The sequence below is a fragment of the Aquila chrysaetos genome, chromosome 10, assembly GCF_900496995.4.
Source record: "Aquila chrysaetos chrysaetos chromosome 10, bAquChr1.4, whole genome shotgun sequence".
In the NCBI taxonomy this organism is placed as follows: domain Eukaryota; kingdom Metazoa; phylum Chordata; class Aves; order Accipitriformes; family Accipitridae; genus Aquila; species Aquila chrysaetos.
In genome coordinates this window covers 17,729,848-17,867,260 of record NC_044013.1, presented here as the reverse complement: position 1 = coordinate 17,867,260, position 137,413 = coordinate 17,729,848, and the positions used below count along the sequence as shown (strand labels likewise).

Sequence of the window (137,413 nt, the reverse complement as noted above, 5' to 3'; positions counted from 1 at the left end):
CAGAAGTAGTCTGCAGATGTTGGGGCTCCAAGATCTCCCTTATGCACACTCACAGAACAGTTCTGGACATGCACAGAGACAAAATTTTAAGTGTCTGTGATACTTCTTTAAACTGGGATGTCAAAGAATTAAGTTTGGAGAAGCTGGAGTTTACTTGGCTATAGGATTCAGAATTTTTTTGTACAAATTGTAGTGCAAGTCATGAAAGGACTAAGCGGGTTTTTTGAGACTACTGAAAAATAATTTTTCTTTCATGTTAATGTTTTGTCTTAGAGCTAACTCTGCCTTGATGAATGAAAAATGGAGATGGAAATTTTCATGCTACCTGCATTTGCAGCAGAAAGGTCAAAACCATTCATTACTGAGTTGGCTTTCTTTATGCTCTTGCTAAACTATGGTTTTGATGATTATTTCTGTTGAAATGATTTCAGAAGTTTTACTGCAGTTAGATAATTTTGATTCTGGTTGCAGGTTGGATTTTAAATGTCTGAAGTTTACAGTCACTACATGTACTTTTAACAACTTGTAATAGTTGTTACCTATGTTTTGTAACCAATTCTTACTTCAGAAAACTGGTACTGCTCTGTGTTTCTTTAAGTCCTGGCTCCTGTTGCAGGTCTGCTGCTGTCAGTGCTTTGATTTGGGGAAGAAACTAGTCTACAGGGAGTGTTGAGAAGAGCAGGCAGGAGCTTTCCCTACCTGCCATTTGGGAGATGAGGAGCAGTCTGCCAGACTCTTCTTGCCTCACTGGAAAAAGCTGCATGACAGATGGTCATGTCATCATAAATAAAAATAGATTACTGTAGTTCAAGACAGTTCCGAGCATGATTTCCACATTGCTTCTCCCCGGGCTGCTGCTGAGAAATGCCGAGAGCACTGTGCATAAAACCCCTTAATCTGCATAGAAATCAATACTGGAAAATTAAAATTACCATTTAAAATTTTTAGAATTACAAAACTACATCTGCTTTAGAAAAAAATGTTGCTGTCAGTTCCATAGAGAAATGCTGTTTGGTTTAGTCAGTAAGGCAAAGGCCTAGCAATCTGTGAAGTGTGGTTACAGCACTGAGCTGTTTGGTGTGCGCTGCCAGCACAGCCTTTTTGTACCTTTGTGCCTCCCTCTGATTCTTTTGTCTCCTGCCTAGCTACCTGTTCAGTCTTCGGAACAGATGCTGCTGTGCTACTGAGTTGTACTGTAGCAGTACCTCTTGGCATTACGTGTGAGAATCAATAATTGAAGAAGAATGGTGATCTTCATTCCACTGTTGAAATTAGCAATGAGTACTTCCAATAGGGACTGTGTATTTCATTAGTTTCCTGCCCATGGTTACAAATTATAAAAAGAACTCTGGTATGGTATTTATATACAAGGAAAACAAGTACTTAAAGGAATCTTAGATTCTGTTCCATCCATGTAATTTTTATTAGTATTCAAGTTCTACCCAGTTTGAAAATGTACTGAATATCTGCTTTTGATCAAAATGTTCTTCAACTTCTGAGTATTAATCTTTACCTGTAATCTGTTTCTATTCTTCCATCTTTGGTTATAGCCTTTCAGTTTCAGAATAACAAATAACTGTATACAACAGACCTGACAAAGACCTCTTAACATTCTGACATTGTCTAACTGCTCCCAGTCTGTTCCTTCCCTTATTCTCAAAATAGCTTCTTGTTCAACCTTTTGCATATGGGAATGAAATAAATTAGACAGATATGCTACTATTTTCACTACTGGTGCCAGACTGAGCATTGCTGTATTGTCCATCCTTTCACAGTAGAGACACAAATATAAACTATTTGCATGTGTGCTTTACCGCCACTAGATTAATTCCTACCTTCCTCCTCCCTGATTACCTTATGGAACTTATTAGTGATATCTACTAACTACATTATAGTCATCAGTAGAGAAAAGCATGGTGCTGTTTTACAGTTGTCTAATTTTTTGAAGAGTAAATCTAGTTCCTATTCAAATCAACAATTCACTGACTTCCATGGAAGGGAAATCAGGCCCTTAATCATCAAGGAAGTGTAGCGTCAGTCAGTCATACTACGCAAGACCCAAACCATCAAAAGCATGTGAATGATCAAAAAAGAGTTATGTTTAGCCTGCCCCACTTTATACATAATAAATAACTTGTTGTGTATGATTTAATCTTAAAATATTTTATTAAGCACAGATAATAATGCAGAAATCCATGTAATAAAACAACTTTAGAGAAAAAGCTAAGTTAAAATGAGTTATTATAAATATTGCACTTAGAATTCTTATTTTACATACACGACTCCTTAAAAAATTGGACAGTTATAAATTAACAGCTTCCAAGTAATTGGAATTTGGTATGTTTGAGACCAGATGGTTGGGCTGCAAATCTTCGGCTTTAAGACTTCGGAGGATCTGTTCTTGTCTTGTACATGTAATGGATACCACTTCGTGCCAGGGTGTGCTTAGGTGGATGGGGGGAAGAAAGGGTGAGCATGGTCTTAGTGTTGACAGTCAGTTGTATTTTCATGACTTATACTAAGTGAAAATTATTCTTCAAGAGAGATGATAGAATGCAGCTGCAGAGTTTAGTTTTAACATGTTTTGTTTTTCAAGGCATTTAGGATCTTTGAGTTCTTAGTCTTAAAACTCATGACAAAGCTGTTGGGAAAGACTTTGCCTCTGCCATCTTCTTCTACCTGGCCCATGATGATGTAGTTTAAACCTACAAAGGAGAGCATGAGATTACAAGACAGAAATCCGGGATGTGATTTGGTAAGTATAGTTTTTTATTTGCGGTCTCTACTCATTTGCACTCTGTTACCAATGCCTTCAAAAGTTTTTTTCTTTCTACCTAAAGCATATACTTCCTTACCCATCTTTGCCATGCTTGTTACGCAATAAAGTACAGTTATGTAAAAATCAAGTAGATATATAGCGAAGTATCTACTACATAATTAAATATATAGGAGATACTTATTAAATGTAGACTGTCAAATGAGTCTGGAAGACATTAGAAGTGCAGTCTAAACACTGGACAACTTAGCTACTAACACCCAAAGTGGAATGTGTCTCATCATTTTGAATATTTTCTCATTTCCTCAGCTTGTAGGATAATGCACTTAAGTCTTTTCATTCCCTTTTCCTCCCCCAAAGACATAAACATTTTCTAGATATATAGAGAGGCATTCAGGCAAGCAAGGTGACTTAATGTGTGATGAGCCCTGGCTTTGGAGAAATGAGATGGATTTGCGTATTCTTATGGCTTAGAAGGGTTAGAAGTTTGTAAGACCTTAGGCTGGAAGGAGTGGTATTACAGGGGTATAAGCAGAAAAATTTAGATATTATGTAATGGCTACTAAATAATTCATGGTGATTTAGGACAAGAAACAGAAGTGTGTGCTTTGGAGCCAGCGGTCTGCCTAAAAGGAGACAATGTGTTCCACCAAGGATATTATTATGTCTTCCAGACAGATGTCTGATTTCCAGAGAACTAAAGGTAAAAGCAAAAGCTTGTTTCTGACAAAGATTTTTCACTTTGGTACTACCCATTTTGAATTAATATGCTTAACATTCAGGATACTACTGATATTTATCAGGGGGATTTGATGCTTATTAAATTATTTTGACTGCTTCCTGCTATGGTTCCATTTATGTTCTCCTGTTCTACCTGTTTACTCAGGAGGCAGAGGAAAACTGTTTTATTTTTCACTTAGTTACTCCAGTGAAAAATAGTCTCAGTATTTCTTACAATGCCATACAGGTAGCCCTTGTTACATGTAACTGGAAATTATCTTGGCTGATCTCTGTATAATACTGTTTTAAGATAGCTATAGAAATACTGTCTGTTTGCAGATACAGTGGGCTTAATACTACTAGTATTTCTACAGTAAAGATGTAAATACGGGAGAGAAGTAACAGGGAAACATGTTGATTTTTGCCATTTGCTGTGATGTACTGCTCTTCTACGTGTAGCATGCTGTTGTTTTTCCCTTCTAAATAACTGTATGAAAACTAGCTCCAAAATACATATATGTAAAAACAAAATCTAACTGAGCTTCATTTGAGAGAACCCAATCAGATTTTACTTTTTATCATGTGGGTTTAAAAAAAAAAAGTTTTCTAACTCCTTCAATCTAAATGAGTGTAATCGTTTTTAATTAAAACTGAAAAATGCAATATAAACCTGGATAACTAGTTATTCTTATTTTAAATTGATTATAATATTAGTTGCTGATTATAGTAACAGTTACTGTAATTTTACTGATTTTTGTGGTTGTATTTCAAATAGCACTTTTCAAAACTGTTGTCTTTTATAAACACACAAAGCAGTTATTTTTGTGTACTTACCTCTTCTGACGAGAGGACACTGCTTACATACAACAATAATCCTGGCACTCATACTCTTGCCAGCTTGTTGAATTGCTAAATTTCCCTCCTTATATACATTAATGATTGATACTGTTGCATGCAGACTGCCAGCCCGCGTTATTGCTGTGATTACAGTTCCAGTTATTACTAGAAGAAAAGACATTTGACACATTTTTATTACTTTTTAGACATAAATTTTGAGGCATTGTAAAAACTGAGTAAGTATATTAGTCCATAATAAGGAAACAAACAATACCAGAAACAGTTACTAAAAACGTGGGTGTCACCTGTAATAGATAACTCACTACTGATAAATTTTGGTGGCACCAAATACAAAACTGTTCCTAGAACATATCAGTGTCTTGCAAGCTCAGTTCTAGGTTTTGATAATTTCAATTAAAAGTACAACTTGATACTACTTTTAATGACTAATTTTAAAACAGTGGAAAAGTTGAATTGAAAACATTCTAGCCAAAGCCTGAATTCCCAGCTCTCTGACACTCTCAAATGAGTAGCAGGGAATAGTTAATGCCTGAGGAGCTAGATTTTGATCTGTCTGAGGCCTGACACTGATAGGAATTTGCCACTTTCAGTTAAATTTAGACTACAGATTAGACCATCATATCTCCCAAAGACCTCTCAGATACCATTTTTTTCCTAGGATGACTAGATTAATTTGTAGGCCATCTTTATTTATCAAAAGGGAATGGTAAATGGTATTAACAATTTTTTATTGTCAGATCACCTTTTGTAAATAAGCTATGCTATCCTAGGATCAACCAGATCTTCAGTTATCAAGTAGGTGCAGCCAGATTTATTTTACAAATCTGCATAATCCACATTTTGGGTTAGGTGTTTGTAAATTTGTGCATTATCTTCCTTTAATCCAGAGCTTTTCATTAAATAGGAATGTTCAAGTTCAAGCAAAAAAGAACTGTGGATGTTAAAATGCTGGGTATTGCAGTTATATTTCTAGAAACAATACAAAGGAAATGCACGGTGAAAGAGAAATAGCTATTTTCTAAATTCATAAAGTCAGCAAATTAAATCATATTCTACAAACAGCACACTTTCTGTTCTTACCTTAGGATACACTTGCATTCACAGTAGCATATAAAATATTCTTACTCTTACTCCTGCCACGGAACAGACTGAAAAGTTTCAAGTATTTGACAAAAGGTGAGAGAGGAGAATGTGATTTACTACCCTCATGCTAAAGGAAGAAGAACAAGTTTTATATAGTGTCATTTACTGTGAACCACAAGAGCTGAGGTGTGGTCAGTAAGAGGAGACCTTTGGGGTTTTTTTCCTACCTGCTTCTTTTGGTCTTGGGCCAGCCTATAGTGGTTGCAAATTAAAACAGGCTGGTGGTCAAGAGTGGTAAGGGGTCATGCTGCAGTGGCTCCGTTCTGCTTTAGGGTACAGCCACAGCCCTCAACTGTTTTTCTAGCAAAATGATGCAAAGCTGCCCCCACAGTCCTGAAACAGCAGATTTCCTCAAATCTCATGGGATTAGCTATAGAGTTAGATTAAAACAAACAAACAAAAGGGGAGGGGGGGAAGTTGTCCCATCAGATTTTTAGGCGTGTTATAGGGGATTAAAAATGCTTCCAGGATTAATATGGGAAAATACTCTGAGACATAACTGAATAAATCAGCAGTGACAATGCCATCCAGATATACAGCAGACATAATTTTTCCTGAGTGATTTGTGTCCCTGTACAGAAAGCAGTGCTTGTAAACTTCCATGCCTTCTAATTTCTTTTAAAAATATTTTGGAAGTCTATAAACTGAATTGTGGAATAGTCAGCAGGTACAGCATAAAATGTGTATTGGCTGGTTACAGACAAATGATATGACACTATAGTAATTGAATCAATACTTTCCTGTAGGAGGTTGTCTTACATTGTCATTTGCTTTTCAGATTGAGAAAGCATGTTTGTTTCAGACATATGTGCAGTGCCTATTTCGCAATATCTCCAAGAATGTATTGAGTGAAACACAGATACTAATGTCAGATACACACATAAGATAGTGTAAAAGTATAGCCTATATATTAATGATAACTCAGAACTACATCTGGTAAAATTCCTATGAGTCTAAACACACGGTGCCAAGTGAATAATTAAAAATAAACAAACTTTGCTTGCTTACCGAAGTTGCTTGAACAGTAATTGCTTTCGAGAGTCCCACTCCTCTTACACTTTTGCTGGCACAAGGCAACTGTAGGTTTCACAACTTTTTGAAGAGCAATAAGTAAATTGAAATTGAAATGAGGTATTTGATGCAAATGCAAAGCACTATGTTTAAAATAAGAAGAAAGATTACTAATCCTGATGTATGCAGTGATCTGGTATTGCAAGGGATGAACACCACAGTAACAATATTCCTTTTCTCTGCCATTACCTCCAGTCATCACCTTTTCACATGTGTCTCGGCTACATATCTCTTCTAGTGACCTCATAGAATGGGATGTTACAGAAAATTTACATTTGTTTGCAGTGTGATCTTAAGTATGCAACTTATTTAGTGTTGTTGGCTGTTGCCATACAGCCTTAGCAGTACACTTAAAGTATCATAACATTATATTACAGAAACACTTCAGAGGGAGAGGGTGGCCTTTTATCTGAAATTACTGTACTGTGATAGAAGAGATCAGAGTTCAAATTCCTGACTTTTTTTCTAAATTTTTCACATAGCTTCCTGACATGTAGTACTGTGTATTTTTTATCGATGACATTTTGAAACACAGCATAATGTTTGAAGTATCTAATATTAGGGATTGACATTTCCTTTCTGAAGTTGAATGCTTTGTTTATAAACAAGTTAATTTTTTTCCTCCTTGGGTGAATATTAATAGTCTCTATTAATAGTTTACTCAGCTAACCCTTTCTATGTAATGTGTAGGGATGCAGTATTTTTAAGGCTTTTATGTCCTTTTCAAATTTGTTTGGAATTGGTCAATGATGTCATAATTATGGGAAACATGGAGCTGAGATGGACAGATTAAAAAAACCAAACCCCCTACATAACCCTAATTTCCAAGAAAAACTAAATTAGTTATGACGAATTTCTTTGCGTTTTTTTAACTTCTTTAGAGTGGAGAGTTTTGCAGAAGTTTTATTCAGCCTATACTTCCTGAAAAAGAACTTCTGACTAATTTTCCAATCAGTAATTTATACTTGTACTTTGTTTTAATTGAGTGAATTGATTCTTTTTATAATTTTCCAAGTTTCTGAGATTCAACTGAAGGGTATTAAAATTACTTTGTCTTCAGTGTTACACCCATGACTGTTAGAAGATCTGCATACTCATTGTTTTGCCTTTCAAATCCAAAGTTTAAAAATTGGACCCCATATTTTTTGTTGATTTTGGGTTCATTGGGTTTTTGGGGGGTTTTGGGGGGGGGGGGTTCAGTCTTCTCATGATCGGTATTCAATCATGAGAATTGAATGATCATGAGATGAGAGGCTGGACTCTTTAGAAAGTTAAATGCCTTCCACAAGGAGAAGTGTTCTGAAGAGCAAGTTACTGTGTCTATGGAGGCATATCTATTCATATTCTACATGATGTAGCCTCAGCCCTGCAGTCAGATCTACACGGTGATGGGAGTGAAACTCCCACTGCCATCACTTCCATTGCCTTGATGTGTCTGCATAGTTCTTTCCTACCAGTGTGCATTTCTAAAAATATTTTTAATTATATGCTGAGTTGCTTTTTATAAAGTTCTTCTGTGTAGAACACAATGTCGCAATAATACACTATATTCAGCTCCTAGAACTTTAAACTAAATGATAAGTTTTCAAATTATTGTTTCAAATTACAGTTAGCGCTTGGCAGGGTGCCATGCCACTTAATCAGTTTTTCTGTCTCAGTGTCAGTTGCTAGGTCAGGCAAGTACCTCCTATCCCAATGCTACATGCAGCACAAGAAAAACTAAGAATTTAATGTTCCTTGAGTCTTTCAATTCAGTGTCTTTAGTAGGAAGATAAGAAATGTAGCAGGTAGATGAGTCACAGGTGCATGCCAGTATGGTAGCTGCCAAAAATTTATTGAGGTGCTCTGATTTTTCTCAATTTAAAATGGGGATTATGCATTACAAAATACTCTTGTTTGGTCCTCCCAGGGTTTTTTCTAGTGCTAACACTTTTGAGTTTTACTTTTGAGTTCAGTAAATTTTGGTTGGTGACTTACTTCGCTATGATTTGTCAGTAGAGGCTGCCTATTGCTTGTATAGACAATTAATGTATTTTAGTAAAATATGAATTGGAGAAGAACTGAATTAAAAGTTTAGTTGCCTACCATTTTGCATGTACCCATATTGACAGACAAATGCATGACTTGATCCAATGAAATAAGAAAATCTATTACTTAATCATATGTATTGGATTAATCTTCATTACTTTTATTAATGTATTGTACAGCATTTATTTATTTCTTCAAGTACTAATATTTTTATGTAAGATAGAGACTGAGGTAATTCTTGAAAGTGCCTACTAAAGTTAAGTATTTTATTAATGCCTGGAGTTCTGTGCACGTTTGAACAGGTCTGATTTGCAAGATAATAAGCTAAGTCTGTTTGAACTGGACACTTCTGAATGCAAATGACTGATCAGAAATTTAACTAAACTGTAGAGGTTTGGTGTGCTTTGGTTTGTTTTTAAGATCAGAAATGCCTACACCATGCATAACTGATCAGACACACTTGTTTTTGTCTTCCTGACAAGTCCTTTTGAACACCTTTCCTCTGTTGTCCTCTCTCAGATTACTTTACATTGGTTTTATTTTCTAACACTGATGTTGTCATAAAAATTGATTTGGAATTCATTAGTAAAGTACACCTTTTTTGCCTGTGCACACACAAACAGCTCACAGAGCAAAACTCAGTGGCGAAACCCTGAACACAAATGCAGCGTGAGATACCTGACAGCCTGGATTAGTTGAGACCAAGTGTTTGAACTACCAACTTCGTTAAGAAGTGCTTTATGGTGAAGAACAACTGAATTATTTATTACTAGAGTAGCAGTCACATCAGAATGATTTCCAGGTCACTATGATTTCATTTTTATAATGTTTATTTTCATCTATTTTAAATACCTTTCATTATCGGTGTTTAAGCACCACAGCTTCTTGGTCTCCTGCTGACAGGCCATTGCTGTCCTGACTTTTGATGCATTTTAAGTACAAATCAGGTTATGTGTTGCAAAAACATCATAAATAATTTGGTTTTCTGCTATAACTGTATCTTAAATCTCTCACATTCAGGTTATAGAAATTGTAAGAATTTATCCCTTCAGTATCTCAGTAATGAGGTAGTTTTGGCAATACCTTCAGAGAAATCCTCCTCTGATCTTTCATATATGCTGTCTAGTCTTAAATATAAAAGGAAACTTATTTTTAGTGTGACATATTTCTTTATAAGTTCCAATCCCTGGGTTTTTTTTTTAAATAAAAAGAATTCTAGGAGAATGTCATATTGACAGGATGTTGACAGAATCTGAAGAGGGCTCAGGTGGCTTCCATACCAATTTTGCTTGATCTTAATAACTATATGAAGAAAAATATGGTCAGATTTGTACATATTAACTTGTTTAGAAGAAAGAGCTCCTTTAAATAAAACTATTTCCTGAAATATTTAGAACTACTTACACAAAATAACTTTGCTTATCCATTCTTCTATGGCATTTGCTAGCTAACTGTCAAAAATTGACAAGAGACAGGAAAATTCTCTCAGCTGGAGCAAGTTACTGTTACACTGAACTCTAGCCTGGGTAGATTTCCTTTTAATAATGTTAAGTAGATTCTTCCTTGAATATATTAAGATACTCCTTTGAGTATATTAATTTTAATTCATTCCCTCAACATTTGAAATACTAACAAATCATAAAACTGTAATTTTTAATATACTTTCTATTACATTTTCCCATAACCTTCTCCTCATCCCGGAATAATTTATTTTTCTAAGAAATAAAATAAAGCCAGTAAAACTTACTTGAGGTAGCAGGGACTGTTGTGGTAGTAGGCAGAACTGTAGTTGTGGGTAACTTTTTTGGCCTAAATCTATAATGGCCAATAAAACCATCAGCTGTTAAGCTTAAATCAGACAAAAACTGAATAAGCAACTCATTTCTCTCAGACAGAATAGGCCTAAAATAGAAAAAAAAAAAAAAAAATCCGTTGTTTTGAATGTCAAAGCCAAAAAGCATTAATAGCATTCTTCTTACAAAAGAAAGAGCGCTTCACTTTAATTATTGGTTTGAATGCAGTATCTGCCCCCAGACTAATACTGAAATACATGTTTCTTTGCTGGTGTGTTGGACACTGGTGTTTTGAGTGTGAAACTCATTCTGATGAATCATCTAAACCTCTGATTCCTGAAGGTTATGTCAATATGAGTATCTTTAAATTCTTCTGTGTGACTTCATTGTAGACTTCACTTCCATGGAATGGAAGGGGCTAGATTAACACAGTGGGAAAATATATTGAAAAAATCCTCAGTATGTAGCAGAGGTAAGTAAATGTGGTTTTTTAAATTTGTTTTTAATGAAAAACATATTACACATTTGGAAGGCCTTAAGAAATGAATTCAGTGTTGGATTCTGTAATTTTTCAACAAAAACACTAAAAATAAAATGTTTTGGGTTATTATTTCTGTGGGGTCAGTTTTTGTCAATGATCGGATTTTTCATTACCAAGGCCTTGAAGAGCTAATGGAGTTATTTTCTTAGGATTTGAAATGTCATGAACAAGCATTGTTCAGTGTATTAGTTTTCAGTTCATAAACCGCATAGTACCTTCTGCGACACTGACTGCCTCTGGATGCAGATGTAGTGCGATGAGACTTCATTCAAGACTGTTAGAGAAAATTGTACAGAATGCAAGTCTAGCCAAAGCAGCACTTCTCATTCTTTTGAGCTTTCCACAGTCCTTGTCTCAATATTAATCATTAGTAACACAGATTTTTCAAGCAAAAACATGGTTTTTGGAAAGAGAAAAAAAAAATAAATATAGAGTCAAAAGAATCTTGGTGGGGAGAGAGGAAAATAGAAAGTGGGTTTAAGATGTAGTTTTACTAAAATGACTGTTGTTTCTTCCCAGCAAGTCTGACAGAGGTCATGAGCAGTTTTTCAAAACATTTAATCAGGCCTTTGAAGTAAAAACTTCTGATCATCTCCCAGTTTTTTGGCAGGTGTTTCAGAAGTCAGTTTACTCTGATGGCTGAGTCCGACATAACCAAAAGTAAGTGCCTGGTTATCTGGAATTCTGTAGGTTTACAGATGCTGCTGTAGTTGCACAGATTACACTTTTCTTGCTGCAGTATGACACAGGCTGTGGATGTAGGAGGGCACTGATTATCAGCTGCCTGAGAGCTTTGTTCTGCTTCCTGAACACCAGGACTACAGCACCAAATCTGAAAAATCTGACCTAGTCTGTGTATCTTGTCTTTTTAAAAAAGGCTTTTTGTCTGAGAGGTGGGGGGGGGTTGAGTAATTATTTCTCCTAATAAATTGTGATTATTATGTATACCATTCATTTGTTTCACAGTAATTGTATTTACGAATCAGGTATGTAGTTACACTGTATGCTTGCTGGTCTGCAGTTGGATCTGAATTCATCTCTGCAACCACCAAATGAGTTCAAGGTATCCACTTTACTCATACTTCTGATGTATACTGTTTCTGTTACAGAATGCCATGTTACATTATCTGTATCTGCTGGTTAATGAGTTCCACCTTGCATAATTACTGTGTCAGAAACGCAACTAATATTCTATAGAAGCCTTGCTTCACAATTCAGTTTACATACTGTGATTTCTGGTTCTTTTACAACACTGGTCTTGTCCTTACTGTTTTTCTGAACCCAGCAGATAAATTATGATGAGAATTCTGCAGAGCTACTGGAAAATCCCCAAGAGCCATACTTTCCCCCTTTCACTGGATATAGAACCTGCCTATACACAACTTTGCAAGGGAAAGTGACTGTGTTCAAGCTCGATATTGGACTTCTGGTTAGGAAGCAATGCTATCCTAAAATTGGCTTTCAGGACACTTCTAACATTCTGTAACAGGAAATCTCATCTCTAAGCTATGTGGCCTGGCTCTGAGCCCAGTATTCTGCCCTTATTTGCCTGTTGCACAAAGTCCATACTAAAATGTCTATATTTTGAAGTCCACTAGGGTCTGGCAGACCAATTTACAGCTTTGACATGCTGTGGAGATAAATGATGAGCCACAGTTGAGAGGTGGTTTAGGAAGCTACTCCTGGTTGCTTCTCAGGGCTAACTGGCACTTCTTCCTTTTGCACTGCCTTGTCAGCCAAGACCAGATCCTGACAGTGCAAAACATACTTGCACAGCTGGGCTAGGTTTTAGCTGGAAAGAGGCGGTTAAGTCCCAGGGACTGGAGGCCACCAGCCTCATCTGTAAGGGGTGTTGTTCACTGTTGCCTTTTGAGAACCAAGGGAAGGACAAGATCTTATGGAGTTCAGTTCTTACCTCAGTTGGAAAAGGTCTGAAATGTCACAACTTGCATATAGACTGAATCAAACTAGACTCTAATCATGCTTCTGGCTTAAACTCTGTTCAATTAGGAAGCAAGTCCATTTGCTCCAGTGCTTTGGGTCTGACTTGTGTATAACAAAACACCCATGGCAGGAACTGAAGGTATTTGTACAGAACATCAGTAGTGAAGTGTTTCTAATATGAGATTCTGTTAGGTTTGGGTTGGTTGTTTGTTTTCCAGTATCTTGAAGGTAAATACCTTACTGTTCTGCAGCAACAGTGGAGTTGTAAGGGATGGATCTGATAAGTCACAAGGAGGTTCTCATGCTATGCTCATCAATGGAATACCTGTCTAACTGGTGACAAAGTATTAAGTAACATAAGGTCTGTCATCTGCTGGTTGCTTTTTTTTATTCTGTCTAAAGAAAAAGGAGTGTTTGCAATAGAATTCCTTTTGGGAGGGTGTTTTTACTTCAGATGATGGTGATTTGTTATCAAATATATACAGATGCTTACAACATTCAGGTCAAAGAAACATATCACCCATTTGGAGACCCATTCAGTCCACCTGCAGTCACTCCAAGTGCCACAGCACTGTAAGGCAACAATTCATCGTAGTTTCCAGGTAAAGCTCTAAGCTATAAAGTATGAAGTCACTTTGCTATGAATACATGTGAGGCAAAAATGGAAAAATTCTGAATGTCATTTGGCAAAGAGGTGGAACTGAATGTCCAAGATTACTGACCTACCTCCTTGCCTTGAGGACTCAATACTAACTCTGCCTTGCAGAATCTCCCTCCATCTCAAAGCCTTTGGGTTGGAGACAATATGGAAAGATAGTTTACTTTTGCTAGTGAAGTTTTTCGTGAAAACAAGGAAGTGATTATGTGTATAACTACAGCTAGAATTTAGCCTCTTGCATCATTTTAGTGGCCTGAATGACCTAGCACTTAAAGAACAACTTCACCCATAAGACTCTCTGTTATCAGTATCTTTTTATAGAGCAGCTTTTTTAACTTTACTACAAGAAGGGGGCCTGAAAATAAATGTTTTTGTGTAGAAAGTTTCAAATTGAGAAAAAAAAAAAGAAGGAAAAAAGAAATGTGTAACTCAAGACCAAAAGCTTAAGGTGGCTGAAGGAAACTGAAGTTAATATATTTCAGGTGCAGCCCTACCCTTAATTAAATTCTTGCCAACTTTCTAATAAATTTCCATAGGCCTAAGCTTACTCTATTTCTAGCACTGTCATGCTATTGCATAGCTGCTGCATGGAGAAGAAAAATCTTTAAAAAGACTTTTTAAAACATCCTACAGAATGTCTGCCTCCCCTCTTGTCTCCTGAGGGTATACTACATAACCTGAAAAAACCCAATCAAACAAAACCACAAAAAAACCTCACAGTAAATCTCAGTCTAGCAAGCTATGCTTAGAAAGACTGAGGCATGCACCTCCTCCCCCTGTACCACAATTAGTTGCCACTTCTAAGATGCAAGTCTAGTCACACTCCTCCACGTATTTTTTTTTTTTTTTAATAGCTTGTATTTTTTTAAACAAAATGCATCATCTTCATCTTCTAAAGCTACTCAGCTTTAAGAAGCATCATGGAAGAGTAAGAATGGGAAAGGAGAGCTAAAAATTACTAGCCTCACCCAAAAACCTACACTTTGGGGGGGAATAATTATGATCCACTATTGCTAGACCTGATTATATCATTGCAGTGCCACTGGCTGGGTTGGGGGTGATTTTTGGGGGTGGGAGGCTTGGGGGGATGGGTTGGTTTTTGGGGCATAGGTCAGTTGGGGGTTGGGGGGGGTGTTGAGGGGGTTTGGGGGCAGAAATTTGATAGCAAAGCCTTCTGTGCTACCCAGCACACTCAGGAAAGCAGTCTGTGCCATGAGAGAATGTGCCCCGGCACAGATGGGAAGAGATGGTGAGCAGCGATGCAAGGAGCAGCCAGGGACCCAGCAGAAGGGAAGTGGCTGAGGGGGAAATGAGTGAGATAAAATGAGTAACAAGCCAAGGGACTGGAGAGTCCAGCTGGATCCTTGTACTTCAGTATCTATAATCAAAACACACATACTAAGTGATGTTAGTGTTCAGCTACCATTAATATTGGTATTATACCAATATCAATAGCATTAGCATTAATATTGGTGTTATTAGACAGTGCTCTAATGAGGCCTGAGGGACAGGGCAGAACACATGTTGGAACCAGGGCTCGTTGGGGATGGAGAGAGAAAAAGGAAAGACCTAGGGAGAGACAAGACAGTAAGCAACTCCTGGAATTTCAACTGAAGGTACAAAAAGTCATATTTAATTTAAAAAATAATAAAAGCCTTTCAGAAGCCTAGTACAGAACTGTTAGCAAAATGACACATAGTGGTAGTGAAATTCTTCATAATTTAAGAAAGTTACTTACGCTGGTGGACTGTCTCCGCAGTACTTCCCAATTCTTTTAGCATCATTGATTTCCCCACCATTAAACACTGCAACATAGTCGTATCTGCAGTAGTTGTCTCTCTCCACATCAAACTTCTCGAACTTTAACTCTATTAGCTGCAGGGAAAGTGTAAATAACTAATTAAGGTTCTGATATGCAGAATTTTTTAGTGCTTCTTATAGTAAGTGACCTCTTCATATGAAGTACTAACTGATTTTTCTTTCCATAAAGGAACAGTCCTTAATCCACTTAATTGTGCAGTAAAGTATTATAAATCCACGTGACTTCTCTCCAGTAAATAGTTCAACATATGACTCTAATCTTCTATAAAATATTTTGTTCTCAAATATATGCAAGTAACCTCTGATAAAGTTATTTTTTCTGAGTGAATGGAAATGAGATTGTAGGTGTTAGGTGTTACGTTGCTTTTAAAATAACTGTAACAAATCTAAACCACAGAAAAGGGACTTTTAGTGTCATTGTATTGTTCAAGATATGCTAAAGAAAAAGTAAGGGCAAAGTTGATAAGAGCCATTTTACTGACTTCATTAAGAGCAGGGTTTGGATCGCTGTGGTTGCCAGTGCTGTGTTTACTTGATGCAGAAATAAAAAAGTCAGAAACAAAAATATTGATAGAAAGAAAATTAGTAAATAGTAAGACTAAAACCAAGAGAAAGTAAGTAGTTAAAGGAACTGTGTTTCCATACACAATTTCCATAAATGTTGGGGCTTTACAAGTCATAAGTAAGAACTAGTGTAACTCTGGTATTTCCAGTACTGATGCTATTATCTCCAATAGAACCTGTATTTATGGACTTTTCTACTTAAGAAAGAAAAGCAATGGACAAGAAAACAGAAATGGAATTCACTACTCTGAAACGAAGTCCTGTAATATGATTCTGTCAGTTGTGTGTAGCAAGGAAGGAAAATACAACATAACGGCACGATTGAAACAGAGGTAATACATGCATTTAGGTTGCTTCTTTATATGAAGCACAACAGTATTTAAAAAAATTTAAATAAAGTAGTACAAGTGAGGCTTGAATGACAACGCTGAATTGCGTTGATTGTAGATATGCAGGATTTGTCTTTAAAGGTCTATCTCAAACAAAGATGATATTAAATCTTTTGAGACAGTACGAAGAAAAAGGAGTCATTTGTACACTGCATACACTTTGATTTACTGACATAGTAAAAATGATCTTGTTCTACATTCATAGTAATGATAGCCTGTTATCACCTGATGTCTTAGTTTTGCCTGGATGTGCTTTTGCACTATTCAGATGCGTAAGGCATCATTTTGTTTCCCATAAAGTATGAGTAACCTAGGGGGACTTGGTTTCAGAGATGAGTAACAGGCTTGTTTCAAAAACCTTGTTGTTGTGATGAAAAAATGCACTTTAAATGGAAGTACCTATCTGAATAATAAGCTTGTGATCAAAAAAGATGGTATAGAGAGTAGTAATGCAACTGGGAGCAGAAATGCTAATTCTTCCATAGCACGCAAAACAGCAGGCCGTAATATCTACTTTACTATTGTTCCTAAGTTCACTTTGCACTAATAAAGAAGTATTTCATGATAGAATAGAAGCTCTTCACCATCATGAGAAGCTCCTCCATCTTCTGTAATAAATGAAGCAATTATTGGTTGATTTGTATTAGAAGCAAAAGAGTGCCTTGTTTTATTGCTCACATGCTTGTGAAAGGGAGGTAGGGACAACGGCACCTAAACTTTGGCAAGTGGAAGAGTGAACAGCTTTTCATGTGCACTTGAAGAGAGATGCTTATTCACTACTTCCTCAGAAGTGGCTTTTGTCACTGTCAAAATTCTGCCTCATTTGCATGCAAACAACCACTACTGCAGCACATGAAAAATATATATTCAGAAACTTGTAGATTTATGGCACAGGATCTTCTGAAGGCACAGGATATAATGCCCTTATTTTTATGCTTATATAGCCTTTCTTAAATCTTCTCTACAAGATCAGGAGAAGTTTTTTAGGCTTATCTTGAGATATTTGGAAAGAACCAAAGTAATCTGCAGTTTACGGATAAGGTTTTAAAAATCACTGCCTATCTATAGGATTGTTAAATGACCTGTATCTAGCAAGCAAGGAATGTGGATTAAAGAGGAGTACAGGAAGGACTAAGCTGACACGATGCTTCAGTTCAAGGGAGAAAATATCTTGGTAAATGGAAGAGTATGAAAGATCTGAAGAATATATTTATCTGGGGCAGCTTTTTTTATTTGGAGGATTATGGTCATGAGCAGAAGATTAAGAGGAAAGTTGTCTTTACATGTAGAGGAATTAAAAAAGCTGGATGTGGTTAAGAAAAGCAACCTACCAGACATGCTTGGCAACCAAAACGTTCAATCATTGTAGACTTCCTGCCAAGGTACAGAGCAGATGGCTCAGCAACAACCAGAAACTGTGAAGCTAGGATTGAGATGAGCCCTACAGTGTAGGGAACACACTTGTGTTTGCCATGTGTGGCAAATGGTGGCAAATGAGCCCTCTTGGTCTGCTGTCACATCTCTTCAGGTCTTAATGAAGTGGTAACATATGCTCTGACAGCATCTGGCTAATTAAGCAAGCATGTTATGAGATGGAGCCTTCAAAATATGAAATAAATAAAACTTTACGAAACATACATTGAAAATCCCTATGCAGGACACGTCTGAATATACTCCCTGTACTGTAAGCAGAATAAAATAATTTCTGCTTTTAATAAATTCAATCAGCTCTGCCTGGGTGCCTCAATAACAAACTGCAGCAACAGCGAAAATGCTACAAATGTTGTTAGACTTAAACCTAGCATTCGTCATCATCATATTTGGTCGCGAGATGCTCACCTCCCCTAATTTAATTTGCATGATGTTTTGTGAAATTAACAAAATCATCTTCAAAAAAATCTGTTTTAGCAGTCTCACCAGCCACAGATGCTTTAAAAAGTTTAATTTAGGGGAGCGTTATCAGTGCACAGAGGAGGACATACGATGTTGAGAAAGCACAGGAGTCACTGGAGTGAGCCACGTAACCCATGAGAGGAAGGCGGGTGTCACTGGAGCGTAGGTGTGCCTGCACGCACCCAACTTTACGTTTCAGCCAGACAGCAGTCTTACTGTCTCGGTGTGAGGCAGGCAGCGTGTTGTGCGAGCAGGCTGCGAATGAGGCGTTAGTCCTTGCAGGCAATGGAAGCGGGGCCGCGATGGCAGCGCCTTACCTGGTTCTTCGGGGCAACGATGTGCCAGGAGCAGGTGACTCCCGCCGGGTAGTCTCGCTCCGGCCAGTTGGGCGTTTGGAAGGACCCCGACGGCTTCTCCAGTCGTCCCCCACAGTACTGATCCCCTGCAAGTACAGCGTACCGTGCTGACCAGAGCGCAACAGGGGCGCGGGCAGCCCGTGCAATGTGCTTGTTTCACTGCAGGGCCCTCGGTGAGGGAGACGCGGCCGGTCCCAGCCGGTTCCGACTGCCTCTGCCACCGCCCCACCACGGGAGGTGGCTGAGCCCTTCGGCTCAGCTGGTGGCACCTCTGGGAAAACATATTTAATAAAGGGCAGAAAATGCCAGACGTAGACAAAGAGGGGGGGTAAAAAAAAAAGAGCGAGAGGTACTCCTGCAAACACTAGAGTCCGAGGAGGAGGAGCTGCAGGTGCTGGAGCAGCCATCCCCTCAGCCTGTGGGGGAGTTGTGCCGGGGCCGGTGGGCATTCCCAAAGGAACTGCAGCCCGTGGAGAGCCCATGACGGAGAGAGTTTTTCCCTCCATATCTCCTCCTCCCAGTCCCAAATTACAAAGCTACATCAGGTATGTAACCCTTATTTATAATATGATTACAAACCTTCTTTATTAAATTAAATCTTGCCACGTTACAGTTGTTTAATGTATCTTTCAAGAAGTTATCAATACAGGGATATAACTGGAAGGACTAATAAATTACTCATCACCTGCACTGCATCTGCCCAACAACCTGTCCAGTCCGGTATCATGCTGATAGCAAAAGCCTTGAAAAAGAGTCACTCAGCAGGGCAATACCACCTCCCTGTAACCTCCCAGCCTCTCACAGTTCATGGTCTTTCCAAGCACAAGGCAATGCCTTTATGTTTAATAAGACCCAACACGTTTTTCTTTCATATGTTTTTCTATTTGTTTTTAAACCAATGTAGAAATTCACAATCCACAATGTCCTCTGGCACAGCACTCCACCACTTAACAGCTCACTGAGAAAAATCATGCTCTCCTTTCCTTTGCAGCCACTTGCTCATCTGGTTTTTGTATTAGAAGAGGCAGTGACTGTGGTCCCCATTCACTTTCTCCATACCGGTCAAGAATTTAGAACCCTCTCCTACACTCCCCTTGACCTCTTCTTTTGCAGCATGAAGACGTCCATGCTGTGCAGCTGCTCTTTGTGTAGAAAATGTTCCTTAACTCTATCATCATAGTTGTTATCTCTGATTGCTTCTGATAGTTTTATCATATCCTGTTTTGAGATAGGAACATCAGAATGGCACACAGTATTCAAGACGTAGATGCATTATGGATTTATAGTGGTGTATTCGTTGTTGTTGTTGTTTGGTCTTTATTCCCTTTTCAAAAAATTGTTAAGTTTCTGTTTCTTTTTTTGATACCTATTGAGCACTGGATTGATGCTCAACTATTGTTTTCATAAATTATCTATTTCAAACGTACGATCTCATTCCTAAGCAGTAATAGTCAATTTGGAGCCCGTTGTACTGTACATAAAGTTAGGATGTTTTCCCCTTATTTGCAACATTTATCTATATTGAATTTCATCTGCCATTTTATTGACTAGCCGTTACTGTATTGCTACTATGTGCAGTTCTTCCACAACTCTTAACAATATTTAGACCTCCTCTTTACTACTTTGATTAACTATGATGGCTAAAGAGTTATACTTAGCTACTTGCTAAGCAAGATAATTAACGAATACATTGAAAAGCACAATCCCTAATATCTCTGGCATCACATCTTTTTAAGCATTAATGTGGCTCTCCATAGGGTTGTACAGTTGTATTTGTCTTCGACACATACATAATTGTTAATTACCTCTTTCATGTGGTTCTGCTGCAGAAAACTTCGCAATAAATCCGCTTCCAGCAGTATTTGCATCTGAAGTCATCTGCACCAACATTTTATTGCTGTTGGATACAAGGGCACCTGGTTTCACAGTACCACAGAACCTGCCGATGCGTTGTCCATTGGCATGGCCGTTGTATATATCCACAAAATCATATCGGCATAAGTTGTCACTTTCTAGGTCTAAATATCTGAAAGAAAGAACCACCACTTTTCCTTCTGGGACCTGCAGAGAGAGAGGGAGGGAAGGAGGGAGAGATGTGTCTTGAAGTGTGACTGACACTACATACCTATCTGATCACACCATTTGCATGAGTATTTTCATATCCTTTACTTCGCACCAGGTAAGCTCTTTTTGTCTACTATGCTCCAGGCAGAGTGGTTTTTAAAATCATATTGGATCAATCATAAAAACAAAGCTCTGGCCCCCTCTTGTTGCCATTATCTTCTTCCTGATCCACAGTATTGTCTAGCCAGGCTCATGTCGTTTATTATATACCATCACCGAGCAGTTCAGCTTGGCATGTTTCTCTTATTTTCTGCTGAAAGTATGCAATCAGCCATGCAGTTCCCTGTCACCAAGTAAGGTGAGGAGGATATGGTTTAATATGGTTTAAAAAAAAAAAAAAAAAAAAAGGAACAAGCAATTTACAATTTTGAGCAAATGAAATGGTCTCTCTTATCTTGCTGATTTGTGTCATAAAGTTTTATAGTTTGAAGAATTTTTTTATTTACTGACACACGACTTAGATTTATAAATAAAATGGGAAACTTTACGGTTAATGCTGTACAACCCTAATATTTAGTTATTTATAATATTAATATGGGTACATTTAGCTTGAAGGCTGCAGTGAAAGAATTATATTTGGAAAGAATATGTAAAACTATAAACGGAGAGTTCAAAAGAACCATTAGTGGGTGTCCTCAATACAGAAAAGAGTTTTGATTTCTGAAACATCTGAGGAAAGATAAGACAGGGCAAATCTTCTTACACATCTGCATCTGTAGACATTGCGAAAGAGGCAAGAGTACTGAGAAGGATGTAAATTAAGAGAACATAATAGTTTACAAGGAGGAGAACATTTCCTGGGATAGAGTTGCAAGCTTTTAGGAGAATAAGCAGCATACTGAGAAGTGAAAACTATTCTAACAAAGCACTCAATGCTATGTAACAGGACAGGAAGAAGGGAAACAGTATTTTAAAGTATAGCGGGACCCTAGACAGGCAGAGTATAATTATCTGCATTCAGTTCATAGCCCGGTAGAGTGGTTACCTATTAAAATAATTGCAGCTGTTCTATTTTACTGAGACATTGCTATTATTTTCTGCTTTAAATATATCACACACACTTAATATATCTGCATTAAGTCCATATTTAAGAGTTCAAGAATTTTTTCCTTCCTTAAGAGTGACTCATTTTAAAACACCAGTTTGAGAGAAACTACAACTAAACTGTTCCTATATGAAATTGTCAAACAGTGTTTTGATGTTGTGAGTTTCAACAGTTAAAAATGCCTTGCTCAGGTATAGATGGAAATGCTATAGATGGAAGTGACTACTTAACCCACAGAAGATACGAATACAGGCAGTAGCTGTAGTGAAAAATGTGCTGTAGATATGTTAAGATTACTCTTTCATGCGGCTGCTTTTATGTCCAGTGCTGATACTGATTCTGCAGCAGGAGAGACTTTTGCATGAGCTGTTTTCAACTGCCCAGGGCCCACGTACACACTGGCTGACCAGCCCCACTGCAGTTCCAATTGTTTGTTTCAGAGTATTTTCCTTTAAGTTCAAAGTTATCTCAAAAATGCATTCAGTTCCCCTGGGCTGACGTACATCACTACTACTACTACTACTACATCAAAACCACAAAACTCATCTAATCTTGCCCAGAAATTCCAAAGCACGATGACTATGTTTTAGAAAACTTTAAAACCAGATGTTAGGTTTAAAACTCATACTACTGAAGTGAGCAAGCCCTATAGCTGGTATCAGAAAATAACCCACATGTATATTTAGTCAGCATAAGGCCAGTACAGACACATGGTCATATTGTAAGATATTCTGTGAAAGCAATATGACTCCTTGAATCACTGCTCTCATAACTAAATCTCTTACTATTGCAGTCACTTGTCTTCTAGTCTGAACCACTAAGAAGCATTAAGACATGGTCATTTTAACAGAAAAAGGGCTAAAAGGAATTTGGTATTCCTGTCAGAAGACCTGAATGTTATTTATGGTTATACTACAAACTCTATGTGACCGGACAAATCAGTCAAAAAATGCTGGCTGTAAAGTTAGTCAGATAAAGTCAGATTTAGGCAGTTAAAGCAGCCTTTTTTCCCAGAAATACATATGTAAAATACATACGCTCTTTTGGGGTGGAACACTCATTATTCTTAAGTTTGTGCAACAGGATCCAAATGAGGTGACCTTTAAAGGTTATCATGTTTTAAAACACAGTGAGCTGTTATGCCTACAGTTAAGATTGTCCAACGTTTTCCGCTACAGTGTCTTGCAGCTTTGCTACAACTTACCCATCTTTAAGAAGTTTCCCCTTTTCCTTCCACGGTTTCTGAAAGTTGAGCAGAAGTTGCTCTATCATATTAGATTAAATACTTTTGTCAGTGCTTATGAGATTTTTCCCTACTTTCTCAGCTTGGAATTGCTTCTTTGAAGACACCTACTTCCTCCCAGAGTTTGAAGAAGGAAGTTGAAATGTGAGAGGTGGCTGGTTCTGGGGTAAGAAAAGGGGGTTTTTGCTGTCCTTGTAAGAAGTGCATTCAGATTTAGCCAAGTGGTTATCCCTCAGTAATGCTGATGGGTGCTCACTGACAGGTTTGTTCCACGAGCATATTGAACCAGCGCTGCTCTGCTCACACCAGCCTTAAGGCGCTCAGTCCTACCCCCAGGTATTCCATTCTCTCGCGCTGCCCCAGGTGGGGCATGGGGATCCAGGACGTGGGACTGACCTGCACTCAAGAGGGAGAGGACTCTGGCAAAGCAGCCAAACTCCGAACTGCCAGCCAACCATTCACTCAAGTCTTGGGTTTTCTGTTTCATGGTATAAGTAATTCTGGGCAGTGTTGTACGCTTCCTTCTCTCTCCACCACTGACCATGTTATACTGTACTACATTACATTATCTAACTATATTTTGTTACAGTTTTTAATTTCTCTAGCTTCTGCTAGTTCAGTCTACTTGATCTTGGTCAAGACTGTTCCCCACAGATGTACTGGGTTTCTAAATTTTGTTTCATGACAGTTTGTAAGAAAATGTGTAGGAAAAACTCAGCCACATGGTCACAAATGTTTAACAGGGAGCCTACTCCAGATTTTACTTGTCAGAATAATCCTTGCTCACATTTAGCTGAATTTGGGGAGCTAAGTCATTTACGGAAATGTGTGAACTGGGGCCCTTAATCACAGTCACTACTTCACTGCCATTACTTTATAAAATAATGTTATTGCTTATTAAAATAGTATTTGTCATTATTCACAAAAATAACAAATTTGTTCCAGCATGTTCGATCAATTAAAAGTTTGTGATCTGAGCAGATGACATTCAAGAGTGCAGAGGATGGTGGTTCCACATTCTGGCAGCAGCCGCTCCAGTTTGCAGCTACTCCCAAGGAATCCCACCCTAAACACAGGCATCTTAGCAAAACAATACTTTTCTTTCATTTCTACCATTTCCCTTTTTTAAATGTTGAAAACTAATGTGCTAAAATCTGTTAATGTTTATCCTAGAACATCTAAAATATTGCTCCATGAGAAACACAGGGGAGAAAGCAAAGGCCAGCATGACTCAGTATTGTTTACTTTGAGCCACATCCGAGCCTGATGCAGTAAGATGATGGGATACCTCAGAGGAATAATTGGAAGGAATTGCAGCTCTTTTCTAAAAAAAAAAAAAAAAAAAAGAAAAAAAAAAGAGGGAGGAGGGAGGAGTCAGAGGAAGAATATGTGATGCTTCCCCTGCAGGGTGTGCCTTATTTTTCTGTTTTATCCATCCAGCTGGTATCTTTCAATGACAGAGGCACTTCAGCTTCTGTCTCTCCTTGTCACACTGAAGATGACTGACCCATACTTGCCCTCTGCTTCCCTTCTTATTTTTAACTCTATGAACTTCTTTAGGATCAGAAATTAGGATGCTAAACTCATGTGAAGGATGGCTTACTCCTATTGAAAGCTAAAGGAAAATAGCACTCCCTGAATTTTTAGGGGGAGCTTTTCTAGACCGTAATTCTCTAAAATCATCCATGTAGATTATTAACCTCTTCAAAAGGGTGTGATTACTTTATATATACAACCCACCACAAAATAAGGTCTCTAGATTTTTTTGGTTATCATTCATTGCAGGTATTTCATATAATGTTAATCAAAGTTCACTTATATTTGAAGTAGTTACGCTATTTTTCTGTTGTTGTTCTGACTGAACACAAAGGCCTCTTCATCATTGTGCCACTCTCAGTTTCTGGGGAGGATTCCCAAACTGTCATACTTTTCAAAACTACTTGGTTTAGATTATTTGCTTCGAAAATAATCTTTTGGTGGGGAAAAACCCTTCAATGCCAACTTTCTGAGAAAATTTTTTGCCTTATTTTTAAACCGATATTGTATATGGGTTTAATATATTTTGGTATATGTTTAATACCAAAATGCTGATTTTATGTTTTGCCATAGCAGTCCTACGTAGACTTGAAAAATACATCAGCTACCTGCAAGCCAAACACATTATTTCTCTCTGCTGAGAATGAATGTGAAAGTTATTTGGAGTTGTTACAACCTGGGAAGAACCACAGTTCCTGCCTAGTCGCTTGTTCCCTAGCTCTATTCTCTCCAGCCACAAAGGAACAATTTTTTTAAAAAATTCGTATTAGCTTGCTCTCCCTGACAAAGGCACTAGATCCTGTTCAGCTATTTCTTTTCTGGCAATACAACCATGCGTAAAGATCTGTTCTGTACTGGAAGGGCAGTTTCACAATGATACGGGAAAATGAATGCTTAAAACAGAGAGAAAATGATTTAAAATATTTCACTCCCCCAGGGCAGATTCCTAACTCCTCTGATAAGTAAATTTTTCAAACCTTGCTTATTGTCAGCAAACCTGCTGGAACACAGCTCCTGAACCTATAAAAATATAACCTTACATAACTCTGACAGTCTTCAGTATTATTGTTGCACATAAAGTTGTTAGAGTTTTATGGGAACTACACAGTCTGCCAGAAAAACACAAGACAGCAGTCCAGATTCTTGGACTACGTGACACATTTATGTGAGGTGATGGCCAAGAAGGATTACAGAGTATTAAAAGTAAATGTATATGACATATTTTAGATAAAGCTACATACATTACTATAGGAAAGGAAATAGCTGTACAAATGACTTCTTAGCAAAGCCAGCTAAAAGCTGCTGGGTAGTCTGCCAAGGTTGTAATATAACGACAAGCATGTGCTGAACACTTCTTAGAGCTCTTAGAATAGAGAAGCTGTTTTCTTTAGCCAGCTGAAAAAGTCCCAGTCTCTTGAAATAACAGAACCGTAATTGAGTTAGAGAGACTCTTCTAGCTTTAGCAAACCAGTTGGAAGGATTTCAGCTGATACCTGAATGCTACATTGCTTTATCTGTATTACCCATAACGTTTTCTAAACCTATTTTCTTCTAAAGAATGAATTAGCTGTCACTCTGCCTCTCTGTGGATTTCTTCTATAGATGATGAGATCCTGTAGTTGAGGAAACAACAGCTTCATGCTTATTGTGACCCAGATGCAAACTGAATCAATGTCTCTTCCAGTCTTGCAGACTTGTCAGATCCTGCATTAGGCAGAGTGTTTTCAGGAAGGTGTTCACAGCCCTTGGCTAAAATGGACAGGCAAAAAGTCTTAGTCACCTTCTAAGACCAGATGCTAAATGAGGAAGCTTAACAGTAACTACAGCGTATTTCTTCATGGCAGTGTAACTGGCTTCCTTACTTGGGCGCTATTGCAAGCTATTCTGAGCCTCAGCAGTATCTGGTGAAAGGACTTTGTTGTTTAAATTCAGGCTAACCAGACCCTTGAGTGTACCACTTTCCCTCAGTTTGGTAAATCATCCTCTTTTTAAAGAGGGTGCAGTCTTAGCCTTGCAAGTTTTGTAGTCCTTGCCTTCCCTACATCCTTCCTGCGCATCCAAAAGACAGGGTGTTCTACACAGTTGATGGAGAAAAAAAAAATCAGCTTGGCTTAGTGAACAATGCTGTCTAATAGGGGTTAAATGAGGTGGGGGCACAAGAAAGCCTGGACTGCTACAGTTGTGCAGCCCTTCTCTGGGTTTGGGTGAGCTACAGAGAACAGGTATGCGGCAGTTGAAGAGCAGGAGTAAATGGCAGCACAGCAGGAAAGTGGGAGTCAGGATGATCCAGGACAATCAGGAAATGCCAGAAGCCATCGAGTTCCTCCCATGGTCAGTAAAGCCCGAGTGCAGACACAGCTCTGCTACAGCTTTGTGGTAATGCTTCTCAAAATGTCCAGGCTAACCTGGATGCTCACATCTTGTTGGCAACAGCCACATTAAGTCTGCAATGAAACCACTCGGTATGGGCTTTTTAAATACAATCAATTGTTCTCTTCTCCCTCTACCCCCAATATATGATGAAGGGCAGATCCATGGGATGCTTCAGTAAATGCTTCTTCAGTGCTGCCTCCATTTGTAACCCAAATTTTTTGATGGTAAAAACTTTTTGCTGTTGTAATCAAAATTATTATTCCCCTCCGGATTCAATTTTGAACTTTTGAAGATCTAATACTGAGTTATATTGGTAAACTAACTTTGGAGTTTTTTTCCCTTTTATTTAAGGCATGTGTGTGTGATTCCAAATGCAACTTGCATCTGCTCTTCAGATTGTAAGGTGGGCCATGCTAATTGCGGTAATCTCAGCTCCTTGACAGCAGGAAGCAAGTTTATTTATGAGGATACGCTGTATTTCACATCATACTTATGATAAAGTCAGTCACAGATTAAAGGTAACCTCTAATGTGTCCCTAATAATAATGCAACATAAAGGTGCGGAAAGCGACTGTTGCGGCTTCACTGGTATCCTTCAGATAAAATTATTAAAATTACATCATTTGTTTGGTACGAGAGTCGTTTTAACTGAACACTGTAAACAGATCAATGTCTCCTGCTTTGCGTCAGCATCTCTATAGTCGCAGGACACAATTATCCTCTGACATCCTGTTCTACTGCCAAAACCTAGCCTGTAACGCAGTCTTTGAACTGAAGTTGTGTTTAGCGATCCCATCAATGCACAGACTAATTTTTTTTTTTGTGCTTTCTTATACTTCTTTTTTTCTGCAAAGCCCATATTCTGGGCCTGAATGTCAGAAGAGTTCTTAGTGAAATGGGCGTAAAAAATGGAGAGGAAATTTGGTGGGCAATTTTGGAGGGCTTAATTTGTGCAGATGTGAGGAAAAGTAATCATTCATTCAAATCCCCTTCTCTGAGTCTGTGAATAAGGCCACATCCAGCACTGCAGTGTTTAGTCCTAGTTGTTTAATGGCATTTGCTGTCCATGAATACGACGTCTCTGCCCTACAGTCTCATTTCAGCATCAAAATATCAATCGTACCACATGCTTTCGTACGGTCATTTGTCAATGTAACACCACTTTCCTATTGCTTTGTCAGCTTGCTGTATGACATACCCCAGACATCCTGGGTGGCAGAACACTGTTATTAGCACACTACAAGCAAACCTGCCTGATTTTTTTGGTTTTGTTTGAAACTTTTTCTATGTCTTCTTGCCAACGAATTTTGATTTTCATTATCTATACCTCAAAGCTCTACTTTAATCCATTTGATCTAACTAACTATTGCCTTCTGCAGTGACTGGAAAGGTAGATGTTTGCTTTCAAGTGGGTTAGTTTAAAACAATTAGAGGTGTACCTATGGTAGTCAATGAAAATTTGACATTAGGCAAGGTCAGTTCTATTTCAGCCACTACTATCATATTACAGCAACCCTAAAAAGCTCCAGAGAGTTGAGCTGCTCTGAGTTACTGAGTTCATTGTTGCACATATGGTATCCGATACAAAACACTGGCATTCACAACACATAGCTCTTCATTGTCTTCAGCACTGATTTTGTGATATTAAAAATTCTTACTGTGATTTTCCAAGTACATTTGCTGTTTGGAGGGTAGACTCCAGGAAATCCTTCACTCCCAATAAACCCTGACTCTCCAGATACAACTCCTCCACATGTAAATGTAGGCCTGAGAATAACAGGAAAAATAGTGCTTAATTTTTAAATAGATTTCATTTATTCTTTGTGTAGTAGTAAAGAGGCATGGACTGTCTTAAAAACACAGCTTAAATACTTAAAAACATTGCTAACTTTAAACATACGTTTCATTACTTACATAATTTCACTATGGGCATAGAATGTGCAATTTAACACGCTGACTTTACGTGTAGAGAAAATTAACTACTTGGACCATAATTCTGGGTTTACACAGACTGTTATCCTTCCCTCCTTTTATAATTCGTAAGATGGAAGGTGTGGTGGTGTGATACATCATTGCAAATTGCTATTATAATAAAAAAGATATTAAAAAGTCATTAGTAATGACTTTTTATAGTCTATGGAATAGTAGTTAAAATAGCACAGCAATAAAACCAGCTTTTAATTCCTTTCTTTTCCGCCCTGACATGCTTTGAATTCAGGTATTTTAATCAAGCAAGCCGCTTCGGAAGTTTTCCCTCCCCCAGGACCATCACCCGCCACGCGTGCCAGTCCTGCCGCCCTAGCCTGGCGACGAATCAGTCCTACGTCCCGATTTTGCCCGTGCGAAGACGTTCGGGGCGAACGAGGTCAGGTCTCGGCCGCGCTGCGCGGACACGCGGGGAGCCCTGGAACACCCCTGCGCGGAGCCACGGCGTTACCGCTGAGGACACGAGGGTGAGCGAGCGCCCTGCCGAGCTTTAGATAGCGGCACGTCGGGTCTGTCGCAGCGTTGCGTTATACTGTCTTACACGGGACGTTGCACGGGGCTGCTCTCGCAGCGGCCTGTCCCCCTGGAAAAAAGCCCCTCTCCGCGCCCTCCCTTTGAAGCGGTAACGGGCAACGGAACCCCCGCGGGTGCTGCCCGGGGGCAGCGGAGGCGCCCGCGCACCCCACGGACGCGCGGTGAGCACCGCTCCGGCGGGGCGGGGCGGGGCGGGGCGGGGCGGGGGCGCGCGCAGCCGGGCGCGGGGAGACGCGCGGTACCTGTGCGGCGGGGCTGCGGGGCGCGCCGCCGACGCCAGCAGCAGCGGCAGCAGCAGCGGCAGCAGCAGCAGCAGCAGCAGCGGCCGCGGGGCGGCGGGCGGCATCTCCGGGCGGCGGCTGGGGCAGGGCTGGGGCTGCGGAGCCGCTCCTCCGGCTGCCGCCTGCTCCTCCCGTGTGCGCCGGGGCCGGGGGAGGAGGCAAAGGCTTCCGCGGCCCTCCGCCCCCGGGGCAGGGCACGGCAGGGCCGGGCCGGGCAGAGCCGCCCGCCTTCTCTCCCTCCCTCCCTTTCTCCCTCCGTGGGGCGCGGCGCTGCGCGGCCGCGGAGCTGCGGGCGCTGCCGGCTTCCCCTTTCCCCCGGGGGGGCCCTGCCCGGGGTGTGCCCGGCCCCGCCCCCGTATCTGGCGGGGGAGGCGGGCGGCGGTGCTGCAGCCCCGGCCGCGGGGGGCACCCCCGGCACCGCGTAGTTTGCGCACGCGGGGGCTGAAGGAGCGCGCGGCGACCCCCCGTCAGCGGGATGGCCCCAAACCCCCCAGCCCCCTGCAACGCCCGGCTCCCTGTCCTCAGGTGGCACAGTGGGGGTGTTTGTCCCGATCGTGAATGCACTCAGTGTCGCCGTTTGTGCAGTCGTCTACGGCTTCGCCAGTGCTTGACAAGTAGCAATGCTACTTTAAAATTTCTTCTTTATTTAAATTCTAAAGTAAACTTAAAATGCTCCGTTTTGTTTACCAGTCGGTGATCTTGACCCATTTTAGTAGCCTTTTCACTCTGGCTGTGAAAGATACTCTTTAAAGGGCTGTGGCAGGGCTTACAGTAACGAACTCAATACTTGTGTGTTTGTAGGATTTGGGCCAAAGTTGTTTGACTGAGAAAAGAAACGAAAAATTAAGTCAGTATTCCTACTGAACACGAGGAAACTTGACATTTTGAAAAATGTTGACAGAAACCACATTGTTAGTGCTATTGGATGATGAAATACAGATTATCGTGTCAAGAAATGATAATTTATCTTCTAAGGATTGTTTTAAGGAGCGCCTGCCCCTCTTCTTGCTTTAAGTGCTTCTTCCCATATACACACACCTCTTGCAGGAGAAGAAGCTAAGTCTGTAGCAAAGCGTTCAGGCACAGCCAACTGAAGCAAAGACTGCGGGAACTGAACAGAAATTTTGCTGCATGCAAGGCAGAATATAAACCTATTATCTTATTCTTAGCTTATTTATCAAGCACATAACATTCCTATTCTTGCAAAATACAAAGAAGGGCGGTCCCACTCCCAAAGCTTTAAAGAAGTGCTGTGGATTAGAGAGGATACTCTGCGGATTAAACAGAAAGTGGGTGCTGCAATGCAGCAGAGGTAATACCTGTACTCTCCTTTCTACAGTGCTGGATGAATCCAGTAGAATAACCTGGATCCATGCCAGCTAAATTTCCAAGAGGATTTGCATGGGAGAGGTGCAGCTGCTATTGGGACATCCCAGAGCTTTGGAGGCAGCCTGCAAGATGGCTAGTAAGTAAGAGGTGCCAACAGTATTCCCGTGTGCACAGACACAATGGAAGACAACAAAGGGCAGAGGCTGAGGTGTGTACGGGTTATGCAGAGGCCTGGGTTTTGTATGAGTGCACGTGTGTTGGCAGCCAGGTGGGAGTACCTGGCCTGCAGCCCTGAGGAGGGGCAGCCCCACATCCCCCAGTGGGGCTGGAGGAAGGAGCAGGACACGTCTAGGCAAGACTTGGTGAAGGATTGGGAGGGAGCCCAGTCCACAAAAAGGGGGCTGTGGAAACAGAGAAGTTCATAACGTAGTCAGAGCAGAGATAACACTCAAGTCAAGAGAGCTGCGTAATCCTCACACCACAGACACATGCGTTCCCTGATGCTCCTCTCTGACTGTCAATATTTTTGAAGTCTAGAGAAGACCCACTATTTAAAAACAAGAAAGTATTTCAGGCCTTACATCTGCTGAGGAGCTGGCCTCCATGCAAAACCACCAACAAAGACTGTTAGTTCCCATGGATTACATCTTTAAGGACTCTTTGACATGTGGTTCCTGCAGACTTTTAACCTCTCCCAAGGGTAGTTTTAAACTTCTGAACAGTTAATGTGATAACAGGTTCTGCATTACTACCCAAGAATATCTACAGATCTGTGCAGCCAAGGGACAACTCAGGCCTGATGAGCAAATCGAGGCAGAGAACAGGCTGCTGGGAAAGCCCCCCACACCCATACGCAGCACGTGCAGCCAGGCTCCTGCACCTTTGCCCTATTGGGAACAAAAGCAGCATCACTCCCTGCCATTGGCTATCTGGGAACACACCCTAAATTACAGACTACAAACAAGGCACTCAATCTAAACTGTATTTACCAAATGTAAATGATGTTGCTAGAGAGAATTTACCCGTGAACTAAACCAGAGATGTCTGGCTGGTTTCCATCAATGGCTGCAGAAGGAACAGAAAAGTAAAAGGCCGGTAAGTAGTTACCCATAAAGGTGTTAGCGTTGACATTAATCTTAAGCTAAGTTAATATCTGTTGGGAACACAGAAATGGGAGTGGCATTTCTTCTTCACCAAGCCCAGTTCCCTACTGTTGCAGGGAACCTAATCAAATAAACCCTTTCATAAATTGATGATACTTTCTTTTTGAAGTCAGGAAGCTGCTCAATCAGCATCTGTTAGAGTCCCTGTCTTTGCAGGATAAAGCAGTGAAATGCATAGTTAGGAACTGTATGTGGGAAATGGATATAAATTAAACTATAGAGGTTTTAAACTCAAAACCAAAAGATGGCAGATTTACAGTCTCTCATGCAATCTTAATTATGATGCCTTGTGTATGTATTCTTTGCATAAATGATGCATAGGTTATGCGACAAAAATAGCGTGGAGTTGCATAAGCAAAGAGTCTGTATTAATGTGCACAAAAAATACCTAACTTTTGACAGTTGACTTTGCAACACAAGTAACTTTCCTTTCTTTTCTAATGTAGTTTCTTTCTGAAGGTAGAACAAAAACTATTTTCTGTTGCATGTGTCCCTGAGGCATGGCATCTACAGGCTCGGAATGATGAATCTTTAGTGATAAACTATTTAACATTTAAACTACAGAGCTAGTGCCATAGTAATTATAAAAAATGCCCACTGTCCTAGGGTGACATTGCCTCCCGTGGTGCCCTTGCAGAAATGCCCAGCCTGAGTGACCCCTCTTCTCCCAGCAGCTGTTGCTAGCTCTCCTGGACTAAGCCAATGATGCTGGTGATCCAGCGGTGAGTGCTTCTTCCTGTCAGTCATTGAAGAAAGATAATTTGTATACAAAGCTAACAAGAGACAAATTTCCTAATGAATGCCTGACAAGTGTGACCTTGTCTGCCTGGAAATGAGACAACTGCTGAAGTGGAAAGGGGAAACCTCTACCTGAAATGTAACCCTGTGCAACAGTCTGTCACTGAGATGTTCTTTGAAAAGACTGGGTAAATGATGGTGCAAATCAAGTGGAGGTGGTCCTGCTCTTCCACGTGTCCCTCCATGTATCGCTGCCATCTTTCCTGTGACAAATTTAATAATGATGTTGCTATGCACCAGCCAGAATGGCCTGCTGATCTGACTGAAAATGAACCCCCTCCCTAAAAGCTTAGTTTCTTAATCTTTATGCTCCAGCTTTCAGGCTTCTTACCAAATCTTCTTTTCCCCTGTGGAGAGTCATCTGTAAAAAATGCCTTGTACCATGACAAAAAGAGGTAAGACCTCTTAGTGTTTCTGCACAAGTCCTGTTTGGCTGACACTACGAAATTATTTGAATTTAAATTTATGTAAATGCTATCAACAACAGCTCCTTATTTCATTTGAATCACAGAATCATAGAATGGTTTGGGTTGGAAGGGACCTTTAAAGGCTCTCTAGTCCAACCCCCCTGCAATGAGCAGGGACATCTTCAACTAGATCAGGTTGCTCAGACCCCTGTCCAACCTGACCCTGAACGTTTCCAGGGATGGGGCATCTACCACCTCTCACTGGGCAACCTGTTCCAGTGTTTCACCACCCTGGTCACAAAAAAATTATTCCTTATATCTAGTCTGAATCTACACTCTTTTAGTTTAAACCCCCTTGTCCTATCACAACAGGCCCTATTAAAAAGTCTGTCCCCATCTTACTTATAAGTCCCCTTTAAGTATTGAAAAGCTGCAATAAGGTCCCCCTGGAGCCTTCTCTTCTCCAGGCTAAACAACCCCAACTCTCTCAATGCAGTCGTAAGTGCCAAAACCTTGATATTTTCACTTCCAAAAGAACTTTGGTATTTCCTGGAATTGCAAGTTGTCCCTTTTCAGAATAGCACTGGACAACATGCAATAGAGAGGACATATCCCTATATTCTTGATAATCCTAGCACCTGAAATGACTCTTACAAACTGATGCACCCACCCAGTTCCTAGGATTCCCAGATTTGCTTTGGTCTGTAAGCCAAGGATTTGTCCATGTTACGCCTTTAATTGAATCCGCTACTTTATAGAAATAAAAAACACACAAGAGTTGTCACTGGAAAATTTGCAGAGCCTCCACCCTTCCCCAGGCTGGAATTCCCACTCTTCTTTCTTTTTGTATGTCAAGCTTCACTCTCGGTTCATTTATCAAATGACAGTGTGGTTTCTGGTTTTATATAAAAAATTGCTGTGATGAGTCATAGACCTCCCCCTCCCTTGCTTTCTTTTGATACTGAGATACCAAGTGCAAATGCAGTATTGACAGTATTCCCACACCTTCTAAGGAATTTAGGAGCTTCTTAAGAACTGAGTTTACATTCTTTAATTAACTTTTTTTTTTGTCTCTTTGCTGGCTTAATGTGGTGGGTTGACCCTTAATGTGGGTTGACTCTGGCTAGATGCCAGGTACCCACCAAAGCCACTCTATCACTCCCCTCCTCAGCTGGATAAGGGAGAGAAAATATAACAAAAGGCTCATGGGTGGAGATAAGGACAGGGAGAGATCACTCACCAATTACCATCACGAGCAAACCAGAGTCAACTTGGGGAAAATTAACTTAATTTATTGCCAATCAAACCAGAGTTTGATTGGAGTAGGGTAATGAGAAATAAAACCAAATCTTAAAAAACCTTCCCCCCACCCCCTCCCTTCTTCCTGGGCTTAACTTTACTCCCAATTTCTCTACGTCCTCCCCCCCAGCAGCGCAGGGGGATGGGGAATAGGGGTTGGGGTCAGTTCATCACACGTCGTCTCTGCCACTCCTTCCTCCTCAGGGGCAGGACTCCTCACGCTCTTCCCCTGCTCCAGCGTGGTGTCCCTCTCATGGGAGAGAGTCCTCCACGAACTTCTCCAACATGAGTCCTTCCCACGGGCTGCATTTCTTCACGAACTGCTCCAGCATATGAGTCCCTTCCACGGGGTGCAGTCCTTCAGGCACAGACTGCTCCGGCGTGGGTCCCCCGCAGGGTCACAAGTCCTGCCAGAAAACCTGCTCCAGCGTGGGCTCCTCTCTCCATGGGTCTGCAGGTCCTGCCAGGAGCCTGCTCCAGCGCGGGCTTCCCAGGGGGTCACAGCCTCCTTCGGGCATCCCCCTGCTCCGGCATGGGGTCCTCCCCGGGCTGCAGGTGGATATCTGCTCCACCGTGGACCTCCCTGGGCTGCAGGGGGACAGCCTGCCTCACCATGGTCTTCCCCATGGGCTGCAGGGGAATCTCTGCTCCGGCGCCTGGAGCACCTCCTCCACCTCCTTCTTCACTGACATGGGGGTCTGCAGGGTTGTTTCTCTCACGTGTTCTCACTCCTCTCTCCGGCTGCAGTTTCTGTGCCTGCTGCGACTTTTTTTTTCCCCTTCTTAAATCTGTTATCCCAGAGGTGTTACACCACTGCTGATGGGCTCAGCCTTGGCCAGCAGTGCGTCCGTCTTGGAGCTGGCTGGCATCAGTGTTATCGGACATGGGGGAAGCTTCTAGCAGCTTCTTACAGAAGCCACCCCTGTAGCTCCTCAGCTATCAAAACCTTGTCACACAAACCCGATACACTTTACTTCAAGTAATAATATATTTAATACAGTTGCAAAGCTTCCCAATTCATATTATCATTTAGCAGAGAGACCAGATGTGATGCATTAATCAAAAAAGTGGTACAATTTTTCAATATGGCTTTTCTAAATTACCTTCTGGTCCTTCCATTTGTCAGTTTGGGCAGTTCTGACATCAGTTTCTACTTGCCTCTTCTCTTTATAGGAATACAAGCTGGTATCCAATTATTCTTTTTTTTAAAATGTTTTACCCCCTATTGTTCAAAGTCAATTGCTTATTTGCCAGCCTAAAAAAATATTAAGGAGCATGGTGCTGATTTATCATTAGTTGAATTGTTTTTCATCATAATATAAAAATGATAAATTGGACAACTACTGCTAAATTGCAAATATTCCTGTAACCAAAGAGATCTAATAATTATTAACCAGAGTGTCTGCTATCAAGCAGGGTGCTTGAAACATTCATAATGTTGTGAACAGATACTCCATCATAGTACAAGCCTCCTAAAGGATTGTTTCAACATTTCCAATGAAGCATCCCAGGGTCCATTAACCAAGAGCATGCACTTACAATGACCATATCACACAGCAGGTGGAGAAATTGCTAAAGTACTGATCAGACAAATGGGTTCTCAAAGAATATTTTTAAGCAATAGCTATCTCCCTAATAGTGCATTTTAAACACATCTTTCCAAGGAAAATATTCAGTACATAAAAGGAATAGGAACATAAGCTATGGAGTAGAAGGCCATGAAATTAAAAAGGCAGAACCCCTGAATTGCCTGCAGGTACCTGTGACTCAGGCGGTCCCATGGCTGAATCTTGCAGCAGCAGACAGAGAAGAGCAAACCACTTCAGTCTCTGCAGGACAGCTTCCAAGCCCTGGCACAGGGCAGGGCATCATCAAGTGTCAGTAAATACTATTCTTATTTAGAGAGCTGTAAAAGCAAAGACAGGTCAGCTACCCAGTCAGTCATTATCCCAGGCTCGAGGTAATCTAAATCAGCAAGCATTCAAGTAGATAATATTATGAAAAAAAATTCTAAAGCAGGTTCCCTTTGCTTTGGCGGATGCAGGAAAGTAACATGAGACCATTAATTATGGTTGTGCTTGAGGAAAGAAATATGAGAGGAGTTAGAAAATTATGTCACTAAAATGGAAAAAATAGACTTTCTGTTTCTGGATACAAAATAGAATTACTTTTATGAGGGATATATAAAAAAAAATCATCCTTGGATCCATTGTCCTCATATAATGACAAGACTAGCTCACGTCTGTATATGAATAAATTTGGGGGGGGTTAGAGCAGAATCTGGTTTATAGATTGAGAAATGAAAAGAGCTGATATTTTGAATAATCTACAGCACAATAACATCCTCTCCCCTCCAAAAGCACCACCACCACCAGAGACTTTTAAGCTCAGCTCTGACCTGAATGAAGAAAGTGAGTGAGAGTGTGGAGTCATTGCTGTGTTACATGACACACTGGGTGGTGCTAACAAACTGGTGATGATCACAGCCATCTTCCCTTCAAGTTGGGTGCAAGTGACATTGGAGGTGTAAGGTAAAGGCACATGTGACTCCACTCAGAAGTTACGAGTGTGCAGTGAGAGACTATTGTCAGGTACTGTACGTGCAGAAACAGAGAAAGAAAAGTTGGAAAAGGCATCAAGGGTGCTCCAGAGAAGTCTCTTTCAGGCTTAGAGTGTGCTTTTGGGAAGAACGCTGTCAAAAAGAAACCTGGAACCACGAGCAAAGAAGCTGCCTATCTTTTTGTGTGTGCTCTAGTTCTCTTGTGTCAAGGAAGAGAAAGTTTTACATCCTCTATAAAGAAGTAGGTTTGTATTAAGGCACGCAGCTTCAGTTTATTTTTTTTTTCTATCTGAATGCTGTAGTTGAAAAATAGAGATATTTTTAAAGAGCATCAAATGTGTTATGCTGTCATACTGCTATTGCACAGGTGATACCTGGGACCTGAGTCTCATGGTGCAGTGTCACATATTTTAATTAGTTTACTGTTACTGGCAACACAGATTGGAAATCAGAACTAAGCCCTGTGAGAAACTATTTCATGCCAATACTCCCTTTGCTCTTCTTGAATTTCCCTCTACTACTGTTATTTATAAGGCTATACATAAAAAGGAGAATAGTTTGATCTAATTTATTTACTGCAAATGTTCTTAGGAAGAAAAGTGTTGTGAAGAATTCTAGTTCAGCCAACTAAAATACTGTTTTTCTACTTTTACTGATAAGAAAATTCACTATCTGCTTCCAAAATACCATAAACTGTATGGGAAGGGGACAAAGAGGAATGAACTCTTTACAAAATGTGCAAATGATATGATAGCCTGTGCAACAAGAGATGAGAGAATACAAGGAAATTACCATCAGATTTAATCATTCCTGCACTTGTTTGCTTGACTTGAATAGGAGGCCCTAACTTAACTGAGCAGCTCAACAGCTACATCTGAATGATAAAATAGGAAAGTCTACATCTGAAGCACTTCCTTCCTCAAAGATGAAAATCCAGAACAGGGAAAATACCCTTTCTTCGACAGGCAGATTAGACTAAGTCGAGAGAGCTGAAGTATTTGGGGGGGAACATCACAGCCATTCTCTGCCAGGTACAACATCATATTGATGATACAGAAAGATGTACTGGATTCCTCTTTTTGTTTATGCTATGCCCGCTGTTGCCCTTCCTCAGTCTTTGGAGCGTAGAGTCCTTGGCAAGAACGAGGGTGTTGCACCACTGATGTAACTTAGGACTGTTCCTGTGCAACAATAAATCGTACCAGGGCTGGGCAGTTCTGACTAGGGGAATTACAGTCAGTCCCCATGGCCTCCTTCCCATCAGAGCACAGGGGTCATGGAATGCAAAACTGGGGCCAGATTATTTCACTGGTGGCTGGAACTCAGTTATCTGCCATGTGCGTTACAATGGTACGTTTACTTTTTCTAAATGCTGAATTACTACCCTGGGAGATGCACACATGCGTTCCGGGCCAGAATTTGGAGCTTAGCCTAATATTATGTTTTTTAAACACATCTGGGATCTATTATGTTGCTGGGTAATGATTTTCACAGAATCATCATTACTTAACGTGTAAAGAAATGTCATTGTCTGTATCAGTCTCAGAATGGTATTGCAGCGCAACACATCTGAACACTAGATAAGTGCTTCTTGCTATGGGCAAAATAGTATAGGTCATTAAAATGCTAAAGTATTAAGGCCAAAAGTTATAAAAGATGGATAGAACCTATATGGAAATTTGAGGAGCCAAGTCCAGAGACTTCCAGAAAGTAGCAGTTTAGATTACAAAATCTATCACAAAAGTAACATAAACACTGGAAAAGCATTAGAGAAACAGCATTATAGGCTGAAATTAGATATATACTTGGTGTAAAAATGCTTCAATGTTTTTAGTGTTACATGGAAACAAGCCTGAAACTTCTATGCAGTTCTAACTCGGCAACAGTCCTTTAGTACTTTAGGAATCAAAAGTGCAGGGCCAGAATCAAGCAGCAGTTTATCCTTTTTGTATTCCAGGAGTTACTTCTTTTAATCTTTTCAAGAGCCTCAGACTATTTTGTTTTTAACAGTCTCTGAGGAAATTTCTCATATCCACCAAACAAAATAAAGGCCAGACTGAGTCAGTAATATTGTCACTTAATTTCAGTGCTCCTAAACTATACTTAACTTCGGTTTGGAGGTGGACAGTTGAGCACAGGCGACAGTTTTGAAAGAGTCTTTATGTTTAAATGCTTCAGCTCACTTATTGAAAGGGTACTTTGAGAGGAGAAAAGTCATTCCAGATTCTACGCCTGGTCTTTGGGCTCATTCTTGAGATTACAGTCAAGTTTCTTTTTAATCCTTGCAGGAAAGGAACCAAGAATGCTTGCCTCTACCACATAACATTTTCTGGCAGATGTAGAGCATCTTTGAATCAGGAATCAGAGAATTTGCAAGGATTGGTCAGTATTTATTCAAATTTCTGTTGTTACCTGTTCTACAGTTGGAGAGCTGTACCACTGTAACTCCTTCCACTTCAAAAAAATTATGCCTGGCTTTCAGTGTGTACGAAAGACTAATCAGGCTCTTGTGCTCCTGTTTTATGTATGCTATCATTCTTTAAGAAGTGCATTACTGTGCCTGAGGTATGCCGAGCCAGCATTCCCTCATATTTCTGGATGTACTGCAGTGCACTGATAATAATTATTCTGCACAATGTCAAATAGTAAGGAATTCTTTGCTGTAAACAGGTACAGATGCATATATGTGATGCTAAGTATATAGATTCTTGAAAGGGAATGAGAGGAACAGTTTTATATGGAGCCTGATTTATAAGTGCAACCAATAGATCATGATTATTATACTGTCTATCCAGCACAACATCTCTGTATTCAGCTTTCCAGCTAAGTTTTCAAAGCTCTTGGTTCTTAGGCTCTTAAACTCTGCTGATGCTTTTCTCTGCCTTGACACCACCCTAAATACACCTAAAATGTTTGCTGGCCCGTCCCTTGTTTATCACCCTCTCATGGTTACATCTTTTACCCAGGTGAAAGTGTGCTTCTATGGATTCCTTAATAATTTTCTGGTATTATTAAGCCTGGAGTCTCTTCTTAAGTACCATTATTCAATTATCTGCTTTAAATGTAAGTGACATCCAAATACATGTAATTAAACTAAGTGGATTCTGAGCTCTGTGTATCTTCTGAAGCACTACTATGTCTCTCACCTGCCCTGGATTGTTAATTTATTAGTTTATAGCTGTAGTATCACTTCTACATTTTCTGTAATGTAGAAGATGACGCCCGCATACATTCCCAGCCAAGCTCTAATGCAAGACTTATACTAAAAAGGTTATAGCTACAAAAATATGATCAGAGGTCTCATCCAAATGCAAAGTTCTTTTGAACAGGACTTTTGATCATACTGCATCTTTGTTGTGTTCAAAGTTTATTTTGACAATTTGACTCCATTTCAGAATTCTTCAGATACTGTGTATTAATATCAGAATCAGGGGTTAAATCTGCCATTCAAATTTGGATAGTTTAGCAGTCCATTCCACTCCTAATCCCAGTTTGTCTGTTTTGATTTAGTTTGGTGTTTGAATTACCCTCAAAATATTAATCTATTTGATAAACCATAAGCCATATGAAATTCACACATATCCCTAGAAGGGATGAAGTCGGTCTAAACACCATCACAATGTGAATGCAAGCTCAATAGTTATTAGAAGCACAGGTGTACAAAACACAACTGAAAGTAGAAAACCTGCATTGTTTGTTAAAAACAAATTGTTGAATTTTGTAAAAAAAAAAAAAAAAACAAAACAAAACCAAAACCCAAAGAAAAACAACCAAAAAACTCAAACACTTGATTCCAGGATAAAACAGTCTCCTTTTTGGACTTTTCATATCCAGCTTTTAAGCCCAGAAAAGAGAAATATAGAACTGTCAAACTAAACAGACCTTAACTATGTGTCCAATGTTAGGTTGGCTGTCAGTTAGGTAACAGCTTACTGAATTGTTGCAAGAGTTACTGTTAAAAATAATTCCTATAAACCCCTCAGTATCCATGGGAATAGATGGAAGAAGATATTACGATCACTACCTAAAACAGCAAGGTTGCATCAGAGTAACCTTGCTTTTGCGTATTTCTTCAGTAGATGAATTGAATGTTTTCCAGTTGATGGAAATGAAGTTTTTCCAGGCTGTGAATTACCGATTTACCCTGTCTTTTGCAGAAGCCCTTCGCTCTATGGCAACAAGTACAATCCACAGTTTTTAAAGCAGAAAGCAAAGATTACCTACCTGAACTCTGATTAGACTAAGATAGAAGGCATAGAATTTGTGGAGCCCATACTGGAAAACAAGATATTATTTAGAAAGACTTTCTAAGTTAGTTTGGGCTAATAATTGATGGAATACTTGGACAGGAAAGGAAATCTCATACCCAGGAGCTAAATAATTTTTTTTTTTTTTTAAATGAAATTAAGTCCCCAAACTCCGTTTCACTTGGTACAAACTATTCCATTTTATGCTAAAAATGTATTTTTTATGTAAGTGGTTGACAAAATAATGACATAAATTGATGTGTAAATGCCACAGAGAAAGAGAAGATCATATTAGTGTTCCCGGAGAAGTCAGTGCATGCCTCACAAAATCTTAAGTCTAATTCCTACCCGTGTTTAAGGAACTCCTCCCCCTCTCCCTTTCCCTCTCCTTCTCCCTCTCCTCTCCCCTCCTCTCTTCTTCCTCTTCTCTCCCTCTCCCTCTCCCTCTCTTCTCTTTCTCCTTTCCCTCTCCCTCTCCTCTCCTTTGCAAATTCAGATTAGGTTTCTGCCTCACAGCAGTGACCTGTCCACCAGCTCATTTGACTGGAACAGTCCCACTTTGTAGAATACAGTTAAATATTCATGGAGCCAGCTGGGGAGAGAAAAAACAATGCTCTAGTTTGGTGGTTCAGTAACCCTCCTGGGGAGGGTGGGGGTGTTAGTCCCAGTCCCAGTGAATGTGTAACTATTTATATGAAGTAGAACAGTGTCAACAGGAGAAGTTGCAAGTCCTGTCTCCCCAAAAATTTCCTTGCAGGAATGAAGAAGGCTAAAGAAACAATAATGCATTCGACAGAAATCTGCCAGGTATAGTTAACAACAGTTTAAACAAACTCTTAAAATAATTTACAGATTAATCCTGAAATAGCTAAGCTTTTGGATGAATAGATGTTCTTCCACATCTCTGAGACAGGCCTTGTTCCTCATATTAAGTGAACAGACCTTTCATCCTCCAAAGCAAAACAGCTCTTAAAATAGAAATAATTCAGAGCATATTTTAAGATCTTAGCATCTCATAACATCATACCTCTATCCTTGCTCCTATTGACATCAGTGGAAGGGAAAACAGTATTTATATGTCCCACAAGCAGATCTGTCTCTTGGAGAATGCTGCTCTATAATGGTTTGTGTCTGACAGGTATAAAGAACTCTTGATACCTGCTGGCTAGTTGAATAGTCATGGCTGTATGGAGCTTCATACCCTGTGTGGAGCTTTCATTGGACCAACTTAAAAACAGACATTTCAGGCAACAAATTATTATTCAGGGCTAAGACAGAAGGAGCAAGCTTTAAGCTGTGTGCAGGCTGAGGAGAACTGCTCTCACTTTATCTCAATTTGTGAATTAGACAATGTGACACACTTTTCTAACATTTTCTTACAGTTCATATGAATTAGCATTAGAGAACTCACAAAAAGCTTAGATAGTTTCAGTGCATTGCTGTGATTTTTTTTCAATATGCACATTTTGCTAAAGTCTGAACCTTAGAGACATTTTGCATGTAGATACTTAACTGTTACTGACACAAAGATGGTGTCTTACTGATGACTTACTTGTGTATAACGTGGCCCCTAAGCAAAAATTCTCCTGATGGCTAACATACAACAGAAGTAGATATATGATGGGTAAAAGAGTAGGAAAATGATGAAATCTGGTCCACAAGATGAATATGCCAAGCAACACTTAGTAGGAAGTTGGTATACTGATAAGATTTGCACTTTAAGAAGGTAGGTCCCTATGACACCTCTTCTGCCACTGCATATGTGAAACCTGGTCCTGAATAACTGCTCTAGGTGTGAAGCTCCTGTGACTACGGTGTTGAGAAGGCCTGGGTTTTCTAGCAGTGAGTCTCTGCTGAAGACAAGCATCAGATCCATCAGCCTGGCTTTTATGGCAGTGGTGCTACAGCTACCAGCAGAGAGATGAAGGGGACACAGATACCGCTTCTCTGTTTGGCCTCAGGAAACATCTCATGCAGAGGTTTTAGAGAAGCAGTAGCAAGCCAGGAGGGGAAGTGTGCTGAGAGCTCCTCATTGCTCACATCAAAGAGGGGTGTTTTGTCCAGAGCTGGGGGGATGGTCACCTCTGAGCGCCCCAGCCCAAAGCCCAGAGACCTTGGTGCTGGCACCTTGTTCATCACCCTGCCTTTAATCTCCCCCAAATCTCTGCTCGCTTCCAGTTGGGCCGTCAGGCTCCATGTGCTGGTTTTGCGCAGTTGGACACCGGATGCAGGCAGCGGAGGGTATAGCACAAAGACCGTCTCTGGTCCCACTCTGTCCACCCTCTCCCAATTGCACAAGTGGATCATTGCCAAAAACATTTGGAGGCCTGTGGTGGGTGACATTTGGCTGCATGGTAAATTTACCCTGGGCAGAGAGCCACTGTTACTGCAGTGAGCTATTCAAGTCTGATTGAAGCTACTTACTTAAGCCACCAAAACAAGGAACTTGAGATAGGAGCTTTTCTCAGGGCTTCCAAGCAATGAGTTTCACCTTATATGTCTGACCTATAGACCCCTATGCCTAGCCTGACAAAAATTGGCATCAGGAATTAAAAATTCACCACCTCTGGCTTTAAGAAGGGAGTAAAAAAACCTAAGAGGTTTAAAGCTTTAGTCACCAAACCCAGAGCTGTCTGAAATTTGTTTTTAAAGCTCAGCTGTAAACAGTGTAATAATTCATATTACAGTAACCATAGAGTCATATCCCTTTTGTTAGTCATATGTTTTGCCAATAAAATTACTTTCAGAAAACAAAAAAAACTTCATAGACTGTGGAAGGTCTTTCAGGGGACTGTATAATTAAAGCACAATATTGTCTGACGTCTGGAAAGAAATTCTTGACTGCAAAGCAACACATGACCTTTCATGCTTAAAAAATATATTTTCAGATAAAAGATTTTCAAAGAAAATTTTGAAGGAAAGCTGCTGTAAAAGCAGAGAAATCTCTGTCTTGAAACTCGTAGATGGAAAGGACAGAACGGATTTCCACATCTATACATCTTAGGTAGAAACTATGAAAGAACAAGTGGCTGTCAGCAAGGTGTAAGAATCCACCAAGTGATATTGTGATGAATACTCAAAAGTTAAGGAGTTAAATATTACATAGACTCTGGCAGATGGAAGGAGAATGACTGAGCCACAAGAACTGCATTGAACCTGGTATATGTAACTGATATAATAGGTGAGCAAGTAAAAATCTGTATTAAGATTTAGACAAAAGGAGATGCATTGTGGAAATACATCAATGAGGAAAAACAGCTTGGAGAGTATAGCAGTATGCCTAACCAGATTCTGAGCTAAAGATGAACAAAACTTAGATTATTACAACAAATTAAAAATTGTTAATACTTCTAAAGCCATAGCAAGGAAATGCAGTATTACTGAACCTGCTGGCATCTTTCCTGTGTGGGGGCAGGTCAACATCTCAGGCCCTTTTCTCTAGGAAGAAATCACAAATTATGTCAAAGAGAGACTGAGGCAATTGCAGTGGTCATAAACCTAGATGCTAACACATTTTTCCAGCCTCAAATTCCTATTGAAATTCAGTGTGAAACTGCACACAACTCTAACCGATGTCTTGTGAAAACGCTCCAATGCCTCTCCATTACCTTACTAAATTGCTTGAGGTAGGGGCGCACAATTTACCCGGTGTTAGAGAGAAGAAATGGAGGCACAACTGTATATGTATATTCTGAATATAGTGTATTTTACTTCTGCAATTTGAAATGTGGAAAAAAGCTAATTGCAGACATTACAATATGTACAGAAACGCAGTGAGCAAGTGTAGTGGATGCATGTATTTTTGGAGGAAGCAGCATTTCTCTGTTCCTCTCACTGCTCTGCTGTGTGCACCATAGCACCTTCCACAAAACCCAGTCCAGACCAGGAAGCAGACTTTGGGCTAAGGGGATGAGCGCACCTGGCCTTGGGAAATGAGCGTAGTGAGCCACTGCCTAGCTGAGGTTAAGGCATCCTTCAGACTGGCTGTCACTGGCCAAGTGCTCACAGGACACAAACTCCTCTCCTGGCCCAGGTCTCTGATGTGCAGGTGCTGTGGATGTAAAACTCTCTGCAGTTCTGCAGGTTTGGTTTGTAGCCGCTTGTCTTTGGGTTTCTGATCTGCGTTTTCAACCGTGACTTCCAAACTCTGTTCTGCCCTGCTCCTGATTGTGGGCTGTGGCTGTGGGATGCTGGGCTTAACCTGTCTCATTGCCTCAGCTTGCTCTCCTGGTGGTAGAGGATGTAATGCTGGGATGGTGGGACTGCACAGCAGAAAACATGAGGCTGGGATCCTTTGAGAGCTGTGGCTGTGCAGCTGCAGGATATGGGGGGATGAAGGTTTTGCATATAGCTTGAAGAGCCATGAAGCCTGGCACCTCTGCATCAATTTTTTTTCCTTCCGTAAGTCTGTGGTGTCACATGAATTCTGTGTAAGCTTAAGATAACTAGTCAAACGAACATTGGTAACATTGCACTGTAATGCCAGCTGGACCAGAGAATTAGTCTGGAATATTACCTGCAGTAGTCAAAGCTGGCCTTAAAAATAATTTACTTTATTTTATTTTGTTAACAGCTAGTCCCAAAGCAACTGATACTTCTGAGACTTGATCTTTGCATGAAAGTAATTTAAGGGAATGTGGGAATTTTCAAGAAAATTCTTTGAGTTAAGGGGTAATTTGGGGAAAGTTTTATTTGCCCATTACATTCCTATTTCTTCCATTATGTTCCCATCATAAAATAAAAATCTTTGAATGCACAATTATAAGTGAGGCCTGAAATTCGAGACTTAGCATCAGCATACCCTGTAGATGGTTGTCCTTCCTACTTACAAAGGCCCTTATGAAAACCCCAGAGTTCAGTGCATTCTGTGGTAATTTGCATAAGAGGAATTGTAAATATTTTGCTGAAACTCACCCTGCTAAATCCTCTGGAAGAGTGTTGTAAATAAGAAAACTCCCCAATGTGTGAAACCTTTCTGTTCTTGCTATGTCACTAGAAAGAGTCACTGTTTACAGCATTAAATCACTGTTTACTGCATTAGCTATAATCTAATGAGATGCTTCCTGTGGCAGATCCAGGGCTGGAATAGCTGGACAGATTGTGGTGGTTCTATTATTAGAAGCCTGTTATGTTTGACATCATTGAACATAAAAGATTGGACTCATACTGCAGAACATCTCTCACACTCTTAGTTGAGAGTAAATCCCTACCGTTGTTATCGGAAAATATTGTCAGGCCTCTGGATTCTCATTGATCAGACTTGCAAGTCAATCAGTTGAGGTACACAAGATCTGTTGACAAAGAGGTGATGACTGATATCCTAAGAACAAAATCTGATGACAAAAGACAATAGATCTTGCTATTACCAAAGCAAATTCTTCAGAGTCTAGAATTTTACTGTCAAGAATATTTTGTATGTAGATAGGTTGTGTGTAGACTTAGTTTATATAATGTGTCTGAAACATCCAGAAAAGCTTTACCTATAGATAGAATGTGTGAGGAAATAAGTACATTCAGTTTTCAATAGTATGTCAGAATAAAATGATTATTATGTTATTATTGGATTCAACTGCACGTGCAGGCATGATTGCATGTTGCTGCATTTTGACCATACCTCAGGTGGGATGTAGAGTTATTTACTCCTCTTTAGTGCTAATGCAGCCAATGGTATGAGACAGGAAGAGAACACTATTGAAAGGCCACAGGTAGTTAGGAAGTCAGTTGTATGTCCTATCTGCGTGACAGCAGTACACGTAGCTACACGATGTTAACAAGACTCAGGGCAGGCACTGATACAGGGAGAAGCGCCACGTATACAGCACAGTCTTGCTATCTGCTCCACTTTGGTTTTTCTTGGAGAACTTCCACCCACATTTGAGGCAGTTGTCAGAGTTCAGATTGCCCTGAAGGAGTCCAAACTAAAGAAATATGCCTTCAGGCTTTGAATTTGTAAAGAGAAGGTAATGACCTAGTGAAGTTGGGTTAGAAAGTGTGAAGAAATAAACAGCTGGGGAAAACATTTTTGAAAGGAAGAAAATAGCATAGTAAAGAAATTCAGTAGCGATTTGATGAGATGATAGATCTGCATCCATGTGGTGAGGCTGCTGACTTGCACAGCTTGTGCCAGCACAGGAGGCAGGGATGGTTGGGCAGCTCGCACAGGAGCTCATAATGTAAAACATTTTCCCGTATGTTGGTGTTAAATGAGAAAGGAGTGGACCAGGCTTGCTAATATCCCAGCTTCAACAAGGGCTGTGGAGATCATCTGACAGCCTCAGGGCAGCTCTGGCTTGTGCCTGCACCCAAAACAGGCTTATCTGAAGGATGAATAGTGGACAGAAAAGCGTGGCTGTCTCAGAGGTGCCATGTGATCTTTGGCTGCAGGTTGGGAGTGAAGTGTCGCTGGCCAAAATGAATCGGAGCTTCCCAGGAGAGCTCAAGGGTCACAGCGAGCCAAAAGCTAGTATCTGTATCTGTGTGCTGTGCCTGTCATTGAGCAGGAGGGATGAGTGTCAGCTCTGCTTTACAAACAGCAAAGCTAGTCCAACAGCTCCTGCTCGAGTTGAAGGAGAGGGGAAAGGCTAGTTAACTAGCAAGCAGGGTTTGAATCATAGCACTGTTTTAATACTTTAACTGACGTTTCAACGTTAGAGCCAAAAAGAGGACTGCAATATTTCAGAAAGTACTTTTTAATGCTTTAGGTGTTGAAAAGTGTAGCCTGAAATATAGATGCATTGTTTGACATTAGCTGGGAATATGGTAGGTAGGATGTACTAACATGGACCAGTCTGCAAACTGAGTGATGGAATAAAAAAGCTGTTCACATCCAGTAGGCGACAGGTCGACCATGGCAGGGTAGACATGGCATCATGCCAGCCAGGTGTGTGTCTTGTGGCTAACTCGGGGTTTATGTGGGCCAGTCCTGCTCACTTGCCCTGAATTGCTTCTGAGAAATCCTCTCAGAAAGTTCTGGGCCAGGATGGAGTTATTTCTGAACTGATGACTTTCAAATGCTCAACCTTGCAGCCTTCCAGGTACTGGAGGATGAAGTCCTCCAATAAGGGGATACTTTCAGAATTTTTTTTTACCTTTGCCTGTTTTATTTCTTTGCTTGTTTTGCACACATTAGTTTTAAACTGATATGTAAGACTAATAGGTATGTTAATCTGTATCTATCTGCCGTGGTATGTATGTGGTAAAGGAAACAGAAGAAACAAACATTTTAGTCAATAAGTTTAAATAAAAAGTCAACATGGCAAGACGCATACTCTCTCTCTGACTGACTCACTCTCAGTTTAAGTTCCAGGAATGCCTAAGAGGGCAGCATCATCCCCTCCAAAACAGTTTTTCTTTTCATATGGGATTATATCAGCAAGCAGCTGCCTCTAAGGCATTATTTTTGCCAGACTGTCAGGCTCTCTGTGCCAGTTCTCCTCTAAAGCATTATATGGATGGGCCATCCCTTCCAAATAAGCTGTGCCCAGTGGAGGAGAGCCACAAAGGGCAGCGCTTTCACCGGCTGTGCAGCATCCAGGGAAAACAGGGCGGTGGGCGGAGGCGCCTGGTGAGTTCTCCTCTGCTCCCCTCTGTGCTCTGCAAATGAGAAATACAGCGGCTAGCTACCACGGAAAAAATGTGTCCTTGCTGAAGCATACAGCTTCTCACCAGCCTTGCTGAAGGGACTTCCCTGCACCCCGGGAGCGGTCTGCGCGCTCCTCCTGGCGGCTCTGCTGCCGAGCCTCCGGCCTCGCTGCCAGGCCAGCCCGCCAGACCTACCACCGTGCCAACTGGCTTCCAAAAATCACTGCCGCCAGTTTGTTTTAAAATAGATGCTGTGCTACACTGCACTTCATTTGATCTTCACACACACTACTATGCTACTGTTCAGGTCTGTGCTTTGACCGGGGCAGATTAGAAAAAAGTCTGAATTAGCTAACATTTTTCAATATATGTGAATAATTTATTTTGTCTTTTTTTCATTTCAGGCTGGTGAAATATGAGGATTCAATCAAACTCTGAGGTTTCAGGGCACCGATGGCTGAGTTTGAAAATTGAGGTTTGTTTTCTTAAAACTGAGTAAGACCAAACCTTGTCTAGGAAACTCCTGCTGGTTGACCTCAGTGTCCTCCACAGGTCTGCTGGGCACAGACTAATGTTGCAAAACTTTCTTCTGAACAGCAGGCCTGAATCTCTTTATTCTGAGGTTCACTTGGCACAGCAGGCAGGCAGGGCTGTAATTGCCTGGTTCTCAGGCTGCTTTGGCTCATGTGTGTGGGGGCAACCCTGGTGGGATCAGCAGGGGCTATGTGCCACATATGGACTAGTGCAGCGTAGGGGAGATGTGCTGTGCCACTCTGCATTCCTGTTGCATCCTCTGTGCCAGTACTGGAGCGATGTGATGAGGGAATAAGTAGGGTCAGAGGGGTGTTTACCAGCCAGAATTTTTCCCGAGCCTGTTTGTGCCTTCCAGGCAAAATGCAAAGGGAAGAGAATTGAGCCTGGTGCTTGTTTGTGAGTTTAGCTCATGAATCACTTGTGAAGGGAACTTCACTACCACTAATCTATTATAGTACACATGGGAAGTTTTCACCTTAGAGACTTCATTTACCAGCCTGTTTGTTGCAGATTGTTTCATTCATGAGATATTGGGTGACTGAAACAGCTTTTAAAACAAAGAGTGCTTAATGTTGAGTAATAAGCTGGAAGTCACTCATGTCTGGGACATATCTGGCAGTTCTGCCCTGACACCGAAGCTAGAAATCACGACACTTCCAGAGCCTGAAAATCATAAATATCTGTTAGCTACATGTGCATATTTGGCTAGTGAATAACATTCCTTGGGGTTATTTAAAAGCATCGGTAAAAGTATCAAACTGCATTTGATACTGCTAGGTGAACATCCAGTACTTTCCACAGAGGACTTGCACTCCAAGCCACAACTGCTGTAAAGGTGAGACGGCCAGAGTGACTGTGGGTCTTCAGTAGCTCTGCTTGGAGAAAGTCACTGTGACTTTCAGAAGAGAAAGCAGTGATTACTTCACTTGGTAATATTTGTAAGTCCACCAGTTCATTTGCTTTGTGCAAATCTATGTAACAAGTCTGCCAGCAAAGTCAAAATCAACAAATCTTTTCAACTCTATGAGATTAATTTTTCCCTTTTTTCCTTTAATAAGGAAGACTTCTAAAATGTCTTGTTGGTAACAGCTGGAGACCTCAATCAAAGTAATGGAGGGAAATACTATTTTCCATTCATTATATCAATTCACTATATCCTTTGGATTACTGATCATCTCAGTAGAAGCAGATCCTAACATATACTGGCTGTATACTCCCTCTGAGGTGTTAGGGCTGCTGAATGCTGAGTTAGCCATGACTTTATGTGATCTTAATTATACAACCTGAATATTGCATTTGAGCGGGTTTTCCACTCTTGTATACCCTCAATTCCCTATGTTTCACTGATATCAGCTAAGTCAAATTGTTTTTTATTGTCCAAAGTACATCTGAACTTTAAAATAAAGGATATGGCATGCTTCTGTTGGAGTGGAATACTCACAGTTTAAAGGAACATGCTCTATTGCTGGGGCAAAGGTATTCCACACAGAATATTTGACTTCTGTGTTTAATCTTTGAGTCTATATAATACAGAAATAAACATTCTTTTTAACCAGGTTGGCTAGTAAATGTATTTTATAGTGCTCAGTGAGTCTGATTACTGTTCCAGACTGGTTTACTCCAAGCTATGTTTTTTTACCAGACTATAAGAAACAACGTTTTGTTGTTGTAATTGCTACAGTTGGAAAACTTGCAGTTTTATTTCATGACTAAGCTGGTGCATTTCTAGCTTTCACATATGTATTTTGCTCTTTGTTTCATATTAAAATATTTCAGACAATGGTCTGAAAGGAGAATGCTTTAAAGGACTAAGGCAGCCGAGGGAATGTGAGTCTTGGGTGCTGAGGGTAGGACACTGCCTTTGGGCTGAATGGCAGAATTTGCTGTGCCAAACTCTTGCTGGCAGCATTTCTCTGGCACTGTCTGCTCATTAGGGCTCTGCTTCTATAGCACACTTAAACACAAGGAGAAGTTCACCCTTGTGAATGAACAAAGATAAACATATATTCATATTAAAGTTAAGCATGTGCTTATGAGCTTTGCTAAATTTGGAATAATAAGAGAGAGAATGCCTGTGTGTACAGAGGTATCAGAGAAGCTGTCCCAGGGACTTGTTTACCTTTTGCTCATTATTTCTATTATTTGAGAATGCTTCAGATATTGCTTCTTGTTATCCACCCCATTGACATTTCATAGTTGTCTTTCCAAGTGCTGCTAAAAAGAAAAGCTGAGATCTTGGGATGCTATTGTGTGCCAGTGATTGAATTCTATAGCCCCAGGACTGCGGATGCAGAGCACTCTGCATATAAAGAGGGAAAAATCAAGGTTTTTCTTCTTGTACAAGTGGCATTGCCCAGTTCCTCAGGACAACAGAGGAGAGTGACAAAGAATAGATGTTTTCTAGCTAACAGAGGATAATAGATCAGAAGTATGCTTAACACCAAAAATGAAGGAAAACTGTATTTTCATATTTCATCAGTCAGGAGGGACATGAAAGGATTAGATCTTGGAGGCAGGAGAGACTCAAATTAGAGAACTCTATAAAACTGTTTACTCTCCAAAAAGATTGTGTAATAGTGTTGCTGTCATTCTTCTGTAAAGCATATATCATATACCCAAAGGCTGTGCTCTGCGGAAAGAGAAGTATTTCCAGCTCCCCACTAACAGAAGCGTACTGCCACTCTTGGTAAGAAATCTGCCTTGTAATAGAGGGCTTTCTGATGCAGAAGAGTGCATCTGTAGTGTCTGCCCCAGAGGCTCTCATTACTGAAACCAAGATTTAGCTTTAGCATTAATACTGATTTCCTTTTCATTTTTACCAGCTTTTTAATTTTTAATGAGTTTCATCTCTACTCACAGATTCTACTAACCATACATTATCCTATGATGAGAGAATAAAATCTGAAGGTTACAGCTGTGTATCAGATGTCCCTTTGTTCCTCCATACATACACTGTCCTGACTTTTAGGGCCATTTCTCAGACAAGTGATGTCATGGTAACAAAATGTAGATTGCCTTCAGATTTCCAGTTGGGTTATCAAAACAACTATGGAGCCATCTCAGCTGAAGGCTGAGGTACTGACCTCAATAAATTACCTGTTCTAGCAGGGACTTTTGTTGCTTTCCATTCTGCTCAGTATTTTCCCATCCTCACTGGCTCCATCAGCTTTGTGAAGTTTTCCTCCAGCATGTTCATGTCCAGCAGTCAGATCCAGAGCCTACTGATAACATTATGTAAGGCCTTAAATGTTAACAGTAGGATGCAGTCTTTTGAAGCATTTGTTTATTTGTAGGATGAAGCATCTGTTTGTGAGCTGGCAGTGGATGTTTTTGCTGACCTCATCAAATACTTGGAAGTCATTACCATATTTCAAATAGGATGTACAAACTCTGCAAATAAGAGCTCCCAAGAATTTTAGAACTTTTGAAGGAATTGTATAAACTTCAGCTAGAAGATCCTACAGTTTTCCATTGTGTTCAGCCTTTTAACAGTATCAGAGGGTGCTTGCAATTATGTTGGGCATATACATCATGTCCTGCTGAATTTTGACACAGAAGGCTTAAAGCAGGTACTTATGTAATTGCAGTTCATTCAGTGCTTTTTGGTGCCTAACTTGGACTGAAAACAATATTCTGCCACTTGGAACATGCCTAGTCTGCCAAATGGGAGACTTTGATGCCAAACAGACCTCTTCATTTTGTAGTCAGTATTTTGCTATGATTCTTGACATAGCTGTTGATACCAATTTCATGATTTTTCAGTAAGCACTGTAGGCAGAACACTGATCTCTGTATACATATTACTGAATTTTAATATAACAGGGATGCCTTTCATTAATTACTTAGCATAGATATTGGAGAACTAAAGAGGCAATTATGCTATTTTATTGCTTTAAAATATAAAAGGCAATAAAATGGCAACAATACTTCTGCTGTGGTATACTGTTTTCAGAAATACCAACACCACTGTACAAGAATTGGAAGTTCCTGTACTTAATCTAACAACATGTGTGCTTGAAGATAACTCCATTCAACACATTTCTGATCTTACAGGTGTCACAGTAATTTATATTAAGAAATGAAAAAACTTTATAAATGCATTTCTGCAAAAATGTACTCAGAATCAACTTTATTTACAGCTCAGACCTTTTTTTTGCTAAAAATGCATAGTCATTACATATACAGTAGTCAGCATCCAAAAGTGTACAAAGAGTAAATTTTCAAACCCTCCCAACAGAACCAAACAAAATTCACACTTTTTGTTCATTGCATGCACGGACCCTTAAATGTGATACCTCTTACTAAAGCGTGCTTGAATCTCTAGCAGACAGAATTGACTTGCTATAAAACTGTTTCTCCATACTATTAACCCCCAGCTACAACCACAAATCCTAAGGCGTTCACATGAAATAGCGAAGTCCTACTTCAGAATCCTCTATGTTCTCTGTATGGCCCAGGAAGCAATTACCCTGAAAGCGTAAGTCTGCTGGTGGTGTTTCCTTACAGGGAACTTTGAGCAAAAGCCTGCTTCCTTTGTCTTGGTCATTAACTTATTACTGAATTCAGTGGAATGAAGCAGCATCTGTTTAAGCAAGTTGTGAAAATAATTTGACTTTATTCCACACCCAGCTACAAGACACGAAACGTCTTGAATGGAGGTCTGTGTCTTTCAGTGCATGTGACACTTCCTCAGCATCTTGCATCTCATCTGAGGAGAAGAGGGTGAAGTCTCAGCTGTAACTTGGGTGTTGGTTGTGTAGCCCTGACTTACAGGTGTCTAACAGAAGCTAGGAATATACTCAGATAGGGCGAATTTCTAATGGTAGAGACTTTGACTTAATGAACCACTCAAACCCTTTGATGTCTTTGTTGCCCCTTTTTTTTTTTTTTTTGTCTCCACTACTGTTGCCAGTTAGAAAAGCTCTTAAAAACATTGTCCTCTACTCAGTGGTGCTGTTTATATCAGTCCTTCCAGGAGAAGGGCAGAGTGGGTTAGCAGGATGATTAGTCAGGGCTCCACGGCAAAGGAAGAGTACACATATGTGATAAGAAGATCCAAGTTCAGTTTTCACTCAAGAACAGGATTGGCTTCATGTTGTTGGTTTTGGGGAATGGGAGGGGAAAAGAGAAAGTCGTTTGTCTGATCAATACAATTTATGTTCCCAAGTGATTACATGTGTTTATTTGAAAGATTCATTTATTTAAGGTCTTTTTACTCTGATAAGAAGTAGCTTGAAGTAGGTTGAAATTCCCAATGGCAGTTGAGACATAATCATAGTCTTACAGACACTGATGGGAAATCTTGCTCCATTGGTAACTGGAATACAATCTATGGCTAAATGAACAATGAGGCCTCATGTTAGCATTAAAATGCCCCTCGGTACAGGTCACCAGCGAGAATTTCTAAGGAGAAGAATACTTAACTCATGTAAGTTTTCTCTTTACTCCTAACCCTTAAGCATTTAGTCAGCCTGTTTACTACTGCTTAGGTCTTGATTGCCCCTCGCCTGAAGCCAGTGGAAATTTTGCCATCAGCTCCAAAGGACACAGGATGTGAACCTCCTAGGCGTGTGGCAATGACAAGGGTTTGTCCCAAGAGTTCATGATCTAGAAACGTTCATATTCCTTTCCCTGTGAGATGAGGAGCTACAAAAAATAAAACATTCTCTCTGCCGGAGTTCAGTAATATTTCTTCTTAGCACCTAGGAGGGTCTTTGCATTTTTAAGTGCTTTACAAACATTAGCTAGTCTTCAGAGCAACCCTGCGAGGTAGGTAAGGTATATTGTCCCCATCTTACAGATGTGGAAACTGAGACACAGAGGGTCAAATTCAACCCTGGTACAATTCCAGTGTTTTACATGAATTAAATTCATTCAAAATGAACACAGCTTAAACAACTTGCCCTAGATTACAGAACAGGTAGTGGCAAAGCAGGGACAAGAACCCAGGAGTGCCTGACTCCTCAGCTTGTTACTGGCCACCTGGTCATTTTTACTCTCATAGGCAATGAAAAACAGTATAATCTGGGCAATTACTACAGGTATGATTTGCTTCTGTAAGGCATGTGGATGGTAATCAACTGAGTTAAGTGCAATAATACTTTATGAATGTGCTGCCTCAGAGAGTTTACTTAATCATGAAGTAAAACTTTCATACTGTCATTTTCTGCAGGTGCACTGTTGACAAAAACCCAACATAGTAGCTGGATTCAGCAAATAAATAATAAGCACAACACTTGGACAACTAGCAAAACTATCATTTTAGCAAAAAACAATGCGTTTCCACTTTTAACTGCTAAATTTCTACAAGTGCAGCATGCAGATGAAACCTTTCCCTTTGTTTCCAGACTGCAGACTCCAGTCTTGCTAACGAAGCAGCTCAGAGCTGCATAGATATCCTGAATAGTGATGTTCAAATGAATACACTGCAGAAGAAGAAATAGTGTATCAATCACCACAGAACACGGGATAATTACTACAGACCAGGTATATCAATCTTACTTGAAGATGAGCTTGAAGCTTACCAGTTATTTGGAAATGCCCAGAAGCTAGGCTTATTGAATATATGCCAACGCATAGACTGCAGTTCTAGGCACATGCTGACTGCAAGGGGGGGTGTCTGTGCCACCAACACTCTGGGAACTGGCCCCATCAACAGTCCGTTCACATTGGCACAGGTATGTCAGTCTGAAGGTCAGTGTTGGCCAAAGATGGAAAGACACACAGGCGTTTTCAGGCCACCCCCTTGTGCTCCAGTCCTCACCTCACCCCCCATCCCCACATGGATTCTACCACAGAAGGCCTGAAAAGCCTTTATGGTTTTAAAGGTGAGCTGTGGAGTCAGCAGTGTAGACCTTATGGCAGGTACCCAGGCAATAAAAACATTATGATAGGTACTTATGCAAAAAAAGTTTGTTTTCCGGGATGTCCTTACGCATCTAGTCTGCAGGCTAGACCTCCTGCCTAAGCTCTGGACATGCTTACGGATGTTCAGCCATGTGTGCTTTCACACCAAAAAGAGATCCCGCTCCCTTACAAGCCACACAAATGCTGGCATTCACTTCTACACGAGCAAATTCAAGCACTATAATTATAGATATCTTGTTCCACTTTTAACCTCTTTAAGTCAGTTTTGTTCTGTCCATATTTATGGAGACTGGCTATTGGACATGGCAAATAAAGCAATTATCTACATACATGTCCTTCACTGAATAAACACAGACACTCAGGTAGCATTTCCCTAGATATTCTCCACACTTACTGTAACTTTTTAATTTGTAGCCATATTGTAAACAGACAAACAAACAAACATACAGTAATTAGAACTCTTAAAATCTACTCACATCTCCCTGTACCCATTCACTCCCTATTCATACAGCCTGCTTACAGTGGCTCAGCGAGCAGTACTTGCCACCAGCACTTACAAATAATTCCACTAAGTGCTCAGGCTCATACACGTGCCTCAACATTTTGCCAACAGAGACTTTTAAATGAAGCAATATTCTTAATACCAGAGCCAGGTACCAAATCTGCAGCGTGACTGGGGCTCACAGGCAACTCTGACAACAGCAGTAAGATTCCAGTAAAATTGCAGTTGGTTGCAATCCAACCTTTATACTGTTATCTGTCGTTGAGATATATATAGACGACCCTGTGTGGCCTAACTGCAAATATCAAATGTATTTTTACAAGTTAGCAACAGCTTTTTTTGACATTGCCTCTTGAGATGTCCTCTACATTGTGACTGACAAGCACAAATATAATTCATTATACAGTATGCTTTAAAAGCCTTTTTTTACATTTGGCTTTTACTGTTGCTTGTTTCTGAGCTGTCTTCTAGTGCTGAGATTTGCTGTCCCTGGCCTTTTTGATTTCTTTCTTAGTTTTTAATTGCTGGTTGGACATGCTAGTGGCATCTCCCAGGCAAACCCTTTCTACATAATTAGTTTTGAAACTTGGATGAGTCATTGGGCTCTAACTACTATGCCTCTATTATTTTAACTTGAATACAGCACATCTCAAAGATTTTGGCCTCTTTTTGCAGTTGTAGAAATTCATAGGATGACATCGTTGCAGGTCTTGATCCATTTGCTTTCTTTGTGAGCTTCCAGGGTTTTTTCACAATATAAAGCGCATTTCAAAGCATAACAGTGTTGTGAACCAGCCTCCTCTCCCAGTGGTACGGATCATTTTCTGCTTTATTGGCAGCTGAATAAAGCAATGCCATATTTATGACAAAAGTTAATGAAAATATGCAAAATTAAAAATACTTCATGTAGTTTTCATTTCCTTTTAATGCAGGTTGGCAAATGAAAACAGAACACAGACAGCCACAGAGGGCCGCGCTGGTTTTTATGGCCCCTCAGTGATAACTCAAGAGGCCACAGTTTGGGAACTGCTATTTCAGAAACATTCTAGCCAATCTCTTTATAAGACCACATGTGACCCTACCACAAATTATATACTAGCAGAATTGTGGCTGGCAAAGCATACGTATTTTTGTTAGGCCATTCTCATCATTCACTGAGAATCTAAAAGATCCAAACCATTGCAGTTAAAATGGGTTAAGATAAAAGATAAAATGAAGTGGGTGTAATTTTCTTTTAGCTTATCCACTTTCATAGGGAAATTTTCACAAAGCTGACATTGGTACAGGACATATCAGTTATTGGTTTCTGTGATGATTCTCACCCATATTAAAGATTTGACCTCATAATCCCTAGCTATAGTCCTTCCTATATTCCCGTTATAAACAAAGGGGACTTTGTCTTACAGAAGACTATGGGACTGGACTCAAAACATTTTCTTGGGGTTCAGATGCCATGTCCATGAAAGTGGGAAAGACCCAAGCAGAAATGAATTTCCACAATAGGGGTGAAGAGGCTGAGTTAAAGAGCCACTACACTATTGTGCGGTACGACACCAGCATTTCCTAAGGAAGTACCACCCTTTTTTGTGAAAATGGGGTATACAAGCAGTTTCTCACCTGAACTTCAAGTTGTAACCCCCTTGTGTAATATTATTGCATACTTGTTACTTGTTCTGCCAGACAAAATCAAAATCCATCTGTTTAAAATCTGCACATAGTTTACAAAAATGTCTCTTCATATGGAGAGTAAGTTCAACCTATAGTTAGCCGTTTGTCGTGTGAGAAGGATAATACCTGGGTTGCTGTGAAAAGATACTGCTTTGGAAAATAGCTCATAATTCTTGTCTTTGAACTCCCCTGAAGCTTCTGAAAGAGGACTTCAGAACACCCAGCTGCAGCCACAACTAATCAAAATAGGAAAAAGTGGGGAACCATGAGAAAGTGCCAGTGTCCAGTACTTGGAGAGCCAGATTTTAGGTCCTGAAACTGAGATGCAGCAGTACTGTATTCTGCAACTAATTTTAGGATGGTAAATCTGACAGAGTGCTCTAATTAAAGAGCAGAAGAAACCAGTTCCATGTAATTCTTTAAAAGATCCAGAATGAGATCTCATGCATCAGTTACTCTCTTTACATCCACAGAACTCCCACCGAGCTTGGCAGGGGCTTATAGAAAGTCTGGCATCTGACTTTGACTCTAAAGGGCTGATTTGGAGGTGAATTACCAGGAAAGATAAAGGGGCCCCTTAGCAACCCCCTTAACGCAGCAGATGTTCCTGACGTGCTGGGGGAAGAGCCATGCCATTATGCAGTGCCCTTCTTCTCCCCCCACCCCTGCTCCAAACTAGTCTGACCCCTTTCTGGTTCACTTATTTTACATATCCCTCTATTTTATTTTAGTATCCGAGTGGCTACGCCAACCACTCGCTGTCTAATTAAAGTGTCTCCATCAACTGGTAATTCTGTAATAATTCACAGCTGTTTTTCCTCTCTCTGTTAAATCTATTGTTCCCTGGCTGAAAAGGCTGCAAGACCTTAGAAACTATAGATAGCTATCGATTTGTTTGCATTTAAAATCCAGTATGTGGCTGCAAAGGCCTGTTACAGTATCACAGAGGAAGATAAATGTCAGTGCATAATCTGCTAGGAAATTTCACACAGGAGTTGATTAAAAGTCTATGAGTAATCATTGCACAAGTGTCTTCAGGTGTATATATATATACACATGTATATATTAGCTAATGAATATATAGCTAGATATATACATATATATGTATATACAGAGCTAGTTTAGACCTAATTGTTATGAAATTAGTAAGTGGCATTCGCAGTTCATGCATTCTTCCTAGTAGCAGAGCTATATTTTTTCAGCTTATGCTCTAAGCAGCAACATACCAGTAAGTGTTTGCTTGCTTCCCCTGGTAACCTAGTAGTTTAAAGAGCACGAGCAGTTCCGCCATGGTAATTTTTTCTGGCAACCCTCTGTGAAAGGGACCTGGCTCCTCCACAGGTGCGTTTCCCCCGGGTTTCACGGCATCTTCAGGACACGGTGGGGCCGGTCTGAGGGTCGCCAGTCTGAAGGTCATCGGCCCGAGGGTCTCCAGCCCAAGGGTCGCTGGTACGGTGGTCGCTGTCCTAAGGGTCGCCAGCCCAGCTAGTCCTGCTTGCAGAGGTCTGCGACGTTGAGGAACCTCCTGACAACCACGGCCAGGCAGAGCGTCAGGAGCAGCATATACCCCACGGTGCCCAGGTAGGTGGGGGCGGCCGGGGCTGCCTTGAGGAACTCGGCTAGCCCGTCCTCCACATAGTGCACCTGGTCGTAGATGCTGAGGAAGGTGAAGATGTGGAAAAGCTGGTGGCTGTGCCCCACGATGTCGAAGAGCCCCGGCTGGATCCGCTCGGGGATTTTGCTGACGTTGAAGAAGGCGGCCACCAGCAGCCAGCAGTAGCGCCGGTAGAAGTAGACGAAGAGCGTGGGGTTGCGGGTGCGGAGGTCAAAGAGGAGGCTCTCCAGCATGATGGGGCAGGCCATGCTCAGCGGCATGGCGAAGACGAAGGTGCGCACGGCGAAGGGGTAGGCGCAGCAGGCGGCGCGGCTGCGGCAGCAGGCGGCCGTGCAGCCCACGGCCAGCGCCAGGGCCACGGGCAGCACCAGGGCGCGGTAGGCCGCGATGGGCAGGCTGCAGTCCAGCTGCCAGCCCAGCCGCTGCTGCACGTAGCGGCTCATGGCGCCGGCGTCCAGCAGGCTCAGCCCCGGCAGCAGGTAGTAGGAGTAGGCCACGGTGCTGGCAAAGCCGTAGTAGCTGATGGAGGCGTAGTCCAGGTAGAAGAAGGCGGCGCGGAGGCGCGGGGAGAGGCAGCTGAAGAGGTGGGCCGTGCAGCTCATGGCGAAGGTGAGCAGCACCCCCGAGGCGTAGCACCAGAGGGGCAGCAGGGCCGGGTGGTGGAAGGGCACGTCCCCGGCGCCCCGCAGCAGCAGCAGCCGCCCGAAGCGGCTGAGGAAGAGCAGCAGCGGGATGAAGTGGGTCCAGAAGTTGAGGGTCTCGTTGGTGGGCTGCAGCACCGAGGCCAGGCACTCCTGCGCCGAGCAGTGCAGCCGCCGGTAGCCCGAGAGGATGAAGCACTCCACGAAGTCCTCGGGCACCTCGTCCCACCGCAGCAGGGCGGCCGGGCGAGGAGGCGGCGCCGCCTCCTCCTTCTCCCCCTCGCCCGCCGGCATGCTGCCGGGCCCGGGCCCCCCGGCCGCCCCCGGGCCGCCGCCGCCCGCCGCCGCGCCCCGCCGCCGCCGCCGCCGCCCGGGCGCGGTAGAGCCGCTGCTCCCGCCGCCGCCGGCGGAGGAGCCGCGGTGGCTCTGCGCTTCGCCGCCGCCGCCCCCGGCAGCATCACTCATTGCAGCACGGGCAGTGGCGGCACCGCCGCGGCTCCTCCCGCCCCGCCGCCCGGCATCGCGGTAACTGGAAACCGGCGGCGCATCCAGCGCTCCCGGGGAGCGGGGAGAGACGCCCCCGCCGCCCCGGGTAGGGTTTCCCGGGGAGGGAGGCGCCGGACACCCGAGCCGCCCTTAATGATTGATGCGGCCGCAGCAGCGGGGCGGGGGGGGGGAGCCGGGCCCGGGAGAGCCCCGCCGCCGCCGCCGCCGCCGCCGCCCCGGCCGAGCCTCCCCGCGGCGAGGTGTGGGGCCGGGGCCGGGGCCGGGCCCGGGCGGCGCAGACCCCTCAGGGCCCCTCTCCGTCGGCAGCTCTCCCGCGGGCAGGGACCGCTGGCACGCGGACGCGGGAGCAGACCCACGCCGCCCGGTACGGGGCCCTTCCCACGGGGGCGTTCCGGTGTAAAAAGCACAAAGGGGGCATCGGCCCCGGCTATCCCCGGGGCTGCGGGTGCTGCCGCCCGGCCCCGCGCCGCGGCTGCGCCGGCGCGGGTGCCGAAAGCCGGGCAGGAGCCCCGAGAAAGGCGGCGGTGGCCCCGCGGGGCCGGGAGATCCCCAGCGGGCGGGACAGACCAGGGAAATGCCCCCCCGAGAGGGGACATCTGGCAGCGGGGTGGACTTCTGCCGTGTGTGCTTCACAGTGAGGCCGCCCGAGACCTGGTTTCTTTGGCGACATTGCCTCGCGCAACGAATGCGAAGGTTCTTGTAGGCGAAACGTTCCCGGCCAGGCTGCGAAGGGTGTCTGTCACACTGACGCACCGGGCACCCACCTCATCTCCGCGCTCCGAGCGGGGCGGCGGGGAGGGAGACTCAGGGACGGGCTGACAGTAGCTGCTCTGCGTTGATCCTTAGCCAAATCCTACATTTATCGGCGGTGCGGTTATGCAAGCAGCACAGTTACATAATTGGAATATAAAAATACAGGGAAAAGCACCGTACGGGGGTTACTGTACCTTAACGCGTCTGAAGTAAAGAGAAGGCAGTGCGGAAAGGTAAGTAACGGTTGCAGGCACAGGTAGGAGCCAGAGTGAGGGATTGCTCTCTGCTCTTTCAATGTGTTTCCTTTTTTTTTTTTTTTTTTGTTTTCAGATGGTCTTAAACATCTGATAGCTCTAGGTTTTCAAATGTATGCATTACACCGTGATATTCAGATATATGCGTATGGTCATATAGTATAAATGGAGGTCCGGTGTTACTAGGATATCCCGCCCAAAGATTTTTATAAAAATATTCTATTCAATAGTGAATGATGACAATATGAAAAATCCTCTGAACAAGGAGGTAATCAGAAATAGGTTTTTAAAAACTGGCACAAAAAAGTAGTAAAAATGTGATGCTGAAAGTGATTTTCAATGCATTTTTCATTACAGCAAAAATATTGATTTTATGGAACTGTCAGAAGTAGGGCAGACTGGTGACACTGCTTATAATCTTTATAAAAATTACACAGGAGTCCTGCTAGGAAAATAAACACAACTGAACAGTGCTGAAAAGCCAAGCGGGGAGTAAAATACTAAACTAAGAGACTAATTTTTTTAGATAACGGGCCTAACGTGCTCTGATGTCCATGTGTTTTCAAGGGGGTGCCTGGCAGTGTGCAGGGGCATACCAACCCAACGCTCCTTGAGGAATGACTGACGGAGGGCTCTGCATAACCCACCTGTGGTGAGCCTCAGCTGCACCAGGAGCAAGCAGGGCCCTACTTGCCATGGGATCTGCAGTGTGTGATTTAGGGAGAGAAAAGGCTCTTTGGAATTCATGAAAACAGCTCAGCCCTTGGTAGAGGTCAGGCTTCTCATGGGGCTGCCCTGTACTAGAGGCTGCCCTGTTAGCTAGAAGTTACCTCCTCCCCTGCCCTGCTCCCACCACACCACACACGCAGCTGCTCCCGGTAGGGCTCTGGTGATCGTTTCTGCCAGTCCCTGAGTGATACCTTCATTTACGGTGGTGAGTGCCATTGCAGGCCTTAGGGAAGAGGACCAAAGTGACCGTGATCTTCAGCCTCCCTCATCAAGGTTAGATAAGGAGAGGTGGTTGACTGGGAGCAATCTGGTTTTTGACCTGCACTAAAGAGCCTGTTGGAAAGCCACGAGCAGCTGTTGCAACAGATGGTGTCTAAAGAACAACAGCATCCACCGCTGATTGGGAACTGCTGGCCTTGCAGCGGCAGCAGGGCTTGTTCGACTCGTTCTGACTTTCCTACAACCTCCAGACTTTCGGGGATGTGGGAGGCGTTAAGCCCTCATGCCCCAGGGAGTACCAGGGTATCGCCTGGCTTCCTGGGAGAGACACCCCCCGGGTTTGTGGTTTTATGGGGGGCAGCCCGGGCTGGGAGGAGCAGGTGGGGTTTGCCTGTGCTTCAAGACTGACACAGTTCCGCAAGCCGCTGGACTGTCTGGGTATGGGTGAAGATACACACTAACGCTGCAGAGAAGATAAATGCCTGGAAATTTCTCCCTACTATTGATGTCTTCCTGTAATATTTAAGATGTCTTGAAATAATATTTAGGGGGATGGGGGCTTTTTGCAGAGCCCAGAGTCACTTGAGAGACTTGTACATACCGGCTCCTCTGGAGGAAGCATAGGCCCCTGTGGTGGCTATCTGGTTTTGTTTGCTTTGTCCCTGGTGGGTTTACCTGTTAACACTGTGCTGCAGATAAATACAAGCAGTGTAAAATAAATATAAATTTTCTTTTCTCTGCCTCTGTGCGGGGATCCAGCTTTGGCTTGTCCCAAGTGCTCTGCTGATGTGATACACGCATAACCTGGGTCTCCTTGTCTGGCCAGAAAGTGCCAGGGAGATGTCAGGGCTTCTAAAGATCACAGTTCACATAATTGCCAAGTGACAGCAATGTAGCTTTAGCAGCCACATTAATGAAACTCATTACTAATGATCTGGTTCTTTTGCTTTTTTCCAAGGCTGCCTCCTGACAGGGGAGAACGGTCTCTGAAGACAGATTGGGCTTTCATAAAGACAACTGCATACATCTTACGTTGAGTTAATTATTCTGTTCCCAAGCCAGCTGTGGAGTAGTGTACTGGGAACCTTACAATTTAAAGCACTTACAACCTCAAAATAGCCGCTTATTCATATGTAGTCCATCAAGATTAGTATTACATGACTATTATGTGGTAGGCCAGGGAAAATCAGGGCATTTGGAGGTCACATAGAGGAGTCCACATAATGTAGTGCATGAAGAGGCCTCTGCATTTCTCTAACCAGAGTTTATATTTAGAAGGGCATGGTCAGCATATACCAGGGTTTCTTCTAGCATGTGTAGAATTTTCTGCAGGCTTTCTCTCCAAATAGCCTTTGAGAAGACTTTTAAAACACTGATGAAGGTACTGCCTAATGAGGTAAGGAATGGAGGATAATGTTAATCAGTGCTGGCTGAAGAGTCATAGAAAAAGATGTGCTAAAATACCAAATGTGAGTTTGTTTCTATATTATACTTCTGTTTTATTCATTGAAGTCCTTTCACAAGATATCATTTTTTCTGAAATATCAAAAGCCCTATAAGATATTCTGAATTACTTCAACCCTCCCCAGTGAAATTATGCCTTTTGGTTAGAAAAAAAAGCTAATTTCATCTTTTGTGCTCTAACATACTCAGCACACTAGGGAAGAGGTCGTACTTAGCCCTCCTATTATCCATTGCCTTTCTGAGTGAGTAAAGAAATTACCTTAAATCTACCACTAGAGAGAAAGTCCTCTTGTGAACAAGCAATGGCGGTGTTCGGAAGATTTAAGATGCTTTTGAAGATATACCTTCAGCCTCAACCCACTCACACTGGTGAACGTCAATCTTAAGAGCTCTTGCTTGACATAATCCTTTACCATACAACTCTGTCTCCCTCTTTCATTTCTTTTTCCTTTCTGTATTTTCAACTTCAAGACAGATTTTACCAATTTCTTTCTTCATAAGATGTTTTATCTGAGTAAAAACATTTAACCTGTTTGTTTGCTCTGGATTTTTATCCTTCTTCACTAAAATCTCTTTAGTAAATCTGATTCTGTTCTGACATCTTCCATGGAACCTCACTGATCATGAGTGAGGGTAGAATTTGTCTCTATTTATTTAAAAAGAGTAGGTGTTAAAGAAAGAGGCTTGAGCCTCATCTAAATTTGTCTAATACAGCTCACACTTGCAGTTTCTCTGGGAGAACATCTTAAGAGATACACAGACATACAAACACGGTCCTTTTGTACTATGTGGGTTTTTTTATCCTTTCTCAAGTGTGCATCAATCTCATGAAAATAATGTCTTGATGGGTAACTTTCTGCTGCAGCGATTACAATCTTTTGTAATAATTGAGTAGGCACAGTGCTTTGTTCTAATATTGAAGAGATTAACTTGCCTTTAGAGATTCTACCCCACTATCTTTTTCAGACTGGATAGACGGGAATCCTTGCATTATTTTCTCCTCCTTGAGTAAACTAATTAGGGACAATTATACCTTATAAACATAAGTCCTTAATAGATAAAGAAAAGTGGAAGTGATACTTGTATATTAAAGCTTCACTTGGAGGTGAGAAAAGCTAGATATGGTAAAGGGAATAACAATAACTGACACCATCATGGTTGCATAGCAATGTTCATTTTAACCTCTCTTTCACCAGGAGCTTCTAGTTTTCTTCCCTCTTCACCTTCAAGTTGAATATTTTCAGGTTTGTGTTCTTCACGCTTTAAAAACCAGCAATAAAACTAATCTGAAATAATCTGAAAAAACTCTAAACACACCAAACTGGGAAAAAACACTTCACATTTTTAAGAAAATTTCTCTGAATGTTTGGTTGTTGTCTTTTTTAAGTTCTTGTTTTTGAAAGATTAGGGTTAGAAATTGTGTTTTTCTGGACAGCAGCAAATCTGAACATAAGTATTGCAGTGACATTAGTTTCACCGTAATGAGGAATAGCATATTGCCATATGCATATTTCATGTATGTTTTCTGTGGTCAGAATGCACCACTGTTGAACCTACCAGGGGCTCACAGCAAGAGCAAAGTACAACTTGGCCTTTGCACGGGTTGCAGGACTGAACCCTGACTTACAAAGTGCATGGCTAAGAAATTGTTTTGTTCGTATGTACGTGCTGAGTGAGAGTGCTTTCCAGAGCACAAACTGCTATTCACTGTTAGTAAGCTCCAAGGAGGGACTCCTGGTATGGACAAAGGAAAGACTGGTGTTGCACTCATCTTGAACTTCCATGCTTTTAAACAGGTGATAAATTTGGACATCTGGATGCCAGCCACGTAGGCTAATTTGCTCTGACAGGAAGCTGTAGGAGAACTTTTGGAATTAAGCCTTCAGTTGATACTTGCACTAATGCCTGGAAAATACACTGCAAATTACGGACCTTTCTCAGCCAGACAGTACGAGTCAGATGTTGCCCCCGTGACTGGTTTGTGTAACGGGCCTCACCGCTTGAGGAGTCCCAGGGGGAGAAAGATGCCAGGTTCCCCAGTAAGATGTGTCCCAGGAGAGCAGTGGGGTCCTGGAAGGGAAAGCAGCTGCTGAATGGCAGGGCTAGAGCAGGGCTCGCAGCTGAGAGAAGGTAGGGCACCAGCACTGAGAGATGTAGCAACACAGAGGTGGCTCCAGCGAGGAGACAGCAGACAGAGCAGTAGCAACAAGTTGAGGCTGCTGGGAACCTTGGAGTCAAATTACCCTTTCCCAGCCACCCTCTCTGGCTCTTTTTTGTTGTTCTGGGGGGGGGGTCCCTGCTAAAGCATCTCACTTCAGCCCAGGCTATCTGTGCTTCAGCTGCGCATGCTGCCTGCCTCTCATCTCATCTCTGCCCTGCTCTCCAGCTGAGCTGCACACCCATAGCTTCCTAGCAACATGTGAGTACACGGGGGGAGCGTGCATCTACCTATTTTGAGAATCCTTGCCTAGCAGTTTTCACTCTCAGGGGTGGGAGGAGATGGAGGGTGGAATAAGGGAAAAGAAGCTGGAAGACTGCTGCCTAAGCAATGGGGAAACGGCACACATCGCCTGTGGCTTTTGGGATCCATGAGCCACTACTGAGAGCATGAAATGACTCAGAGAGTTGCAAACCTGTACACCCAGCAGCTACACTTCTGTCCTGCTCCTGATCTGCCCACCTCGTGCCCTCAGACGTGCTTCCTTTGCTACAGGGTAGGGAACTTCCACAGCACTTTAAAGCCTTCCTCTCTCCTTTGCTCACACCCACCTTTGCAAAAGGATTGCAGCAGTTCAGCTGTGCCCTGACCTGGGGTGACAGCCACGGAAAGATCTCCTCTGAAAGTGGGGAAAAAAACAGCCAGAAAGACAAGGGTAATGCACCGCAGCATGTGGTTTACTTAATGTAGCTTAGTGTTAATTATTTATGATAATTCATGATTTTCCCTAGTATATTGCCTAATGATATCTTGTTGTCATTGCAACAACAGTTAATAAACAACTCCCAGTTCTGCATGCAACCAGACCTTCTGCATTATAATGAAAAATGTCTAATATTTCCTTTTCAATATTATTAGCCTACCCTTTCCAGCATTAATTCTCCATAGCTTTCTGCATCTCACTGCTTCCTTTCCTTCCCTCTCTCCTCCCTCCCCTTCCTATCCCATTAAGCTTAAGACACTGACATGTGTTGTCATTCACTAACTGTACACAAGTGCTACTGTACTATTGCAATGTGTTATAAATAGCACAGATTCAGGAGTACAGTTCATTCTGAAAAATTATCTTCAGAGATGACCTTTGAAACTCTCTTTCCTGTTTTTCACAGCATGCTCTGGATCATGATGCTCTTAATTTGGTGCAGTTTATTAATTACAAAAGAGCATAGAGGCTGAGCAGTAAGCAGAGGATTTAAACAATGAGGTGGATAATTAAAAAGGATTAATGAGGTGGATTAAATAAAGGGATTGAGGCCAAATGGAGCACAAATTTTCTAAACATTAGTGGCCTCAAAACTCTAGCATCCAAGGGCACATTCCTCTTTCCAGCTAGATGTTTGTTTTTTACCTAGAAGTGTCAGTCTTTCTTTCATACCAGGTTTATTAACGCGGTTCTAGGAGAGCTGAGCAGCATCTACTGTCTCGTCCAGTGGCCCTAAGTGCCCCTTCTATCCAGTACAGGTTCCCCAGCTGGTTTGCTTCCAACTCATTGCTGCACCTCTTTCTACAGCCATGTTAAAAAAAATCCCAAAGCAGGTCACGGATGACACTAATCCTGTGCCTCTGCAAGCTGGTGAAGTGGTTCTCAAGAAAACAGGGAGAAAGATGGGGGAACAGAAGGGCTTGACTTGGATTCTGAAGGAGTAAGATCCTGCCTAATCCATCTCTAAAGCTCCTTGGCCAACACCATTCCTTCCTGTTGAAGGGCTCCTCTACAGGCAAGTTTGGAGCTAAAAAAATCATAAAAAGACTGATGGAATTGTTCCCAAAAATTGCTGTCAAGGGGTGGGGTTTATTTCTCCCTCCTTCCCCCCAAGCCAGCAGCAATTCCACTTCAAATCTGTGCAAAGCCTGGGGGTGTCCACAGAAAGCTGTGCAGGTGGTTGCAGAAACTGAGAGCCGTCCTCCAGAGCAGAAGGCCTAGACGGTGAGGTACTGTGTCAGCTGTAGGTAGAGCAAAGGCTTATTGTTGTAATTGCTTATTGCTGAAGGGAGCTCAGTAAACATGTGGTACCTCTTGATCCTCAGCTGCCAATCCACTACCAGAAAATTTTGCATGTTATTTTGCAAACGGTGGAGGGAGGCATGAAAAGCTGGGAGAAATGCATATTTCTGCCCCATGACCCTTCTCTGTGTACCTCACCTTCTTCTTAGTTGCAGCAGCGCTGTCCAGTCAACCGCTTATTTGGTTGCAGCGTAAAGCAATGTGCATCTACAGAATGATTATTACTTATTATTTTTCTATTTTTTGGTGTGACTTTGTAAGTAGAAATCATATAATGCAGGAAGCTCAACCTCGGGCCTGCCGGCGGCCCGCGCACGCCGGTCCCCGCCGGCTGCCCGCGGCGGGCTGGCCCTGCCCCCTGCCGGAGCGTGCGCACACGGCGGCGGAGGGCGGCCCGCCCCCGGCCCCGGCCCCGGCCCCGGCCACCACAGGGGCGGGAAGCCGGGCTGGGCCGCTTGGCTGATGTCCGCGGTGCCGGGGTTGCGTGTCGGTCCGGCTTCGAGGGAGGCTTTTGTCCAGCTCCCGAGTGAGCGCTCGGTTCCGTAACGCTGTCGTGTTACTGCCACTAACCAGCCTACTCAGCCCTGTTAGGATCTACGTGACCGCCAGTGTCGGAACCTGTACTATGACAGTAGCCGCAAGAAGACGCACAGCCAAACCTTGACCCTAACCATACCTACTGGCAGAGCAACATGCTCATCAGACCACCTCACCACACCGCTGGATGCACACCTGCAGCAGGCGAAGTTTCCTGAGGGTTTTGCCCTCCTCTCTAAACCTCCAGTCCCCTGCCATTGCCCCTGCCCTCCTCACCCTCTCCCTTTGCTTTCGTTTTGCCTCTTCTGGAAGCTCCTGCGTCATCCTCCGCTGAGAAATGCGGTTACTAGCGTAGGCCCTGCTCCCTCCCGTCGCCCACAGGGCAGTAGGTGTCAGGAGTTGGTGGATTTAAACCTTTCATTCATTTCTGTGTATGTACTGTCTTTTCCTTAAGTATTATCTCAACCCCAGCACCTTTCACATTATGCCAAAAATCTGTAACAGCACAGGAATGCAAGACTCACGATAAATGTAACGTGACCTCTGGTTATAATCTCCTGTTAAGCAATGTTCAATAAAGAAAGTTGCTGTGGTGGTGTGCTATCAGACCCAGTAATGGAGGATTTGCTGTGCTATCCTTTTCACTATTTATTCCTGGGCTTTTCTTGATTCGATGTAACACTTTGACATTGTTCAAAACAGTATTCTGTTTCACTGTGCTAGAAGTTTAGGGGCAAGCCCTGCCTCCAAATTGCATGACCACGCACCGCTCAGTGTCTATGGACACGCATCAGTGGATGAGCAGAGCTGTGCAGAATGGCCAAAGCACAGGACTCTGCAGCTGCACAACACGCTCTCAGTCCTGCCCAGCCTGACCCTGGGTGAAGCCTTCCCACCCAAAACACGTTTGGGGCCCTTGGCGTGCACCGAGCGCGCTCCCGGCATTTCCACACCGCTTGCCCCACAGGACACGCACACCACCCACCCACCCACCCCGCGGGCCTCCCCAGCGCCCTCGGCTGAGTCCTGCTACTGCTCTACTCATCTCGCCTCTGCCTCCAGGGAAGAGGTTCACCGGTGGGCAGCCTGAGCTGTTCCCAGCTGTCGCCTGCTCATGCCTTGTGGGAAACATCATCTGGTGATTAAAAAAGGCTGCGTAGGATCCGCACGGTCCTCTCCCCTCCGAGGGGCTCAGGCAATGCGGGCGAGCGCTTTGTTTCTGAACGCCGGCCCCCCGCGTTGGGGTTCCTCCCGCGGGACCGTGCGCCCGTCACCCGGGCAGGAGAGGAGCCGGTGCCTCCTCACAGCGCAGCGCTCAGCAGCACGGCCCGCGGCCCGCGCTCTGCCCCAGGCCGCCCGCCGAGGGACCGAGGGGCGGCGGGCGGGCGCGGGCTCCCGCCGCTGGCTGCCTCTTACCGCAGCCGGTCGCTAGGCTGATCTGGGTTGCCTAGCGACGTCATTTGGGTTTTCTTCAGCTAACGTGAGAGCTGGAGGCCCGGGAGGGAGGCAGGTACCGCCCGAGGCACAGGCGCCCGGCCCGCTCCCGCCTCGCCGCTGAGAAGAGGACGTGGGGACGGGCCCCGCCCCGCCCGGGCGGAGGCCGCCCCATCGGTGGCTCGGCCATCGGCTTCCCGCCCTCCGCTCGCGGGCTCGGCGCTCGCTTCCTCACCGCCAGGGCTGGGCGAGGGGAGAGGCAAGATGGCGGACAAGGCGCCCAGCGGCTCGCAGAAAGCCAGTGGGAAGGTGAGGCCGTTCCGCGGGGCGGCCCGCCGGTCCGCTCCGCCGCCGGGGGGGGGGGGGGCACGGCCGCCGCCTGCCGGCGCGGCGGCGGCGGGGGCCCGGGAGCGGCGGGGCGGCGAGGCGCGGGCGGCGCGGCCCGGCCCGGCCCGGCCCACTCCGTCCCTGCTCTTTGCCCGGGGTGACTGCGGGCCCCGGGAGGGGGTGGGGAGGCGGGAAGGGGGTGGCACGGCGGGGCCGGGGGGGGAGGCCCGGGCCTCTCGCGGGGCATCCCCGCTTCCCCGGGACCGCCCCGGGGCACGTTTCTGTCGCGGGCCGGCGGCAGCGGCCTCCTCGCGTCCCCGTGCCCCCGGCGGAGGGATGCGGGGGCGGGGGAGCGGGGGCCCGGCGGCGCGCGCCGTGACTGCAGGCGCGGGTCGTCCTGTCCCAACCGGCGCGTCCCCGGCGTCGGGTGGGGACGGTCGGTTAGTGCCCGAGCCGTACCCGTGCCCGTGTAGGTGTTTACTGGGCGCCCTGATCCCCCCCGTAGGCCGAAGCCCGCGTGGGGTTAGCTCCCAGCTTGCGAGTGCGGAGGAAAACGATGATTTGTGATCGAGCACCTTCTTTTGATTTGCGACGAAATTACGAATTTCACAAAACCGCTGCGGCGTTCCCCGCTCTTTTCACTGTACCCCGCTCTACTTCCTGTAACTGTTGTTTGTTGGATCTGCAGACCAGAAGTCCAGGTAGTGCAGGAGTTCTGGCAAACTTGTCCAGAGCTGTGCGCTGAAACCAGCGCCTGGCTGGCTGCTCTCTAAGCATCGCCTCCTGCCGAGAGAGCAGTGGGAAGATAACGTTGTGGGGGACGCGCTGGCGCCTGATGGTTTGAGTATTAGCGATTGGTGACACCCTTTCACCCAGCTTTGTTGCAGGTTTTAGGCCAGAAGTATATAAATCTTCCAGGTTTTGGTGTGGAGTTGGTTTTTTGGGGGGGTGGGGTTTTGGGTTTTTTGTTTTTTCTTTTTTTTTTTTTTTTCTTGGTAAGTCTATAAATCGGTCATGGGAGGAGCCACGTTTTGGCTTAGGAATTTCTAGTGCTGTATGGATTAATTTTTACAGATTTTTGTATTCAGCTAAAACAGTGTTTTTTGGTTTTTTTTGGTTTTTTTTTTTTTTTGCTGCTAGGGAACTAGCTGAAATGTAGTTACCAAGAGCCTTTGCATGTTTACCCAGTTGGTGTTATTAGAGTAGGAGAGTTTTATTTTTGTTTCCCTTTTATGATCTGTTCCAAATATTGCCAGGAAATGTTGTTTTGGATCTTGCCTTTGGCTTAGAACTGCAAGTAAGAGCTGGACAGAAAACTTAAGTAGTAAAGTAGGTCTTAATTTAGGGAGAACAGCTTCTAGGGAATAAGATATTTTGGGATTTCAAGTATCATTAGACATAGAATAATAATTTAATTGTTGATTACTGCAACTGTAACATGGTACACAAAACCAACCCAGATGTGATCCCTTTCTTTTCACAGTTACATCATAGAATTTTCTGTTTTGTAATTTACTATTTCTGTACTGATGATATTCTTTTTTTTATATACAATAATAGCTAATTTACAAGAATTGTTTTCTGTCCTAGATCTCAGTTCTGCAGAGGTATGTGCAGACACTTAACTCTTCATACTAAGTCATCCCTCTCATTGAAGTCAGTGGGAGTACTACAGAATGTAAAGTCAAACATGCGTTAATCTGTCGAGGCCTGTTGAGGAGGTCCTGTATCTTGCCATCTTTGTGCAGTTGCCCCTCACCCCTCAATTTCCCAGTACTCTAGATGTATATGCTGTGTTTCCAGTAGTCTTTTTCCATGCTTTACATTCTAGATCTTACTTGTTTTGTGTTGTCAGTATTATTCTGTGTGCCAGAGAAAATTGTGATAGTACCTACCTGGATCCATGAGAACATTTTTGTTGAAAAGTGAAATAAAATAAGACAAGCCTGGCTCTTGGGATTTATTTCCTTCAACCTCAACTTTCTTTGGGGGGTCGGGGTGTATGTGGTGTCTTTTTTTTGTCATTGCATGAATGTTTGCGATATGCATGTACATAGAGATACTTTTCAGATGTCTGCAGAAAGAAGTATGACATAACAGTACTGAAATTAGTAATATTCTTATTTTTTGTAATGAATTTATTCACACAAGGATAAAAATGTGTACTTTCAGTTGAGTGTATGTAAATGTTCATGGTTTAACAATCTAAGTAAATAACCATTTTGCTCAATTTCTTAATTATTTATCAAACATTTTGATATTTTTAATAGTTTTAAGATTCATTTACTTACATATCAAAATTGAAATTTTAGGCTCCATTTCTTTTGGTGCATTGTATTTGCAAGTTATAAGAATAATTGTACTTGCAAAACAAATATGTCTCATAGACTCCATAGGATACGTTTCAGTGGCAATTCCAAGATGTGCCTTTGCTGGGTTCTAGGCTACCTCCTGGGAAGACACAGTGACATTTTATTTTCTGTGTTCTGTGAAGAGCTGTGGCCTAGCGATTAAAGGCTTTAACACTTACAATAAGATACAGTTTCTCCCCTTCAGAATGGGTGGTGGTTGTTTTTCAGTCTTAGTGTCCAAGTACTGATTCTGAATGTCTAGCCAGTTATTTTGTTTTATAGTGTGAAATCAGGCTTATTTCAGTTAGGCATTATCTGTTTGATTCACTATTTGAAAACCATCGCTGGAGATGGTACAGGTCCAGGAGCACCCGTTGCCTATGTTGCTGTGGTGGTAGCTGCTTTTTATGATACTGTCAGCTTCTCAATAAATTTGAGAGTCTCCGATGTGAAAAGTGTTGCAAAAGCATCATCTGTTCCTCTGTCACTTTGAGATTAGGATAGCAAAATATGTGTTTGAGATTTCCAGAAATCTAAATAGGAAAGAAGGACAAAATTAAGGAAGAGGAAATACAGATTGCCCAAGACTGCACAGGTTGTCAGTGTAGGATATGATTCTGAAGTGGCAGATACTGATTATATTCAGTTATTGTCTTGATGTAATGAAATATTTGCTGCTCAACGGCTTTGCCATCTTCTTATTTTATCTTCTGAGAATAGTGACTATATTGTATGTCCACTGTTCTTACATATAATACTGTACAAATTGTGTACCATGTGGCAGAAGAGATTATCCACTGGGACCAAGCTGTAGGTTTCCCTTTTAAATTCTAAAAAAAGTTTTAACAACATTCCTTAATCTTAAATGTGTTTCTCAGGCTTTGAGTAATTTATGTGTTAGTTAAATGTTGAAGAACAGTGATTACTTGCTTGTAAATGGACAGGTTTCCTTGGTAAGTTAAAGTGTATGAAGAGTGACGATGTAAAGTCTGTATGTATGGTGAATTCCAGTTAGATGTAGCATTCTGCAGGATGGTGAAACTCATGATCTTTAACTTTCCCTGTAGTATTGTTCAACTGGTGACTAGGAGCGGGACATGCATAAGTGTGTTCCTCGGTTGATGGAAATGTAAAAGGAGGTGTCCTTCTCATGTCCTCTCTGGCAGTAGAAAGTTAAATGCTGGCAGCTCCTGTTCATCTGAGTTTAAGGTTATAATGGAATAGCATTCCTTGCAAGTAGTTTGGAGAAAACAATTTTCCATTTACTTTTGTGTCTGCAAGTGATGTCTATTTAAATAGCAAATAATACTAATTTGCGCTATTCCAGTAAATATAAAGAGTAAATACATTAGCTATAAAATATTTTGCAGGTGTTTGCAAGCATTTGTTTTCTAGACAGTTTGATAGAGAAAGGAAGATGAAAAAAGGTAAGTTGGGGAGGGAACCTCCCTGCCTTTGTTGGATTTTAACATCTTTAAATTAAGCTGTGATTCCATTTGCTTTTCCTCGGTAACAGTGCTGACACAAACCAGTCCCAGCTGTAGCTACTTTTTCCCTCCCAAACACTGTCCTCTTTAGTTGATTTGGCATGATTTGGGCAGGGGGTGGGTGTGCGGAGGGCCTGCTGACTTCATTTGGGTTTTCTTCTGCTAAACGTGAGAGCAAGAGGCCCTGGAGGGACCTACTGTGAATTGCAAACTGGTTTGGCTGAACCTCCCCAACACTCTCTTTCCTAGGTGATCAGTTAGATTGGGAAAAGTGATCTAGTTTAGCGTGAGCAGCTGCCCAGCATGGGGGCAGAGTCAATGGAAAGTGTTGAAGCAGGACAAGAGTGTCTTATGCCAGAGTTTTTTGTAAACAGTTTACCCTGAAGCTATTAGTTTTTGCAAGGGCAGGGCTTTTATTTATGTTTAAGTTGTAGCCATTACAGTTGTAAAAATAACATTCAGCATTTGGAAGGCCCACAGATTGTTTCCTGGGTTTTATTAGCAGCTCTTGTGCTTTTGTTGCTCTTTGTTTTACTAAATGGCATCAGTATTAATTAAAAAAGAAAAAAAAAGTTGTTTGCTTATGTTATAAAGCATATTTTAAATATTTGTGAAATAACATGATTGTGCCAGTTTTACCTAGGGATCATTAAATTTGGAGAAGCTATGAAGAGCTTGATTTGTGGGCACTTGCACTGCTGACAGGAAGGAGAGAGCAGTTGGGAGAGCAGTTGTCTCTTCTCTGTTTTCTTTGGAAGCTGCCATGAAGCTGGAAGAAAATTTAAACATCAGAATCTGAGAGAGGGCTCTTTGCTTTGGCTTTCTGATAAGAATTTGTCATAAATCTTATTTGTATGGTCCTTTGAAGATTTTTTTTTTTTTTTTTTTTTTGAAGGTTGAGTAAACTTGGCTAGACTCAGTAATGGAGCTTTGAGTGACCTGACCTCCAAGACTGTGGTTTGACAGGGCCATATTTTACTGGAATGCCATTTCAGCAGCCTGCATTGCTACTTAAGTTATGCTGGCACAATTCTTTGAGGGACCTGTGTAGTGAAAGTGATTGAGAAAGTGATCCAGCTGCAAAATAGTCTGGGTTGTGGGGGAGGGGAGAAAGGTTTCATGCAGAGTGGTAGAGTCAGTGAATTGGGGGTAAGAGGACATCGGTAGATTGTTTATGCTGGCAATGACTGAAAGATGGACTCATCACATTTTTTATGTCACTGTTCTGAACATGAAGGAGCTGTCTTCACATCTCAGACATCATCAGGTGCAGGACAGAGCTTTGGGTATGTTTCTTCCAACAGTTAGTTCAGTTGTGCTACTTAACATGATGAGAAGAGTCAAAAATAATCCTGTTCCAGGTTTCAAGATAGGTGGGCAGCATCTTCTGAAATGCTTCTCTCTGTGAATGTTAGAAAGACACTGTGATTCTGCTGAGTCAGCTCAGCTGGTGTAACTCTTAAGGAAACAAAATCACCCCTTTTGTCAAGGCTGTGCGGATGGATGTAAAGTGCAGTGCTGTGAGAATTAGTTTTTTAAATAATTGCTATTTAGAAACTGGCAGACAGCAATGTGTAATTTTGACAAGAATCGTTTCATCTTGTGCTTTGTGGGTACAGTTGCTTGGATGGTCAGAAGCAGTACCAAAGGTATGAACTAAATTTATAGATGGGAAGAGAAGACCTTAAAAATAAGAACTGTTTAAGGAGGAGAATAATGTGGATCTGCAAAGCTGCTAGTTGCTGTGGGATAAAGTTGGTCTAAAAGCTAAAACTGCTTTTAGACCAAGTTTTCAGAGTGCGCCTTGGTAGAAATTCTGTTGCTGGGCTAACGTTTGGGGTGGCTTGCTCCACAGTGCCATGGTCCCTGGTGGTGGGTTGGGGAGCGCTGCTGTACTTCTAGCTCAGTGACTTCCAGACTTCTTTGATCATTGGCCTGCTTTCCCACTGTTAGCCTGCAGAATCTCTGCATGCTACTGTGCACTGAAAGCCTTTCTGAGCAATATCATCTGCTCTGTTGCTGGAGAAACAGGTTTAGTGTCTGTTACTTTTTTAATGTTCTTCCTTGGGATATTGTGTCTTAAGTGTCATTGTACTGAGCATTGGTACTGTTTGTTACTGTGTGTAATGTCTTGTTTGTTGTCCTCCCTGTAAGCAGCTTCCCTGTTGGAAGGTGTCACTTTCCAAAACTTCTGTAAATGAAACAGATGTGGAGAACTGAGAAATAGTCATTTCATTCTGCTGTTGCCAAACAACCTCCTTCCCCCAAGCAGTGCTAGGTATCGACTCCGCTGGTACACTGAGGCAGATGGCATTGTATCAGTCCACCTTTGAGATTTATCTTTTTAACTGCAGGTCTGAAAATTTTTTTTTTTTTTTAAGGGTGGAATTGTAACTGATGTGTTGGTTGCCACAGGGTGGCAGCTGGCAGCAGGAAGAATGCTGTTTTCAAGCTCTGAAATTCTTTTTCACAGTGTCTTTTATCTGCATCATGGGCTATACATTCATGAACTCTCTGGGAGAGGACAGGTTTCCTTAAGCTACATTTTTGCAGTAGATAGAACTGTGGATAACAGATTACTGATTTGAGTGCCATAGGTAGTTGTGAGTCACAAAAAAATCCAGCACTAAATACAGAGGAGAAGTTTGCAGCAAGCGCTATTAGTAAAAGATGCTTGTGATACTTGCTTCGATGTGTATTTTAATGAACTACTACTGGTGCATGTGAACTAGACTTTTTATTAACTTCTGTGCAAAGATGTGCCTTGTGAGTAATGTATATAGGGTTGCAGGTAAGTGGATTTGGGAGGTCTTTGAGAGTAAGGCACAATTGGGTTTTTTGTTTGTTTTTTTCCCTCTTTCTTAAAAAAACCCCAAACATATTCCTAGGAGCCTTTTGCTTCTCCCTTTTAAGGGTTGTATCTTTGTGTCTCTCTTTACCTTTGTGGACTTAGTTCTGGTTCTTGAAGTGCTGTCTACCATTTTTTACTGTAAAACATAGGAATATACTTGTCCAAAGATAAATGTCTCTATCTTAATTGATGAAAAAGCATGGTGCAAAATGAAAACGAGGTCTAGTAAATTGTCTTCTAGAGTAGCAATTGGTGCTTGTCCGTTTTGGAAGGCTGGAGGTGAGCACTGTATATTACTATTTCTGGTAGAAACTATAAATTTCTGGTAATAAGGAGAAGTGCTAATGTTCTGTAACTAATGAACAGATTTCAGCTAATGGAAATGTTTTACTTCGACTTAAATTTCAATTTAGATATGAATTGTGCATCAGACAGTTATGTCTTAATAGTAGATGTTATGTCAGTGAGGTTTTCTGACATTTAGGCATTACATAATTTAAAAGTGTGTTCAGTCCAGTTTGTTGGAGTATTCTCCATCACTTTAAAGTCAGGTTTTTAAATTAGTTTAAAAAAGCCTATGCAAATTTTGTATATACGCTGGTTTATGCATTAAAGTTTAGTTACAGTTTAAAGTAATCATGTATCTACTCACCAGTTGGACTTAAATTAGTGTTCTTGAGGTGGCCAGCTTCCATCTATGCACAACATACTAAGAGCAGTTTTGTAAAAGATTTTATAGTAAGGCAAATATAATCAAGTACTTTATGTAATCTTTAACAGCCTTTAATGACAACTCTTGCAGATTCAGTGTAACGAACTTTTTTTTCCCTTGCAGTGGTGTTAGTGGCATATTTATGAAATCCAGCTGTGGAAATTCAGATGTTTTTAATGGTAGCAAGAACAGTCTATCTTTAATCCCTTATTTGCCTTGTATTGACATTGTTTATGCTGTGACCCTGTTCAGGTATATCATTAAAATACATTACATGTATCTTTGTTCTTGTGTGTTTGGATGTTGAAGTTGAAATGAAAATCACATTCAAAGGACTGAATAAAAAAACCAGAGGTTGTTTGTCTGTTTCTGTGGCTCACCTCCTCTTCATTCTCTCTTCAGGTCAGAGTGCCAGATGCAGTACATACCACTGGATCTGCTGATACACATGTAAGTCCAAAACATTTAAAAACAACAACAACGAAACCCAAATAAAAACATTCAACCAAACCCACAAACTCAAAATAGGCCTGCTCTCTAAAGAAAACTAGTTGCTGCAGGCAGGCTCTGGTTGGTGCATTGGGTATCTAATCTTGTAGGTGTTTGTAAATGAACCATTGATTTTTTTCTTTGAAACTTTCAAACAACCACTAGTGTAGGAAGCTCTGCTGCATGATATTGCATTCATAATAGATACTTGAACAGGAAGAAGGTGTAAGTACTCTATATGTCTATCTCTTACACTGAGAAATAGTTTACAAGGTGATTAATCATAAGAGTCACTGTATATTGAAGTGTCTGTTTATATACAGTCGGCTTCTCAAAAATGAGATAGTGTGGCCCCAACTTCATCCTTTATTTTTCTTTCTAACAGAATATACTTAAAGCAAAAGGTAAGAATAATTACCTAGTCTTGCCCCCCTCCCTGCCCCACAGAGACCTTTGCGGGGTCATATGGTTGGTATGTTGCTTGAAGGCCTACCTGTTTCTGAGCTAAAATGAAAACAGGCAGCAAGAGCCAAACAGAGCGTTAATACCAGACAATTCATTCCATGGTTTGGATTTTCTTCAAGATTTCAATTTGGTTTTTGTGTATGAAAAAGTCAATTACCAGCTGTTAAAATGCTTGTAAGATAACGTTATTCAAGTTGTGATAGCAGAAACTTTTCATAAAGAAGTAGATCCTTTTATTGATTTGCTTTACTTGCTGTATTTTGGAAAATTACTCTTAAATCTCTTTTGAATATTTTGTGTTGTCAGTGGGACTGGGACTTCAGTACTTTGTGCCGCCTTACAGTCAATGCAGTGTTATGTTTAATGGGAGTTTGCTTTCATGCAGTGATTTGATTACTCAGCTACAAGTTTTCTCTTTGCTTCCATCATTTGCTTTACCCTTTTCGCTGTGTTATTTTCTGTTTTTTGAAGTAGGAAGGCCTTCAAGTTTTGTATAGCTCTGTTGTTAGGAATTCTGTGAGGCTGCATATGGTTAATAATAATGTTATAATTGCCTACTGGAATGTAACTAGCAGGCACATATGAGTTCAATCCTATTAACTTTATGTTGCTCCAGCCACTTTGAAGGTATTGTGGTTTTTTTTCTGAGACCCTTTCTAAACTGAGGAGATCTTAGTGCCAGAACTCTTGTTACCTTACAGCTGCTTCCCTTATGTCACTAGAACATATATTCATGTGGGTGATCTGCAGGTATCCTGTGACATTACTGTGAGAGATTATTTCCTGATGACAGGATAAGCATTGGGTAGGAGTGTGGTATTTGTTTTGTCTGCATTCCTGTGCCACAGCAGTACGCCTACGTCTTGCCAAGGTTGTATATTGTTTGTCATACTGAAATACTGTCTTTCAGAAACAGGAAAACTGGATTTTATTAACTTTAAAAACACACAGATGCATGAAAAGCTCCTCATAAACCTGTCACAGCAGCTCATGTTGATAACCATAGTGTCAAAAACCAGATAACTCCACAGACAACACTGCATTAATTTGTAACTGATAGTGTTCCTTTTGGTGATGAAGGAGGGAACATTTTTCAAAGAAATATGAGCTATTTTGGTCATAGGTTTGGCACAGATCTAAGAGGTGTTTGTGATACTAAACAAGGATTATAAACTGAAGGTATTTCAAACAGTTGTTTTTCACAGTGCTTTCATATGTAAAAAATTCTGAATAGGAAGCTGATACTAGAAATAAAACTCTTTACAAGGAAAATTCCTAGAGGAAACTCTTTTTGCAGTTGGCATCTGTAATTTTTTAATAATATGACAATTAAGTTGTTCACCTTATTTGTCTTGATGTCTTATAAATTGAGCTGTGGTTTGTTGTTTGTTTGTTGTTTTTTTTTTTAACAACTGTCATTGCAAGAGTGGTAGTTTTAAGCATCACTGTGCACTGTGTAAGAGCATCAAAAATATCAAATATCAAAAATAACAAATATCTTTTTTATCAAAAAGATAAAGGCTAATAGCTTATGTTTTGCTCTTCTGGGGCTTTTTTCTTGTTCTTGTGCTGATTCTTTATTAATTACTTTGTCAAGCTAGGATTTTCCAGAGAATTTTCTTACCTTTTCTTTCCTTTCCTTCCCATTGCCAATGTCTTTTGAACGTGGTCTTCATCCTGTTGTCTTTCCTCTCTCAACGCTTTACTGTCTGTTAACTACCTAAATAGAATCTTAAGAATTGTAATTCCATGCTCTCCAGAAATGACTGTTACATGGAGTCCTTCCTTCATCAGGGTTTCAAGAAGGGAGGAATGGAGGTTAAACTACCTAAAATAGAATCTAGGAGCTAAATGTGAGGTCTTTTGTTTTATTTAATTAGTACTGAAAACCTCAAGAATGCATTTTCTTCTTCAAGCAAAAATATTACACTTAACCTTGAAGTACAACTGAAATTTAGCATCCATCTTGTTCTTCAGTTACACCTGTTCAGCCTCACACAAACATTCTTCTGGCCAAAATAGAAAAGCTTTTAGAACTTGTCTTTGTTGTTGTTGGGTTTTTTTGGTTTTTTTTTTTTTCTGGAAATTGCAAGGATCACGAAGTAACTATAGTGCAAAGCATCTATTTCCAAAGGTTAGAAACTGTGTGTTGTGTAGTGATAAGATCTCCAGGCTCTTACAGCAAGTACCCTTCAGATTTCAGCTGTGTTTGAATGGTGAATTAAAAGCTTTCTCATTAAACCAAGAATGGTTTGTGTTTAAAAAAAAACCATAGATTTAAATTTTTTTGGTGGTATTAGATAACAGCAAGTTCGGAGAGAAGTACAGGAAGCTTTTTCTTTGTTTAGGTTAAGTCACTTCAGGTAGGAAGTTTCTGGTCTAGACCAAGGTAAAGAGTAAATTTAATTGTTTTGTAAACAGTTTAATGTTTGTTTTCTTACACCTTTTGCAGCCTCTAATGGAAAGCAAACTTAAAGCATTCAGTATTGGCAAAATGAGTGCTGCCAAACGGACTTTAAGCAAGAAGGAGCAAGAAGAATTAAAAAAGAAGGTAATGGTATAGAATTAAAATTTTATTTTGTATGCAGAGCTGAAATAAGTTTGCTTATAGATTACAACCGGGTTTACCACCAAGTTTCTTTATTTTGATAATTGTAGCTTTCTAGGAACAAAAGTGAATTGTATTTACATGTTTAATTTGTTCTTGGTATCCATGGCATTAAGATAAGAGAGGCAGGCTTGCTTCTCTTTCTTTCTGTGTGAGAAATCAGGTTCTCTGGCTTCCTGAAATACTGAACTACAGCAATCCATTGATTGTTGTATTGCTCAGAATGAAGACAGCTTTCACCTTAGGTTATTTTCTGTTCTTTATTTGCTCTCTATCATTGGATTTCAGTAATTAGAAAGAGTACCTGTCATCTCTGAAATTGTTTCAATATGCATTTGTGTTATTCTGTAAAATGTATTTTTGTCTAATGACTATTTTTTGAGTTAATAAAAACATTGAAATTTGATACTGAATTTTAGGATACTCAGGAGCATCCAAATTTTAGGAAATATGAAGCTTATAGTTGGTAAGGTGGAAGTTTTGAAAATTTTGGGCTTAGAAGTTTACACACACAACTCCTACTATATTTCAGTGGCATATGTCCTGCTAGGTTGTTGGAAATATTAGCCTGAAGAAACATGGTAGTACTAAATTTAGTGTCTCACTCAACTTTATTAAGTCATTGAATTAACTTCTTCTCTGGGAAATACATAAAGGTGATCCTGTTGTTAATCTCCTTCCATCATGTGGGTTGATCGTAATGGGTAGGATCGAATACATACTGTTCTCTGATGCTTAGGTCACCAAAGCTCCAGTCTTATAATGTTGGTCTATCATATGATCTTTTCTATTTGGCATCTTGTGAATGTTAAATTGTCATGTAAACTCTTGTAAATGAACAGTCATGTTTGAGCATACAGGCCTGATTTGCTTCATGTATTACGTGCTGTGTTCTTCCCACATTTTTCAGGAATTTGAATTCTGTCTAAAATTGAAACTCATTTGATGCAGTTTGTAGCATGAACTCTAGAAAATAAAAAGGAATGTCACATAGCTAATTTAAGAATAGCTGTCTAGTGAAGGTTGTTCTGTGATGATAGTAAATAGATTAACATTTGCTATGTAGGAGGATGAGAAGGCTGCTGCAGAAATTTATGAAGAATTCCTTGCTGCCTTTGAAGGAAGTGATGGTAATAAAGTGAAAACATTTGTAAGAGGAGGAATCGTTAATGCATCTAAAGGTATAACTAATCTTTTTTTGGGGATGGTGGATCATTTGGCTTTGAGTAAAGATGAAGATGGCTTTGAATTGCATTTTAAAATTAATATGTTACATTAGAAGCAGCAAAGGAAACTTGATCCTAAAATCTACTTTATGCTTTGACTCACTAGGTAGGTAGTGGTGTGATATGTCTTAAACTTTAGAGGAAAAACATGCTTTGTTTTAAAATACTTAATCTTTGTTCTTTTTCTTCATATTAAAAGATGTTAAATTACAGAAAGTTTGTATTACCACTATTTAATGAAATAATATACTGAATTGAATGAACAAGACTAAAGAACAACATTCTTTCTAATGAACAGTATTATGCAGCATTAGTTAATACAATCTGTTCTTAATTTGCCTTTAATTTCAGAGGAGCATGAAACAGATGAAAAACGGGGTAAAATCTATAAGCCTTCCTCACGATTTTCAGATCAAAAAAATCAACCCAGCCAGCCATCTAATGAGAAGCCTCCATCCCTCTTAATGATAGAAACCAAAAAGCCTGTAAGTTTCTTATTTGCATATTAACCCCATACTTAGAAAGTATTTAGAAGTGCTTAGAAAAAGGTCTGTGTGATCTTGCAGAGTAGTTTTATGTGCATTTATCACATATTAAAGGAAGGTGGAAGTTTTGATTTGCTTAATCCCGTAGCAGATAACAAGATGATGAAATGCAGAAGTCCATAGCCCTGTATCCAGTATGATATACCTAGTACTGCACTTTGATTTGGCTGCTGTATATTTTTCCTATGTTCCTGCTAATTGAGACAGACTTCACATGAACACTGATTTAGTGACTGTTGCAAATTAACAGTATCTCCAATCTTGAGAATTTGTGAAGTTCTAGAAGCAATTCTTCTTGCTGCCATCTGTTTTTAGGTTTTTATAACTTAAAAAAAAAAAAAAAAACCCAAAAAAACCTGACCTTTGCATTGATCCAAGTTTTTCTTGAAGTTTTCTGATTTTTTTTTTTTTTTTTTTTGTGGTGATGTTTAAGAAGTCCCTTTAACTCTTTGAGATGTTGACCATCTACCAAATAAATTGTAGAACTTGCATATTTTTGAAGCAAAGCACCTTGGTTTTATTTAATTTATTTTGACTTCTGCATGGTTTGATACTGTGGGGTTTTTTTTGGGTTTTTTTTTTTTTTTTTTTTTTTTTTTTTTTTTTTTTTTTTGTTAAATTGAGATTTCATCATAAAAAGTAATGGAAATACTATGAACAAACTTAGTCTTCAAGTCAAGTGATGGTTACATATGATTACTGTTACTACTGTATATGTGTAATGTGTAATTAATGTCTTGGATGTCTTTTAATAGAGCTTACTACAATTTTTAAGCTTAAGTGAAACATATATGATACTGCCTGTTAGGGTGGGAAATGAGATGTAATGTGGTAATTGTGGGTAATCCCATCCTAGCCTCCCTCCAGCTTTAAAGAAAACTCAGATTTAGACTAGCGGGGTAATACTGGATGGCAGTTTTCATTTTCATTGTATGTAAAGCTCTACAGTTACAGAAATGAATTGTAGCATTTTTTATTATGCTGAGCTGTTCTGTCATATGCAAGTGTTTGTACTGTAAGAATATTACTGCTTTTCAAATTTGTCATAAATACTTATCAAGTAATGCAATCAGTTTACTCACTTGCCCTGTCCAATGGTGATTGAAGATAATGAGGTAAAAATGATTTTATTTATTTGGCAGACCCTCCCCAAAAACAAAAACAAACAAACAACTTTGCCTGGGGTGAGTAGGAAGTCCAGTTTTTCCAAAGCTGTAGTGTGTAACACAATAAATATTTTGTATGTCTGCCTATTGGAAACGTTTTCATTTAAATTTGATTATATAAAAGCAATGTTGTTGAAGAGTTCACATGAGTTAGTTAAGGTACATATATTACAGTAAAAAAAAAAGGAAGTTTTACAATATACATATTCTTTGTCATTCAAGAGTGTTTTTTCTGAGGATCTTGAACTATTTAGAGTAATGTTTCTTCAGACCTGTATTTATATCTGAAAGGAAGCAAGAGAAGGAAATTCTTTTCACATAGAATGTTTGTCTGTGGATAAAATAATTGAATATTTATATATGTAAAATTTACATATATATGTACACACATAAATTTAATTAGAGCATGATGATTTGCTGGGGGTGTAGTCAGCTTCTAAGTTTCTAAGTGGAACAAACTGACAAAACACATCACAGATATTTTAAATTTGTATGTTGTAGACAGTGTTTGATCACACATGCTGTATTGTAATAATGAGAAGTAACAAAGTTTAGTTTAAGCTATCCTTAATTTTATATTTTCTAGCTTTGTGTTTGATAGCACTCAGTCTTAATGTTTTCAAGTCTGTTTGTTTTGGTTTTTTTTGTTGTTGTTGTTGTTGTTGTTTTTTTTCCTCCTCCTGTAGTTTACTTGGTTTGAAAGCTGTGGGTAAAATATGCATGGAAATTATCTAAAATTTTGTTATATAATTTTTATTTTTGTTTCTTTTTATCTGCTGAAATGTTGGCTGATGTATCTTTCATTTTAGCCTTTGAAGAAAGGAGAGAAGGAAAAGAAAAAGAGTAATTTGGAACTTTTTAAAGAAGAATTAAAGCAGTAAGTTTGACTAGTTTTTACTCTAAGTAAAGAAGATGCAAGGTTTTACCTTGTTTTTACAGGCAATATTTGGGATCATTCTTGCTAAGCTGTTTCTCACAGTAGGTTTTTTTTTCTCAAATACTTTTGGAGTGGTATAACTTAATTAACAATGGCAATCATAATTAAACAGAGTACAAACCCATGCTGGTAGATGCTCGGTATAGGTGTCTATGATTTGTCTGGATAATCAGTTGCCATCTAATTAGTTCTCTGGGGTTCCTTGATACTTCTGCCTTTTCTTATGCTGATTGGCAATAGGAAGTGTTTACCGCTATTGTTGAAAAGGACTTCTGTTTTGAAATCTAGCGTTCACCAGAGGCTATAAAATGATCAAAAAACAAATGAAAAAAGCCCAGTATGCTGGCTTAAATCTTTGTCTGTTGAAATGAATGGATTTCTTTGCATCTCAGAGATGTTTGATTGTGACGTTTGAAACAGTTTGGTACTGCCTTCCTAAGCAGAAGAATATCCAGAGCAATTAACCAAAAAAATTACATATAAGTGCATAAAGTATTTCAGAGACCCCAGTAAGTGAATGAAATGACTGGCTATGTTTCCAAAGCTACCAAAGACGATTTTTTGATTAGTTAGGTGTGAATAGAAGCTTTAATGATTGAATCAACCAGCCATCTACCAGGATAAAAAAAAAGAAAATGTAGGTTTGTTCCTTTGACAGCTGCTGTCAGTATGTTACTTACAAGTGGAACTTCAGATGCAATTCTGTTATAAATTAGCAAGTGTGAGCCTGTAAATGAGAACACTTGTTAACATGGTCTCATGCATTGTTAAAGTTGGTGAAGGTACAGCAGGACAAGTAGGTAATGTAATGGATGATGGTGTTCAGGTTTTAGATGTTGACTCTTCTCTTGATGGGGATGTAGCAAAGAGATTGGTAGCAAATTGAAATGTGTATCAGATTCAGGAAGAATAAGTTTTGTCAGTGTCTCAAACTATATCCAGACGAGTTGTAGAATGACGTTGAGCTTTTGTACTAATGCAGAATAAGACTTGCAATTAAAGTTTAGAGATGTACTTCAGCTAGCATAATTTTAAAAACAAGCTGAATAACACTTAAAAAAGCAGATTCTTTCACTTTTTGAATGTGTAATACAACAGAAAGAGCAGCACATGGATTGAGTGTAACTCAGTGCCATATGTTTGCCCTGATGTTAGAGATGGAAAACAAAATAATCTGTATGCATTAGAAAACAATAGATACTGCATTATAAATCCATAAATGGCTGTTGTGAGTGGTGTCTGAACTTCACTGCTGTCTGTTTATTAGTTGATGTAAATGAATTGAATTGACAGCCTTGTATTCCTAGTACACAATATCTTCGTACCAAGATTTAAGGCCGAACTACAAAGAACCAAATAGTTACTTGTGTGAGTACTATCCTCAGAGGTATAAACTGAGATGAGATCCTGTATGTTCTGGAAATAGTCATATGGGGGTGTCTGTCACCCTACAAGGTGACAGCCTGCGTGAATAAGGCTTAGAAAAAGTAGTAGGAGAAATAGACACTAAGGAGTTGTGTGCATCCTGAAAAGTCATCTGAATGGTCAGTGGATCTCTGGCAGTCTGATGTGGAATTCAGGTCACTTTTTCAGAGCACAATTCTTATTTCTGGTCTTGTAATCTGCTTCTCAAACTAAGTCAATTTTGTTTGAGATTAAAACACTCTGACAGTATGAACGAGGAAGCATGCAGCTGGAATAATTCCGGTAGATATATTCCAGTTGATTAAACAGAAATTCAAACATACTGGTAATTGAGAATTTTTAACAAGCCCATTGTTTAATATTAAAAAATCTCATAATTCCAAAGTTAATTGAAAATTTTAGAATAAAAACCTCAAAATGCTATTGTTACTTATGTTAAACTTGTTTTGTAGAATACAAGAAGAGCGTGATGAAAGACATAAAACAAAAGGTAGATTGAGTCGTTTTGAACCACCCCAGTCAGATTCAGATGGCCAGCGTCGTTCAAGTAAGTAAATGTTATTTTTTATGTTTGTTTTGGGCTAAGAAATTTGTAGACTAATTTATATATATATATTTTTTTTTTCTTCTGTTTATTCAGTGGATGCTCCTTCAAGAAGAAACAGATCATCTGGTGGTAATATAGATTCTTTTCTCATTCAGTATAATGTTGTCACTTAAACGCATAGCAAAGATTATGACTTCTTTTTTCTGTTTTTTTTTTTTCCTCCATCATTGTAGTACTGGATGATTATGCACCAGGGTCACACGATGTTGGAGATCCAAGCACAACAAATTTGTATCTTGGAAACATTAATCCTCAAGTAAGTTTGGAGCCAAGGAGTGAAGTGCAGTGTTGGCATGTTTGGGTTCAGCTGAATTTTTTTCCAGTGGCAATTTCCCCCCTTTTTTGTTTTAAACCATACGCATGTGCTGAGACCCCATATACTAGGTACAGTTGGTGACTGTAGAGGCAGTATTCATTTGAATAAACGCTCTGTACACAATGCTGCCAAAGTTAAGGTTTAGACTATCAGTTACTATATGCAAAAATGCTCAGTTAAAATTATTTTTCCATGGCTATCTCTGTGCAAGGTGGATCATACCTCAAAAAAATGTGAGTGTGCTCTGTTTAAAATGCATCTTTTTTAATTATTATTTTTGCAGTAGATCGCATTGGGGTGGTATCAATGAAGCGTTGTTTTGCAAGAAACTCAGAAAATTAAAATCTCGACATTTGAACAATAATATGAATGAGTATGTTAGAAATACAGTAGCAAGATGCTAATTTTTACGTTTTTTCATGTAGATGAATGAAGAGATGTTATGTCAAGAATTTGGACGCTTTGGACCGTTAGCAAGTGTTAAAATTATGTGGCCAAGAACTGATGAAGAAAGAGCAAGAGAAAGAAATTGTGGCTTTGTTGCCTTTATGAACAGGAGAGATGCTGAAAGAGCATTAAAGAATTTAAATGGTAAACAGATTTCTTGGTTCGGAATTGTAATTATCTTTGTAGGAATAGTCAGGAGTAACTGTAAGCATATCTTCAAGTTGTTTTATCAGACTAGTGATAGGTATGCTGTAACTCCAATAGATACCACACTGGCAGTGATTTCAGTTTACACTGACTGTTTTACTGGCAGCTGAATGTCATCAGACTATAGCATACACAAGGGCTGGGAATACTGGTGGCTTTTGTTGTGGGTAAAGATGTAAAATTTCTGACTGTTTTGAAGATGTGAGCAGGAGGTAATGTTTGATAATCTCTCCTCTGTAAACAGACTATTTTAAGAAGGAACCTATTACTTGTAGTTGTGCACCAGCAATGATTGTTTTTAATAAATTTAACCAGTGCACGGGATATAATTAATAATTGGTGATAAATGTGTTCTTCTGAATAATGGTTAAATTCCTAATACTGAAGAGGTAACTGTACCACACCAGACATGTAATTTTGCATATGGTCTATCTTGTCTACCTTTTATTTGAAAAAAATGAAAAAAAAGTCTCATGTGATGAAGAAAGCTATGTTCTTACAGTTCAGGAAGAGCCTGAAAATCAAAAATCACCATCCTAGACAAAAAGAATAAAAAATGAAAGGTTGCCCTTGCATAGCTTACTCAAAATGGTCCTTTACTAGGACCATTAATAAGTAGGCTTATGCTATGTAGGAGTTCTAATTGGTTATTACATTTGGTTTTGGATAATGTAATTTGAAATTTGTTATTATGAACAAAAACACTTTGAAGAATTGAAGTGCAGAAATAATATAATTTAAAAATTACTCTGTTCATTCTGATGTGCTGAATATCAAATTTTAAAACTTTTTTCCCCCCAACAAGTCAAGTAATTGTGTACTGTAGTCTGAAAACATACATTGGGGGAAGATTAATAAAATATTTCATGTAATAGGCTTTCATTTGCACATGATGTAGTCTGATAGATATGATACACTAATCAACAATGTAAGCAAAATATAAACCATGGCAGGCAAACCTCAATGCTGCATGTAGAAGAATCTCAAGCAATGCAGAACAAATTTATAACATAATGGTGGTTTGGTTTTGGTTTTTTACTTTCACTTTTTCAGGCAAGATGATTATGTCGTTTGAAATGAAGCTAGGTTGGGGCAAAGCTGTACCTATACCACCACATCCAATATACATTCCGCCTTCTATGATGGAGCATACCCTCCCGCCTCCTCCGTCAGGACTGCCTTTTAATGCCCAGCCTAGGGAGAGACTGAAGAATCCTAATGCTCCAATGTTACCACCACCAAAAAACAAAGAAGATTTTGAGAAGGTAACTTACAGTACCCTGGGCCATATCTCATTGTTAAATACTACATCTGTGACAGTATTTCAATGGCTTCATAGATTTGCATTGTTCAGGCTGAGTTTGGCGGCCCTTAGTGTACAAACTCACTGGCTCCCTGCTGTAGCCCAAGGGAACCTACTTAGTTCTTGAAGCTCTGTTTCATGTCTGTGTTAGGGTACAGTGTACTGGGTCTTGATTTGTTTTAGTGCTGCTTTAAATCTGGCTATCATTTTCCCCCTCCAGGCTCCCTGGATTTTTTTCTCCTACGTCCCCCCCTTTTGTTGGCTGCCAAATTGCAGTATCTAAATTGTTTTCTTTAAAGAAAATACTACGTTTTAATTTGGGTAGCATTATTTTTACACTAGAGGAGTTGATGTATTTTGTGTAGACGGTAATTAATCTGGACATTGAGTAAGTATTTTATGCTACTTATGGAGTCAGTTGTCAAACTTTTTTTTTCTGGAATATTAGCTGATAAAAGGGTAAGTATCTTGTAATCACAAACCAACTTGATTTACATTTGTAAGAATTTGTTGATTCTTTGAATGACAAATGTTAGGGCTGTTTTTTGTAAGACTTGGGAATAAAGTAATACCAACGTGATCCAAGTCAAATAGTTTAGAATCTTTTCATAAACTTAAGAACTCCTTTCTTAATTATATTCAGCATAGTACCTATTCAGTGCATCGATGTACATTCTGACAGGAATGTTCTGATACTTTGCCATTAGTGAACCTTTACGGTTCACTGACACAACCATTTGCATTTTGTGTAATTGCTTAGTTATAACTTCACAGCAGTGATTGCCTGCAAAACTTGTGATAGATGTGTAGTATTTTCATTGCATATGTATATTTTTGCTTGTTACTTGTTAACAATACTCACATATTCTATGTTTATTATCTGATGTGACTTCATATACAGACTCTGTCGCAAGCCATAGTCAAAGTGGTTATCCCAACAGAAAGGTACATGTTTTTCTTTATTATTACTGATCTAAATATAGAAAATTTCCCCTTCGGAATTTTAAAGAAAAATGGTGATGTTGAGGAAAAGGTAATGGCTTGACTGAGCAATGGTTCTTCCATGACACTTGAGAGAAATGTGTGTTTTGCAGTCTTATTATCCTTATCTTAATAACTTTTTTTTATTGAGGATAGATTTAAGTAATTATTCTTTGCATTTAATTTAAGCACTAGAAATAGTTGCAGGGTAATTTCGTGAGTGAACACAAATAGCTTGTCTTAGACGCTGTATGAGTCCCGACATAAACCTCTGAGTACTTCATAGCTAGGATGCGGCTGTCTCCAGTGTCGTGCTGTGGGTTTTTTTCTTTCCTTTTTCATTTGTACAATTTGTAACCAGTTAAAATTTTTGATTACTGCTATTTTTTTTTAATGTGCAACAGTTATAATTTTGGTCACTGGAAAAGGTAGTTCTGTATTGCAAGGGTATTTTTACATTTTGGTCCCCATCAGTGCTCCTACCTTCGCAGCAGTCTAGGTATACTCTTGCTCAGTTAAGCTAAAACCTCTTCCCAAACATAGGAACACAACACTGTTTTAAAAGTAAATAAGCACAAAAGATTACCAAATTCTCTTTGACATTGGCCTTGGTGAGCAACACCAGCTGAACTGTCTGCGGCAGCGGGGGACCAGGAAAACATCATGGGATGGATTGGGAAAGTATACAGTTTTTGACCAGACATTGGTACGATCGGCTCCAATAAATGTGGTTTTATTATAACTGAAAAACTTTTTTTTGTTGCCCAACTTAAGCTAAATGACATTTTAAAATAATGCACTTAAAACTATCATCTTTTTTACTACACTGTTTTAATTGTCACAAAGTCCCTTTTTTCTTTTTTTCGCGTGTGTGTGGGGGGGAAGAAAGATTTGTGAAGCTAGTTCCAGTAGAACATTAACATATTTGTCAATAGATGCTCAAATGAACTAGTATTTTTGATGAAATTTTAGGACAGTACAATTTTTGTTGGGTAGAGGGGTGAATAATTAGGGTGACGAGGAGGAGTCTTGATTTGAGAAACATACTCAGTAGAACAAGTACTTGTAAAACTCTACAATGCTTACAGAGTAATTGGCTTTCAGAGAAAAATATGTTTCCATTTTATTTACTGTAGCATTTTGAAAGCTTATATGAGAAGAAAGGCTCATGTTAATTGAATTGTATTTGAAAATACTTTTAATTTTTTCTTTTTTTCTTGGTGACTTTCAAAGATGCTAATGGCGACTGCTAAGAGACTATTACACAGTGCATCACATCATGCAAAAATTTCGACTGACTGCAGTGGGATAATATGTGTAATTATTCTCCTTTGTTTAAAAATTTTCAATACGGGTTTTTAATGTCTCTTACCTCTTAGTATTTACTAAACAGAAAGCCTTGAGTATCAAGTGTTTTCTGAGAAATTCACTTTCAAGTAGTCATTTCTTATATACCAAAATATATTTAACACCCTCTTTCAGATATGGGATGTACTGAATCTTTTTTTCGTACATCTGAGGTCTTTCCAAAGCAGATGTTGTTGTTCAAGCATAAGCTGCTGTTAGGCAACTTTATTGTACTCAATGAAAGAAAAATTAGATGAAAACCAATGGCATGGTTCTGCAGGAAGCCAGAAATGATCACATTGACCTTGCCTTAGAGTAAATGAATTTCAAGCTCAGAGGCCTGAAAGCTAATTGTAAATTTTTTTCTTACTGGTGTTTTCAAATACAGTTCATATAACAAGAACAGTCTTGCTATTCAGACTTTCAGAACACTGCTTTAAATAAAATGGCTACAGAATTATTGAGACTATGTCCTCTTTACAATTTTTCTGGGATAATAAAGAGCGAACAGGAAAACTGAACTGTAGGTAGCTGTTTGGTTTTTGCATAAAATTTGAGACAAAAGTAGATTTAATGCTAGCTGGTATAAAACAGAACATTTGCTAAGTTTGCAGATGGCAGGGGCAGGTTTTTTGTTACTATGTTTTTAAGTTGAAAATTTTTTTTTATCTAGTGCATTATATCTGTGGCAGAACTTTGAATACTCATGGTAGAAAATAATCACCTCATTACTAGGAAGTAATAGAAAATTCTGCAGCTTTTCAATGTCACAATTTTTGAATTTTAATTAAAAAATTGCTAAAAGGAAATCTAATGAGATATATGTAAAGAACCAATATCCATTTGTTACATCTAAGAAAATAAATTAAAAAATGTAAAAATCTGTATATTTTTTTTTTGTTTGCATCACGTTCAAAGGACACGTGCTGTGAAGCTTTTGATATATGTAGGTAATCTATATTTGAAAATTCGGGATCCTGTTTCCAAAAACCCCCGAACGGCTGGAAACTGACAAATCACTATTTGTATCTAAAGCTCATATGACTGTCTCCTGTTAGCATGCTAATAAGTGGCTCTGTATTTTCAGATGTGGCTTGAAAAATGTGCACTTCACATCTGCTTCTTGCCTGTCTCAGGATGTAGTGCTGAATGAAATGAATACAGATTTTTTTATTATTTTTTTTTTTTTTTTAATTTGTGATTTGGCTCACTTGACTGTATGAGGGAGGAAACATTGGATGGTATGACACGAACTGGTGGACAGTTTTGTTCTATGCCAATAGCTGAGTCTTGACCAAAAAGAGATTATCTAAATTTAATAAAACCATTGCCCTGTTTGGCATCAAGAAGACTATTTGCTTTTCCTTTCATACTTGAGTAGTTTGAAAGCTGAATGCAGTTTCTGTTGAATATTCAAAAGCATGTGTGTTTAATTTTGAGCATAATATTCAGCCACTTGTTCCTCTGTAGAACTTTAGCTAACACTTCGGTCTTAGTTCTAGACAATTTAGATGAGGGCTTAGTTTTTGATAGTTAATTGTACTTTGGTGTTCAGTTGCCCATTTTTATGCATAAGGACTATTAAGCTTCTGCTAAGTAAAAGATGGTTGTAGGCTAAGCTGTGGAAATTCAGGAAAGAGGTCTCCTCTTAAATTCTTACTCCACCACTCCTAGGCATGTTTTTATTTTAGAATGCCCATGTCTATGATGCAAGGCTATAATATGTTCCATGTTACCTTATCTTTTATACAGTTTTCTTAACGATACAGCAAAATAATCTCCTGCACAGTTATAGTATCTTAGGTGGAGTGTAGTTTTATATAGTGTTAGGTCTGAATCAATTTTTCTTTAACTGTGTTGTTGTTGTAGGAATTTGCTCGCTTTGATACATCGAATGATAGAGTTTGTGGTACGGGAAGGGCCTATGTTTGAAGCCATGATTATGAACCGAGAAATCAACAATCCAATGTTCAGGTGCTTATTATATTGCTTCAATTTGCAATAGCGCTGGCTGTTTTCACTGTTGCTAATATTCTGCATTTCTGAAATACTGCTAAGAGTTGTTTTTATTATGTCTATCTTCATGTGCAGATTTAAATTTTACAAATTGTACAAATGCTTATGCTATCTTTTTGAGGAATGCACTTTTATACCAGTTGTTACTACTGTGTACATATAAATAAATAACTAAAATACTATATACACACACTATAAAATACATTTGTACCTATATAAAAATATATATATAATAAATAAAATTACATTTAGCACCTGCTTTTCTGAGGGATTCAAAATCATCGGTGGAGGCAGTAGCATGCATTTAAAAAAAAAAAAAAAGGAAAAAAATCCCCCCCCAAGACAGACAGACTAACTCAATGTAAAGTCCAGTCTTCCTGGAGCCTAATTTCTAACCTTTAGCAAGAGCTGGGAGTCGTTTTTCTTTGATGTCAACGCAAATAGGATTAAACTTTAGCTTACATAGTGAAGTTGTCAGAATTTTCAGCTCTTGTCGTTAATGGAATAAAAAAGGATCAATTTATGAATTTCTTGTGAAATGTAGTCACTGAAAAACTTTTTCAGGGAAATACTGAATGACCTTTTAAAAATGTTTTATTTGCAGTAAGGTTAAGTGCTTCATTATGATTTTTATATACAAATTGAGAATTCCCCCCCCTCCCCCTTGATCTTGTCAGAGTGTTCTGACACACAATTTACTGGTGGAAAACTTCAAGTCGTTCAGTATTCGATCTGAGCAACCTAACTGTATAACTACAAGTTCCTGCAGCACTTCTGCTGAGGTTGCAGTTGCTCCCATAGTGACTCTTTGCACTGATGATTCTTCTGCTTTACTATGAGGCTGCACGGTTGTTCTTTCTGACCCTGTTTGTTCTGCTTTTAACTTCTGAGAAATGCTGTGCCTTTGTGGAATGCTGCACTCTGCTTTGCAGATTGCATATGTATGTGTGTGGAGCAGTTGCACTTGTTCTGCACAGCTGTATTGTAGTTATACACGATTTTAGTTATCTTGAGTTCACTTGGTAGCTGAGGTGGGATTCTGAATAGGGTTTGGTGGTTTTTTTTTTTTTTTATTACTTCCTTTGAATTTGCTTCACTTAAATAATTTGTAATAAGTTTTGTCTTTTCTTTGCTCTTTGGTTTAGGTTTTTATTTGAAAACCAGACTCCAGCCCATGTATATTATAGATGGAAGCTTTATTCAATTCTTCAGGCAAGTAGAATTTTAGTGACAATTCATAACTTCAAGCATAATGAAATAAAATAACACCAAACTAAAAATACTTTTGTTTTTTTGTAGGGAGATGCTCCAACCAAGTGGAGGACAGAAGATTTCCGTATGTTCAAAAATGGATCATTCTGGAGGCCACCGCCATTGAATCCATACTTGCATGGGATGTCAGAAGAGCAAGAAACGGAAGCATTTGTGGAGGAACCGAACAAGAAGGGTGCACTTAAAGAAGAGTATGAACTTCCATCAATTTATAATGCTGTTTTAACTGCTAATGTGCCTGTTTTTTTCCTGTTGTGTTTTTGTAGTTATAACACTTTCATCTCTAAAATGTTACCATGCTCGTCACTATTTGCTGGGTAAAAACCTGGCTGGATGGCCGAGCCCAGAGAGTTGTGATGAACAGAGTTAAATCCAGTTGGCAGCCAGTCACAAGTGGTGTTCCCCAGGGCTCAGTTTTGGGGCCAGTTCTGTTTAATATCTTTATCAATGATCTGGATGAGGGGATCGAGTGCACCCTCAGCAAGTTTGCAGACGACACCAAGTTGGGAGGGAGGGTCGATTTGCTCGAGGGTAGGAAGGCTCTACAGAGGGATCTGGACAGGCTGGATCGATGGGCTGATGCCAATTGTATGAGGTTCAACAAGGCCAAGTGCTGGGTCCTGCACTTCGGTCACAGCAACCCCACGCAGCGCTACAGGCTTGGGGAAGAATGGCTGGAAAGCTGCCCGGCAGAGAAAGACCTGGGGGTGCTGGTTGACAGCCGGCTGAATATGAGCCAGCAGTGTGCCCGGGTGGCCAAGAAGGCCAACGGCATCCTGGCCTGTATCAGAACTAGTGTGGCCAGCAGGAGCAGGGAAGTGATCGTCCCCCTGTACTCGGCCCTGGTGAGGCCGCACCTCGGGTACTGTGTTCAGTTTTGGGCCCCTCACTACAGGAAAGACATGGAGGTGCTGGAGCGTGTCTAGAGAAGGGCAGCCAAGTTGGTGAGGGGCCTGGAGCACAAGTCTTATGAGGAGCGGCTGAAGGAGCTGGGGCTGTTCAGTCTGGAGAAGAGGAGGCTGAAGGGAGACCTTATCGCTCTCTACAACTACCTGAAAGGAGGTTGTAGTGAGGTGGGTGCTGGGCTCTTCTATCAAGTAATTAGTGATAGGACAAGAGGAAATGGCCTCAAGTTGTGGCAGGGGAGGTTTAGATTGGATATTAGGAAAAATTTCTTTACTGAAGGGGTTGTCAGGCATTGGAACAGGCTGCCCAGGGAAGTGGTGGTGTCACCATCCCTGGAGGCGTTAAAAAAGCACGTAGACAAAGCACTTCAGGACATGGTTTAGTGGGCATGGTGGTGTTGGGTTGATGGTTGGACTCGATGATCTTCAAGGTCTTTTCCAACCTAAATGATTCTATGATAATATTACTTAGAAACTCTCCTAACCTCAGTGCTTTTCAGTTAGTCTTCTTTGATACTTGTTGCTAAATATGTTCTGGATTTGGTTAGATTTGTCATCGTTGAACAGTCAGTCCTTTCAATCCAATGGTTATTAACCCTTTATTTGAAGGGGATTGGGAAGGTGAGAGTTTTTCCCCATTTTCTGTTCCTATCTGTTGGTAGGGGTATATAGCACTTTTCTCAACATTGTTAATGATCTCAGGAACTAAAGAGTTGTTATAATCTTGAACTTAGTGATGCTGTTCATCAGACAGTAAAATTGGGAACAGTGGTTAATAAGCAGTAAGAGACACATCATCAGAGTTCTTTGCTCTGACTTGTAAGTGTGGTGGGGATGGCTAGGGTAGTGGAAATATATACGTTATTTTCTTAATTTTGCTATTGTTCCAACTGTGTTCTTAGCATGTGGATTTTTTCTTGTTTTCTTCTTTTCATCGTAGTTATGATACCAGTCATGGGTCTGGAGGGTTTAATATGTGATTTATTTCTTATCTTCTATCTGAAAGGCTCAAAAAGATATTGAGTGTTCTTTATATATGGAGGTCAGGGAAATCCTGAAATAGTTGCTTCTTACTAGCTTTCTGAATCTAATGTTTCTTACTCTGCAGCAATTACTTGCATGCTTCAGATTTATCCATTTTCATTTAGACATAAACTAAATCCAAAAAGATAATTGCTTTATTAGAGATACTGATCTGCTGCATTAGGTATTTCTCAGTTATTTTTCCTTGATTTCTGTATGTAGTCAAGACTTGAGTGGGGATTTTTTGCACTTTGTTTATATATGTAATGTGGATACAAATGTTCATAAGTCACTGAAAAAACTCAGGCAACAGAATATAAAAATATTTAAAATTGCTTTTGTCCTAAAGATGGAAAAATCAAAATCATAATTAAATGGAAATTCCCAAAAGTACTTTTCATTTATATTGAAAGTATTAAAATTCCTGATATTTCAGACAGAGGGACAAATTAGAGGAAATTCTGCGTGGATTAACACCTCGGAAGAATGATATTGGTGATGCGATGGTTTTCTGCCTAAATAATGCAGAAGCTGCTGAAGAAATTGTAGACTGCATTACAGAATCACTGTCCATTCTGAAGACTCCTCTTCCTAAGAAGGTGTGGAGATTTTTTATCATCTTGTATTTTGGGGGAAGAACTCACTTAACAGCATGTGCATATAATTTACAAGCATTATTTCATAAGTTTCATATAGCATTGAGGGTTTTCTATTAAAACGTGGGCTGGAATTTAAGTATGCTTTTTTCCTGTGGTATTTTGTTATATATTTCTATTCTTTCTGAACCTGCTTGTAAATAAAGTTCTGCCTTACTGTGAAGTTGAAAACAACAGAATAGTCTGTTCAAACAAGGAAATAAAAATTGGAGTGCCATGATCTGTTCTTTGTAATACTATGTAATATCACGTTACAGTGGCTACTACCCTGTAGCGTAATAGGGAGCTAATTGCTCCTTAGCATGTGGGGCTGTGTTACGGTTAGTTCTAATTTGGTACTTCTAGATAGTTTAAACTATCTTGTATTCTTTCTGGAAAAAGGCATATATTTTCAGGATAATTTAAACTCTAGAATTATTTTAATTTGAACATTCTTTATTGTAGATTGCAAGGTTATATCTAGTGTCAGATGTGTTATACAACTCTTCAGCTAAAGTTGCCAATGCTTCCTACTATAGAAAATTGTAAGTATAATATTTTAGGTGATTGATGATTTAAAAAAAAATATCCTTATGTTCAGTTTTGTACATCTCTGGATTAACGTGGTTGTAGAGAAATTCACACTTTGCTATGAGGATACTGTTACAACACTGATGGTATTTATATTTCTTTGCATGAAAATGTATAAGATGTAGCATGTTAGTGCATAGGTTTGCTTTGTAATGCAAAAGGTAGTGTATATGCCCTATGCAAGGGACCACTTGCATGGAACCTCATAGAGGTGAGAATAACTCATGTGCCTCTTGACAGAAAGAAAGCCTGTAGATAATATTCAAGATACGCTATAGCAAATAATCCATGCAAAGAAGTCAATTTTTGAAGTAGATTTTTTTTTTTATTAAAAGGTGTTTTTAATTCTCCATGAACTTTGGAGAACTTACAAGGGGATTATGTACTTTTTCTAAGGTGCTGAGCAGAATTTAGGAAAAATGTCCAAGGGAGAGTACCTTTGTCCTATTTAGATATTGGATTGTGTCTACTTCCTGGAGTCTCTCTAATATTATGGTAGCATGATGGGGAATATTCAGCATGTTACAAAACTCAAGTGATTGCAAATGATGTTTCTTGTTGCAGTGTATCTTTGTTGTGCCAGTTGAGAGAAGCTCAAGGGAAGCTAGGCAGCCATTACTCACTGTGCTTTCATTGAGGGCATCATCAAGTAAATTAAAATAGAAACATAACTAAGAATTTTCTAAAAATACAAATTTAATTTTGAGACTATTCTTTCATTGTATATAAGGTTGTAAAACTCCTTTTATCCTCCTCCAATCTTTCCAGGCTGTATAAAGAGACTGCAGCAGATGTGAAGATCTCCCTTCACAGTTCTGTTGTTGTCCAAGGTGATTTAATATACAGTAATCATATTTGCTTTATAGTTCAGTTCATGGCTACTATAGGGATCAGAACCTTGTGCTTTTGAGTCCTGTGTCCCAGGTATTTTCGTGAATTATGTATGTCCAGAAAACATATATTACAAAGTTTAACTAAAGAAATGTATATGTTTAATTCTAGTTTTGAAACAAAATTATGTCAGATATTCTCTGATCTCAATGCTACTTACCGTACAATACAAGGCCATTTACAGTCTGAAAATTTCAAGGTATGTATTTCATTGTTATTTACGTGACATAGAAGTCAAATAAATAGATGTTCCTGCACAAGAGATTGCATACTGTGATAGGTGGCTTAGACATCAACCTTCCTAATTAAGCTTTTTTTTTTTTTTTAAATAAAAATTAGGTTTTCTCTCTTGCAAAGATAGCCTTGAAATTAAGGAAGAAAACCAGCATCTAACAGCTCAATTGTACCAGTAGATGTATAGTTGTGGAGTTGAGAGGATATCTGTCTAGTACTTGAATTGCAAACAAGGCCTTCTGGCTTTCTGATTATTTTTGGACCACCTATATTTCAGTTTCAAAAACAAATTTGGGCTGCTCAGTGTGGAAAGAAACTGCTGGACATAACAGCATAAAGTTACTTTTTAACATTTTTCTGATAGTTAGGCTTTATTTTTTGAGGTCTGATAAGCAGTCTGACCATGGGTAGTTGAGAGTGATTTCTGACATCAAGTGCTCTGCTTCTCACTATTCTCATGCTCAGCCTAGCTTTTCCTTCTCGTGTTTTAAAGATGCCTCTACAGTTTTTGTTTTGTTTTGTTTTTTTTTAATCAGAACCTTTAAATACAAAGCTTACAGTGTAGTTAGTTTTTCTGTATTAAGGTCTTTATGCTGGTTATCCTACCTTCTCTGGTCCCGAGTACTCTAGATTGAGAATCAATTTTAGTTATCTGTTATTTTAAAACTGTTCATTAAATTATATGGTAAAGACAGGTAGTAGATTTTTTTTTTATATCTACATCTCCAGCTACATTTAATGTGTCAAGCTTGAGCTGAAGCCCATCATTTCAAATATACTTATATAAAAAAATGAAAGTAGGAACATAATTTCACTTCAGTAATATGCATAAGATAGTGTTAATTTTAGCTAATTTTATTTTACAAGGGGAAAGATATTTTCTGTTACACTTAGTAGAGGCACCTGCTTTGAACATCTGGACAGAATGAAATTTACTATTGGGTTAGGAACTGTGAACAGCTGAAATAGATAATGTAACAGGAATTTAAAGGAAAAATAAAACCCAAGTGAGATTTTTAAAAGAGTAGTTCCTATATACATATTTTTGTAAAATTACTAGTCTTGCCCAGCATAGTATCATTGTAATATATTCCAGTATGGAACTACTTAGGAGTAGCTGTCTACAGCAGTAGTTCTCTGTGGTGTATTTCTGATCACTTCAAATTTCTTAATACAAATTTAATAGTGCTTTTTTTCCTATTGCTTCTAGCAACGGGTTATGACATGCTTCCGAGCATGGGAAGACTGGGCGATCTATCCAGAACCATTTCTGATCAAACTACAGAATATTTTCTTGGGGCTTGTAAATATCATGGAAGATAAAGAAACAGAGGTGAGTGACCTTTGGTAGTGATGCTAGCAGATGGTAAGGAAAAATGTGTAAATATAAAATAGGACTGGCAAGGATTACTTTGATATATGTGTTATGGTGAATAAACTTTTTTCCTCTGAATCCTTACTCTTAAATACAGGTGTAACAGATGTTTTCAGATGCAAATACTGTTCAATCTGTTTATGCATTTGTTGCTTGTAGATTAGGTGCTGTGGTGGAGTTATATTGTGAAACTTAGTTCAGAGCAAAGACTAGTGCAGAATGACAGGTATTTCCTTGATATTGGAAATACTCTGTAGTATCTATCTGAATTTTGAGTTAGAATTTCAGGCATTAGTTTTAATTTCTGAGAGTTCTAAATAGCTAGGCATCTGGCTACCTCGATCATCCACTTTCTTTCTGTGTGAGTGTCACACTTGGATGTAACAGAGCCATCTGAGCTTTTTTAATCTGAGAGGAAGGTTATGATAATCATTTATACTGGTGATATTCTACTTTGATCTTTGCTGTGTTGTATTGGAGCAGTAAGTTGCTAACTTTCTAGTTTTAAGCTACAGCATTTATCCTTTTTTTTTTTTTTGGTAGAGGTTATTTTTAACAGGATATGTAGTGAGTTTTAGTTCTAGCAGTGACATAAATTACTATTCAATATTTTGATGTTCTATGCTTAAAATTTCTAGAATACCATTAGCACTGAGTGAATGTGTACTGATGTGTTTACAGTTATGTATAAATATTATTTAAGAGAACCAAGACAGTGGATGCTAATAAATAGATGTATGTTTAGAGTAAGTTCATTTTGTAACTCTGTGGAAATGTGCCTTTCAGAAAAGCAGGAGGGAGACCTACAGTATAATTGGAAGGTTAGCTTGTTTCACTTAGCAGTAGAGCAGGGTGAACGTGCACCTAACAGTGCCGGTACCGAACAGAACATGTAGATGTGTTTATTATTTATGCGTGTTCCTTAAATTTGCGTTCCTGCTAAATATTTGATTTCTGTCAGTTCAGAGTACTGGTTCCTAGGGAATCTTTCATATATAAGTAAGTATAATTTATCTGACTGTAATTTGCTCATTTCAAGCTAAGCGTCAGCTTAATATCTCTTCTTTTGAATATAGGTATTGCAAAGCTTCCAGTACATTGTGGACAAATTCCAAGTTCTTGCTTATGGTTTTTTATAGGAGGATATTGTCATATTTTTCCTCTGCAATAAACAACTGTACTTGGTAGCAAAAATTGTTTAAGTTGAGTTTTTTGGGTTTTAGGTATTTTTAAAGCTACTCCTTTAAAAAGAAATGAATCAATAATTGGAGAAGTAAAGAAAAGCAATGCAGATTTGTTCCTGAAATTATTTGCTTTCAGGAAGTACCAGATGATCTTGATGGTGCTCCCATTGAGGAAGAGCTTGATGGTGCTCCACTAGAAGATGTGGATGGAATTCCTATTGATGCTGCTCCTATTGATGATCTGGATGGAGTCCCAATTAAATCATTGGATGACGATCTTGATGGAGTTCCTTGTATGAAATGTTTCAACCTTACTTTCAATTTGATTCTTTAATTTTTGATGATCTCTTTTTCCTAAGTAGTTTTTACAAGTACAGCTGAGAATTAACATGGCATGTAGCTTCATAAAATGTTGAATTGATTAATTTCACTTTTTTCTAGGAAGAATTAGTTTAAAAACTGCTTTTAGATTGTAATTGCTTCAGAGACACAGTAGGTGTCTTCTGATGTTATGCACATCAGGTTCCAAATCCTAATTTGTTTTCTCTGCGAATAATAAAATGGTATAATACACTGCAGTATTTAAATTTATTGTTATATAAGGATTTTTCTGTTTGAACTTTTGAAGAGCTTTGGAAATTATTTTTCTCTCTCTCTTTCTTCAACAGTGGATACGGCTGAAGACTCAAAAAAGAATGAGCCTATATTTAAAGTTGCCCCTTCGAAGTGGGAAGCAGTGGATGAATCGGAACTGGAAGCTCAAGGTTAGTTTTCAAAGTATATATAGTAAACTAAAATACTTCCATAAGTAAACTGAAAGCTTAATGTCACTTATTTCGTGATTATTTTCAACCAATCTGTTTAAAAGTTCTAATATGACTATTGTAGTAATCCAGTAGGATTTTCAGTTGTAACTTCTTTTTTGGTTATAACTTCAGTGAAGAAAGTAGTGTATTCTGGTTTTGTTACTCTACTTCAATAACCTACCAACCTTTAAAAAGAATTTCCAGTTCATTAAGAATAAATATTAGAAAAAAAAACCTGGGTATGTGACTGGCAGTCTTTCTAAATGTTTGTTTGGAAGATAAAATTTTACAAACTGATAAATACTTGGCTGCTTTTGAAGGATTTACTGAAACATGATATGCAATATAAGTGAATAACTCTGTAAATAGTAAATATTCTGATAATGTGCAGTTTTGCTTATTTCTATGAAATAGAAAGTCTGTATTAAGTGCTAGATGCTGGTAAACTTTATCACATTGTAATTTTTATTATATCTACAAATACTAATTTTCAGATTAAGTGATAGCTTTTTCTGTTGTTAAAATTCTCTTACTGTTTCTTCCAGCTGTTACTACTTCTAAGTGGGAGCTTTTTGACCAACATGAAGAATCTGAGGAGGAAGAAATTCAAAAGTAAATACTTTTTCATTCTGATGAAAACATACTCATTTTCTGCCTCTAAGGTTGAGTGTTTTTGGCACTCCCTACAAGATATATATGTATTATAAGAGCAGAACAAAAATGAAATTTTGGAAGTAGGAAAGTAAGAAAATGAAGAAAAATCAGGATTTTAGTGCAGCATGCTTTCAGCCCCCATAATTTTTTTCTAACATGATAAATTACACATTTTGGTAGAGTTGTTAACCATAATGTTCAAATTTATGCCGATTTGGTAACTTAATGTCAAATAGTAAGAACTAAAGTAGTATTTTACAGTTTGGAAATCTTGATGTCAGGTATGTATGAATCTACCTAAACCTCTGCCTTTTGCTTTCGCAACACACACAGTGAATAATGTTCTGATGTGTATGTTTCTTTGGATACTAATAGACTCCATGCCATCTGTTGTTTTTGAGCAGTCTTTTACTTTGTTGTTTCGGCAATTGAGAGCATCTATTAGTAGTGCTTTAAATATCTTAATGCATTGCGTGTAGTCCTGCAGCGCTCTAGTGGCCAGTCTGGGAATATAATTTTGAATATCTGCCATGTCTCAGGTTTGTCTCCCAAAAGCAAAAGTGTAGTAAATTTTGTTCTTTTATAAAACTTAATATATCTGAAAAGCAAGATTACAGCACTTAAAGAGATTTTGTTGAGGTAGTGAACTTGTTCTGTAACTGAGTTAGATATGGATTTGGTGACTGTAAATTTCAAAAATTCTTCTGCAGTCTGTTTATATGAAAAGTGTAAATCGTCTGAGTAATAAAAAACTAATTATTTAATTAAATGGAAATATTAAGATATCTATCTCACAGATGGAGACTGTTTTGTACCTGCAGACTTTTATGTAACAATCTTAACAGATTTCAAAACTAGTAACTAATCGTAGAAACTAAGTAGGAGAGATGGTAAATTTTGTAACAGATAATTGTCTTTTTTAGATATATATCTATATTAGTTAATTCTGTATGTTTTCTGTAAAGTCAAGAAGAAGAAAGTGAAGATGAAGAAGACACTCAGAGTTCGAAGTCAGAAGAGCAACACATGTATTCCAATCCTATTAAAGAAGAAATGCCTGAATCCAAGTCGTCAGTCAAATACTCAGAAATGAGTGAAGAAAAGCGTGCCAAACTCCGAGAGATAGAGGTCAGCATGTGATGTTTTGTGCCACCCTTCTGTACCTTTCCAGTCCTCCCCGCCACCCCTGAGTTCTCTACATATAATAGGGAGTTCTTTTTACTGAAGTAATTGTAGTCTTAGTATATAGTGGTTTTTTAGTCCAGTATATTTTTATAAAGGTATGTTTGTTTACAGCCTTGCTTTGTTTTGGCTTTCAAAATAATGCAGGAAAAAAAGAAAAATTGAGTCAGGGGATATTGCATGTTCAGAATTACTCTTCTTTTTCAGTGTCCTTTTCCAGTACCACTGGTAGCCTTGGATTGCTTGGGTTCCTTTACACTTTCCTCCTCTTGGCAAATGGGAGTGACTTTTGGATGTGGCCTTAGTCCTATGCCTTTCTTGTTCTCTGTCTCTCTTGCCTTGAAGTGTCTGTATTTTATTGCATTTGAAAGTTGCTCTTTTCACTGTGTTAGCCGTCAAACAAAGAAGTAGATGCAACTAAAGCAGTTGGTCTTGAAATGGGGCATTTTACTTGAAGACATACATGCATTTTATAGGGCTCACTCATTCTTTTATCCTTTCTTCAAGCATAGGTGTTAGTATAGCTGTTAAGGTTGATAAGCACAGATTCTTATGTCTTCATGCTGGCTTCTGATCTTGTGGTTGACTGGGAAGGTAACTAGAACTTGAATTTAGCATGGGCTTTGTCTAGCAGTGAAGCCTTTCTGTCATACAGTGCCATGCAAAACAGGTTTAAAATTGCATGCAGTTTTCCAGCTTGTATTCAGTATTAAAACCCATGATACATTGAATACTGAAATTCTTGTAACTTCTGTTCAGTGCATTAAAGTGATATTAAGAAGCTGCTAAACTATTTGTTGCAGTTGTAGCATCTCCAAGTGACAGATTATAATTTGGGTAGTATTTTGAAGGTGGAATTGTGGCTGCCTACCTATTTATGCTATAATGTACTGGTTAGCTAAAATCAGACATTAGCAAAGCCCCATAATACTCTAAGATGCACAAGAAGTAATATTTTAAAATGTCACAACTGTTGTTTCTCCCAGATATGCTTCTGCTTAATAATTCAGATTATTAAAATTAATGGAGTATAACTAAGCACTTAGAAACCTCTTGCTTTGCATAGCAGTTTGAAAGTTCATGATACATAGCCATTTGAAGTGAGTAAATTCTGAATTCGAGGAAAGCTAAATGGGATTTATGTCTGACTTGACTCATGGTGGCAGTAGTTCTGTAGAAAATATATAATGTTAGGCTAACGAAAGTACAAGAGAAACTAGTTTTCATTTTGCTGTAATAATGATTGTAGTGGTTACGGAAAGGGCTCCTTTCAGATTGAGTATCTGTTTTATAGATGTTATCCTGGCAGTTGTGGAGGCATATTAGGAAGTGATTTACTTTAACCATTGTCAATTTTACACTGCACAAGTGTTGTAAGTTCTTTCATCAGCGTATCCCATCTGTAACAGTTTTAGGTGGTAAATATTTGAGGTTTTCAAGTGCATGTTGCCATCTTTATTCTTTGTGGTAAGTAAATTACTGTCTCACTTTCAGACTTTTGGAACTGCCAGAAAAGGATTGTCATTTTTTCCATTTTCAGAACACTTCAGACACTATGTAGAAGTAGTTAAATTTTAAAATTTCTCTTCAAGTTTGTCATTGACAGGAAGGTACTCCCTGTACTACTTTAAAGCATTCACGCTCAAAGTTTCTTCTTTGGGTATGTACCCAGTCCCTGCCAAACACCACATCCATTATTAAATTTGAGAGGAGGAAGTGAGGAAAAAAAACCCCAATTACCAGCTTTAACAATTATGCCATCTAATATACGCTGTTAAAAATGTCATGTAAAATCTTTGGCAAAAAAAATGACAAAGTCTGATTCTCTAGCAGTTTACACAGTGACTACCAGGGAAGCTGAAACACATTTTTTCATGTGTGTGGGTTTTTTTTGGTTTTTTTTTAAATTCAGGAATACAAACAATTCTTTCTCTTGGCACTTAGTGAATTAAGTTTGTCAGCTGGGAGGGGAAAGGGCAGTAAGAAACAAACTTTGGCCACAGCCATCAGACTGGTGCCATCAGAGAAGGCAAGTTATTAACCCTTTGTTTGCCCCCCATACCCCTGTTAACCTTGATGAAGTGTGGATTCTTTCCAGAACTTAGCAAGAGCAGAGGCTTTTTTGCAACACTGAAATACAGTGATTTCTTTGCTGTTTTTTTTAAGTGTGGAAAGATTGGCACTTTGCTTTACATTATAACTCAAATTTCAAATGGTCTTTACGGTGCTGTGCATGTGTGTCTCTCTTTCCCTGCCCCAGGGACATATAAAAGAAAGGTGTACTCCTCTCTGTAAAGAGACCTCAGTGCTGTGAAGTGTTAGAAAAATGGGAATTTTATGTTGCTTAAATTGTTCATTAAGCTTGTTTCCTCAGAGCATACAAAAACTCACAGACAAAATGAAGCAGCATTGTCCTGCTTGGACCATTCTCTAAGGTACTTTACTTCTGTCTCCATCTTGCTGCGCAAGATTTTATAACCCTACCCCAAAAAAAGCACAGTGCAGGCTTCATCTGCAGCAGGAGGCAGGGTTTTCACAAATCCAGATATATCAGTGCTTCCAAAAGGGTCAAACAGGGAGATTTGTCCTCTTTAGTAGCTGCCTTTACTCACCTTTGTGTTAGCCACCTGAGACCTCAAAGTAGTGTTTGATTGCTTAATCAGAGGTAGAAGATGAATGGTCTTCAGTCTTCCTGTTCAGCCTTTCTGCAATGTACCACTGAGCTCCAGGAGTTGCAGGGTTGGATTCTGTTATACTGTCCTGTGTCTGTGCTCTGTCAGTACTCCCTTGCCCAGTGCATAAACAGAGATTGTCCCCCTGCCCTGCAAAAAAAATGTGTCATGGTATTTGAGGTACAGTTTATTTTTCTATCAAGAGCCAAAGGGGTTTTTCCTGCATGTCACAAAGGAAAGGAAGTTACTCTTCTTGCTTTCTTGATATGAATTGCTGTACCAGGCAAGATCAAAGTTCCTTTAGTGTAGTTTTCAGCCTCCAATAGAGAATGACTAGAGGACGAGATAAGAATAGATTAAGCATAGTTCACAAGAGCAGATTGTATCCATGGCCTGTTCTGGATTTCAAGGCCCTGCATACCTTTGTCAAGAAACTGAAGTTCCATACAGTTTCCATTATTTCTTTCTCTGGATTATGGTGCTTAGTATGCAGAATACTCACTTTTGTGTATTTGTTCATCAAGTCAGAGGAGCTGTCTGAGGCTTGTAATCATCACTAGAACAACATAACCCTTTGGTCTTTACAGTCTGTGGAGCTTTCTGCACCTAGCTCATTTGAGGCCACTGCAAAATGGCAAAAAGCTATCCAATTAAATATCTTGCTCATTGCGGCTTAATAATAACAGATGAGACAAACTGGCTCTTGCTTGATCAATAGTTTCACTATTTGTAGCAGTTGTTCCTTAGAAGATAATGACTATCTTAATTCAGCAGGTTCTGGTCTATTTTAAATCTTTGAATCTACTTCTGCTTTTCACAAAGACAAAAGTGAGGAATTGCTTATCTCCGAGACACATAGCATCCTGTGAGTGTGATTGAGCATGCCAGAGGTCTGTTATGGCTGAAGAGGTATTTCACATGTACATCAGTATCGCTGTCATCTGTTGTTGATGATATTGTAGCTGCAGAAATTCCACTGCTCATAGAATTGCTGGAAAACTCAAGCTTTCAAAGAAATGTTTTGCTTTGCTTCTGGCAAAGTCTAGGACTGATTGCAGCCATTGTTGGGGCAAGTCTAAAACAGAACATTTTGGTCTGCTTGGATTTCTATCCTGTCTGTAATCGGTCTAGATTTGAGTGCAATTATATATCAAGCAGAAGTTCCTGTCTTTCATCAAGCATCTGGTGATTAACTTCCTAGTTAATCCTAGTATGTAGTATGCAGCTAATTTACCTCAAATAAGTTGTGTTTGAACCTGGTCACTTAAGTTCTGAGGCAGTGTACCTGTGGAATAACCTCTTGTGAAAAAGCCTTTTTGCCCCCATGAAGACCGCTGTGTATGGACTCAGACAGTATCAGCAGAAGATTAGAAAACCAAGAACAGTTCTTGAAAATAGATTCATTTTAAGCGAGGGAGGCTACCAACAGCACACGTGTTTGTGTCAAAATGCAAAAAGCTATGGGCACGGCTTCAGTTTGCATCAGTCTGTGGTTTCCCAAAACCGTGGTAACAAGATGTTACCCTTTTCTGTAACTTGCTAGCTTACTGGTTAGTGTATAATCAAGGCCTCAACTTCTAGGAAAGGCTGAATCTTTTAAACTCTCCTCAAAATAATTTGAGGAGAGAGGGGGAAAATTTCAAGATGAGAACCAGTAGACAAGAGGCATGTTGTGGAGCTGTTTATCTTGAACTTGAGAGAGATACCTCCTCATGGTTAGTGAGAAATATGATCCCTGCATTGGAGCATTTAGTAGAGATTGCTTGCAGGAGCTCCAATGAGATTTGACACTTCTGTATTGCAGTCTCTGAAAACCTCTGAACTCTCTCTGCTGTGGGAGACTGCTGTGTCTAAGACAGTATTATGAAGTTTTGGCACAGGGTTTTGAAGAATTTTCCCCTTCAATATTACCATGCATATTACTGACTCCGGAGGTAGTCTAGATGAAGTCAATGTATCCACTCCTAAGGATGAACAGGCTTAATAGCTTTTGTCTGTTGGACAAGAATAGTTAAAGAATAACCAATTCAATGAGAATATATTAGTTCTTTCTAAACGCAGGTTTACGAAGTGGAATGCTTACAAAATTCATTGATTAGGTGCTTAAGCAGATTTAAGCTGAAGGTTTAAGGATCTCTTTCTCCCTGGGGGTGTTCCTGGAACTGTATGATAGGAATACAAGTATCATCTACTCTACATAAAAAGAACTATAAGAAGGGTGTTCACTATGGCCAATATGCTATGAATAGTGAAATGGCAAAGGAGATAACCAAACATGTAAGTTTATATAGTAATTCTGAGTGGTGGAATTCTTTAGAGAATTCTTTTCTGGACTTTGGGACCTATGTAATTCTTTCTCTCTTAAAACATAGTTACGGTGGTGATGTTTTAGAGCAAGTAGCAAAAGCTGCTGTACATGAAGGTGTAGGATGAGCTGATCTGATCTAACTGCTCACCTCTGCTGAAAAGGAATATTGTGATCCTACCTGTGAGCTCTGGCACTTGCTTGTTCTTCCCAAGCCAATACATCTTACTAGTGCAGGGGCAAAAAAAAAAAAATTGAAGTGGGGGGGGGGTGGCTTCTGCTGGATTAGTGAATTGATCTGGCTTATGGAAGGCTCAGCCAAGCACTGCAGCTGCTGCAAGGGCAGGGTACAGGAGGAACCCTTTGCTTGGAGTGCAGGAGTGGAGAAGGAAGGTGGAAGAGAATGGTATTTCTGTAGTGAGCTGTTGATGCCATCTCAGCATTTTGTAACACTTAGTCTCCTTTTCCAGGGGATGTACTAGAGTTGCTTTCCTCTATCCACAGCATCTTTCTAAAAGGAGTCAGTTTACATGGGTTCAAAGGGAGATAGAGCAAGTATGCGGAAGAGAGATCCTTTGAGTGGTCTGTAAAAGACCACAAGTGTCTCAGGAAACTGTATGTTCTTAACACAGTTGGAATTTAGGGAGGTGTTGAGTCAGTGGTTGTTGTGTAGGCTTTTCCTATTTTTCCCCTCTTCCTCTAGGCACCTGCTAATGACCACCTTCCTCCCTCCACAGTTACTGGAAAGATTACATGCAGATAGTTCCTCTTGGCATTTTAAATTTCATGCCAGCAGTGGGTTGTGTGACATGCATGTAAAACAGGCTGCTAGAAGTTCAGCATTTCTTTGCATCTAGATAAGCTTATTAAATCCAGTAAAGCCTGTTGATCAGATTCCTAGTTTTCCTTCATTTCAGGTTACTCTGGACTTATGCTTCCTTGCTTTCAAAATATGGTTAAACAGATAGTGCCACAGCTTTGTTGGCTAAAAATGTAAAGAAATAAAATCTTCTAAGGATGGGGTTTTTTTGTTTTGTTTTTTAAATTATCTGGGTGATTTAGTTGGGAAAACGAAGTAGAATTCTTATGGGCATGTTCATACTGTGACAGCCCAAGAGGCCTTCTGGATCAGCTAAGCCTCCTCTGTACTCCTTTGGTTCAGTACTGAATGTGTGAAGCAGCTTATGGCCTTGGAGTTTACATGATGGTAGAGGAGGCAATCTTCATTTCTTACCAGAACAGGTGGTATAGGGTGACACTGAATATATGGTTCCAAGAGGTATTCCTGCTTTTGAAACTTCTGCATTCGAAGGAGGGGAGAAGAAAAAATGCGTTTATGGAAGGTGGAGTGGTATGTGACAAATGATGATGTCAGTTTTCCATTGGCTGCTGACTATTTAATTGGCTGAATTGTAAGCAAAAATGAAAAATACTCAACCATAGGTAGAGCATATTCTGTAAATGAGGGAGGTAGGCAGAATATTTGTCAGAAATTTACCATGGTACAAGATAGCAATGCCCTTTTCTAAAATGAAAAAATGTGTTGTTGGCATAAGCTCTGTAACTGAAGGGGAAGGGGATCCTGTTCAAAGTAGTGCTATCCTTGCCTGGGTTTTGTGTTTCTTAACATATTTGTTCTTGTGATTAGTTTGTTTTTGTGGTATCTTCCCTTTCTGCTCACTCAGTAATTGGAAGGGCTGATTAGAATACATGGTATCTTCATATGCAGGCTGGCCTGCTGCTTTTGAGAGGGAAGAAAAAACCTTTAGGGTTTGATTTTGTGCCTGCTTCATATTAGGGAATTGAGGACCTGGAGAATAAGAATCCTTTCAGATAATCAAAATGGACACAGTTGCAAAGTCTTTTCCTTTGTGTGTTTTCAGTGTGGCAAAGTTAAATATTTCTAAAGAGAAAAATATTTTGTGTGTTCCCTAAAAATGAAACCTCAAGCACTGGAAAAATCTACTCTTACAGATATGACTGTGCAGGTCAGTATTGAAACAGGAAATACAGGAGGGTGAGAGCATAAACATTTGGAAGAGGGCTGACAAATACAACATGACTTTTTACCAAGCTTCCCCCCCCCCCCCCCCCCCCCCCAAAAAAAAAAGAGAGACACCTCCTCATCCAGAAAAATTGAAGGATTGTTTGTAAAAGGCCATGTCAGTAAGAATAAAGAATTGACAAATGATAAGAGATGTGAGTGAAGTTTTATGATGTGAATCAACTTGGAGAAAGGTTTTGGTGTATTGAGGGGAAAAAAAAATCTACATGGAAAAATTCTGACATTTGTTTAACTTTGTGACTCAGTTGGGGATATTATCACAGTAAATTTAGTGTTACATTTAGTAGCACTAGTGAACTGAATTTTGTTGCTAAGCTTGATAGCACATGAAAGAGTACTACGTTAGTAAAAATCACTTCTTTCAAATCAGCCACTGTGTGCAAACAGCCCTAAAGAGGAGATGCATTTGTTTTATGTCCTAATTATGTCAGTCGTTTGATTTTAATATTTAGGCTTAAATGGAAATAATGCAGTTTCTGAAGGAAAACTTGCAGTAGATAAGAGAAGTTGAAACAATGTTAAGACACCTGCAGTAAATTATCTCATTTTGAAAGAAAAAAACAGATAGATAATGATCTAAGAAATATAAGGGTGCAGTGTTCTAATGATGGGAACAGAATTTAGTAGAATAACAGAAAAAAATCCCTTTATTTTTAGTTCTTAACATGTCTGTAAACAACTGCAGGTGCCTGCAGATGAGCATGCGGTTTTGTTGCTTTGATCCAGTTTAATTTAAGTTAGTATCTTTTTGTGCACAAACTTGTATAGAAAGAATGAAGAACACAGATTATAAATTATGGAAATTTCATTTTCAGCCACCTGCCTAACTGGATAATAATAAGCCCAATAACCTAATGGTCAGTATTATTTTCACAGCTTAAGGTGATGAAGTTTCAGGATGAGTTAGAGTCTGGGAAAAGACCCAAGAAACCAGGCCAGAGTTTTCAGGAACAGGTTGAACACTATAGAGACAAGCTGCTCCAGAGGGTAAGAAATGTTCTTTATGTTTGGCTCTGATTCTGTGATTAGGCTTTTACTGAGTTTATCAAATGTAAGGTGGCATTAAGTTTAACAACACATGGTTCTCATTAAAATTCTACTGTAATGTCAAACTGCATGTCTAAGTCCAAGTGCTTTCTGCAGAGTAGATATAATCTCTCTTTTTAATCAAAATAATGTAGCATTTCACAGTGTACAGATGGGTGTCATTAGAATGTATTGAAAGCTTAGAGAGGTCACTTCTGGATCTACTACATAAAGCAAACTGTTAGGTGTGGGAAAGGAAAGGGACAGCTGTCAATTGAAGATGTTCATCAGGCTTTTCATTTTGTTTTTAGTAACTGATCCATTGTGCTAAAGGCTTCCAAAGGAAGAGAAGGAAAAGTATTAAGCAGCATATGTGCTTCTGATTCTCCAGTGTCTAAGATTTCCTGGATAATTCCAGCTCACACTGTCACCCAAAAGTGAATAATTCTGTACCATTACCATTTTTAGTAGTTCTCTCTGGACTATGAAGTCAGAGCGGCTTTAAAAATTAACATCATATGTGTGATGTCATGTGATCTAGAATCTTTGAAACATAACGAAAGAACATGTAACCTGTTTGGACAAAGCATTTAGTGAGAGAGAGTAGGTGGAGTTGCTTCTCTAATCTGGTTTCACAGCCTGATAGATCATTGATGAAATTAGGTACCCATGCAGTTTCTTGAAAGCTAAATACAAATAGGCAGTTTTCACCAGGTGTTTGTCTGTTGCTTGTTCTTTGCATTATTTGGTGCTCAATATCTGACTAATTCACTGAAGTAATTTTGCACAGTACCTTGAAGAAAGAGACTTGTAAAAATTAAGAAAGCTGATCCCTGAAGGAGACTTAAACATTTGGAGGTTGATCTTAGCAGTTAAGACTTCAATTTTTATAAGTAACTTTCCTTTTAAATGTAGGTTTATCCTAAAACTTCCCACTTCCTCTTTTTTCTGTAATTGGAGAAAAGTGATTTGTACAGTAAGCACAGAATGTTTAGTGAGACAGTAGCTTAAAAAAACCAGAAGTTGTAATCCTGGTAACTTTGTTAGATGCCTTGTGTTGAATTAGTTCAACCAGCTTGCAATAGTTTAGATTTTTAATAATTATCTCACTCTCAATGATGAAGGTAATATTTAGTTAAGAAGTATTTAATGATAATTATAACAGGTGTTATTTAAAACAATAATAACCCCATTGTTAAGGGAATAACTTTATCTTTTGCTTTAATGCCATAATAAAGTTAGTTTGTATAATAATAATAATGTAATACTGGTTCTGATTGCATTTCCCATGAACTTGGTGGTTGGTCATGGTTTTTTGTCTCATTTACTATAGGATAAGTTTTCCAAGAGTAAATTTCCTAGTATTGTAAAGAGAATAGGAATTTACAGCTATTTAAAATACTGTTTATTTCTGTTTATCAAGATGAAATAATGTTATGCTATCAAATAAGCTAGGCATAACTTACGAGCCCATTGATTTTAGTGGAATCTAACAATAGTTTGCAGTAGTAGGTATAATGATAAGGGACACTTTAAAATTTTACTGGTAAGTCTTCCATGGAAAGAAAATGTGAGACTAGATTAGTATAGCTGTCCTTGTATTTCCTGCACTTGTGTTATCTCCTCTCCCACCTTTTTTTTTTTTCTTCCCCCCCCCCCCCCCCCCCCCCCCCTCCTCCCCTTTCTCTCATTTAGCTAAATCACCCTGTCTTTGTCTTCTTTATGAAGTATGCAGGGAATATCTGTGGGGTTTTTTTTGCCATGAAAGGAAATTTTTTTTATGCCAGTACTGAAAGAAGCACATCTCTTGATCTCTGTGTTCAGACTTGCTAATGGTTTAGGTTTGTTTTTATATAATTAATTTTCTAATTATTTGACAGACAAATGAGGTGTGCTCAGGGTATATATTTTCTTTCAAAATGGTTCTGTTGGTATATAGAAATGGACCATATTTGTGGGGTTTTTTTGACAGAGTAGATGTTATTGCAGAATCTTGTTTGTATTTTTGTTTTGTCTTTAGATGTCTTGTAGCTATGAGATTATCTCCATTTTCAGTCTGAATTAATGAAGATGAATGCATATGTTTTAAGTAGAAAGAGGTTCCTGCTATTCTTTCATGTTTAATTTAGTTTAGAAAATCTGTTACAGCTGTAATGTTTCCCTGAAGTTTGTAAAATCGAAGACTGTTTGTTTCCAATTAGATACTCACTCTCACATGGGGTGACATCTTTCATGCTTTTATCAGTTTTTGTGTTACAATAAATATTTGTGCTGTGTAAAAAGCAGTAGTAAAGATGTGAAGAGCAGGTTAGTTCTGTCTCAGATTATGTGCTGTGTTCCTTCAGTGCTCAGTGCTTTTATGCTGTTCGTGATTAGCTTAATTGTCTTTACTTAGTAATTAGTCACACCTCATCTGAAATAATGAATGCTTCTAATAATTTAGGAAAAAGAAAAAGAGTTGGAAAGAGAACGGGACAGAGACAAAAAGGACAAGGAAAAATCTGAATCCAGGTCCAAAGATAAGAAGGAAAAGGAGGAATGTACACCAACAAGAAAAGAGAGGTACGGCTTTCTTTGGAGTAAAGTGGATGGGAGGAAAAACCTCACAGTTAGTATCTTTGTATACAATGGCAGACTTGAGATAATGTTGTATCACACATCTTATTTTAAAAGAAAAACACAGACCCACCCAAACAAAAAAAATACTCAACAACAAAACGCCATGCTTTGGATATTAAAACATGCTTCAAAATTTTAAAGGAATTGTCATTTTTATCCTGCCCCAGGTGACGTACCCTTTTGAATAGTATCCCCTTTTGGCTCTGTTAGGCCCTGAGGAAACATTGTAAAATAACAACCAGTTGAAAACAGGGTATATTTAACTCTCTCTTAGCAGTAAATTGACTGCAGTGTATTAGTCAGAAAACTGTACTGAAGTCATACCACAAATTATTTGCGATGGTTTAGATGTTATTCATCTCATAGTGAAAATTCTTCAAAACAACTAGTTTTAGGGTAGTTGATTGTACAATCTGATCTTCTAATACTTGTATAGCCAAACTCTTTCATGGTATTAAGCATAGATATGGTAAAATGCCTTGCTTTTCAGGAAACTGACAGAATGTTTTTACACTGCAATAAACAAAGATGAGTCACAAGCCTTAATTTTTTTTTTTTCAAGCAGAGAAAATTTGGTGTACATGTTGAACTTGTTTTTGTTTTTTTTTTTAAGTAATAAAAAGCCTACTACTCTTTAATTACTTAAAAGGATCTAACGTTACACTGGCAAAAGAAAATATTTAGAGAAAGGAATCCATTTTCTTAATATACATTTTGACTTCTCTGTGTGTGTCTGCATGTGTATGTGCATAACTGTATTTGCTTTCTTTACAAAGGAAAAGACGACACAGTGCTTCACCTAGCCCATCTCGCAGCAGTGGCAGTAGACGAGCAAAATCTCCGTCGCCAAAATCGGAACGCTCAGAGCGCTCTGAACGGTCCCACAAAGAGAGTTCACGTTCTCGGTCATCACATAAAGATTCTCCCAGAGATGTCAGTAAAAAAGCCAAAAGGTAAGCTGGCATCTTCTCTGTTTCAGGTTGTAGGAAAGTTAAGTACATAGGTATGTTTTTGTTGGGTTTTTTTGTTGTGTGTTTTTTAGCAGAGCATATCTGATACACAAGTATTTTCTCTCATAATGGACTATACTGCATGTTCCTGATTAATATCTTCAGACACTTGGTGTCTGAAATGTGTACAGCCTCCTGCCTTGACAGCTCAAGACTCTTCACTTCTGTGTTCTTGTTTACCTGTTTACTGATAATTTTGAGAAATACTGCTTTTAAACTAAAGCACCTTGCTGCTTTAGTAGCTTTTTATTTTCAAAGGACAAATCTTCTGTAGCCCATAGAACTTTTAGAATTATGGTGAGCATGCAGTCTTTCACTGATGATTTGCTTACATGAAGCTCCTCTCCCATGGTTTGTTTTTTTTAATGAAAAAAAAAAAAAAATCTAGATTGGATACTGCTTATGGCTTTTTGTTTCCAAAGTAGGTATTTCCTAATCTCCAGACTGACAAAAATATTGTCTCTAGTTATTGTTAAACTTGGGGTGAGATTTTATTACTGTATTGATGCTTTTGTAGCTCAAAACTCGAAACTTCAGCTTCCACTTCTTCTAGAGGTATAGAATATCTTACTGATACAATGTTCCTCAGACATGCTGAGGAAAATTCCTTTGATGCTGTTGGGAAAATCATAGTACATATTTACAGTAATCAGATTCTTGTGCTGTAAGTTAGGAATGTATTGGGGGGTGTGTGGTTTTTTTTAGTTAATATGATGGTCATTCAATTTAGATTATATCAGATTAATGTATTAGGTGTGGGTTAGATGACAGTAAATTTACTGAGTGTTCATTCTTTTTCTGTGGGGTTGCATCACAAGCTGAACATGTTTGATGGGCATCAAAAGTATTTCAGCATAGCACAATTCAACATTATTTTTCATTTCTGTTCCCTTCTATATGGATACAGGCTGCTTATTAATACAAGAGCCAAGGTGGTTGAGGCATACGTGGAAGGTTGTGAATTCCTTATGTTAGTTTAAGAAGGACATGAGTTGGTGTTATTTTTCTTGTGGGTTCTAAGCACTGAAGTTAAGCCCAAAATACATTAAAAACCTTATAATGTGAAAATTGCCTTTTTCTCAAAAGCAAGAGACCATTCTGTTACATCCTCTTACTAGAGAAAAATATTTTCTACCTTGTTTAGCTCAATAAATCAATGCCAAATAACTGCAGAAGAAGTTGGTGTTATCAATCAGTATTTCACACGAAAATTTTTTTTTTTTTTTTTTGCAGGTCGCCATCTGGCTCCAGGACACCCAAAAGATCCAGAAGATCACGATCCAGATCCCCTAAAAAGTCAGGGAAAAAATCCAGGTCTCAGTCCCGTTCTCCTCACAGATCTCACAAGAAGTCAAAGAAAAGCAAACACTGACAATGTTAATATTTTTTATGATGCTGTCACACTTACTGGAAATGCGGTTTTGTTTTTGTGCCTGAACAGTCTGTTAAAAAACAAAAAAGCATTCCTGACTCTTTTTTTTGTGAATGCACGTGTATACTCATGAGTATCAGCATCTGTAGACCTGTCATTGTTTTATATTGTACAAAATATCTTCATTGTGACTATTTCCCAAAAGAAACATTTTTGTGTTTAGAAGTTTCATCAGAAATGTGTGTAACTGATCTGCTGGCAGTAGTGATATTTTGTTTTAGAATGTTGTGACATAGCAGAAATAACTCAAATGTTCCCCCTTTTTGTAGCTTTGACAATTTGAATTAGATTTCAAATAAAATCTGAACAGAAAATTAAGATGTTGTTTTCTTGCCCCACTGGTGATACAGATCTCTAAAGGAATTCATAGTTTGTTTGGAAGTACTGTGTATTTCAGACATACTATGGTGCTTAGATCTTTCAGTATAGCGGTAGCTCAGTTCCTGTTTTCACTAGTTTGACTATCCAGATAAAAGCACCTTTTGAATCCAGTGTATGGGTTTTCTGTCCTACCATGATACTTTACTGTAAGAACAGTTGAACAGTCTGGTACCTACCATGATAAGCTTTACAAGTAAATCTTTGCTTTGTATTTCTCCATTTTAATTGCAGGGAATGTTTGTGATGGCAGAGTATTTGTTTTTAAAAAAGGGCCTCTGCAGAGATGCACCATATATATGTGTATGTATATCATATATATATGATGTATCAATAGCAAGCCATATTTGTGGCATGCATGGGGAAGAATAAGAGGACAGCAGGCCTGAGGCTCTATGACTTCTTCATTAAGTATAGGTACAATAATTGCAACCTACAGTACACTATTGTTTTCTAAAACTGATTTTTACTCCAGAAGGACAGCTTTTACATTATTTTATTGAATTTATTCCTTTGTTTTGGAAATTCTTCAAAATGGCAAAAAAATTAAAGTTTTTAATTACATATTTTATTTATTAATATTTTGGAGTTGAGAGGCTGTTTAACTTTTTTTAATGTTAGGCTTTCCTTTCTCCAAACGTGTTCTGTGTGTTAGGCATTGATGTGGCTTTAAATAACCTCACCTTGGTCTCTTATCATGCAGCCTTTCTGTGGGTGGGAGGGGGAGAGGGATGAGAAATGGGGAGGGTTCAGTGTTTATACTTGGAGGTGTGGGGAGATTGTAATAAAAACATAAAATTAAAAGGGATCTGGCCTCTTGTGAACTATTTCTAAAAGCAAAAGCTATACTTAACTACAGGCACAGAGTGTTGCATGATGGCCTGCTATTATACTTGTGTATCTACAGATTTAATGTTGTTAGAATTCTGTAAATGTGCCAGGGAAAATCCTATGTTGTACATGTATATAGCCTAAGAGGCAACACTTTCAGAAGCAGGATCTAAAAGGTCTTTTGAAAAACATGCATATTTAATTTAAAAAAAAACAACAAAATTCTCCATTTTTTTCCTGATGGGAGACTTTGTTAAAAGATTATATAAATTGTTGCAAATGTGAGAATTAAGTGGAGAATTCTCTTTGCTAATGAGAACTGAGAGATGATCTGGAATACTGAAAATACGGAGAATGCATGTGTACTGTAAAGACTGACTTAGAATGAGTATTGGAATAGATGCATTGATAATGAGAAAAAAATACACCTTATCTTGTTTATATTACATTATAAAGAATCTGTTTTAGAAATATACAGAGTTTATTTTTTATATTTTTCTTTCTCCCTGTAACATAAGGTGTTTCAGATGTACAGATTTTGATAGCTAAACTATTGGAAACTAAGTTATTTTTTTCTTAAATGCTTTGTATTCACACCTGGCACAGATTACGTAAGGCTTTCTAGAGCAAAAAGTAGGTACTAGAATCAGTTGGGGACGGGGAGAATCCTAACTTTACAATAGGAAGAAGATAGCTTCAGATCCAATTAACTTCTTCAGAACTATTACTTTTGTAGCTGTTTATAAATGGAGGAGTGATGAATGTCAATGTTTTAAGTGAAGTGAGGCTAAAGATAGTTTGCCACAGGAATATTCTATCTGCAGAATCAATTCTGTATTTCATTTAATAGCTAAAAATCCTCAGGTAGAAAATCACTTAGCATTATAGGTTAGCCATACTTTTCAATAATTAATTTTGAATTCAGCTTTTAGAAAATTTGCATCAGTGATTATAAAAGGCTCAAGCCAAGTAGCTGGAGGGCTAAAGGAGCACACCCATTAGACTTTATTTTGTAACAGCTTTATTATGCAATACCTTTCTTCAGTATCTTTGTTCTCTAAATACCGTTCTCATATGTCTTGTTCTTTGCTTTGTATCCTGGGCTTTAGAAAAGCTGTTTTGTACCTGATAGTCTTATAAGAGCAATTAAGAATCTGTATCCTTAACTGGATGCCTGTGTTTTCTCCTGTTGAAAGGAACATCTTTTGATCCTACTTACTTTTTTCATTTTCTTCCCTTCTTTTATAAATAGTTTTGTTTACAGCTTGGCTTTTATACGAAGACAAGGCGGGGGGGGGGGGCGGCGACACAGACGGACGACCCAGCATTTGGTAACAAATGTTTTGTAAAAGATGCAAATTAATATTGAAGACTGAAAATTAGGCTGCGTGTGAAATTCATTTGTCCTTAGGTCATCTTGCAGTGACAAGGTATAGTTGCAGTGTGCCATTACTGTGTGACTTATGTTTCTGCAGCTTTTTGAGGTGAAATGGTGAAAAATCATCTAGTTGATGTAGAATATAGGAGTAATTTAAATACTGATCCTCGTATTCAGGAAGTAGCATTCAGATGAATCTTTGTAGGAAAAAAACTCTGACCTGAGGAAGAGTGGTCCAGTGTTTCCAAATGTTTTTTGTGATTGCACAGGAGAAGGGAGCCCATTATCCTCTAACACCCCCCAGTCAGTGGGCATCCGACCCTGCGCTTTGGGAGAGGGAGGAGGCATGAGTGGATAAGGGGCTTCTCTGTCCTCTTCTGCCCTTCCTTATGGATGATATCAGAGGTAAATATTCATGCTTTAGTGTTCAGGTTTATCCAAAGCAGAGAAGCTGAGTGTAGCTTGCTACTGCCAAATTCTAGTGTGGCTGAGTAACCCCCCGCAGCCTGAAATAGCAGCTGGTGAGGCCCATCTTGGTGTGGGATCACATTAGAAATGGAACGTATATGGTATATTCCCAGGTATGTACTAGAGGCACTCACTCACGCTGATAGGTTTTGGTGAAGCCTACCCAGCACTCTAGAGGATGTTCAGGTATTTATGCGAAGGCCGCCTACGTATGGAGTTGCAAGTTCATCTCTGTTTTTTCTGAACCAGTGCTGACCTCTGTGAGTGTCTCTGTAAGACTTAGACTCTCATGTTCTGAGCATGTGGAGCCTGTCTTCGTGGAGAAAAGCTACTTGGTTGCATAGAGTCTCCTTTGACGACTAATATCTTTCCTTACCAGTGTTGCAGAAGTGTTTATATTTGAACACTTATATTTGCCTTTTTTAAACTCTGTGACTTCCTTTGACTTCTCTGCACACCAGCTGCATATACCTTTTGTAATACTATTTGAGGAAGAGTTGGTTTCTGAAAGTCAGTGTCAGGTTATTATTTGGGCACTAGGCACCATGCATGTGTTCTCCCCCCCGCTTCCCCCTTGGAGGTTTTGAAGTGTAAGAATAAACCACTTACAAACAAGGGTAACAAATTCTGTTTTCCAAAGCATATATTTAGAATTGCAACTATCGTTAATGTGAGTTCATCTGTCCCAGTGACACTGAATGTACTCCTGCTTTCTGCATTTACAAATCACCTTCTGTACTAATATAGCAGCTCTACCTAAGCACATGTGAACCCTTTGAAGTTGCTGGATTACTGTATTCATTGTGTTTTTCTGCATGTAAAACTACTGCTATGCTTTTTCAGTTATGAACTTAATGATTATCCCCACCGTTGGGATAGCTTTCGAATTTGTACTGGTTTTGTTTAATAAATTCCCGAGGCAGATTTTGTAGCTGAAACTGTGTAAAAATTGTGTCAGACCTCCACTCTCGCCGGAGTACTGCCTGAGATCTAAGTTACGGAGCACTAAAATGGGAAATCCAGTTTTATGTTTAGGGGGTTCTTGGGGATCAACCAGTGTTTGAGGCATGCTCTTGGCATGTCGAAAAGAAAATAGTGCTGTCTCTAAACTGTGCCTGTAAGAGGACGGTATCTTGAAGGAGTTCATGTAACATGACTTTAAAACTAGAATCTTGTGATGAGAAAAGCAAGATAGGCCAAAAATGGCAAATCTGTTCTGAGCATCTTTGATCACTTTAGGCAACTTGCTTGTAGGTTTTTCTGCCACAAGCATTTACAGTCCTTTGGTGGAATTAATGCTTTTAATAAATAAAAATTAGAAGCATTGTGTTTCTGTAGATGGATTAAGGTCTGAACTTTGTTATCTAGTTTTAGATTGCTGGCTTGCTGTACTTCCATATAGGCGCTTGAGGAATTTGGGGTGAGATGTTTCCCAACTGTTGTGGGTGTACACTGAATACTTACATGAGGCCACATACATTTGGCTGCATTAAGGTAAAGGTAGTTTTGAAGGATATTTGAATTGCTGCCTCTTTACTACAGATTGGTCTACTTTCTGTGCATTTTCTTTGTTGAAAAATCTAGATTTTGGGGCGGTTATGAATGTCCAACAGGAGAATTGAATTCTCTACAGCTGAAGACAGCAGCAGTGGAATAACCTAGATGAGAATTTTACAGTTCTTTTAAAATCAACTGTTCAGTATCATGAGATTTATCAAATTAAAAACCTGATATTAGCAGTCAAACCCTGAAAATAATCTCAGAGTTTACTTTTTGAATAAGGCTGTTGAGTTCATAAACTTATATTTTATTAAAACAGCTCATAGTAGTATTTGAAACTTTCTTTTTGTTCTCATTGCTGCACGAGCAATGCAATTTGCAAGACATTGCGTATTGCAAGACTTTCAGTATGCTGCTGCTGTAACTGCTGCTCCTCATTTTGTAAGCCACTCTTGTAAGAATCATAACTAAAAAGCTAATTTAATTTTGTCCATGTGTATTTTTCCCATGTAGGATGCAGAAGTCTTAAACAATTGCATACTATTTTTTCCTCCACCTGCTCCTGTCAGCACAGTCAGTTTTCATGGGTGAGCCTGTTCCGTTTGTCACTTCTGATGTCTAATCTTGTGCAGGGATGTTTTACTGTGTACTCTGTCATAAGCTGGAAAGTTTTCTGTTTGTGGTTATTTAAAGAGGAAATGGTAGTTTCACATGAACTTTTTTGTCTTATTTGCTTTTGGGTTTGTATTTTATGCAGAAAATTTTCCAAATGACATGGCGACAATAAAATTGTCAGTTTGCCGATATCCAGAAATGGTTTTGTTTTTAACCTGGAAAAGAGCGATGTTTGTGTGTGTTAGCGAAGGGCAGTTTCTTGGCCTCACCAGCTCTTTTGCTGGTTGACGCTGATTCTGCCTGTGTTGTTGAACTGTAATTGCTGCTGCTGTTCTACTGTCAACAGTGACCTCTGCTTCTCAGAAGCTCATTAACGAGGCATGGGCTGCTCACTGTGTAGTTGCTTGTATAATCCTCTCTTGAACAAAGAAAACCTCCCACTTGGAACTGCTGCTCAGATATTGAGATGATGAGCAGCTTTTCAATACCTAAAATGGTTTGCAGGAACGTCAGACGAAGAAAACGGAGCCCATGTCATGCTGTAGTGCGAGGTTGTGTGTTATGGCTGGGCCAGTGTCACGGCTTGTTCCTGCTGTTGGGTGCAGGTCCTGTTCCTGCCTTCCCTGTGTCTCCTGTTCTCTTCTGTCCTTTCTGCTGCCTTTTGTGCCCTGTGAGTAGACAGTTCAATTCATTAAGGGAAAACACTTTTTTCTGGGCTTGTTTTCACTTGGTTGACTTTCTGCTGGCTTAGTGAGTTGAATTGGCTCAGTGCAGAAAACAGGGTTGGACAGTGAGCAGGATGGTCCTCATTTTTGGTAACGGTGCACTTGTAACATGCAACTCCATCCACAGTATTTTCATTTGGAGCGTGTGTTTTGATAAGATGGGCTGAGTCAATGCTGTGCTCTGCATCCCGCTCACTTCCGCTCTGGTCACGTACTCCTGTCACTTTCCCACCACCAGCTCTAGCACTTGTTTGACCACTTTCCTTGTGGAAAGGTAGGACGAGCACAGGGTAGGCAGGTTTATGCGATGAGGTACACGGGAGGAAGGAAATGCAGAACTGCGGCCATCTCTCTGAGCAGTAGTGAGCTGTGACACTGGCTGTGCCTCTCTCCGTCTCCCCATTTCTCCAGTGATGCTTGAACCCATCAGAGCGAATGCCTCCGAAATAATTTAGTTTCGGCAAGAGCTGTGAAAGAGCAAAAAGAGGAAAGAGACCTCAGATGCCCACGCAAGAAGGGAAAGGCTGGAATATGAACTCTTGATGTTGTTAGAGCCCAGAGCATTCATTTGGGAGAGATTACAAGTCCCAATTACTAACAATCTTCACTTAGAGCTCACAGTCAAGAAACAGGATATGTTGTGATATCCCTGGACTTGCTCTATTTTTATTTTTACTCTTGTGCGGACTGGAAGACTTCCTGTAGCTGCTTGCCTTAAATACAGACCATCAGTTTTACTCTTAAAGACCTTGTTAAGAGGTTGCCTGCGAGCAAGTGTGGAATCTGTTTCCTCATTCTGCTTCTTGGGCTGGACCTAGGTCTGAGACTTTGGTCATGAGAATTTGCGTATAGTAAGTGTGCTGGTAGAAAGGTGAGCATGGTGAAAGGGTAGATGCAAGGGCTGTGTAATAGGTCTCCAGAATATTTCATTACAAGATTTACCCTAGCAGAATAGGTTAATTCTGTATGACAGACTGTTCTGGGTATGAAATTTAGCTGGTGTGGGAAGAGGAGGATGGAATTCATGCATGCAATTTGGATTTGCGGAAGATGGATCAGGGAATTAGCCTGTGCTCAGGATTCAACTTCCAAGATCATTACCAGCAATCAAGTTCATGACCAAAGTCATCATTGGAGGTGGAAACCAGTTTTCATCTTTGTAGCCAAGCTAAAAAGGTACACCTGTGATATTTCAGGAATGATTTAGCCAGATGTTTTCACCTGCTGGATACTGAGAAAGCTAACACCACACTGTTGCAGAGAAGCTCGGAGACTGGAGATGAATCTTCAGAACTAATTATGGTATAGAGGTTCTTGTTACACTGGTAATTTTCATCATAAAATCTGCATCTCTTGGGTTGCTGGTGACTTATTTTTTCCTGGCATTTTAGTTTATCTTCCCTGCACTATGGGAAAAGGACTGTCTGCTGATTAACTGAATGGAGAATATTGCCTTAGGCAAACTCTGGAAAAGAATTGGCTATAAAATTTAAGACATGAGACTTGGTTTGAATTCTGGCCATTGTGTGAATGGAGGGGCTGTGGATTCTTGTCCTCTGTTTTTACAGAGGATAACTATGCTAGATAATTAAAAAAAAAGAAAAGTTTACAATAAAGCCTGATTTCTAGGCAGTTAAGTTTCACCGGGGTGCTCATGTTTCACGCCAGCCTGTAGGAAGTCCTCACTGTGATATGGAGTAGAAATTTGGTAATGTTACAGATAGAGTCCCTTTTTCTCAAATCATGAAGATTTTCAAGAGTTAATAGTGAATGATTTATGTTACTCACTGAGTTTTCAGGAGATGCGATGGATTAATTTCAAGACCTTTAGTTCTAGACAGTAATTTATAGCATGTTGCATGTTAGTTATGTGATAAACACTGAATTCTCACTCTCTTTTGTCCTAAGCTCTGTATTTGATTTTTCAGACAAGTACTGGGGACTCTTTTCCCTAGGATTTAAATTTGTCCAATCTGTAGTCAAATGAGGACCAACTATTTTGCTCCATCATCTGGGTGCTTAGATCCAAGGGAGCATTGTTGTGTGGTTTCTGCTGCTTGCTATCCTCGGGAAGGCAAGAGGCAAGTGAGGCCTCCAGCACCGTGCAGCACAGCAGGAGGTGTGGGGTGATGCTCTGCGTGGCACCAGTGCCTGGGCAGAGCCCTCTGGTACAGGGATGCTAACCAGGAGGAGAGGTGCACTGACCAGCTGAAGAGATTTAGGGGTTCCTGGGCACTGCAAACCATGGGGGTGAAGGGTGATAAGACATTAATTAACCCAGGTTCATGGTTTTGGTTGTAGGGAGTTTAGAGAGACCCTAATGTGTGTGGCTGAGGTAGCTCTTAGTGTGACCTGCTAAAACTTTGGAAGCTCCTGATGTGAAACAGTATGTTGCCCATTGTTTTAAGGTACATGGTCATAAAAGTAGAATCTCTTAATTTCCTTTAGAACATAAAAATGTTACACAACAGCTGAGAAAAGATTTCTAATTTTAATAAAAGTCAAATAGAGACTTAACTACACCGCAGTGTCCTCGGGACATCCATAAAGTTCTGGAATTCCTTCAGCTGCACAAACAGGAATTTATAAATATTTATTGAAATTAACTGTATTGCAAATGTCACCTGTGCAACTGGAGGTAAATATGAAGAAGAAATGGGAGGGTGGATAGGGGAACAACTTGCTACAGATAGGTTGTCCACTTCGCTATATATTTCTGTTTTATGACTAGCTGGTTTAATTTCGGTTCATGCCAGCTGCTTCTGCAGTGCAGCTTCTGCATGCACAGTTCAGAAGGAACATCCAAGAGAAAATGAGTACTTGAAAAGGCAGATTGCTGCACTCATCCCTTAATCAAATGGCTGCTGAAGACTTCAGCGTTATTGGAAATAAGTGTGTTTTGAGGGAAATCAGCTGCCCCTACTGCATGAGACTTTGAATAAGCTGTTAGAAGTTATGCAGAGCACTAAAAGGAAGGGTGCAAATACAAACATCTGCAATTCTAAGTGCTACTGTGCAGATTTTTCTCACCCATCTCTCGTGGCGATACCAAAATACAGTCTTAAACAAATTCATAGATCTCCAAGTTTGGGCAGCTACTCAATTTTATATAAATTTTGTTCACATTTTGTGATCTATAACTTGTGCTTTAGTTTTAAGGACCTCACTTCTGAGCAGTGTTTGAGGAATTCAGCATCTACATTTATCCTGAATAGATTAGGCTAGATACAGGAGTTTTGAATCAACACCCAGAACTTATCACACGCTAGGTGTGTAACAGCTCAAACCTCCATCTTTCATCCAAAAATAATTTGTTTTAAAAGATAAAGTCTTGCTGAAGTTTGACTTCAGGAAAAACTTCTTCACCTTGTGCCCGCTCCATCCTTGTGAACATGAGAAAGGTGAGTCTTAACGCCTAAAAAGAATCAAGTCAGGAAGTATTCCGGTGAGGATCAAACCTTTTGTAGCCCCATCACTTAAACAAAGGGATACTGGGGGGGGAATCTTGAAGAATTCTGGCTGGGTCGGTATCACTTTGGGGGAGGAGAAATCATTCAACTAGTCAGGATTTGGGTTGTCTAAATATTACATGTAAAAATCAAATATAATTACTAAATATAAAAACCTAACAAAATATTTACGCATTAAATGCAAAAAATGAGGGTTTTTCCTCATAGTTTGAATTGGGGAATTTTAATTACAGTTACTTCATTTATACATTGCTCACTGCAGAGTTTGAGGTAAACACAGCCACCTCATTTATATCTGAGGGATGACTGGGTTGTAGTGTGTAACTAACTACCTGCACAGGGAAAGATAACATTCTTTTCTGCACTATCGAAGCAAACAAGATATAATGTTTAAAAAGTGAATCTGGCCTAGAAGTGTTGGGGGGTTTAATTTTATTTGTTAATGGTGAATTTTACTTCTCAAGGAAAGGAAAGTTTTAGTATTTGACATAAGTGATCTATTATATTGAAACTCATGAGCCTAAATTAGACTGGCATGAAGTAAAATAGAGGGTGGAAAATGTACACTGAAGTATCTGAACAAGTTTGTGAAGGGGCTGTATCTGTTCAGCTGCAGAATGTTCCTCTTTCACACACTTACTGTGGCTCTTATCACTTAAGTTTTTATTCTTTTGGGTTTGCACATAAGCAAGATGGTAAGACCATGCAGAGCCTGAACCGCCTGCTGAGATACCCTCTACTCGCTCTCCAAACCAGGTTCCAGAGACTAAGCAAAACACTTTACCCTAGAAATTATTTGAAAAGATACAAAATAACTTTTTCACCACAGTGCTGACTTTAATTCAGTTTTCAATTGGCTACAGTAGTATTTAAACCCATGATTAAAATCAAGCAAATGCTTAAGTTTTTCACTGACCTTGGGCTCTCTTTCATGGTAGTTTCTTTAAGTCTGGAGGCAGCTGTAAAAATCATGGAGGTAGCTTTGCAAGTGGGATGAGTTATCAGTCCTCTTTGGTGAGGATCTTGTCCCCTGGAAGTCTTGTTACAAAACCCTGCCCCATCACTTTCTTTTATATTTTTTTAATCTATGATAGTCTACATATCTTCTCTTTACTTCAGTGCAAAAAACAAGAGAAGTTCTGAACTGACAGCTGCCTGATGATTTTTGTTAGCACTTGGAAAGAGACGATTGATTCATTGGTGCAATCTCTGTACGTTTTTACAAATCTGCCTTTTAAGCTTGAGGGGTGTGTGTGAACCTTTCAGCTACTTGTGGGAATTAAAATTACTGTTACAGTCCATTGCTCTGGTTGTGCACACTGCCATGCCTTACCAAATAGCTGATACCTGCCAGCCTGCAGCATAGCCGAGAACTCACCCTCATGGCTCTTGATGATGACTGTTGCCAGCTTGCCTGCCTGCACTCTTACTCTTGAAGATCAGCAAATACTTTAAATCACAGACTGCAGAAAAAAAAGCAAAATTCAGAATCCATTTAAGGAGAGTTCTTCATATACAATGACTATGGCCCAAAACAGTGTGCCTCGGCTTCATCAACAGATCTGCAGAGTGAGTGATGGGGTTTTTGCCATGTTTGTAATACTTTGCATCAGATGTGTAGATGATTTAAAAAAAAAAAACAACAACCCAAACCAAACTTGGTGTGAATTGAAAGTTGGCTGCATAAATCTTTTCCATATAAACTTATTAAATTTTCATTGATATTGAGTTGCTTAAAGTGATAACTTGACTACCAGGTCTGAAACTTGTTCTGGGAGGATCAAATATTGCAGCTGCACTGAACCTGATTGATTTCAGTTGGGTTCTGCATGGGTGCTTGAGTCCACCTGCACAGAATAAATACATATATAACTCCAGTTTTGAAAACTAAGATTCCATTTTGCAGCGTGTAGGTCAAATTTAAGAGCTGCTGGGACCCATGTTTTCCTAGGTAGAGGTGGAGCAGTATAATGAAGGCAGTGTTACTGTCAGTATTTGTACACTCACTGATTCAGAGAGATGTAACCGCTGTGTAACAGCAGGGAAGGTGCAGAATCCAATTACAGCTTTTAATGTTTGGGTTTGGTGATTAGTTTTGCCATTTCAAATGTTATACTTGCAGTTCATGTTTGCTTATCTTTATTTGTTACTTGCTAAATTTTAAATTGTGTAAGAACTGGAGATGGCTTTGTAGGTTTTTTTACAAAATTTCATACCTGTCTTCAACCAAGTGAAATGGAAAGAATGGATTAATTTGAACTTCATGGTATTTTAATGATTTTTCACTGCTATGAATTGTTTTTGCTCCCTGTAGTCTCTGTCCTTTATGGCATTAGTGCTGCAGTACAATATTGGTGGGGGATACTCTTTTATGAACTATGGTGTCTACTGCTGTTGTTATTCGTCATTTAATATAGCCTAATTGACGCTACTACAGACCGTTCCAAAATTAAAACTAAACATTTCTGCTTTAGCTGGGTGAAGGTCACTTCATCTTTAGTGAGCATGTAAAGCCAAATAAATATTTGATCCATACCTTTATAAAAGGGATATAAGCAGAAGTCATTTGGTATGTGAAGAACTCAAGGATTAGGACTAAAGAATAAAATAACTGCAAGAGTTTTATGCTGCAGCGTGCTTCCGAGGTATATCCTTTTTCATGATATACTATGTTTCAAAAGCGACAAGTCAATTGTTTTAAGCTCATCAGGTTTAAACCTTGCATTTATTTTGCCAACTAGATACAAATTATTTTTGCCGAATGTGGCTTTAAATGCTTCCTGTGGAGTGTTGTAGGTAAAAAATGGCTTCCCCTTCCCCCTCGCTGTTTGATGAAATACAGACTTTTCTCAAATATTTAGTAGTTGTTTTAATTCTGCTATTAACAAGTTACTTCTGTATGAAAAATCACAGTAACATTTTAATAGTGCTGTCAGAGTTGCTGGCAGCTTGTGAAGTGAGTCCCCTGACTTGTCCCATGTGGTTTGATCGCTGCATCTCACACAGGACAGCGTGTGGGCGGATGCAGTGTCTGGGAGCAGGGGTTCGCTCCCCGTGCCCCTCGCGCTGCCACCCAGCCCTGCGGAGCTTCGTGGCTTGGAGGAGCGAGCAGGGAAGGGTGGTCCGGTCCCTTCCTCCTATGGATGTTACCCTCCGCTTTGGGGCTGGAAGGGGCTTATAAGCTTTTCTGTAGAGGTAGCTTGGCTGTTAATATCCCTGTAGAAAATCTGGAAGGAGTATAGAAATCCTTTTGATAATGGATATAAAGATTGCTTACACATTTAGCTCCTTCACCGTCTTGTGCTGCTTTCTTCCCTTTTTTAAAGAGTGCTACCAGGCAAGATGCACACCAGCTGACTTTAGCCACTCTGTGAGTGTAAAAGCGTGTGCTGTAGTGTCGGATCTGTGCCATTCAGAAAATAAATGTTCCAGCAAAAATTTCTGTCCGTGTCATCCACCGTGGAGGGATGGGTCTGTGTCGGAGCCAGGTGCAGCCCTCCAGCAGCTCAAACCTACCACCTGCCCTATATATATATATATATATATATGGGCCATGTATATCCTGTGAATAGTGGGAAAGGCTGCTCTGATCTCCCTCGGGGCAAGGGGGGAACCTCTGCGAGAATGCCTCGACATGACACTCACTGGGCATTGCCCAAAGCCCGGCGCAGTGGGGAAGTCTGTGACCCCACGAGCGTGCCGTCCGCGCCGGACTCGCTCAGTGCTGTCCTGGGGCTGTGCGTCGTCTTTAAAGTACCTGCGCTTACGTTACGCTTCATGCAACGCTGTGGCTACAAAGCACAGAAGCTACGAAAAAGTCTTTCTAGCAGGCGATAGCCACTGCGGGGCGGCGAGTTTGTGGGCACGCCGCCGGCCGGCTGCCGAGTCGGGCGGCTGGCGGGGGAGGGCGGCTGCAGCTGGGGCCGGGGCAGAGGCAGCGCCTGCTCTCGGTTCTCACCGAGCAAACGCGGCGGGGCCGGCGCCGACCCGCTCCTCGCTTCTCCCTCGCAGCAAACTCGCCTGCCTTCGCGCCGAGGGAACCGGCCGCTCGGGCTGGGGACCGGCGACCAGCGGCACTGGCCGGGGGCCGCAGCAGCGGGGCGGGGGCAGCTCGGCCCGGGGCCGCAGCGCGCTGCGCGGGGCGGCTCGTCAGCCGAACGGCGTCGGCCCGCGGGGACCAGCGGGCACCTACGGGCTGCGGAGCGGCGGGGTGGTGGTAGCGGCAATAAAACGGGTGTTAAGGGCTGAGGGAAGATCCAGCTCGGGGGCTTTGATGTTTCTGGAGGAGTTACTGGAGGACCTCTGAGAAACCCGAGTTTCTGCCAAGAGTCAAGATAACGAGGGCGGGGGCCGGAGCTGGGACCTTACCCGTTTCGGGCATTTTATGGGTCCCCCACCCCCCCTTGTTTTTCCCGTTTCCCGTTACCGGCGCAGCTTCACTGTCCAAGCCGTAACTGGTGACGGAGCCTGCGCCCCCGGGGCAGGGCTGACGGAAAGCCACCGCAAATAGGGAACAACTTTTAACGGCGCCCGTCGCGCACCGGCGTTTCAGACCCGGGTGCCGTAACCACCTGGCCGTCGGCGGTGGGGCGGGGGGGCGGCAGCGCCGCAGACCGACGCCGGGCCAGGGACGCCTCCAGCCCCGCCGCCGCGGGGCGCGCCGGCCCCGGCGGGGCACTGCGGAGGGCGCGTGACGGCGGCGGGAGTGACGGCGGCGGCCGCCAATGGGGAGCGCGGGGCGGGGCGCCGCCATTTCGGGCCGCACCTCCGCGGCGGGCCCCTGCGCGGCGGCGGCGGCGGCGGCCGGGGCTCTCGCCGCTGCGGCGCGGGGCGGGGGCGCCATGCGCGCTGGCGGCGCGGCGCGGCGCAGCGCGGGGGCCTGCCCGCCCTTCCCGGTCGCCACCCCTTGCTCCCGCCCCGCGGCCGCGCTGCGGGGCGGAGCGGAGCGCGGCGCCGCCTCGCCCCCGCGGCCGCCGTGAGCTGGGCTGCGGCGGCGCCCGCGGCCGCTGGACGATGGCGGCGCGGAAGAAGCGCGGGGTGGCCGCGCGGCTGCTAAGTAGGGCAGCGGCGGGGGCGGGGGCAGCGGCGGCGGCGGCGGCGGCGGCGGCGGGGCCGTCGCGGCGGCTGCGCCATGCGGGCCGGGCGCGGGGGGCCGGCCGGGAGACGGCGCCGGGGGCGGCGCGCCCTGCTGCTGCCCGCCGCGGGCCCCGGGGCGCCGGGGCGCTGAGCAACAGTTGGCCCCGCCGCCGCCCAGCATGAAAGTGTGCCGGCGGAAGGCGCTGGCGCTGTGCCTGGGCTACGCGCTCCTGCTGCTCCTCGCCGCCCTCAACCTGCTGGAGTACAAGTGGCGGCGGGAGCCGCGGCGCTGCGGGGAGCCCCCGGCCGCCCCCCGCCACCGCCCCCCGCCGCCGCCGCCGCCGCCGGCCGGGAGCCGCGGTCCGGCGGGCGCCCGGCGGCAGCTGGTCTATGTCTTCACCACCTGGCGCTCGGGGTCGTCCTTCTTCGGGGAGCTCTTCAACCAGAACCCCGAGGTCTTCTTCCTCTACGAGCCGGTGTGGCACGTCTGGCAGAAGCTGTACCCCGGGGACGCCGTCTCGCTGCAAGGGGCGGCCCGCGACATGCTGAGCTCCCTGTACCGCTGCGACCTCTCCGTCTTCCAGCTCTACAGCACGGCGGGCGCTGGCAAGAACCTCACCACGCTGGGCATCTTCGGGGCGGCCACCAACAAGGTCATCTGCTCCTCGCCCCTCTGCCCGGCCTACCGCAAGGAGGTGGTGGGCATGGTGGATGACCGGGTGTGCAAGAAGTGTCCCCCGCAGCGCCTCAGCCGCTTCCAGGAGGAATGCCACAAGTATCGCACGCTGGTCATCAAGGGCGTCCGCGTCTTCGACCTGGCCGTCCTCGCCCCGCTCATGCGGGACCCGACCCTGGACCTCAAAGTCATCCACCTGGTGCGGGACCCCCGGGCCGTCGCCAGCTCCCGCATCAAGTCCCGGCACGGCCTTATCCGGGAGAGCCTGCAGGTGGTGAGGAGCCGGGACCCCCGCATCCACCGCATGCCCTTCCTTGATGCCGGCCACAAGCTGGGTGGAAAGAAGGAGGGGGGGGGTGGCTCGGACTACCATGCCCTGGGTGCCATGGAGGTCATCTGCAGCAGCATGGCCAAGACCCTGCAGACTGCTCTGCACCCCCCTGACTGGCTCCAGGGCAACTACATGGCTGTGCGCTATGAGGACCTGGTGGTCGAGCCCATCAAGACCCTGCGGCAGGTGTACGGCTTCGTCAACCTGGCCGTCAGCCCGGAGATGGAGAAGTTCGCCCTCAACATGACCAGTGGCCCCGGCTACTCCTCCAAGCCCTTCGTGGTGTCGGCCAGGAACGCCACCCAGGCGCTGAGCGCCTGGAGGACTGCGCTCAGCTACCAGCAGATCAAGCAGGTCGAGGAGTACTGCCACCAGCCCATGGCCCTGCTGGGCTACGAGAGGGTCGGCAGCCCCGAAGAGGTGAAGGACCTCAGCAGAACGTTGCTCAGGAAGCCGACCGCTCTTGGGGGCGGCTGAGCCCTGCCGGGGAGAGAGGAGCCGCTCCGGCTGGTTTGAGTGAGGGAGGGAGCTGGGAAAAGGAACCTGGTTTCCGATTTCCTCCCAAGACTGCTGAAGGGTAACATACAGTAATGTGATGATTTCTTTCTTTCTTTTTTTTTTTTTCCTCATGCCCCCCCCCCCCCCCCCCCGCCTTGCATTGGGTTAGATGCGATTAAAAAAATAAAATAAAGTGGAACTGAAAATATGTGTAAAGCCCCTTTCCCTTTCTCTAAAATGCCAGGCAGTGATTCTGTACCAAAATCTTGTTTATGGAGTTCTTGTGGGTTTGAAGATGGTAACAAAAACTCTTGCACAATTCCTAACATCTTTATTTCCTTTGGTGCGGAGGGGATGCCCTTGGAAGGCATAACGCTGAAAATCAGACTTTTGTATGAAAGCAAATGTTAAGACATGATAGTAATAAAAAAACCCAATAAATGATATTCATTTTTATAATTACCTCAATTGTTTGGGAATTACAGCGTTACGTATGTACAGCTGGAGGGGATGCTTGCTTAAAATAGCAATGTGGACTTTTTAAAGGGTATGGGTGGAGGGCTGGAGTGCAACGTTTGACGTGTTCGAAGATGAGGAGCTGATCTTGCAGAAACAAGTACAGATCTCACAAATGTGGTGCAGGTTTTATGGCTATGTCAAAGCAGGTTTCTATTTAACTATTGTCTTTTTGTTGTATTTAAAAAGTCTTTCAAGTGCCACTGTATTAGTGTCCTAAGAGTTTTAAAACGTTTGCCATCATAGCAGTATTTATTTTTGTCTTGACATGTATGTCCAGGAGTCACTGTCAAATAGAAGCAGATCTGCAGCGTGACAAGAAGTGCAGGATTTAAAAAGACATGTATCATACTGGAAACATTAGCATGTGTGAAAACAAAAATAAAATTATATATATATTATATATATTCTATAGTGCTAACAATACGTAAGATATGTAACGTATTTCTTGAACGGTGATTGGTAACAGGCATAACAGGGAAGCATAGAAAAATGGATAAAATGATTTATTTTTCCCCTTTGTATAAATGTCTGAGGGTATATTTATGTACAAGGAGGGAGGAAACGTGCAGCTGTGTGTTCATAGCTATAATGGAGCTTTTACAGAGTAAACCTAGCGTTTGATTTCAGGGCGCTGGTTAGATACTCGTTTCTTGTGAATTGTCATTGCTCTACGGTGGAGCCAGATGGTGGTCTGGCTCTTTCTGGGAGCTTTGCCTAGAGACTCTGTCCCATCGTTAAAACTTGAGGAGAAAAAAAAATAAAAAAAGAGAGATTTTACTATTTCTGCTTTTATAATTTCCTGAAAAAGTCCTGGTTTATTAAAGGTTAAGTGGTGTGTTGCATATGAGAAGTGCAGACACCTCAAGCAGTTTTTAATCTTGGCAGTGTTCTCTGATGCTCTTTGCAGGCTCATTTTGGAACTTGAGTTTTTAAACAAAAGTGGTTTTGCCAAACTTCTCTTTGGAGACTATAGACTTTTCTACAGGAAGTACATTTTACATTGCCTATTTGGGTGTTGTGCCTTCAGAAAATGTGAAGAGTATGAATAGGAAAAAGGAAATTGATTTGTGAAAATAAATTGATATAAACAGGATGCTGATAAGTGTGTGTGTGTGGGTATGTGTGAAATTTTAGTGACGTGTAATATGTCTATTTCTTGTATTAGTACTTTAAACAGGTGATAACCGGCTACTAAGCGATTTGAGTTCTTGATGAAATTTTGGCATTAGGTGTTGAACTTTGAAAAGGAAACATTTAATAAACTAGTTAAAAGATTATTGCATAAGGTTGCCTATGCACTTGCTGGATGACTGCATTACACGTGTCCATTCCCTCGGTTCATCTTCACCATCAGTGCAAATAACATAAATAATACCTGTCAATGGGAGATTTTATAATTGGCCTATTAGGATGCATTCCCAAATTCCAGATAGCAGTGCTAAAAATGGGAGGGATAGTTAATTTGGTATTTGAAATACAGATTAAGGTCCTTCTGTTGTGGAAGGAGGTGGTTTGTGTTATCGCTGTGCATATTCTGATGCGGTGCTGAGTGGATTTGGGACGTCTGGGTTCGGGCTGTACCCTGTGGGTTTTTTTTTCTTTTTTTTTCAGTCACCGTGTCGTGGGGCAGCGCTCGCAAATCTGGTCTGTTTACAGAGCGTGTCGCTTGCTTTCTAGCCGTCCGCTGCTTCATCAAGGACCCCTGCTACCCGCCGCGCAGCCCTGCCTGTCTGCCTCGCGACGGCTGCGCGCGGTGTACGCCAGCTCTGCCGTGGGCCGGGCGAGCGGGCGCGGGGAGCTGCGGAGCCCCTGCACGGCGCCGCGCCGCCCGCGGGGGAGCGGGCTCCGCTTCCCCTCCGCGCTGGGGCACCGGGCCGCCATCCAGGCTCCCGCCGCCTCAAGTGTAAAACTTCGCTGCGGTTTCTGAACGGGGCTTTCTCATGACAGTGTGTTGAGAGCATAAGCTCTTTCGATTTTGGGGGCTGAAGCACGGTCGTTCATGTGGGCAAAATTCCTTGGTCTCTTCCGGGAAAGTTTTCTGGGTGAGTAAAGTGAACAGGAGTTAACTGCCTCTGGGAGCGTGAAATAGATGAGCCCGACAGACTTGGCTTCCAAAAACCTCCTTTGGATTCTAATTATATTAAAAAGGTCATCCTGTCGTTCTGAGAGAGCACGCACTGCTCCTCTAACAATGGTGCATTGCAAGCATCTGCTTCACTTCACTGATACGAACGGTGTGCCGGTAG

General features: G+C 40.7%; 4 protein-coding genes across 8 annotated transcripts; 2 read left to right on the top strand and 2 right to left on the bottom strand.

Annotated features, from left to right (window-relative positions):
- Nucleotides 1-2,177: 2,177 nt before the first annotated feature.
- PCOLCE2 (procollagen C-endopeptidase enhancer 2) lies at nucleotides 2,178-29,939 on the bottom strand. Its single transcript, XM_030028961.2, has 9 exons — nucleotides 29,639-29,939; nucleotides 28,535-28,643; nucleotides 20,361-20,616; nucleotides 18,517-18,641; nucleotides 15,271-15,407; nucleotides 10,344-10,498; nucleotides 6,506-6,589; nucleotides 4,331-4,498; nucleotides 2,178-2,705 (listed from the first exon to the last, which is right to left on the bottom strand). The coding sequence occupies exons 1-9, from the start codon at nucleotides 29,740-29,742 to the stop codon at nucleotides 2,575-2,577; spliced, it is 1,269 nt and encodes a 422-aa protein (XP_029884821.1). The 5' UTR covers nucleotides 29,743-29,939; the 3' UTR covers nucleotides 2,178-2,574.
- Nucleotides 29,940-53,707: 23,768 nt separating this feature from the next.
- Nucleotides 53,708-62,001, bottom strand: PAQR9 (progestin and adipoQ receptor family member 9). The gene has a single exon (XM_030028449.2). The coding sequence runs from the start codon at nucleotides 61,351-61,353 to the stop codon at nucleotides 60,118-60,120; it is 1,236 nt and encodes a 411-aa protein (XP_029884309.1). The 5' UTR covers nucleotides 61,354-62,001; the 3' UTR covers nucleotides 53,708-60,117.
- Nucleotides 62,002-71,188: 9,187 nt separating this feature from the next.
- LOC115346859 (U2 snRNP associated SURP domain containing) lies at nucleotides 71,189-119,020 on the top strand. 5 transcript variants are annotated; one of them, XM_030027403.2, is made up of 27 exons: nucleotides 71,189-71,317; nucleotides 79,139-79,186; nucleotides 82,143-82,241; nucleotides 83,365-83,479; nucleotides 83,876-84,009; nucleotides 86,045-86,112; nucleotides 88,050-88,144; nucleotides 88,238-88,270; nucleotides 88,378-88,460; nucleotides 88,946-89,111; nucleotides 90,228-90,439; nucleotides 91,379-91,422; nucleotides 94,675-94,779; nucleotides 95,967-96,033; nucleotides 96,121-96,284; nucleotides 98,458-98,620; nucleotides 99,122-99,201; nucleotides 100,250-100,337; nucleotides 101,583-101,705; nucleotides 103,068-103,224; nucleotides 103,600-103,695; nucleotides 104,283-104,349; nucleotides 105,357-105,519; nucleotides 113,492-113,602; nucleotides 116,085-116,203; nucleotides 117,037-117,213; nucleotides 118,504-119,020. In XM_030027403.2, exons 1-27 carry the CDS (start codon nucleotides 71,273-71,275, stop codon nucleotides 118,640-118,642), a joined length of 2,961 nt encoding a protein of 986 aa, XP_029883263.1. In that variant the 5' UTR covers nucleotides 71,189-71,272; the 3' UTR covers nucleotides 118,643-119,020. The 5 variants fall into 5 exon arrangements, with proteins under 5 accessions (XP_029883263.1, XP_029883262.1, XP_040982482.1 ...); XM_030027402.2 differs by having other exon boundaries at nucleotides 88,238-88,273; XM_041126548.1 differs by lacking the exon at nucleotides 113,492-113,602 and having other exon boundaries at nucleotides 88,238-88,273.
- A 14,298-nt stretch (nucleotides 119,021-133,318) lies between these two features.
- On the top strand, nucleotides 133,319-136,449 carry CHST2 (carbohydrate sulfotransferase 2). The gene has a single exon (XM_030028959.2). It carries the CDS (start codon nucleotides 133,323-133,325, stop codon nucleotides 134,625-134,627), a length of 1,305 nt encoding a protein of 434 aa, XP_029884819.1. The 5' UTR covers nucleotides 133,319-133,322; the 3' UTR covers nucleotides 134,628-136,449.
- Nucleotides 136,450-137,413: the final 964 nt, after the last annotated feature.

Excerpts from the sequence above, each read along its gene's own strand:
- PAQR9 (XM_030028449.2), bottom strand. The coding sequence starts at position 61,353 with ATGAGTGATGCTGCCGGGGGCGGCGGCGGCGAAGCGCAGAGCCACCGC.
- CHST2 (XM_030028959.2), top strand. The coding sequence starts at position 133,323 with ATGAAAGTGTGCCGGCGGAAGGCGCTGGCGCTGTGCCTGGGCTACGCG.
- PCOLCE2 (XM_030028961.2), bottom strand. The coding sequence starts at position 29,742 with ATGCCGCCCGCCGCCCCGCGGCCGCTGCTGCTGCTGCTGCTGCTGCCG. Across the intron at positions 15,408-18,516 it reads TCGTTGCCCCGAAGAACCAG|CTAATAGAGTTAAAGTTCGA; the intron begins GTAAGGCGCTGC and ends CTTTCCCTGCAG. Across the intron at positions 2,706-4,330 it reads GTGTCCTCTCGTCAGAAGAG|GTTTAAACTACATCATCATG; the intron begins GTAAGTACACAA and ends TCTCCTTTGTAG.
- LOC115346859 (XM_030027402.2), top strand. The coding sequence starts at position 71,273 with ATGGCGGACAAGGCGCCCAGCGGCTCGCAGAAAGCCAGTGGGAAG. Across the intron at positions 71,318-79,138 it reads CGCAGAAAGCCAGTGGGAAG|GTCAGAGTGCCAGATGCAGT; the intron begins GTGAGGCCGTTC and ends TTCTCTCTTCAG. Across the intron at positions 88,274-88,377 it reads AAGAAACAGATCATCTGGTG|TACTGGATGATTATGCACCA; the intron begins GTAATATAGATT and ends CCATCATTGTAG.